The 124195-nt window shown below is 39.0% G+C and overlaps 1 protein-coding gene across 1 annotated transcript; it reads right to left on the bottom strand.

Annotated features, from left to right (window-relative positions):
• Positions 1-6216: 6216 nt before the first annotated feature.
• On the bottom strand, positions 6217-123442 carry LEKR1 (leucine, glutamate and lysine rich 1; the record flags this gene model as incomplete). The annotated part of the gene is made up of 13 exons (XM_079767262.1): positions 123329-123442; positions 119967-120056; positions 106206-106420; positions 79630-79749; positions 73213-73388; positions 62052-62237; positions 47698-47779; positions 38385-38462; positions 37838-38041; positions 27594-27687; positions 21811-21975; positions 17954-18253; positions 6217-6624 (listed from the first exon to the last, which is right to left on the bottom strand). The coding sequence occupies exons 2-13, from the start codon at positions 120012-120014 to the stop codon at positions 6217-6219; spliced, it is 2076 nt and encodes a 691-aa protein (XP_079623388.1). The 5' UTR covers positions 120015-120056; positions 123329-123442.
• Positions 123443-124195: the final 753 nt, after the last annotated feature.

Here is a 124195-nt window from a genome sequence, read left to right as displayed (position 1 = left end):
AGTATTTTCTACATTTCCCATTTCCATGGCTGTTTATACATCTCCTCTACCTGGTATACCTTCCTCTGTGAAACCCCACTCCACTCTTCAAGAGCTCTTATAAATTCCAATTCTTGCTTAAAGTGTTCCCTGATTCTTCCAGCAAGAAGATGAACTCGTAAACACCTTGCCTTTGATTCTCTTCTCTACTCAACACCTGCTGCCCTATATTGTAATTTCTTCGTATCCTTCCTCGCTGCCATCTACTGCACAATTCTTAGGCATCTGTAGTGTGTTTTAATTATCTCTGTAGGATGCACAGTGCTTTTTAAATTTTTTATATCTGTTGAAGAAATGAATGAATGTATAATGAGCTTCAGTATTAATCTATAGATCAAATGTTCAGAAACTGCAGAAGTTTAAAAGTTATCAGTTTTATCTAGAATTTATTTTGGGCAAATTAATTTCTGTGGCCCAGTATTCTCTCTATATATATTTGGGGGAATATCTAGTAATTTTTTTTTTTACTCAATGAATAAAGCAGTATGCTATATAAATGCTGGAGAAGGGAGAAATCTTTTGACTTCCTGGATCATGGTAAATATTGTCATAGGATATGTGCATTTCAGATTCAACTACTGTGTTGTTGAGAAAATTTTATATGTGAATTCAGAATATACAAACATGACATACTCATATTTAAGATTCTAAAGATTTAACACAATTACACTGGCTTTACAATTTATTACTGCACAGTGTTAATATTTCAAAAGGAACAGTAGAACTTCTTCCTTAAGGTAACATGGGCACTGCCTTGGGAATTATCCCATTATTGTCTATCATGGTTCGGGGACCACTAAAGGTGTACATTAATTATTTTCTTAAAACACAAAAGTAAAAAAGTTTTAAAAATCCACAATTATTATAGGATTTGTGAATCTTGGGCACATACCAAATTGATTTCCAAATGCCCCATAAGATACAACATGATGACTGGGAATTTTCAGCTGCAGTGTATTAACCCTTTAGGATACGAGGCTGTTCTACCAGTGCAATGCTGCAATAATCATATGAACTGTAAAATTAAAGCTTGAGAAAACATGTTCCATAATCAACGAAATTAGCTATAATTTATCTGTTATGTCACAAAAACTTTTTAGACTAATAGAACATTAAAAACCTTAGTTTGTGATGGGTGAAAAAGGGGAAGGGATTAAAGAAGTACAAACTGAAAAAAAATTTGTAGTTACAAAAGAGTCATGGGTATGTAAATGTACAGCATAGGTAGAATAGTCAATACTACTGTAATAACTATGTATGGTGCCTGGTGGGTACTAGAAATCTCGGGGGCGACCACTTAGTAAAGTATGTGACTGTTTAACCACTATGCTGTACATCTGAAACTAATACTAAATAATATTGAATGTAAACCATAATCTATACTAATATAGAGAAATACGCAAATTATCCATTACAGCGTCACATCACGACTGGATCAGCAGGCTGCGTCCCCGCCCTCTGCTCAGGCAGCTGCAAGGCCAGGGGTAGGATAGGATACGATAGGAGGAGATAAGAAAGGAGAGGGAGAGGAAGGCAGGCCTGCATGCAGACAGGCCAAGAGGAGAAACAGAAATACAGAAAGGGAACAAGAAAAAGATGCAGGAATGGAAAAGGGAAGGAAACGTGGGGCAGCATGCAGGAGGGGGTGGTGACTACGCAGGGGGTGGGGGGTGAGCAGGTGCGCCCGTCAAGGGTCAGGGCGGGATCCCCGTCCAGACGCGGGAGGAGGGCGGTGGTCCCTGGTGCGGGCCGTTGGCGGGGAGGTGACCACAGGTCCGGGACAGAGTGGTGGACGGTCCGAGGCCTTCTGGGCAGAGGCGCTCCTGCTTCGCAGCAGCATCAGTGCCCGGGCCACGTGGGCCTCAGCCACCCTCGCGGGCGTCCGGGGCAGGGAATGGGAGCAGGTCAGCGGCAGGGAGGCCAGGGAAGGGGGGGTGGCAAACCCCTGGCCAGGGCTGAGCCCTGGGCTGCGGGTTAATGCTCCTCCCTCCGAACGGAAGCTTTAAGAAGGGAGGGATAGAGGGAAGAACTTTATAAAGGAGTCAGTAGAGAGCAGAGTTAAAGAAGGAAAGAGGATGTATGAGTGAACTGTAGGAGCTATAATGAAAATCAAGTATAGTTGTGTACTGGGGACAGATTTTAAAAGTAGGAGTCAGAAAAGAAAAATAAATAAATGATAGTGAATAATTAGGCAGGTAGATAGATAGATATTAAAACAGTGGAAGTAGAGAAGAATGTATGGGAAAGGTAGGATGAGAGAGAAAGAGGGAGGGAAGAAAAGTTTTAAAGGGGAGCCAGTAGAGCTTAAAAGAATGGGAAGAAGGAAGAAATGGGGGAGGGAACAAAGCAAGTCTGAGGGAGGAAGCGAAGAAAAAAATTAAGGTGGCAAGGAAGGAAAGCGGGGGGGGGGGGGGGGCAGGGGTAAAGATAAAGGAAAGAAAAAATGTGGGGAGGGAGGGAGGGTAGGAGAAAGATGGGAAGAAGGATGATGGAACAGAAGTAGGAAATAAGGAGGAAAGAAAAGTTTATAAATGATGAGTCAGTAGGAAAAAGTGTTACATAAAGGAGAGAGAGAAAAATTGTGTGAGAAGTTAATAGAGGTGACCAGGCCAGCAGGGGAGGGCAGTTAGGGGGATCAGGCAGGCAGGCAGAGTGGTTAGGGCAAGCAGGCAGGTGAGTGGTTAGGATCCAGAGGTCCCGGATTGCAAGAGGGATGTCCAAGAGGGATCGGGCCTAAACTGGCAGTTGGACATCCCCCGAGTGCTCCCGGATTGGAGAGGGTGCAGGTTGGGTTGAGGGACCCCCACCCCCACCCCCGTGCACGAATTTCGGGTTCGTAGTTGAAAAATAAAATTTAAGTAATTCAAAGCTACTTACAAAGTGAAAAAACAAGAGTAGATAATGGTGGGTGTGGAAACCTATGAATCTGAACATTGTTTCACATCTGAGCAACAAGCTAATCATTTACCAGCTTTGCTCCCACAGATGTAAACTACAGTATTTTTCTCTTTAATCTTGGAGTATAGCTTTATTTGCTGCTAAAAGACTTTTGATTTCTTCCACCGACTTCTTGTTAGAGTGGCACTAGTCCTCAGTAATGACTGAAAATAGAATTGCAGGAAATATGTAATTCACAAGTCTGTCTTACTAAACTACCTTAAGTTGAGCTGTGTAAAAAAAAAGGAATTAATGAAAAGGATATTTGAAATCATTGAAAAATACTAAAAAATCTTAGTCTTAACATAATTTTTAATATTAAACTGTCTTCTAGTCAATTCCATTGCCTGAAAATATAACTTTAAAGCACTTCCGACTAACTATAAATATAGTAATTTAATTCAAGACTTTTAAAAATTGCTTAAAAAATCTGTTAACTATAGAGCTCTCCCATTTTTGCCCAACAATATTAGGGTTACACTTCTCTAATAAATATTTTTTATAATATTCATTTTTTGACACCTATAAATCCTTCCATTGAGGTCATGGAAAATGCATGTCTATAGAGAAATTAAAACTTTTAGACTTACTATCCATTATATGCATTTGAGAGTCTTATTTTGCCATAATCACTACTTTCTTAGCATTGCTGATACTGTTTCATGCTTGGATTTTGTTCATCATGATGAGAAAATTAAGGAAAATTCGAATGTGTTCCTAACCCCCAGTTTACATACTCTAATGTTTTTCTTGTTCCTTTAAGTGCCTTTCTTTCAAAGGTATAAACACAGTTTAGACTGTACCATTCAAATCATCTAGGATGAAATAAATGTAAATCTTGTCTCTCTATTTATCATGGAATTACCTCTCTGATACACTTGTGGAATATAACACAGCCTTACTTACTGCCGATCATGACGATTCTCAACAATTATTTACAGAATTACTCATTGTAAAAGCAAGAGTGTGTAATAACAACAAACCAAGAAACCAGGTTTCACACTGATAGTCTTTACATCGCTTTAGAAAAGCTTGTGTGTGTCTTTTTATTTACAAATTTAAATATAACCATAATTTAGGAAAGTGTGTCCCTATGGCTCCTGAAGAGAGAGCTACAATTGCACAATTGGAAGAGCACATTAATTGAATAACAAAGATTGTGGCCCCAAATATTCTCTCACGCTTCTGCTAAAGCTTTCACTAGCTCTTGCCATTTCCCTTAATGATGAGCATTTCAATATAAACAGACAGACACCAGATCAGAAACATTGAGGTTTAGTGCAGTGGTCTCCAGAAGTGGCATGACTACTGCTGACATTATACAAGGTAATTTTAAAGGTATACCAAATAATATTTAGTATTTTAATAGACGCACATTTATTTTAAGCATATTAGAAAAAAAACTTAACTAGCAAGTCAACCTCATTACTTTCAAGTTATTCTTCCTCGGGTCATGTTTCTTTTTTTACATACATTTAAAGTTTAAAATGTGAATGCATTTAAAGAAAACATTAGGTAAATTCAGTGTAGGTGTTTCTGAAAAAAGTCGTGATGGAGTCCAGGGAATCTCTGGAGAGTGGAAAAGTGAGGGGGAAGGTTGGGGTCAGGTAACAGTGGTTCTGGTTCCAGCTCTGTAACTAACTAGCTGACAAGTCAGACCTCTTTGGGCATCTGAGGCCCACCCCAGCACCACTATTCTATGACGCTACATTCTCTTGTCAAATGCCATTACAGGGAACACCAATCTCTGTACAACAAAAATAAGCATTCTAAGCTTTAACACAAAATGTGCTCATTTAAACGGGTCAGGGAAATTAGAGGACCTAATGTCGAGCTTTCTTTGAGGTTAAAACAAACAAACAAAAAAATCTACTACTGGTAAATTAGACCAATCTTTGAAAGGTTGGAGATAAACTTGATTTTGCTTAGTAACTTTAGTTTTTTTGCCCAGGGAAGGGATTTCAAGTACCCCTATCAACATGAAATCCTATCAACATGATAGCCAAATACCAGAGGGTTTTGCCTGCCATATTCACATGTCATATACCATTCTAACCTGGGATTAAGAAGCCTGAATATCCATGATGCAGTCCAACGGAGGATTTAAGTAAAACCAGTCTTGGAAGAAAAATACACTTCTGTTAGATGGAGAAAAAGATAGATTAACACTAGCTTAATATAAAGAGTTGTGTTTTTAGAAACAGGTAGAGCCTGAAGGTTTAGGATAACTTAAAATAGCTTGTCTTGTTTCTGGTTTAAATTTTCACTCTGGAAATAGAAAACATATTAACCAATTACCCATTTTCAGGGGTAATAAAATTGGAACCTCTATTAAACTGTCTTGAATTAGTTCTCTTCTCAATGGCTTGAGAATACAAGTTCAAATCAAAGCCTAACTCTGATGCCAAAAAGCATTCAACGTAGAAAATCTCTATGGAGCAATTATTCCATGGCCAGGATTTCTATGTTCTAAACTAATCTCTATAGCTTGAAAAGTAAACTAGTTTTTCCTTGAATTGGAGTTGCTTGCCCCTTCCTTTCTTTCTTTTTTTTTTTTTTAAGATCCCCAGACTCACAGAGAAGAATGTCTTCTTAAAGGTTACCTGTCATTTCTTAAAAGAAATTAGATTACAATTAGACTGAAAAGATGATGATGATGATGGTGGTGGTGGTGGTGGTGGTGGTGAAGAACTCTGTGAATATTTGAACTAAGCATTTTGGAATTTATCCAATTAAGGACTAAAGTACTTTTATTTTCTATTTGGAATACTAATTACATCTATTTAACCTATTCAGCTTAGCAAACAAATGAAAGAACAGCAATGAAACTACTAAAACCTATTTTTTTTTTTTTTTTTTTTTGTGGAGATATCTCTGCCTGTAATGGTGCAAAACAAGAAAAAAAGAAAAGAGGTTCTGGGTGAAAATTTTACCTATGATCTCTGAGAGGGCATATTTGTAGAGCACATCTGAACATACTTTCCATAAATATAGAAACTGGCCTCTGGAATCACAACAATTTCATTATTTGCTGCAATTTCAAAGGCCTCTTGGAAAATGTGGCTTCCCAGCTCCTTAGGGTTGGTTTTTTTGTTTTTTTGTTTGTTTGTGTTTTTTTCCCCACTCTCTTGTTAAGAATGTCTATAGACGCGCATTCTTGATCTGGGATAGCCACGTGATCTTTGTCATCCTCCCTACAGGCACGCTGTGTGGGTCTATCTGCTCCTGACTCCAGGTCGGTCACCGCTGATTCAGTCTCCTCCGCAGAAGCGCGGCCAGTCTCTGTCTGGTCTCCTTTACTGAAGACGCCTGGCCCCTGGGAGGATGCGGCTGGAGGAGACTGGGCAGACCTGAGCTGTTGGCCCTCTTGGGCTGGGCTGAGGTTGGAGAAGGGGTGGGTTTCGGCACGATGTGCAGGCCTGGGGTTTTGGTGCCCTTTTCAGAGTTCGGTTTTGCAAGGCTTCTCTCGCCCTGATGACCGGCGGCAGAGGCGGCGAGGCTGCCGCGGCTGAGGAAGCGCGGGGTCACCGGTAAACTCCCACTGAGCCTCCTGAGCTCCAGGAGCTGTTCTCGGGCCTGGCTCAAAGCCTCCGTCAGTTCAAAGCGTTCTTCACACTCTCTCCGCACCGTTTCCTGAAGAAAAGTGTTCTGAAATGAGAAAAAAGGGGGGGAAGCATCCCTGGCTTTATACAGTGTACCTATGGATGGTTCTTGGCAATCAATATAAACAGAACTGAACTGGAAATCAGGGGTCTGGGTTCTTTGACTATCTTTGTGGAAACTCTGCCATATGGGACAGAGAAGTAAAAAAAAATGCAAATGATTTGTGAAGCTGGAAAGAACTTGAAGAGAACATTCATTCAACCCCTGCAGTTTGCAGATGAGGAGCAAGGAACCAGGGTTACAGATGATAGAGGTGGGGCTGGGGCTGGAACCCAGAACCCCTAATGCCTACTCCAGTGGGGTTTCAACTTCTCTGGGCCTTGTGTCTCAGACACTCTGTCCTACCTATGTGATGTCTCACAGTTAATATCTGTAGTGCCATTAAGTGATTGAGCATTGACCTATGAACCAGGAGGTCATGGTTCAATTCCTGGTCAGGGCACATGCCCAGGTTGCGGGCTCGATCCCCAGTGTGGGGCATGCAGGAGGCAGCTGATCAATGATTTTTTATCATCACTGATGTTTCTACCTCTTTCTCCCTTTCCCTTCCTCTCTGAAATCAATAAATATATATTTTTAAAAAGTTTGAAGCCTCATAAGTTTGAGCAGAGTTGCTTTTTATGTCCTTAAGAGAATCTGGAGCCAAGGGTGGAAGCCATGGGATTTACGTCAAGCAAGAATTTGAATAGGTAGAACTCTGCAGAGGATACTCTGAAGACGGCATGTCAAACTCGCGGCCCATGGGCCGCATGCCTCGTGTATTTGGCCCATGTTAGCCTTTGAGTTTGACATGCTTACTCTGAAGGGTCGAATCTCACCTGACTGGGATATATCAGAGCACATTTAAGCTTCACATGTGTGACTGGACTAGAGATCATTAAGGCCCTTACAAATTCTGAGGCTCTACATTTCTAGCTGAGGAGTTGCCCATCTTTCATCTGAGGAATTCACCACAATTACTTCAAGGCCCCTGGTAAGAATTAGGTCGTAGATCTGCCTAATGCCCTGACATTTATGTCTGCACGGTGTCAAAAAAGAGTCTAAAAAGTAACAATTCAAAGTGGTATGTGAATAAGTAAACACAATTAAAATTATTGTGGCATGAGATTCTTCAACTGAAAATGAACTTCCGTCAGGTTAGCTTGTTTGTAAAAACAGCCCGAGTCTGACTCTCAGTGGAAAGCATCCTCCTAGGGGTTTCATGACTAACCTGCTGTCAGTGGAACTAAATAACAGACCAGCAAGGAAAGTGCACCTTCCTGTATTTGAGTTTCTTGTGATAATGGTTAGAACTCCATTCAATTCCAAATTTGGTAATCAATAGTGAGGAATGTGGAGCAATTCCAGATTAACAGTTGCCCTGTCATCTTCTATGAAGTCAGCGTCATGCCTGGGCCACACAAAGCCTCACATGTACATACTAGTATATTATTAACACATGTACAGGATTCATATATGCACATATTTTTTAAAACCATGAGGGTTCATCACTTGCTTCTAGTTAATTTCTTTCTATTCTATTTTTTTTTTCTTTGAGAGACAGGAGACTAAGGACTGTGTTTGTGGCATTATCATCTCGGTCTCATGACCTCTACCTGAAATACTTGTTGAAAAAGCAAGGCAAGGAGGGATGGAGAAGATTAAGACGGTCCTCCGTCGGGTATCACCTCATTTCCTGCTCCCAAGAACTATGTTTGACAAAGACACTGAAGCGCACACTGGTTATGTAACTTGCTGAGAGTAACCCAGCTCCCAGCGGCCTATGCCTAAGTTAATTGTCAAATTAATTATATCAACCATGCAGGGGCCATTTTGTTCCAGGACACTGAAGCAATAAAAAACAGTAAGACATTTAATTTGGTTTTGCCCAAGTTTTCTAAACTTCATGTAAAATGATTAGATTTACAAGTCATTCAATAAATTCGTATAAAAATTTCTTGATTAAGAAAGCTATGAGAGTTAATTTTATTTGACAGTAAAACGATAAAAAAATGGATAGCGGTTAACAATGAGGCCAATAAATTGGTGAGATGAATAATAGGTACACTAATATGGACAAAGTGATGGGTGATGTGATGACAAGAGTTCTCATTTAAAAGTAACATGAAATTCGATCCAGTTACTAAAATTAAATTCAGATCTTAAAGGAAAGGCGTAGTGCTCTACAGAAAACATCCATAAAGTAAATCACTTAAAAGCTATCCCAGGCAAGTGACACTCCACCAGAGGAGGAGGTAGAAAGGCAAAATGAACCCAAAGATGTCCCCATAGCAAGTATAATGGAAGCAAAGTGCCCATCAACTCCATCTGAACTTGGAAGGGCTGCTGGCCATCCCAGTTGGGGGCCCACTGCTGTGGAACTCATCCTTCTTCAAGGCTATCAGCTTCCAGAGAAAAAAGGATGAATTCTCGTTCTTATTTCCCAAACTGGGAGGACCTCTGAATGGAAAACAGGACCCAAAGTTAGGACTTTTATTTTTGTCTGTTCTGCAAACACTGTGAAATCTCAGGTGAATCCCACAAAAGCTGCATATCCTCTGCCACCATTACCTCCTCCTTTAAAACTGAGATTATAATTCCGTGTTGTGCATCAAGCAGCTCATATATGATCATTTACTCACTCAGAGCTCATCAAGTTTAGGGGATTGCTATTTCAGGGGTGGAGTGTGTGTGACAGGGCATGACCAGAGCACACGCGGATATGGCCAGAATCAGTAAGACCACATTAATGGAAAATTCCATCATATGTGGAAAAGAATCATTCACTCGTGGTTAGATGGTTTTCAGCAATGGAGGAAAAATGTTTGTCTCTTTTTCAGTTGTCTTTTCGGAAGGTTGTGTTGTAGCAGAATTTTAATATGTGCTTTCTATTGAACAACATGGGAAAATGTGTGAGATGGAATATCTTCAGTAAGCTTGGAAATCATGTGCAAGCATGAGAATGATCAGTGAAGCCATAGCATTCTAAGTGTTTCAGGCAGAGTTGTCATTGGCCATATTTTAGCGTGATAAAATAGCGTAACTGGATTGCAACTAAATGGAGTCAAGATGAAAAGGGAGGTATGAGGGAGGTGAAGAAGGGACGGTGGGGTTTTCGAGACCGAGTGAGCGTGAGTACAAACACCTGGCAGTGGGAGTGGGAGAGGCACGCTTTGGGATGACACATGGCTTAGAATGACTCAACTGCAGAGTGTGCAGGGGAGGAGAGACCAGGACTGAGGCAGGGAGGAGTGAGCAGGTCAGATCAAGCACAATTTTGGTAGCGTGCTAATACTAGAATTTTGTTTCACATGGAATCACCTAGTAGTTTCCACAAATCCCTATACCCAATGCCAATTAAGTAATATCTCTGGGGTAGGGCCCAGCCATCAGTACTTTTTCTTAATTCCCTAGATCAGTGGTCGGCAAACCGCGGCTCGCGAGCCACATTAGCCAAACTCGCTCTGTTGACTAATGAGTTTGCTGACTACTGGACTAGACTAAATGTTACCGTGTAGTTGGAAGCTGTGAGGATTAGGCAATTGTGGCATATTGTGTGCAAAGAGGTAAAGGGTAGTATATACAGTGGTCGGCAAACTCATTAGTCAACAGAGCGGCAAACCGCGGCTTTCAAGCCGCATGTGGCTCCCGAGCTGCGGTTTGCTGACCACTGCCTTAGATGATTCCAATATACTGATACTTAAAAATTTTTTAAATTGATTTTAGAGAGAGTGGAAGGGAGAGGGAAAGAAACATCTTGATGTGAGAGAGATACATGGATCAGCTGCCTCCTGCACACCCCCTACTGGGAATGGAGCTGGAAATCTGGACATGTCCTTTGTCCAGAATCGAACCTGTGACCTTTTGGTGCACGGGAGGATGCCCAACTAACTGAGCCACACTGTTCAGGGCTGATACTAGAGTTTTAACTTAATTCTGGGGGCCATTTGGAGTGTTGAAAGGTTGATTTTAAGCAAGGAGCTGGCATGATGAAATTTAGATTAAAGGAAGATCCCTTTGCCAGCTCTGTGGAAAATGGCCTCGAGTGAGGCATGATGGAAAGAAGGGGGGACAGCAGGAGGTCAAAGTTTTCAGGGAGAAGGTTCCTACCCTGAGTGGCTCTTGGTTAGGGGAGGGGGAACTAGCATTCCTGGGTCATTAAGCTGTGTCGATTGGTGGAAAGCATTATCTATACATATGTGTCCAACATTTTCAGATAAAGGCCACTTTGAATGAGCTTAAAAATATGGCTCAATTGTACTCCTACTGGGCAAGTAAATGTCAAAATAAAAATATAAATTGGCTCACCATCTGTTGGAAATTTTTAATATGGCCAATTTTCTCCACTCCTTGCAATGTAAGGGTGGTTTATTTTTATGTTTGCTTTAATTTTTATCCGTAGAGACAGCTGGATTGCTTTCAACAGTGGAAGAAGCAAGAGAAGGCTTTGCTGGGTAACTTGATCATTCTGAAGGTGAGAATCCTGTTTGTGATGAAAATCGGCTACATCTGGTATAACTTGGGGGACTATGCTAGGAAAGCAAGTCCTCAGTGAAGAAAAGCACAGATTGGCATCTTTGTTTATGCTTTACTAGAGGCCCAGTGCACGAAATTCATGCACGGGTAGGGTCCCTAGGCCTGGCCGGCGATCAGGGCCAATTGGGGCCTTCTGGCTGCTGGCCGGGGCCTTCCTTTGTTCCGTGCCTCCCCCTGGTGGTCAGCACACATTATAGTGAGTGATTGAACTTCTGGTCTCCCGGTTGAACTACCGAGGGGACACTTTGCATATTAACCTTTTATATATATAGATACCCAGTGAGGTCTGAACCAGTCAGATTACAGTTTCCACCAACCCAAACTAGATATATCGCAGGGCTAGTGGATGGCCATCCAGCTGGGTGGGGAGCTGAGGTGAAAGGAAGCTCTGTGAAAAAGGTGTGGAAATCAGAAAGATGAGTAGAAGTTAGCAAAGGATGTGCTCAAATTTCCATTTAAGGCTTCTGCTCAACTAATCTGATCAGCCCAAAATACTGCAGAAAAACAGTGGAAACTGCCCTTTGGTAAGGCAGGAATGAGAATCTGAATAGATTTCCAGGAGAGGAGGAGGATGGATGTCAAGAAAGTTATTCTTAAAATTGTATTTGTGTGCTTACAAACATAACTAACACTGTGAAATAACTATGGCAGACTACCAGAAATGGCAATAATCCTTGGATTGATCTGTTTAGTTTTCTAGGTGTTGATTACTAACTTTTTACCTCTCAACATGTCTCAGCACTCCATCTAATCTATCAGTTTTCCTTTGGTCTTGGAGACATACTTCTAAAAACACTGCTTTCTTTTGCTGAACCCATCCTGGTTCTCTAAATCTGTCTCACTGTTGTAATCCTTGGACTTCCTACCGTGGGCCTGCGGATTCCCTCCACCTCTTTCCTGTGTTGGATGGAACTCATTTTCTGATTCCTATCTCTTCTTCTTTCTTTGTTTACTCCCTCAATGCAGTGTCATATATCCTTTAAACAGCTTCCCAAGTAAGGCTGCAAAGGAAGTATCATTTTTGAGGAATCTATGTCTGAAAATATCCTTACTTGACCCTTGTACTTGATTGATCCTTTGGCAGGATATAGAATTCTAGGTTGCAGATAATTTTCCTTCAGAATTTGGAAGCCATTGTCTTCTAGCTCCTATTGTTGCTGTTAATAATTCTGATGCCATTTTTATTATTGATCCTTTCTAAGTGACCGTTTTTTGTTTCTGGAAGCTTTTAAGTAATTACGTTTATCGTGAAGGTACTGACATTTCATGGTGAAGTGCTTTGGTGTGTTTTCTTTGCCATCCATTATGCTGGGTGGGCCCTTTCAGTATAGAGCTACATGTCCCTTCTGTACTTGGAAATATTCTTGAATTAGTTCCTCGATAGTTTCCTCCCTTCCCGTTTCTCTTCCTGGAACTCCTATTAGTGGGGTATTAGATATCCTCACTTGATCCTCTAATTTTCTTTTCTTCTCTTTATTTCTTTGCTTTTTCTTATACTTTCCTGGAGATTGCTTCATCTTTATCATCTAACCCAAATGTTGAATTTACTGCTTCAGCTCAGTAATCATGCTTGTTCTTTTTCATAGCCTCCTGTTCTTGCTTCATGTATGCAATATCTTCTCTTTTCTCTCTAAGGATATTAAGTATGCTCTTTTTTGAAGTTCAGTTTTGCTTCTCATGTTGTTTTGTATGTGCTTCACCTAAGTTCTTTTTTACTTATTTGTTTGATCCCGGCTTCTGTCTTTCATATTAGAGGTGTTCCTCAAATGTTTGGTGATTCTTGCCTTTTTGAGTCTCCAACATGTTACTGGAAGTTCTGTGTACATAAGGAAGGCCTTATTGAACAGTATACTTCTCAGTGAGTAGACAGAGATATAGCCATTTTACTAGGAGACCCTACTTGTTAGTATCTATAATTCTTTTCTTTTGATACAGCTCATTTCTCCAGAGAGGGCTCTTCCATTTTCCTGGCTATTGATATATAATCCTGGTTGTCTGTATTCTGGGAAGTGAGGGGGCAAAGTAGTACTTTAATATACGTACTTTCACTCTAGCCTTATCCCAAAATCTGCTGTTGTCTATCCTTAGGTCTAAAGCCCCTCACATTGTTTTTCTAGAGTGTAAGCCTTTGGTACCTGCCAGGACAGTGGGTAGGGGCAACTTGGGTTTAGGGAGGGCATCTGAGCATCTATCTGTTCCTTTTATAATCATTCAAACAGTCCTATTTTCAAATCCACTCTTCTCTCCCTCTTTCAGAGGTATCTGGTGTCTCTAATCCCGGGGCCATTCCACTGCCATGGCACGTAATTGGGTTTGTTCCTCTTAGTATTTCACCCCATTCCCACACTCTGCAGAGGCATTAGGTTTCAATGTCCTACAGTCTGCTAATTTCCTTTCACCCATCCTTTGCTTTCCATTTCCCAAAATGTAGTTGACATCTAGAGTCAACTCCTCTCTTGTTTTCCTTTCCTTATGAATTTATTCACTTTTTATTAATTTGCTGTAGTTTTAGTGGTGTTTTGGGATAAACTAGAGATAAACATATGTATTCAATTCTCCATGTTTAACAAAAGCATTCCTTTCTATTTTTTAATCTCTTTCATCGTCATTAGATGGCACAGGAACTGGTAGAATTTGAAACTTCTGCCCCTTTGTTTTCTTTATCTATAGCCTTAAGACAACAAAAATATTGAATTCTCTGTACTGTTTTTCCTTTGGTTGTTATACGTGAACTGGGTTTTTTTGTTTTGCTTTTTAAAATTTACTACATTCTTTTTCTGGATCACAACAAGGCCCTTAACAGTGGGGCCACACTGTCCTGACAGGACTCACATGGAGCTAGTAGGAAGGAAAACTGGCAGCGAAAAGCATGTGCTCTATTTTAACCTGCTTTTAAATGGTAATGTCCTATTCTCTAACACTTTATGTGTTGTTGTTGTTTTTTCTGACTTCCCTTTCTTTTTAACATTGTGATTTTTTTTCATTGTGAGCCTGCACCCTCTGAGGAATTTTCAGGGCCCCCTTTCACATTTACATTTCCCATACAGTTTTATTTTCCATTTTCTCTCTTCTTATTGACCTGTAGCTTTGTGGCTTCACCTTCCTGACCCTTGTTTCTGTGGCTGCTCTCCCATAATCCCCGCTCCACACAGGAATGCCCATTTTGCCCTTTAGAAGCTAGGGCTTTCCTCCTATCCTTGAGAACTTTCTTCACACAATGAAAAGCAAAGTCCACCCATTCTCTGGCCTCTTGAGCGAGAGCAGGACGTTCCTCTCCTTAATTAGCTTTCTTATTAGAGCACTAATTTATCTTCATTCTAAAGGGAATTTGTTCTCCACTTAAATGTGGCTTTTCTTCTCTAGGACCTAAGAAATTTCAAGTGTCTGGAATGCATGGCCAAAATAGTGGTGCTTTTCACTTTATATGCTGCAACCTCCATTCTTTCTGGCCAGTAACGCCAATCACTTTTATTGGCTAATTTCCCATTTTTATAAGAAAGTCTGGGTGTTGGCATGCTTAATCAGAGAAGCAGCCTTAATTATTTACTCTTACTGTTTGGTTATAATTATTTAACTTCTACTGGAAAAGCCAGCCTCCCCTCCCCTCTCCTCATCCCAGCAAAAGGAAATTTGCCCCCCTGGCATGTCCTTACTAGTAGATAACCTTCCCTGTGGGATGATCCCTCTCTACTCCCCAGTAATGATCTATAATCATTTGTAAACCATCTCGGCCTCCTGATCTTTCAAAAGTCTGCTTTATATTGTTTAAAATCTTTATAGTTGAAAGTATTACATATGTCCCATTCTCCCCCTTGACCCCTTTCTAGCCCGCCCCACCCTCGGCCTGAGCAGCTTCCTTTTACAACTAATGAGCAGGAAGAGCTCCAAATGTAGCTCCTTTTGTCTGAAAACGACATTCACTGTTCACTTTTAGTCATTTCTCTTGCCAAAATTACCTCCAGGGGCCCCGAGATTGGGAGCCCTAAAATGGCCCCCTATGCCTGCCCTCCTGCTATTCTCACTCCTGTGCAACCCCTTTGCTCTGACTGTGGGCTGGGCTTATTGACGCGTGTATGATGAGTAGAATACAGCAGAAGCCATGGGATGTCACTGCCGAGATTAGATTACGAGAAGACTGTGGCTTCTCTCTTGGGCACCCTCTTTTGCACTCTCTCATTCTTGCTCACTTGCTTGTTCTGAGGGAAGCCAGCTGCCCTGTGGAGAGCTGCTCTGTGGAGAGGTCTAATGCTGTAAGGAACTGAGGGAGGCCTCTGACCTCCGGCAAGGTGCTGAGGCTCTGAGCCCAAGAGCCCACGAGGAAATAAATCCTGCTCACAACCACAAAGTGAGCCTGGAAGCCAGTCCTCCCCCAATTGAGCCTTTGTATGAAACTGCAGCCCCTGACAACCTACCAACCTCATGAGAGGCCTTGAGCCAGGGACACCCAGCTAAGCCACATTCAGATCCTTGTCCTAGAGAAATTATGAGATAATAAATGTTTGTTGTTTGAAACCACTGAATTTAAGGCTAGTTATTGTGCAACAATGGAAAACTAATATAGGCCCTTAAGGACAATTTTTTAACTTTGGTCTATGCTTTTTATATGATAAGTTTCTGTTTAGGCCATTCTTGCCTCTTGATGTAAATTTAATTACTCAAATAAAACTTTCTTTAAAGTCCTCTTTGAGAGCAGAGAATGGCTGTGTCAGTCTTGTTCATAATGGAAGATCTAGTACCCAGCACAGGGTCTGGCACCTGGATAGATGCTCAATATATTTTGTGAATTTGACCTGTCTATCTTTTTCTACTTGTCCTAGTTTATAAATTGCTCCTCACTTTCCACATTGTCATTTCTTTGGGGACTCTTACAATTCTAGAGCCTGGGAAATTAGAAAACCTGCTGGTCTAGTTGCCTTGACCTTTCTCTCCTTTAACACGTTAAGTGCCCAGCCTGTTTTGTCTTCCGGACGGAAAGTACAGTGTCAGTCACCGGTGACTGACTGGGCGCTTAACGTGTTAACCTGCTGTCCCTCCTCTAGAACTTCAACACTCATGTCTCATTTGAAGCAAAATTGCATCACCTCTCTCCCTCTCAGGGTTTCTCCAGCAGAGCTGAGTCTTGAGTGCATCCCCTCACCCCTGCCTGCACTGGTGAGGCGGCTCCTTTACTAGGGACATTGTCCTGCCCTCTTCCAACAGAGACACTCAGTCATCTGACCTGCTAAGCATCTGGCAGAATAAGTAGTGTGTTTACTGTCATTTTAAAAGTAAAAAAAAAATAATGAAATAAATGAGGCTTGGAGATGAATGCTAAGACCAGGGGACACTAAACTACTTAGAAGTGGAATCGCTATAACTCAGGCTTCCTGAAAGAGGAAACACTGTTATCAATGAATGTTGGCTCCACCATGCTGTGTGACCTTCTAGAAGTGATTCAACCTTCTTGAGTTAGTTCTTCATTTATAACACGGAAATAATTTCTACTTCTTAGGGCTCTTTAGGCATTGCTCTTGACCCAGCATTCTGTCCATTCCCACTTTAAGTTATTTTAATAACTCCTTTGCAAAAGATTCACTTTACAAGTATAATGATGGCATATACGTTTTACTTTGCTTGATAATTTAAATACAGCAAGAACATGGTATATTTAGTTGTTAATAATCAATGTTATTACTAGCACTTTCTTTTTATTCCTTTATTAAGATGCCCAGAAAACCAACAAAAGTATTACTTGTCATTAACATTCAGAACCTTCCTCCATTTGCCTTTATTTGCTATACTGTTATGCATGGGGTCACATATTCTGATGTGACATAACTTTGGTGATTAGAGAGTAGATTAATTGCTCAGCTGCCTTAGTCAGTGCAGGTTGCTATAACAAAGTACCATAGACTGGGTGGCTCAAACAGCAAATAGAATTTATTTCTCAAAGCTCCAGAGGCTGGGAAATTCATGATCAAGTCACAAGCAGATTTGGTGTCGGTTGAGAACCTGCTCCCTGGTTCACAGGCGTTCTCTCCCGCGTGCTCACATGGTGAGAGGAATAAGGGAGCTCTCTGGTTCTCTTTTTATAAGGTAACTCATCCGTTCATGAGGGCTCTACCTTCATGACCTAAATACCTCCCAAAGTCCCCGCCTCTAAATAATCATTACTTTGGGGCTTAGGCTTCATGACTTTTTAAGGGACATACACATTCAATCTATGTTTGTTTCTGCCTAGCAGTTCAGAAATCCGACTTTAGTTAGAAAAAAAATTTAATCAAAATATGTCTACTCCAGTTTAAATAAAAACATTGCTAAAATAATTATGCATATATAAGAAAGAAGACCAACACATGTGAATTACCTTTAAATTTAGATTGACAGAAAGATAAATCCCTAAAGAAAAATCACATGTAAGATATATTGTCCAAACATTCTCTGAACTAAAGCAGCAAGTGCTCTAAAAGTTGTTTTTGGCAAAGATTTAATGTCAAAACTAGCAAGACATATAAAGATGACTAGTCTCAGATGTTTTAAAAGGTCGTTTGCAACTCAGTAGAACTGGGTGGTGAGAAAACCTTAGAGATTATGTAGTTCAATATATTCATTTTACAGAAAAGGAAGTCAGGTCCAGAAAGGTTAAGTGACTGTCTAGTTAAGGACAAAACCAGGATGTGACCCCAGGTCCCTAACAGTCCAGAACTTTTTGCATGACACCAAGCTGCCTATTATGTGTTTGTTTGTTTGTTTGTTTGATTGCTTTTTGAAGGAACATGTGCTCTTTCTCTAACTGCAGTGGTGCCATCGTCTGTCCTACCTCTTGCTGGGACTGCTGAAACTGCTGTGTCAGCTGTGTCTGTTCCAGCAACACTCTTTCCAGTTCATCGGACTTCTGTTTCATTTCCTTCCTCAAGTCCTCTGAAGCCAAGTCACTCTTGTCAATTTCCTTCTTCAAGCGAGACTCAAATTCTGCAACCAGATTTTTAAGGTTTTCAATTTCCTTCTCCTTTGACTCAGACTCTTCAGTATAGTGGACATGAGATTCATGGAGCTTTTTTTCAAGAGTGGCCACTTCCAGCCTTAGATCTCTAGTAGCGCCTGCGATTAAGTCTGATATCTGTAAGATAAATCTTGTATTAGTTTTTAGGCAGTATCTCTAGGTAGACACAGAGTTCTTATGGTTTTAAGAGGCTTATTCTAAATAATCAGTGTACTCTGCTGATCAGAGGAAAACAAATCCTATGACATATGTAGGCCTCTGAGATTTTCTTTTTAAAAGTTAAGCCTAAAACTTTTATTTTTACCACCTTGAATGGATTGCATTAATCATTTGGGCATCCTTGGAAATATATAAACCTCTGTAACTGAATTAAGCTACCAAGAATAGCTTAAGTTTTTATCTGGATTCACTATAGGGTGACTTTGTAATTAAAAATGCCCAATGCTTGGGGACACACGTCGGGGAACACAGCCATTATATTTTATTCATTATCAGACCAGTAAGTTTTCCTTTGAGATTGTTTTCTTTCTTGTCTATAATGACTGGAGGTAGCTCAGAAACTACACCTTCTAGAGCAGCAGTCGCCAACCTTTCAGACCTCACGGACCACCAGTGGTCCGCGGGCCACTGGTTGGCGACCGCTGTTCTAGAGCATTACTGCCCACTAGAACTCTCTGTGATGATAGAAATATTCTGGGATGTCCAATAGGGTACCCACTAGCCACAGGTGGCTATTGACAGTGGTGTGCTGGTAAATGTTTAACAACTGACTCACAAGCACACACAGCCAGGTCTTATCTAATCTCCACAGCATAAATACCCTCACCATGACCAGTTCCAAGCAACCAAAGGGGCATCACTGATTGCTGAGCCGGAAAGAGATGTGCACAATAGGCTCTCACTTGCCAGTACCACCCAATGAGCACTGGAAATGTGGCCAATGTGACTCAGGGACTGAATTTTTCATTTGACTTCATTTTAATTAATTGAAATTTAAGTAGTCACATGTGGCTACCATAGTATACAGTGTAGTTCTAGAGGACACCAGAATACTATAAAATATACTGCTTTTCAAGGTGGTGCCTGTAGATAAAGAGAAGAGAGAATAACTTGGGGAAACTTCTCCTCATAGTCACGACAGTCTTTAGAAGGGAAGAGACTGCTTGTTTTCTCTCGCTTTGAAAAACAAAACTAAGAACAGAAAACAAAGCAGGAAGAGCAAAGCTGCTTCTGATGAAACAGATCCTTATTATTTATGCCACGGATATTGTCAAGCAATACATATTAGGACAACAAGAAACCAATCCATGGAGAATCTGGAAAACATTCAGAGACTCAAGTTCCAAGGGTTTTGTGAACTATTACTTAAGGATTAAGTCTCCAAAATTTGTTTCAAATGTTAAATTTACATTAAGAATAACTTCTTCAAGAAATCTATTTACCACACTTAGTAATTTTATAAATTAAATTAATATTCCATGATCTCCAATTAATCCAGGAAGGAAGAGGGTCACTGCTAGTCCTGAACAGTAGTTTCCATCACCCTGAGGAGACATGGCACCGAAACAGAGCAGGCTGTCCCTGGCAGGAAGGCTCACATGGCCACAAGTGTGTTCTGATTTTTTAAAAAGGGAGTCAACATTTCAAATTCAAAGCGTTTACTTTAAAAATCTGGACTTACGACTTCTCTTGAAAAACTGAAACCCCTGGCAAGTTGGGGCCTGCCTTTTGACATTCCCCTGCAAATGGGACCCTGAGACAGCAGTCCTGAGGTGAGCGGGGGGACGGGAGGGCATGCCAAGGGGAGCCAGTGGTGACCTAGGGTGCAGGGGATAGGGGCTGGGAAGCAAGAGGCCTGCCTGGGAGAGAACCTGCCTCGGGGAGGCGGAACCTTGGGTGAGCCAAGGCTCCAAGTTCCCCGCAGTCCTAGTTCCAATAGGACTTCACACAAATTGAAAGATAAAATTGAAGAGTATTATGCTAAGGGAAATAAGCCAGTCAGAAAAAGACAAGTATCACATGATCTCACTTATATGTGGAATCTAATGAACTAAATAAACTGACGAACAAAATAGATCCGGAGACACTGAAGCATGCAACTTCCTCTGATGAATTTCAGAGGAAGGAGAGGGGGCAGGAAAAGATTAACCAAAGAACTTATTTGCATTTGAAAATCGTGCATTGTGGGGGGGCGGGGGGGGAAGCTGGGAGATGTGGGCTCAGCCTGCCTGGGGGGATGTCCAACTCACAGCTTAGAGTGGGCCTAGAGTGGGCCTAAGCCAGCAGTCGGATATCCTTAGCGCTGCCGCAGAGGCAGGCAAGGCTCCTGACACCACCACTGTACTCAGCCTTGAGCCCGGCTTCTGGCTGAGCGGCACTCCCACTGTGGGAGCTCACTGGCCACCAGGGGGCAGCTCCTGCATTGAACGTCTGCAGGTCATAGCGACAGGTGGTTCTGCTGTTGGGTTGGTTTGCATATTAGCATTTTATTATATAGGATATGCATAATCCATGGACAGACAATAGTGCAGTGAAGGCCTAGGGAGGGGTGGGAGCCAGGTGGAGGGGGACAATTGGGGGAAAAGGGATATCTGTAACACTTTCAACAATAAAGGGAAACATTATTAAGAATTTCAAAACAGCATCTGCAGAGCATTACACCCAAAGCATGCGGCCTTTCTGAGTACTGGGCCCTGTGATACTGCACTTATCACCCAATCTTGTAGCCGGGCCTGCCTTTGAGAAGGTTGTACCATATCCCCTGTACACCAAGCAGAGGCCATCCAATCCCATTTGATGCTTACTTTACACAGACTGCTAATGATTTTATTCAAAATATTGCTTTTCCCACTGCATCTTGGTTAATACACACACACACAGACACACACACAGACACACGAGCACATGCATACTACTACACTCAGGCCTTATAAAAACAGGGGAACCTTAACAAAACTTTAAATTATATTTAGGATACATTCTTTCAGAAATTATGGAGGTGGTTCTATTTTAAAAATATTTCCCTTCATTCAAAAATATTTAGAATTGAAAATATTTACAATTAAAGAAGATAGGCTTTAGTTGTTAGAAAATTTTTAATTATGTAAAACGCCTCATTATCTTTTGATGTTTGATATTTGATGTGTTGGAATAGCTAACGATGCTAATTATTAGTTACATAATTTATGCTGTTTTAAAAAATAAGTTTATTTTTATTTTAAAAAATATATATATTCTATTGATTTTTTACAGAGAGGAAGGAAGAGGGAGAGAGAGTTAGAAACATTAATGGGAGAGAAACATCAATCAGCTGCCTCCTGCACACGCCCTATTGGGGATGTGCCCACAACCAAGGTACATGCCCTTGACCAGAATCGAACCCAGGACCCTGGAGTCCGCAGGCTGACGCTCTATCCACTAAGCCAAACCGGTTAGGGCATAAGTTTATTTTTATAAAAAATTCCATACATAGTTGGATTGCATGCTTATATAATTTATATCAGCTGTTCATTCTGGAGAATATCCAAACCATTCTACCTATGTGGCTAAAACAAGGCACAGTGACTATGACGAAAACTGCTGGAGCTGTAAGTACTGTAGTGCTCTCCGGAGGAAATAACCAACATCCATAGTGTTAAACCCATTAAGTAATGGTGATCATTAGAATGACAGACCTTCTTTTGTAGCTCCTCTTGTTCTTTCTTATACTTTAGGATTATTTCTTGGTGTTTTTCCCTTTCAATATCAAGTTCCAGTTTAGCTTCTTCCTTAAAGAGAAGAGCTTGTTCTTCAAATTCAACTAAATGTTGGGCTCTTTCCTTGGCGAGGTCAGCTTCAATCTAAAAAAATAGCATTTAACACTCATATAAAACCATTTTACCTTAAAATAAGTAAATTAATCTTATTTTCAGACTCCAACTTTTTTAATTCTCACCTGAGGATATTTTTCTATTGTTTTTTAGAAGGAGTGGAAGAGAGAGGGAAAGACAGAGAGAAATATTGATGTGAGAGAAACACATCAATTGGTTGCCTCCTGCATAAGCCCTGACCACAGCCTGGTCCAGGGAGGAGCCTGCAACCAGGCATGTGCCCTTGACCGGAATTGAACCCGGGACCCTTGAGTCCGCAGGCTGACGCTCTATCCACTGAGCCACCCTGGCTGGGCCAGACTCTAATATTTTTAAAAATTTTAATTCTAATTCAAAAATGTAATCTAATTTTTAAATTCTAGTATTTTTTAAAAAGTTGACTCAGAACTTAGGCCAGAAAAATTGACCTTGGGTCAAATATTTCAAGATCTAAGAGCTTAAAATAAGTAGAAAAGTTAGAACAATATATGATTACAATTTTGACAAATACTAATAGCATTGTTTTCTGTACATTTATACTGTAAATACAGTCCTTGCCAGCAACCCTATTTTTAAAAAGATTTTTGAGGCCTTTAGACTAAGTTCTGTTGAAAGCTCAGAGGGGATATAAAGTACAAATGTTGAGTTTTTAATGATCCTTTCTTGATGGAGACCATAGATGATCATTTTAATGTGATTGTGGCCAGAAGGCTGTTTAAGGAAAACATGGGTCAGTAATGCCTGTATCCATAATTTGACTCAGATAGAATCACAGTGCTGGAAGGAAACTTAGAAATCCCTTAGCTCAATTTCACAAGCTTCTATGAATAGTGGAAAGAATAAAAAAGGATTTTGGATTTAAATAAAGTTGAGTTTAAATCCTGGTTCTGACACTTTCTACTTGTGTGATGTTATTGTGACTACTAGTAGCCCGGTGCACAAAACTTGTGCACAGGTGGGGGGTGTCCCTCAGCCTGGCCTGCACCCTCTCCAATCTGGGACCGCTTGAGGGATGTCCCACTGCTGGTTTAGGCCCGATCCCATGGACATCCCTCTCGCAATCCAGGACTGCTGGTTCCTAACCGCTCACCTGCTTGCCTGCCTGATTGCCCCTAACCACTCTGCCTGCTGGCCTGCTTGCCCCCAACTGCCCTCCCTCCCGCCAGCCTGCTTGCCCCCAACTGCCCCCCCCTGCTGGCCTGCTCGCCCCCACCTGCCATCCCTGCTGGCCTGCTCGCCCCCAACTGCCCCCCACCGGCCTGCTCACCTCCAAATGCCCCCCCTCACCGGCCTGATTGCCCCCATCTGACCCCCACTTACAGCCTGCTCGCCCCCAACTGGCCCCCCCTGCTGACCTGCTCACCCCCAACTGCACCCCCCTGCCGGCCTGATCACCCATAACTGCCGTCCCATCCTGGCCTGATCACCCACAACTGCCCTCCCCTCTTGGCCCCTAACTGCCTCTACCTTGGCTCCGCCACCATGGCTTTGTCCAAAAGAATGTCTGGAAGGTCTCCTGGAAGGTCTCCCAGTCTAATTAGCATATTACCCTTTTATTGGTATAGATAGAGGCCTGGTGCATGGGTGGGGACTGGCTGGTTTGCCCTGAAAGGTGTACTGGATCAGGGTTGGGGTTCCCTTGGGGGGCAGGGTGGCCTGGGAAAGGGGCCTGTAGTGGGTTGCAGGCAGGCCACACCCCCATTGGGGTGGGAGTCCCCACTGGGGACAGTGCTGGCCTGGGTGAGGGGCTGGGGCAGTTTGCAGGCCAGCCATGCCCCCATGGGGTGAGGGTCCCCGCTGGGGGGCCTGGCCAGCCTGGGTGAGGGGCTGATGGCTGTTTGCAGGCTGGCCACACCCCCCAGTGGGAACCCTCACCCCATGGGGGCGTGGCCAGCCTGGGTAAGGGGCTGAGGGCCATTTACAGGCCCCTCCCTTGGTGGCCGGCCCGGGCGACGGCGACCCAAGCCTCCTGCATGCCCGGGCCGGCTCCGTGTCCTCTGCTCACAGGCCCCTCCTTCGGCAGCCGGCCCAAGCAGCGGGAAGCTTGGCTTCCTCCGTTGCCAGGGGTGACCCAAGCCTCCCGCTTGCTCTGGCTGGCTCTGTGGCCCCCGTCAGCTTTTCCCCCACTAATTTGCATACTCACTCCTGATTGGCTGGTTGGTGTCGTGGAGTGACGGTCAATTTACATATTTCTCTTTTATTAGTGTAGATAATTTCTCCCGGTGGGGTTATGACTAAAGTTCCCTTGGGGGTCCTTATGAGGATGAAATGGGATGAAACATCTGAGTGAAGCTGTAGCATGAGCAGGGTTATAATAGTCAACGGAGATTACTTCTATGCCCCGATCCCTCAGTCTCTACCATGGAATTCACACCAAATGATTGTCTGCTCTGTGCCTCTATACCACCAGAAACTGTAACTCACTCCTTTCCCAGCAGGCATTTCCATTTTCAGACAGCACTAAGCATTAGGCACTGCTTCCTTTAGCTGAGCCAACATCTCTCTCCCTGTGGTTTTTAACCATTGGTTTTGGCTCTGCTACTGGAGCAAGAGAGAGAGTCCTGGATTCCTTCAGGCCTGGGAATTCATCTAGTGAGATTAGAGAAGAGATCCCAGTGACAGGCTGGCTCTGGATTTACACTGTGCCATGATTATAAATTCTCAGGGGGAGTTAATGCCAGATAACTTGGGAGAAAAACTGTCAAACCTGACTTAGTGAGACTCTGTGGTTGAGGTCACCGTAAGAAGAGGAGAGATGTCAATCTGCATTTCTCAAGGGAACACTGAAACCAGATCACCAGGAAACAGGGAGATTGCTAAGAAGGTGTGTGGGAAGCCCTTTAGATGAAATAACGTACAGACAGAAGCCTAGCTCCAGTGTGGGGTCACTGGGTTTACTGTACTGGGTGCAGGCCTGAGCATTTGCCCCAAGGCCAACAATTATATTTATGTTCACTGCAATAAATTCTTTTGGCTCTCTCGAAATAAATTTCTGGATTGTTTAGGGGAAAGGATGCTGACGATCATTTAGAAACATATAGGGTTGTTCAGATGTGTTGCTCTTGGACTACTAAAGACAAGGAACACCTTAGGGGCACTCAGAAAAAAGAACAGATGTTCTTATGAATTCCAGGTACTTACATCCACCTGCCTCCTGGTAGCCATTTAGGAACTTCACAGGTGTCTCAAATAAAGTGTCTGAACCAGAAATCCTGATACAAAAACCTGTCTCCACCTGTTCTGCCCCCAGCCCTCCCCATCTCAGGACTCAGAACCCCCATCCATCCAGTTATTCAAATTATTCCCCTCTCTCCCTTACCCTCCACACCCAGTCCAGCATTAAATCCTGTTCATTTTGCCTTTACAAAATAAAAATTGGATTCTCTTATTCCCTCTTAGTGATTTCTCAGTGCATTAGTGTAAAATCAAAAGGCCTCTTACATGATTTTCTATAGGGCCACACCACCAGCCTATTATGACACCTTCATGTGAATCAACAAAGCACCCCTTCCTTAGATGAATTCAGCCTCATGCCAGGCACAGGACTTGGTGAGCAGAGCACAGGCTGGATTGCAGGCCCCTTCTCTCCCTTGGCCTGTGCTACTGTGCAGGGCACAACCCAAACGCCGTCTCTGACAGCCTTGGACTTCTCCAACCTAACTTTCACCACTTTCACCACTTGATCACTGTGCTCCAGCCACACTGGGATAGATAAGTCAAGAACATATGAAAAAAGGAAATCAAAAGCTAAACATTTGGAAAGATCACAAGGTGTGACTTTGAGAGTTAATGGCCACAAGATACCTTGACAATATTTTTAAAAACCCAACTAAGTAACATTTTTTAGAAGCTCAAGAAAAATGTTTAACTATTTGTTTTTTATAAGATCTCTGTACTATTTAAAACTAAGTCAAATTAGTATTCCAGCTATAGGAGATTTCTTAATTGCAGAATTTTCACTGAATAGTAACACATTTGTGCATTTGGGGCCAATTTTAAATGTTCAGCATGCACATTAATTTCCATTCTTCACATCGAAGCAACACTTCAAGTAAACAAAAATCCATGACAATTAGTAAACATATAGTTATTTTCAAATGTGCCATCCTTGTTGCATAGCAACAGTTGATTTTGTTATGTGCTTTTTACATACTCTAAAGTAATTAAGCACAGGCACAAATGGCTGGCTACATTTTTTAATGACAAAAAGCACTTAAGTTATGTTTATTCTAATATGTGTATTATATATTTATAAAGGGAACACTACATTCCTACGCAAAGGCACAGTGACCCAAGAAAGAGATGACAATGTCATATTAGTGATTCTTCTTTCTCATGAGAGGACTTTCAGGGAACTTTTTATTCACAGCTTCAATAGCTAACACAACCAAGACATAATTATCATATCTTGGCTTTACTTATCTGGATCTTGATTTACTGCTAAGCTAAATGATAAGATTTATTAATAAGAAGTCATGCCCTCTCAACAAAATAAAATGTTATAGAAAATTATACCTGCCAAAATACACCTATGATGTAATTAATTTATTAGAAAGATATCATGGTCTTAGTGAGAACTTACAGAATCCTATGCAGGTTTATTTTCACCATCAAATTAACAGCATAAAGCAAGAACATAATACTCTTATATGGTCAGATGCTAACACTACCTTGGTCTACTGGCTGGGTTAGCACCTCAGGGACAGAGCACAGTGTTCAGTAATACTAGAGTGGATCATGAAAGCAAAGAGTTCACAGGAGATTGTATCTGAAAGTCCTTCCTGGGATGTGGCTGAGGAGATGAGAAACATACACAAGCAAAGGCAGGAAAGTTCACTCTATCAGTCTAAGAGGAGCTAAGGAGCTAAGGGAAGGGAAGGATCTGTAAGTCCCTATATTACTTTCATCAGTGAAATTTCTGAGTTAAATATGGGACATTTACAATATGTCTTCATACATATCGCCAAACTGCTGTCCGAAACATTGCTGTAATTTCCAGTCCCATAAAAAAGATGAAACACTATCTCACTAGTCCTCCAGTGCAGTGCAAAAACCACTCTATCAAGTGGATGTGTGGAAAAATCTCTCATTGTTTTAATATGCTTTTTTAAAAAAAATTGTTAGTTAAGTTGATCATCTTTTTGGTTTTTTAAACATGGATCGGTAAAGATGGGGGAATATGAATAAGAATAGATTCACCAACTGAGGACACTGAGACTAATAAAAATTGGAAATAATTAAAGAAGTATGAACGTTAGAGAAGAAAAGAAAAAGACCATGCTACAAAATGAAACAAAATAAGAATGAGACACTTAGAGCAACTTTAGTTCATATTCTCAAATTCAATTGTTGCCCATATGAATCAATTTAAGTCATAACCAGACAACCAAGGCAGCGGTTAGCGCTAGGGATAGGTACCAGGTGGGGAAGAAAAAGAGTTGGGAAGGCTTCAGTGCACTGTGCACTGTGCATTGGTCTAGGAAATTCCAGAAGGAACCAAATGTGTGCATAGAAGCAAAGAAATCCATTTGGAATAGTCTTCTGGCAAATAAACAGAACTTTAAAGAAGCAAGTGAGACACATGCTGATGAAAGCTACATTATCATTACCTTTTCCCTCCAGTTAGCATCATCCAGCCGCTTCTGTCGAAGGGCTTCCTGCAGCTGCTCAATGCTCTTCTGATGTGAAATCAGCATCAGTTCCCTGAAAACCATAAACCTGACAAATGAGTCAAGTCTCATCAGAGAATATAATTTCACAACTTAGTCTGTTTATTCTCTTTAGCAATAGATAGATGATAGATAGATAGATAGATAGATAGATAGATAGATAGATAGATAGATAGATAGATCCTACTAGGTATTATTTTTACTGTTAACAATAATTCACAAACATTGCATAGTAAGGATTTTCTCAGGCTTAATTTTTGTGTAATAAGTAATGCTATTTTTGCATGAAATAGTAACAACATATATGGATTCACAAATATAATAAAATGTTATACGTTGTGGTTCTAAAGTTTATGACTAAATTCTAACACTAGACAATATTTTGCTTTGCTTTGTTTTATAAAGGAAAATACATTGGGATGTGCCATAAAATCAGCATGTTTGTGGTTTCTGCTAGATTTATTTTTCTTTTACTTATCTCAAATGCTGATTGGAACAAACCAAATTAAGTGGAGGGTAAAGTCTGAGGTGTGATATGGTATAGTACAAAACATCAGAAAATTGAAAACACAAAGAACATTTAATATTTTAATCCACATAAATGGATCCCAAAGCTTAGTTTATGATCCTCGGGGTGGAGGTAATGTGGGTGATTCATGAGAACCTTTCCCAGGGGCACCAAAGTTAGCATTTGACTATCACAAGTAGTGGCAAAAGCATGCTTGTTGCTTAGGGCTCCTTCCTGTTTCTACAATCATGACTCTTCTTACTTTCTATGTAGGAGTTTTTTCTCCGTTCCTTATTCCTCTTCCTAAGCCTTTTGTTTTCCATCACCAACCTCTTCCTTTTACTCTGATCCCTTTTCTCAAACTTGTGACTTCCATTTATAACTGCTGCTGGACATCTGTATCTTGGTGATGCATCAACACCAAAGATTTCACACATCAAAACACAAATTCACTGTCATCTCCTGCAATCTTGCCTTTCCTTTTGACTTCTGAAAACTTTTCTTTAACAATCAAAATCTTTGTTTGGAATTCCCGAGTCATCTTCAACTCTACCTTCTCCTTGTTCTACCACATAAATTCAATAACAAGTTCTATGTATTCCACTTCCTCCTTGTCAAACTATTTCTTTCCTTCCTTTCCCACTACCAACAACCTCGTTAAGCTTCTTGACTTTATCTTCCACCTAGAGTATCGTAATAGACTCTCAGTCTATCTCTTAATCTCTATTCTAGTCTCACTCATTGTATTATTAAAAAAAAAATTTTTTTTACTGTAGTGAAAATACTGCCTACATTTCTAGTCTAGAAAATTTTAAGGACACAAACATAAGAAGACACATTTAACTTGGTAACCAGAAGTATAAATATCACTTGAGGGAAAGTGGTTGAGAAAACAAAACTTTCCAGGCTTCTCTTTCCAGAAAATGTGTTGGACAAGGTACCTTTACACTTTTCTACTAAAAATAAGTAAAATTCTTTTATTTATTATAGAAAATATAAAAATTCATCAATTAACTGGACAAAAAGTGAGAAAGATAAAGAGGACAAAACTCAAGTGAAAGAATGGACAAAGTATCAGTGGAAAACTACTGAAATCTGAATAAAGTCTTTTGGTTAATTACATTATACCAATGCTAATTTCTTAGTGTTTTACAGAAAAGTGGTTATGCCGTGGTTAAGAAAGATAGGCTAAATGGAAAACATCAACTCTCTGTACTGTCTTTGTGACTTTGATATAAATATAAAATTATTCCAAACAAAAGGTTAAAAACAATGAAATGAATTGGAAGAACCCCAGCAATAAGTAGAGCACTGAAGCTAACTCTCATCTTGAAAGTACTTTCCAAATATGGTGAACTTGAGCTTTAAAATTTACAGCCATGAAGGGCACAGGAATCAGGAGTCAAAGGAAGAGTCTCAGAGGACACTCACCTGAATGAAGTTGCATCTCAAAGAGCTACTTACAGTATATGTGTGAAATTCACACTCAGTATGTGTAAAATAAAAATAATATCTCCTCTCAAGGTACAAAAAGGAAACAACTGGCTTTGAATTTTGGTGCTAAGTAGAGGGGAAAATACAAATACCTCATAAGAATTTGTAGACACAAACCAACCCTAATGCAAATTTGTATCCTGAATTCACATTACCTGAGTGGTCCCAAACACTTCAGGTTGAAACGATAACTTAAAGTGGTGCTAGTTTAACCTTGCCTCCAGATGCCTGGTAGGAAAAACACCAATATTTTGGGGAGAAACCTATCTTAAAACTGGGGCTCAAAGAATTCCTACCGATAAAGATATAAGACCTATGAGATCATAGTGTTAAAAAATCACAAAACTATTTTTTAAAAGCCAATGAGAGGAAGAATGAACAAACACAAAGACAGCATAATCAAACTCACAAATTCTAAAGTATTGAATTTTCATATACAGAATATAAAATAAGGATGTTCAATACAGTAAAAAAAGAAATAAGAGTGATTTAAATGACTAAGTTTAAAAAAGAACCAAATTGAACTTGTAGAAATGACAAATATGGTAGCTGAAATTGAAAATTCTGCGGATGGCCATGTAGCAGATTATTCATAGCTGAAAAAATGAAGTGATAAGCTGAAAGGGATATTCAAAGAAAGTACATAGAGTGTGGTACAAGGAGTAAAAAATATAACAAGAGAAGTGGCTATATGGAAGACATATTGAAAAGATCATATATATATATATATATATATTTTTTTTTTTTTTTCCTTCACTATTTCAGAAGCAAAGGAGAGAGAAAGGGAAAGGAAGAAATATCTGAGGAGAATATCCCATATTGATGAAAACAAAAACCCACAAATCTAGAAGCCCAATGGGCTCTAAGTAAAATAAATAAAAATAAATCTTACATCTGAGCACCTGGTAGTGGAAAATTAAGAACATCTAAGTTAAAAAGATCTTAAAAGCCAAAGAGAAAAAACTACATTATCTTCCAAGGAACCCAAATAAAATGAAAGCTTATTTTCCAACAGAAACAAAAGAAACCAAGGACAGTAAAATAATATGTTCAAAATCCTATGAGAAAATAACCAGCATCCTAAAGTTGGGTACCCAGCAAAACTATCTTTAAGAATGAGACTGAAATAAAATATGCTCAGGTAAATAAAAACTGAGTGTTTAGCACTAACTAAAGGACCTTTACTAAAGGAGCATGAAATAATATGCTTTGCAAAAAGGAATATATTCAGAAGCAAGGTCAGACATGCCAAAAGAAATAGTGAGCAAAGTAACTGACAAGCACACAGGTGTTAACTGTAGATGCTTTTTTATTCCTAGTTTGCTGAGAACCACAAAATGCAGGTTGGCGGTTTCCTCTGTGGGAGGATGCAATGCAGTGGAATTGGGGAGAAGCACGAGGGACTTCAAAGCTAATGGCAAGGTTCTTTTGCCTAAACTGAGTGATTGATACATAGATGTTTGTTGTGTTGTACTTCTTCATACTTTACACCTACATAAACCTTCTATGTATCTACTCAATATTTATAAAAACGAATGATAAAACCTGAGTGTGGAGTAGAATGTGTATGTGGAGGAAAACTAATTAAAGGGAGAGACCAAGGTGAGAGAAAGGCAGGTTAGTAGTACGGTGGGGTTTACTGACCACTCTGCACACTATGAGCAAGGTGGCGTCATCAGGCTTTGGAGGGACAGAGGTGACTTGGGAAGGTAGGGTTCCTGTCCAAATGGTGCCCAAAATCCAGCAGTGCAAAAGGAAGCTTTATCTTTGAAAGCGTGAAGCAGACCACCAGGTTCCGATGCTTGCTCAACAGTCTGTAGGCTGGAGAACAGCAAGTGACACAGAAGGAACAAAGGAGGAGGACGCCGCCATTCCTGTCTCCTCTGCAGACTCATCTTCCTCTACTTGTCAATTAATATTTGTGTTCTCAGCACTTTGTTCTGGCCCTTTTTACTTTCTTTCTTCTCTTTCTCTAGGTCAGTGGTTCTCAACCTTTCTAATGCCACGACCCTTTAATACAGTTCCTCATGTTGTAGTGACCCCCAACCATAAAATTATTTTCGTTGCTACTTCATAACTGTAATTTTGCTACTGTTAATGAATCGTAATGTAAATATCTGTGTTTTCCGATGGTCTTAGGTGACCCTGCTAGCGGTTCTTAACCTGTGGGTCTCGACCCACAGGTTGAGAACCGCTGCTGTAGAGCCTAAGACCATTGGAAAACACAGATATTTACATTACGATTTACATTACGTAATTTACATTACGATTCATTAACAGTAGCAAAATTACAGTTATGAAGTAGCAACGAAAATAATTTTATGGTTGGAGGTCACCACAACATGAGGAACTATATTAAAGGGTCACAGCATTAGATAGGTTGAGAACCACTGCTCTAGGTGATCTTATCTACCCTTATAATTAAAATGCAATATAGATGCTGATAGCTCCCAAATTTTATCTCTAGCTCATATCTGTTCCGATGCATCTGACTCATGTATCCAACTCTTCACCTGACTGCTCTAATTTTGTATTTCAGAGACATCCAAAACTTAACTTCTTGGTAATCTCAGAGGCTTACAGTACTAGTTTACTTTTTGCTCGTTAGGTGGCATCTGCTGCTCTGCTCCACTTTTTGTTCCAGGATGCAGGCCAAGGAGCAACTCTTACCTGGGAATGTTGATTTTGTGGTTTATAGAAAAGAAAACTTACCAAAACATAAGACCTGTTAAAGCTGCTGCTTAGAATTGATACATATCACTTCTCTTATATTTCAGTGTCAAGAACAAGTCAAACGGCCATGTGTGATGTCAAACAAATGGGGATAGCGTAGTCCTCTCACTGGGAAGTGCACAGTAAGTCACCTGGCACGAGGTGGAGTCCATCGCAACTCTGAAATCCTACTGGAAGCCGCTATGAGGATTCCCACCCTGGAGGTGGGAAACATTCTTTGCTTAGTCTATGGTTCTTTCATGTGGAAGTGATTTCTCAGTCCAGTTTTCTCCATGGCTCCTGGCTTTCCTCTCTGATATGCACTGGTCTATGTTGACCACATTGGAAGAGGGCATTAGAGATTCTGCCCTATTGGGAAACAGCTTTCTCAACTTTTATCCTTTTCATAGACTATTTACCTTATATGGCAAAAGGGACTTTGCATATGTGATTAAGGATCTTGGGATGTAGAGATTATCCTGGATTATCTGGATGAGTCCTAAGTGTAATCACCAAGGTTCTTTATATGAGAGAAGAACGCTAATGTGGGGGAAGGTGATGATGTGACGACAGAAGCAGAAATTGGATTCATGGGTCCAGGACCCAAGGAATGCCAGCAGCCTCTAATCTAGAAAAGGCAAGGAATGCATTCTACCCTGGAGCCTCCAGAAAGAACCAGTTTTCCTGACATCTGGATTTTAGCCCCTTAACACTAATTTAGTTTTCCAACCTCCAGAACTATAAGATAACAAACTGGTGTTGTTTTAAGCCACTAAATCTGTGTTAATTTGTTATAGTAGCAATAGGAAACTAATACAATGGTCTGCCTTCAAGTGATATTACGAAACTTCAGATATAAGATTAGTATCTATAATAGTAAACTTGGTAAAAAAAAAAAAAAAAAGGAGCAGCGGTCAATGGAAATAAAGCAGCACTTCACCTGGTTTCATAGAACGTCAGTGTCATAGAATGGATGTGGCTGGCCGTATGCTTGTTAGGAGTAGCCAGACAACAGAGTTCTCGCCATTTCATTTACTTTTATTTCCTAAGCCAGGTTTCCTATTTGAAAAGAGGTCTTACTGATTAGAAAATTCCAAGAAGCATTTTCAGATGGGTGCCTGTGAGTACATTGTAAGTTATCTTTATTATTAAAATGGATGATACTGAATATTTAAGATGCTTGAATTTCAGTCTCCCTGGAGATAGTTATAATTTTTTTTTTTTTTGTTAATCCTCACCCGAGGGTATTTTTTCCATTGATTTTCAGAGAGAGTGGAAGGAGGGGGTTGAGACAGAGAAACATTAATATGAGAGAAGCACATCGATTGGTTGCCTCCTGCACACACCCCGACCTGGGTATGTTCCCTTAACCAAAATCGAACCTGCATCCCTTCAGTTCGCAGGCCAACACTGGGTATGTACCCCGACCTGAGGTATGTTCCCTTGACTGAAATCGAACCTGCGACCGTTTAGTTCACAGGCCCACACTATCCACTGAGCCAAACTGAGATAGGTTTGATAGCTATAAATAGGTGAGATAGCTATAATTTTGATACCACCAAAAAGTAGAATCCACTTCATATACTTTACTCTGATGAACCCAGTACAAAACACCCCACTGTTAAGTGTATCCTTTTAGAACAAAACTGGGAAAGTCTAATATATTAGGGAAGCTAAAATATAGTAGGCCAAGGTTGAAATGATGTTAATGAAGTATAACTATTCACTGAAGTTTCAAAGAATTATTAAGTTCCTTATGACTTTGTGCAAAATATAAGGTGTTTTGAGTGAACTGTTATAAAAAATTATAAACTTGCATCTGTGATGGTAAGTTTGCTTGATATGACTACAGAAATAAAGATGTTCATATGTCTTTGATTCCTTATAACTCCAAAAGCTCTTCAGTGTGAGCCTTTCATGGGACAAGGCAGAAAGAATAATTCTATGTGATATTACAAACACTTAACTGTCCTTGATTAGCATGCATATATGCATATAAATTTCCTGGTTAACCTCTCCCTACCCACCTCCTCACCCCCTGGACAAGGTGCAAGCTCTTCCATAGTGTACTATGTAAGTGTGGTTTTTATTCTTGGAATCAGGAGTACCTTTTTCATGCATATAATCATCTCTGTATGCACTAGTCAATGCCTATTCCATGCTAATCAAGGGTGGGTGTGGGTGGAGCAGGGTCAATGGGGAAAAAATCCAAAGGGGGCATCTATAATACTTTCGACAATAAAGATAAATTTTTAAAAAAAGAAAGACACGGATAAAGAAAAACAATATTGTGCTGAAAGAACCTGTAAAGAATCAACTTGGACTCTAGTGAGCCTTTCTGCTAGATGTGTAGAGGAATGATAAGAAATGAAACACAATTGTTAGAGACATATTCCATCTTTTCCGCATTATCAAAAGCTGAAAATGTGCAGCTATTTTTGGATGTCAGGCAGCTATCCAATTTCCTCTTTAGAACCACTTCTACAGATATTGCTGCTTTACGTTTACAGGAAACAACACAAAATTGGGTCCTAAATTTGGATTGACTAAGAATCCAATCAAGAATATTTTCACTAGAATACAGAATTGAACTCCCAGCTCTGACTTTTAGCAAGTCGGAAACTCTCTGAACCTGAAACACTGGGCACTTCTGAGTTTAAAACCCTGTGATCAGTAGTTTGATTGGGATTAAATTCATTCCCATCCATACAGCCAATATTTATTGAGTGTCTACCAGGTGTCAGGCAGTTTTAGTCTCTAGGGATACAGAATTTTTTTCTTGCCAGTCTTTGGAAATAATTAATGCAATTCCCAATTTTTAGAAGAAATGAAGATCATGAGTGGTCGGTGTCTTTCTGAAATGGCCTTATTCACAGGAGGCAGAGCTGGGTCCAGCTCGTACCAGCCTAGGACTGTCTACAGTATGTAATGGTGCCTTCACTTTTCATATTTGGGAGAAGGGCTGGCCATCTGTAGCATTCTACCCTGCAATTTCACCAGATATGTTTTAAAAATAATGTTTTAGGAGTTGGCACAATAGGCAAACTAGTATCTACTCACAATTAAGATGATTTATTTTTAAAACTTTAACTTTTAAGTTCTTAGACCGAAAAGAAAATGAGAATCTAATTTCTTGCATACACGCAAACATCGAGATTCCCTTAATTGTAGTTAAAAACGTAACTGCAAACAAATGTCAAACCATAATGCCAAATGACAGCTTTCAGTTCTGTTTCACAAGTTGTTCTAAAGGAGATGTCTTCACATTTTCAATCAAAGAGATAATTTTGATTTTGTCACAACTCCTGCCTCCGTTAAAAGCAGTAAGTCTGGGATATAAGAAGTTAGCCTCTTGCTCTGAGAGCTGTTGATGGAGAGGAAATCAGAGAAAGAAGTGAGTCTTGGGGGGAAACCCCGATAAGGTTTGTTATTTTGGAATGATATTCCCGAGGACACTTCATTTCATAATCCTTTACACTAATAGGATAGCATCCAAATGGAATCACTCCACGGACTAAACATCTCTGTAACTCTAAGAGTAAGGCAGATAATCATGAATTCAACAGACACTTACTGAATGTCTACATCACCACTGCAGGGTATAAAAATTAATAAGATATGATCTTTGAGGGGTTAGCAATGTAAGGAACGATGATAGGGAGGGAACTAATACATTTTGAGCACCGACAATCTACCAGGCACAATACTAGATGTGTTAATCTTCACTAGAAGACAGCTGTTACTAATATGCCCATTTTATAGATAAGGAAAATGAACCTTTAATGGTTAAGTTGTCTAAACTTGAGACTGGTCAAGGTGAAATATACACCTATGTTTGCTTAACTCTACAGCCCGTTTTAAAAATACTAAGCCACACTACCAAAAGCTCACAAACCTTAAAACATTGCTTCCAGCTCCCTTTCTATATTCTATGCTTCTTATTGCTTCTAGCCTCCATGAAAATAGGACAAGCCTCAATGCACACAAATCTTCTCTTCCTCTAGAATGTGCTGTGAAATGTTTGTATCATATTTTCATTCTGAAGAGATAGCTCCACTTCTGATTTTGCCTGAGAGTAGAAGACAAAACTCACCATGCTATATTTATTTATAGTGAGTGGGAGAATCCTGAAAGAGTGCAAGGGTGGGGGAAGAAAGAGAGGGGTGGGGGGAGAGGGGACACAAAGGAGGCACCCTGGTTTTTTCTGCTTTCTGCAGGGCTGGGAGGCCCCTGAAGACCATATTACAACATGGTTGAGAAACAGCGCTCACATGGACAGAAGCTGACAAAATCGGGCCTTTTAAGGGAGATGCTGAGGGAATTGTGCAAACTTTAGGAGAGGCAACATGGGTTATAAAGGTTAGACACACGGACCCTGAGCAAGAAATTTACCTCGCTTAACCTATTTCCTTATGTGGAAAATGTGCAAACTCATACCTGCTTCACAGGTGAGGGCCATGACTCTGTGAGCCAGTGCAAATTTAAAACTGACTTCCCCTCTGGGTTGGTGAATTAGGAAAAGTGTTCCTTTTTAGTTTGATGTAGTCCCATTTGTTTATTTTTTCTTGTGTTTCCCTTGCTCAAGGCGATATATCAGAAAAAAAAATATTGCTATGAGAAATGTCCTAGATTTACTGTTACGTTTTCTTCTAGTATTTTTATGGTTTTGAGTCTAACATTTAATTAAGCACCCAGCCTGTTTTGTCTTCTGGACAGAAAGTATAGTGTCAGTCACCGGTGACTGACTGGGTGCTTAAAGTGTTAATCCATTTTGAGTTTAATTCTTTTGTATGGTGTAAGACGGTGTAAGATCTAGTTTCATTTTTTTTTTGCACGTATCTGACCAATTTTCCCAACACTGTTTATTGAATAGACTATCTTTACCCCATTTTATGTTTTTGCCTCTTTTGCCAAATATTAATTGACCATAAAGGTGTGGGCTTATTTCTGGGCTCTATATTCTATTGGCAAAAATATCTAGGAAGGTTGGATGAATATGTTTCTTAGCATCCTTGATACTACCTCAATACCAGAGGTAACTGTGCTTATGGCAAGTCCTCAATAAGAGGTGTTGACAAATAACAAAGAGAAGAAAAATAGAAAGCAATAAAAGAAAAAGTGGTATAAAAAGAGTTTTCTCTACTGGAAAATGCCAGACTCCACCAGTGATTGGTCCAAGTAAAATTCAGGAAAGTATCACATGTGGTCTTTTTAAATATTTTCAATAAAAATCTAACACCAATATGGGTTCCAACTCTACTTTCATTAACTAACTGTATGACTTTAAGCAAGAAATTTAACCAATTTAAGCTTTAGTTTGATCCCTGTAAAGTGAGGTCATGGGATGCAATAACCTTTCAGGTGAAATACATTTTTAATCCTGGGATTTCAGAACCTTGATGTTTCAAATATATATGGAATATTGACATAAACATTAACTATTTTTGGAAGAAATTATTCTTGACTGCACCTTTCATTTTTCAGTGTTATGACCTCTTCCTTTGTCTGATTCAGAAGAGTTTTGGTTGTCTCTAGTTCATTTTCTGCAAGGTTAATACTCCTTTTTATATCTTCTTCTTGCCTTTCTTTTGCAGTCAGTTCTTCCTGTAAAGTTTTATGTAGTTGTTGACAAGCTATTAAAGAGTCTTCTTTCTCTTTAAGCAATCTAGTATGCCTAAAAAGAAATAGAAAAAAATTCCATCAATGTGTATTAGATACTATATTTTCATGTTTATCAAAGGAATAGAAATTTTCATTTGAAATTATAGACTATAACTTTAACTTATTAAAAAGTAAGAATGCTAAGGAAATAGATAGTTCTGTTATTAAAATTTTCCCATCTACTTAGAAGCAAAAGTCAATAAACAGCTTCAAGATATTATATACTTGAATTAGGTAATATATATAAACAATACAATAAGAAAGCCAAAGTACATATTAAATAAAATGTTATTTAAAATGTGGTTTCAAACTCAATTGCTAAAAAAAATATTAATTAAAATATTTGCAATGTATACCTTGATTCAGAAATAATGGATTCAAACTTCAGTTTTCTAAGTTCTCTTTGACAGTCATCAGCTTCATTAGACTTTTTCCTAAAAATAATACAAAAGTGGTACAAATATTTTATTTCAAAATAGTTAAAGTATAACTGTTTTCCCTTTTTAAAAAAATCCTTACCCAAGGACGTGCTTAGAGAGAGGAAAGGGGATAAAGAAAGAAAAGAAAGAAAAGAAAAGAAAAAAAAGAAAAGAAGGAAGGAAGAAAGAAAGAAAGAAAGAGAAAGGGAGAGAGGAATCCATGTGAGTGAGAAACATGGATTGGTTGCCTTCCCTCTGCTTCCTGACTGGGGATCAAACCCACAACCCAGGTAGGTGCCCTGACTTGGAATTCAACTGGTAACCCTTTGGTACATGGAACAATGTTCAACCAATTGAGCCACTCCAATTGGGCTGTTTTCCTTTTTCAAACATGTTTTTCATTTATTACTTTTCTTATCTTCATATTCTATTTGTGGTTATATATGCAGATTTCCTTGAAATTAGAAATATATAGTCTAAGGATTTTTCTTTGCCAAAATAAATCTAATCTGTTAGTCTGACTATAGGGTTTTTCTTTGTAATTATTTTATTTAGAAAAACATTCTTACTATCTTCATATTATTTCTATTTTTATGGCCAAGTAAGCTCCTATCAGACTGATCTCCATTTAAATAAAAGTCTAAACTTTGGATAACATTTTTTGAAAAAATGAAAACCCCCTATGTGAAGGTATTGGATTGTAACCAAGCAGGCAGATTCTGGAGGGATGTTAACACTCGGAGTGAGGTGACAGCATGGTATCAGGTTTTTACTTGTTTGTTTAATGATTTTACTCTTGAGAGCAGTCTACACTCACCATGTGGGGAAAACTAAAATTCAGATAGAAAACTGGTAGCAAACTCACAGTCATTCTGGCCTGAAGAACTAGAGCACAGTGTTTGGGGAAACCACAGCTGCTGTGAAGGATAAACCCTGAATAGGAGAGAGCCAGAGAGAAGGATCCCAAATGCTGCATAGAAACTCTGCCCACATGTCTGGCTGAGCTCAGGACTACATGTGCACAGGGCATATTCCAACCCGCCTAGTTAAAGATAAAAGAACGGAACTATGAGGCCAAAGTAATTGTCTGATAAAGCAACAGCATCCTGCCATTATTTGGAGAAATATAACAGAATCTAGAATCTCCATAACATAACATTCACAATGTCCAGAATAAAAATTACTCATATAGGAGAAACAGAAAAGCATAGCCTGTTCTCAACAGAAAAGATAGTTAATAGGGACTGACTCTGAATTGAACCAAATATTGAAATTCACGAAGATTGTTAAAGGAGCAATTATAATTCTGCTCACAGAATCGACTCTAATTAATGAAAAGATAAGGAAAATCTTAGCAGAGAAATAGAAACTATTGAAAAGAACCAAATGGAAATTCTAAAACTGAAATAAACATTTGTCTTGATCTTATATAATTGGTTTTGTAACAATACTAAAAGTTAATATATGAAGGATGATTAATATTCCAATTTAAGTTTACATAAACTGTTCATCAAGTCATTATCCGAATGTACCTTAAAATAGCTTATACTGAACAATGAAATGTTACTTAGATTATCAATGGGTTTGCCCTACTTGCAGAATGACTTAGTTTCCAAAAAATAATTTTAAAACATCATGCACATGAATAACATTCATTTATTTTTAAACCTTTTTATAGTAAAATATGATAAAATTGTAAGATATAGGAAATTACATTTAAAATACATAATATAACAAATTATTATCAAGAGAATATTCTTGTAACTACCATCCAGGCCAAAAAATAAAACTTTACCAGCTACCCTAGAAGCTTCATATTCCTGGTCCCAGCAAAGTCCCTTCACCCTAAAAAAAATATCCTTGTGAATTTTATGGTTATCACTTTGATTTTCTTTGGGGTTTTATTACCCAAATTTTATTCCTGAACACTAATATGCAAATTGTCCCCTCGGGAGTTCGACTGGGAGAGCGGGAGTTGGATCGCTCGCTATGACGGGCAACCAGCAGCAGCAGCAGGGTGATGAGGGAAGGAGGAGGCGGGGAGGCAGGGAGGCCTAGGGACCCTACCCATGCACAAATTTTGTGCACCAGGCCTCTAGTTTCCAAATAAAATGTTAGGAAAGAAGGAATCAGGAAAAGATTAACATGCCATTAGTAAAGTGGGCAAAGGCTCTGCTCAGGCAAGTCACAAAGGAAAGAATACCAAAAGGCACATATGCAGGGATACAATTTTTTATCAGTTAAACTAGCAACTGTTTTTTGTTTGTTTGTTTGTTTGTTTTTAGTTATAATACCCAGTGTTGGTTAGGAGAGATGGGCATTTAAAAATACTGCTGAATTTGAAAGTCTGTATAATCTTTCTGGAGGGCAATAAGTCATTATGCATGAAAAACCATAAAAATATGACATTTGGTTCTAGCAAAAATCCTAAGGAAGTAATTGTGAGTAGAAAGAGTTATCTATATGAATTTCTAAAAAGTTTACTTATAAAAGTGAAAAATTTGGAAATTCTAAAAAACAAAGGATTAGTAAATAAGTTATGGTTCCTATGTAGATTGAGATACTATACAGCCATTTAATAATAATCAATAAATGTATCATGTAATGACATGGGAAAGATCATAGATCACTAAGGAAAAATATGTTTAAAATTACATTATTTAGAAAAATGAACTATAAGGCTATATCATAATATAACTACAATGTTCTTTTTTATATATCCCTGTACTTTCCAAGTTTTACACATTTGATTTGAAATCAAACAAAAATGTTACTTCAAAAAATGCTTTGAGACTCATCAGCCCCACCATGACTTTCATTCTGGGTTCAGACTCTTGTACACACTTTTCCAAATCCGGAGGCAGGGTCAGTGCAATTCCTTTTAGCGGTTACTTTATTAACTATGTGGACAATTGATCTGGGCTGCATTTTTTTTTAATGCCTGCTCTTTAGAAAGCCTATCATCCCAATAACTCCCCTCACCATGGCCCACTCCCACTGCCACTCCAGTTAAGCCATTCTTTCTATGCTCTACCCTTCACTACCCAATTGTTATCTTCACCTTCATTAGGATGGGAGAAACTGGAAGGACTAGAAAGAATGCCTACATCTCTTTAAACACTGCATTCCTTCTTTTACTCGCAGCAAAGAGTGTTAATCCTTTCTCTTCAAGTGCTTTGAGTGAGCCTTCAGAAAGGCCCCTGGTGCTCCTGCCAATCAAAGCAAAGGGAATCAGATGAAATAATTGGATATTTTCCCCTAATCTGAGAGGCAAGGGTCAATACCACTCCATTCCTTTATATGAAATAGCCCTTCTCAAACTGCCTCCTTGATATTTCTACTTTGCTACCCAAAGACATCTCAAACTTAACAAATCAAAAGCATTGTGTTTTTTTTATTTCCTTCACTCCCATATCCATATCTCTTAGAGATTTTCTCACTTCAATAAGTGGCACCAACACAATAATGATACTGAAAGGTAACACCTTATATGTCTAAGGTAACCCTCAAAGCAGCCCATTTTCCCTTCTTAGAATTGAGAAAACTGAGACCAGAGAGATAGGTATCGTACCCAGCTAGCAGTGCTGGGATTTGAACCCTAGCAGTCTGGCCTGGAGTCTAGGCTCTTAGTCACTATACTCTACTGCCTCTCAGCTGTCTGCCCTGATGCTGAAAAACCCCAAACACCATCTTTATTTTCACCTTTCCATTCTAGTCCCCTTCTTCCACAGCCACATCTACTCCATCAGTAAATCCTGTCAGACTGACCTCCAACATAAATTTCTCTTTGTCTCCACACTATAGCTTTACACTAACTACACCAGTCACTTCTCACTTGTGTGAATGCACAGCTTCCCACCTAGTCTCCCTGACTGCTCTTGTATTCCCATTCCAGCAGCCATGCTAACTGCTTAAAACAAATCAGATCAATTCATTCTCTTGTCCAAAATTCTCCAATCGTTTTCCATTGCCCTCTGAATAAATCCAAACTCCTCACTAGGCACTGTACATCCTGGCGTATTAATTTCTTACTGCTGCTGTAACAAATTACCACAACCTTAGAGATTTAAAACCACACAAGTTTATTTATCTTACAGTTCAGAGGTCAGAAGTCCTCAAATCAAGATGTCACTAGGCTGTGTTCTTTCTGGTGGTTCCAAGGGATTGAGAATCTGTTTCCTTCCCTTTCCAGCTTCTGGAGACCGCCTGCATTCCTTGGCTTGTTGCTCCATCAATTACATCACTCCAACCTCTGCTTCTATCCTCACATCTACGTTTGTGACTTTGACCCTCTTGCTTTCCTCTTATAAGGACCTTTTCTATTACACTGGGCCAGCCCAAACAATCCAGGATAATCTCCCAATCTCAAACTCCATAATTTAATTACACGTGCAAAGTCCTCTTTGACATGTAAGGCAACATACTCAGAGATTCCAGGGATTAGGACATTAGTGTGTCTTTGGAAACCACAGTGTGTCTACTACAACTGGCCTCCTTCATGTTTCTTGAATTTGTAAACTCACTCTAAGAATTTAGGGCCTTTGATCTCTCTGTTTTCAGATGTTAGCATTTTAGTATAGCCAGCTCTTTCCTGTTACTCAGATCTTAACTCCCAGGCCATCTGCTCAGGGATGCCACTCCATCAAAAGTATACCATCATCCCCATTACTCACATTCTAGTATGCCTGTTTTATATTTTGTAGTCCTTAACATTACCTGAAATTACCTAAATAGCTCCACTGGAGCTTGTCAATCTTGTTACTCCAATATCTAGTGCCTGCATACAACTGTCATGCCACATAATCACCACTCAGTAGCATCTTGAATTGAGTGAATGAATAATGAAGAATGAATGAATGAATGAATGAAGTAAAGTTAGCCTGTTCAATTTAGGATCATGGGAAAAGCAAATCTATACTCTGACAGACACTGGATGCCACCAGGCCACCTATTTGGGAGGCAAAAAGATTTTAGGAATGACCAGAGAGGTAAGAGGAAAATCTAGGAAAATTTTTTCTCACTTTTAAGGAGACACCAGCAAAACAGGCCTGTCCTGCCTCTAGGGTGGTTACATATGGATGTGGTACCTGGAACTGCAGATACTTCATGGTCACAAGGGACCCAGCCTTGGGATGAAGCCAGGCTGAGGGCAGCAGGATAAAGATGGAAGTAACAGCAAGATCTTAGAGATATTGCTGAGCTGCTGGACCGACTAAACTTGAAACCACTACCTCTGTCCCTTGCCCTTGTAGCCTAAAGCATCCTAACTGATAAAATTTGTTTTCCAATACATAACAAGTTCTTATAAATCTTGGAAAATAATTTCTTATAAACCTTATGTAAAAGAGAACCTCAAGTTCATCCATTTAAAAACTGCCTCTCCCCCTTAAGTAAAAATACACAAAACATATAAAAACATTTAAAAATCTTTAAATGACAAAAGAACCATCTTAAGTTGGATATGTGAAACCCATTCCTATCCCTATCCCTCACAAAGGGTGAGGACTGAAATTTTAAATGAAACTGATTTCACAGCACCTTCTTAAACATCCAATTCATTTACAAATTGTATGTCAAAAATTTTTAGTGAATTCTTTGAACTTCCAACTAATTTATTATAAAACAATGGCCAAGTCACAAATCTGGCTTTAAGCTACAAATAAAATAGTACTTATATGTGCCTGGGGATCTCCTGAGCTCTGAGCGCCCTGAGCAGTCCCAGGCTCTGATCCTAAATGCCCACTCTACTGCACTCCAGGGGTGAAGGAAGGTAGATGGCATAGAGATGGAAATGTTGGGAACAGCCGGCACGAAGAGAGGTCTCCAAAAGTTGGGACCATTAAGTGGCTCTATCTTTGATAACTCAAATTTTCTAAAAATGGATACTCTTCTTATTCTCTCATTTTAAGAAGTTCTTATGTAGGCAGGAAGCACACATTTTATAAATTGAGACAACAGCATCAGCATTTGTGCAACTCCAGGTAATTCATTTGATGGACTTTGGTGAGGTTATATATTTCTCCCTCCAACTCTAATCTCCTCTGACTCTTAGTATTTCTCAGCACTCACATTATAAATTATGTTAGAAACACAATGAACAAAAAATACCACCACAGCATGTGTTCATATTAAGTGGGCAGGCTCCTTGAATATATAGAGAATTCTGTGCACACTTATTCGGTAAAAATCAATGCATGTCACAACCAATTAGCTTTATTCCTTTTCCTCGGTATATTTATTTCTGTGTTTATCTTCTCTACTAACTTCCCAGGACTCCACTCTCTCTGCTGAGTTTGGTTTGTTCATAAATTCCCTTTTTTAACTGGTAGGTGCCAGCTCTACCTCTCTGCTCCTGGACTGTTCTCTCTTCACTTCATGAGCTCCAAGAAACCTTCTTTCCACAGGAGGCATCTATATGGCCAAAGCCCTCCCTGATGTTACTAGAGGGTGGGGAACAATGATTTTTTTTTTCTGGCAATCACTACCTTGTGTCTCTTTTTTGTGTTTATTCTCACCTAGAAAATTACTTCCTGGATCTAGGGAGCCAAGGACCCCCCTGTCCACTCATTCCTTCAATCTTAGCCACCATACGCAGAAATCAAACTCTTGTAATCACAATGTTATAAAGCACGAATGTTTGTTTTTTCTTATTTTACAAAAATAAATTATTTTGCTACAAAGAATCCAAATATACATTAACTTGCATTTTTAAAATTTGTTTCTCCTTATGTTAAGAATTTTATTAATGAGGATTGGATTAAATCTGTATATTGCTTTGGATAATATGGACATTTTAACTATGCTGATTCTTCCAGTCCATGAACATGGAATGTCTTTCTATTTCATTGTGTCTTTTTCAATCTCTTTTAATAATGCTTTATAATTTCCAAAATATATGTCCTATATATCCTTTGTTAACTTTATTCCTGGGTATTACATTCTTTTTTGTTGTTGTTGTTACAATTGCAAAAGAAATTGATTTTTTTCAATTCTTTTTCTGAAATTTCATTCTTTTCATTCTTAGTGTATAGAATACAGTGAATTGTTGTGCATTGATTTTTATGGCCTTAACTTTACTATTTTTTTTATTGTTTCTAATAGTGGTGTTTTTTTTTTTGAGTCTTTAGGATTTTCTATATAAAGAATCATGTCATATGGAAAAAGTGACACTTTTTACTTCTTCATTCCCAATTTAGATACCTTTTATTTCTTTCTCTTGTCTGATTGTTAGGAATTCTAGTTCTATGTTGAATAGGGATGGTAAGAGTGGACATCCTTGTCTTGTTCCTGATCTTAGAGGAAAAGCTTTGATTTTCACCACTGAGTATATTAGCTGTGGGTTTGTCAAAAATTGCCTTTATTATGTTGAGGTACTTTCCTTCTATACTCATTTTATTGAGTGTTTTAACATATTGTTCTTAGGAGTAGACCATGGTCAATACAAAGCATCTGGTTGCTAAGCATTCTAAATATTTATATTTCTGATGAGGTTCATCCTTCTAAAACATCGGAACTGAAAACCAGAACTATCAGATTATATACCACAAACTAAAAATATTTACTTACTCTAAAAGATTACATGAATTCTATTTTAGTGTTATAATTATAGATGTGCTATATTTATACTGTAAAGTAATTTTTGAAATTTCTAAAATTCATTTTTAAAATCTCTTTTATCTATTGAATTTATTGGGGTGACATTGGTTAATAAAATTATACAGGTTTTTTTCCCCAAATATTTTTATTGATTTCAGAAAGGAATGGAGAGGGAGAGATAGAAACATCAATAATGAAAGAGAATAATTGATCAGCTGCCTCCTACACTTCCCATACTAGGGATTGAGCCCGCAACCTGGATATGCGCCCCAACCAGGAATCGAAACATGACCTCCTGGGTCATAGCTTGACATTCGACCACTGAGCCACACCAGCGAGGCAAGATTATACAGGTTTCAGGTATACAATTCTATAATACATCATCTGTATACTGTATTGTGTGTTCACCACCCAAGCCAAGTCTCCTTCCATCACCATTTATCCCCCTTTTACTTTCCTCTACCTCCCTCCACCCCCTTTCCCTTTGGTAATCACCATACTGTTGTCTGTGTCTATGAGTTTTTTTGTTTTTCCCCTTCTCTTAATCCCTTCACCTTTTTCACCTAGCCCTCCAACTACTCTCCCCTCTGACAGCTGCCAGTCTGTTCTCTGTATCTATTAGTCTGTTTCTATTTTGTTAGTTTATTTTGTTCATTAGATTCCACATACAAGTGAAATCATATGGTACTTGTCTTTCTCTGACTGGCTTATTTCACTTAGCATAATGCTCTCCAGGTCTGTCTATGCTGTTGCAAAAGATAAGATGTCCTTCCTCTTTATGTCTGAGTAGTATTCCACTGTATAAATGTACCACATCTTTTTTATCTACTTGTCTATTGATGGGCACTTGCGCTGTTTCCAAATCTTGGCTATTGTTAATAACACTGTGATGATCATAGGGGTGCATATATTTCTTCATTTTTAAACGAAATAGTGCTCTGAATATTTTACAAGGGCACTTTCTTATCATTTATTTGCCAATTATTTTATTTATTACTTATATAAAACATAAGTACTCCAACATTTCAAAAATTTTCAACTATCTTTTGGAACCTAAAATTGGTAATTTTGTTTGATTGTTTGTTTTAAACATATTTTTATTGATTTCAGAGAGGAAGGGAGAGGGAGAGAGAGATAGAAACACCAATGATGAGAGAGAATCATTAATTGGCTGCCTCCTGTACACCACCTACTGGAGAACTAGCTCACAATCTGGGCATGTGCCCTTGACTGGAATCGAACCTGGGACCCTTCAGTCCACAGGCTGACGCTCTATCCACTGAGCCAAACCAGCTAGGGCTAAAATTGGTAATTTTAAGAAACAATTTCAATATTGTTTCTTCTGGGCAGATAATATAGAGACAACAATAAGAGAAAAACTTTGGAGACAATTTCACATTAAGTTACTAATTTGAGCGACCAGGGAAAGCTTTAATACATGGATGGATAGGTAAATTTCTTACCGAGGGAAAGAAACATTTCATGTACTTAAAAATATTCACAGGTCCTTCGATATACAATCTAGGCCAGAAAAATAGCTGAGAAGAGCAGCAGGTGACCATACCCACACAGCCAGATCCCTGCAGAGGAGTCACAGGGAACCCTTGGGGGGCGTTCTAAATTCGTACAGGTGGTTTAAAGTTCACCATCTTACATGAGCTTTTCTTTATAGACGTCCAGCTCGGTCACTGCCTTCTGAAGTTTTAGCCCGAGTCCCTCTACTTGACCTTGCAAATCTGAAATGACACAATATATTCATCTGATTAGGACCATTTTAAGTGTCCAGATAGTTTCATAGAGTAAACCACATTCCTTTGGAGTTGCCACTCAGCAGCTCCCAAAGAATCAGGCAGTTAACCGTTGATTCCACTTTGCCTGGATGACCACATGCAGCTTGTCCCTACTCTAAAACCCCATGGAGTTGATGGGTTTTGACAGATCCAATTTATTGGCCTCTGTTTGCCACAACATCATGCTTATTTCCAAACAGATAATAGGCTGAATTTTACTAATGTTTCCCAAGGAAATTTATGTAGCCCACACACATATGAATTCCTGATCACATGACTCACTTGTGAAACACCTGACTGCCTAACCTCCTCTTGTGGCCTGGAACTGAAGATATTGCTGAGGCCTCCTGGTAGAACTAGACATTTGTTAACTCTGGGTAGCATCTAATAGGCATTTTAATGACTTTAAAAGCCAAGGAAATGCAAGCAAGAAATTGGCTTCCACAGTCTTGAAAAGCAGAATTCAAACAGAGTTTAAGGAAGATTATTCAAACAGCTGTGTCTAACATGTCTGCGGATGCAGAACTGAAACTAAAGCACAGGAACAAATGCTTGAATCCTCTGAGTCCTGCCATTAGGCTGTGAAAGGGAACTGTGATCTGAATCCCAGCCTCAGTGACAGCCCTACTGGCACTCTTTTTTTTAATCCTCACCCGAGGATATTTTCCCATTGATTTTCAAACAGCGTCCGGAGGGAGGGAGGAAGGAGTGCGGGGGGGAGGGAGGGGGAGTAGAGAGAGAGAGAGAAACATCAACATCAGAGAGACATATTAATTGGTTACCTTCCACAGCACCCCAACTAGGGGCTAGGATTGAACCCACAATAGAGGTATATGCCCTTGACCAGGAATCCAACCCTCAACCCTTCAGTCCGCAGGCTGATGCTCTATCCACTAAACCAAACCAGCCAGGACTTGTCAGCCCTCTTTTTGGGAATAAGGTGAAAAACAATATGGGGCAACTGGTTTCTATGAAAAACAGTATTTAAAACACTGGAATGATAAAATTCCTATGTTATATCTTCTTGGGTATTTTAATAACAAACTTTGAAGTCTTTATGCATGCATACAAATACATTATCCTATCTAATAAAGAGAGGACATGCTAATTGGCCCTCACGCCATCACAAAGATGGCAGCACCCACAGCCAATAAGGAGGGAATATGCTAATTGACTGCCACACCCTCAAATATGGCAGTGCCCACAGCCACAAGATGGAGGTGCCCAGTCCCTTCAGCCCCGCTGAGGCAGCAGGCACGTGGCAAGGCCAGGCCCGCCCCCAGGTGGGCCTGGCTGCTCCATGCACCTGCCTCTGGAGTCCCCTAGTCCCCTCAGCCTCCCAGCCACCCAGGGCCAGTCCAAGGCACAGGCAAGCCTCAGATGTCAGCTGCCCAGCCACCCAGGGTCACCCGAGGCTCAGGTAACCAGGGCCAGCTGAGGCTTGCGCTGCCGGCAGTGGCAACAGCAGAGGTGTGATGGGGCATCACCTTCCCCTGATCACTGGGTCACCTCCTGCCCCTGAGGGCTCCCAGACTGTGAGAGGGGAAAGGCTGGGATGAGGGACATCCCCCACTCCAGTGCATGAATTTTCATGCACCGGGCCTCTAGTGTGTGTGTGTGTGTGTGTGTGTGTGTGTGTGTGTGTGTGTGTGTATGTATATCTTCAATCTGCCTTGACTTTGTTTTAGAAAGGAGAGCCATTTTCTTAAATCAGAAAGTAAATTCACTCCAAACAAATGTTTTAATTAGAATTTATCAGATATTGGCATAAATTTTGTGTACCCAGTACTTTCAAAGACAGTATTTAATTTTATCCCTGAAACTGCCTTGAAGTTGCTAATAGCCCCATTTTCTGATGAGGAAAACATGAGACCCTCTCTGATTCTCTTGCCTGGTATCTTACAATGAGTAACTGCATTAGCCTACAGAGAAACTCAGTAAAGATTTTAAACTATGCTGAGGCATTAATTTGAGAGGAAATAAGATTCAACAGGACTCACTTGGTAGATAGTATTTGTGGAGTACAACTTTCCATTTATCAAGTGATAACATTATATGAGAGAAAAGATAAAATAAATGGAGAATTTATTTTTTAGTATAACCCCAATTTGGAAACATAGCAATCTCATAAATGTTGTGTAATGTGTTTCCTTATTATTAAGCTCATGTGTGCTTGCAGAGGGGTTCTAGTCACATGGGCACAGCTAAGACATTTGGACCCATCCTCTGAAGAATACGCAGAGAGGAAGTTGGTGACTGTTGGTGGTGTTCCATGTCCCGGCATAGTGCAGAGTGCTTTCTCCTGTATTATTTCATTCACAGTCGCAACTACCATGACAGACAGCTACACGTTTTATTTTTACCAGTGAATACTCTGAGGATTAGAGTAATTAACTAGCTTATCAGAGGTCAGACAGCTGGTTAGAAGTGATCTTGTGATTCAGACTCAGTTTGGCCTCATTCCACAGCCCTTATTTTTCCAACTCTCTTACACTGACTCAAAATACAAAAGCTAGAAGGGAATATAATATTTTTCCATAAAAGTGTGGGCAGAGTAGGTATTGACTTGCTTAGCATATCCCAGAATCTCTAAAGAGATACATTGTAAGGCAAATGAAAAGTATTATTTTATATAAAATATGTAGTAAATCAGTGAAATTTCTAACTCCAATAGGTGGTTTATATTTTAATTCTTGAAAGTTTAAAAATTAATATAATTAAGGAAGATATTAAGACAAAGTGGTGTCATTATTACCAACTTTATGAGACTAACATTTATGACTTCCTGTTAAATGTCCCTTGGTGGTTTTGGCAGGATACAATCTTAAACTAGATGAAGCATGGGTTTGAGGCCATGTGACAAATTTTGTTATTACTTCTAAATGCTATTGTTAAGCGGGAGAATTGATTACCTTAAAAATCCCAAAGAATTGATACTTGATATGTGACTTTTACACAATTAATTCTCAATTACCTGATAATTAGAATAGACAGTAAAATTGGCAGATAATTCAAAACCATTTCTGTAATATTGGAAGTATCCTTAGACTCACATTTGAATATACTTGGTCATCACAGTTCCAGAATTTACTGGGTTTAATGGAAAATAAACTACACAATCATACTCAACTCCAGGAAAAAAAACCCTATTATAGTCTCCAGTATTAATCTCTCTATATACCCACCTATATTTCCCTTTCTCCCTACTTCAAGATAAACATAGATCACTTAGTCTTTAATTCACAATACCCAATGATTGGAGAAGCCGCTTCCTGCAGTTTATTCACTATGTTTTTATAGCATCTCTGAGTAAAAATAAGGAAAGCAAATAAACATTTTACTTCAAAACACAGAAACCTCTGAAGAGACTGCCATGTGAAGTAAATAGAAACAGGAAATATAAGTAATGTCATCAAATAAACCATATAAGTAGAGAAGATATCACAGATAATTGAAAAAATTATTCATTATGTGGATGAATATATTTTCATAGCTTTTCTTTCTCTCTCTCTCTCTCTCTCTCTCTCTCTCTCTCTCTCTCTCTCTCTCTTTCTTTCTTTTACTTTTGGTTAAATTTTCTCCAGTAAAGGAGGGCTAAGAATTGTATTAAAAATACATAGGCCATATGTTTACTGTTCTGAAAGAGGCAGTAAGCATCCTATTGGTTTATAATTGGTTCTGGTAGCCTAGTAGGGTCCTTTTGTTTTTGGAAGCGGAGTGCCCAGTTCCTGTCCTTAATAAATAAAGGAACACAGTTAGGATAAGCAGCAGAGAGATTAAGCCACCTGCACTAGACAGCTCCTTCAGTTCCCGAGGCAAGGAGTTCTTAAATAAGTGTATTGTTCTGTGCAGTCCTCCTCTGTAGTTAAATAAATTCAACTTCAATTTTCTGTCATTCACCATGACATTGGATTATGAGGCAAAAGGCCCTGAATGCCTACAAGAAGAAAAGAAGCACTGGCTTTAACCACCATGCAGATGTAAGGCGGAACCCATGGAAACAATCCAAAATTCACAACATCAAACTCTACTAAGATGGGACGGCGCTCTTTGCAGATATTAAATAAAAAGCAAATGATTTTCAATGAACAAGACAAAAAGAGCTCTTAGACTCTCTTCATACAAAGCCAGCTGCTTGCTGGATAGCATTACGCAGGCATCAGATTTGGGGTAATTAGTTATTTAAGAGAATCCTGTTATTTTGAAAGGTTTCTAGAACCTACAAAAATACAAAAGGTATTCTTAGTTCTTGAACAGAAGAATATAAAACTTTACAGTCATTTGGAGGGTATATTAAGTTAGTGTAATGTTTTTTTTAAAAAAACCAATAAAGAAAATCTTTACACTGGGAACATATTTCGAACTTAAAACTTTCTGGATATTAAGAATTTAAAGCCTGATTCAAAGTGCTATGGAGAAAATGGATTTCAGGTTCAAGTAGCAGAATGGAAGAGCAAGCAGGCAGAGGACTGGTACCCAGAGATCCAGGGGAATTTTTTTCAATGAGTAGTTGAAGGCGCCATAATAATATAAATATTAAATGGTGGGAATAACTGAAGAAAAGGAAAAACAAAAGCGCACTCTTCTTTTAATACACTCCTATGACCAGATAACATCAAGCTGTTGTGCATAAATCTTAAAGCCACAATGCCTTATTTCAAATTCTGGCTCTGCTTCCTACTGGCAATGTGAATTTAGGCACTTGCGTTTCCTGCCTATACAACTGTTATTATAGCAAAGGATTGTTCTGAGAATTGAGTGACCTAATATATGTAAAGAGGAGAGCAGTAGCAGGCACATAATGAGAACTAGTCACTGCGAGCTCTTATAACTGGTGGTGGCAGTAACCACCTACCCCTGACTTCTCTGAATTTCATCACTTGTCACCTTGAGGAACTTGTTGGGGCCAGTGTCACCAATGGTCATCTTTGTATGGGAAAGAGGAAAAATGAAGGCTTTAACCGTGCATTTCTCTTTAACAATCTACAGAGCAGTTATGGCAAAATGTTAAAAATAGTTAAATATAGATGATATCACACACATTTATCATATTCTCTGTATTTTTCTGTGTTTGACATATTTTACAGATAAATTATTGAGAGTGGGGTCTTGCTTGCGCTGGTCAAGGATGACAGCATGTTCTGCACCGAGTCTAATAAACTGAGTTCTGTGTGTCCAAGATACAAAATAAATCAAGGGGCAGAACTTGGGTCGGGGGTGAGGAGTGAGCTTGAAACTGTAATGAAAGGCAGCCCATTTGATTCTGTGAATAGGGTGCAGAGAGAATCAATTGTAGCTAGAGAGGGATATGGCAAAAAGAGGGTTTTGTTTTTGTTTTAAAATATTAGGACATGTTCATTTGCATTTGGGAATAATCCATTCTAGAGGGCACCCACCTTTATGGATTTAAAGTATGCCTTCTAAGATGCTTCTTATGTGTGAATAAATAGTACTTTTTACAGGTGTTCAAAAAAAACTGCACAAATAAATCTCACTTTAATTCTCACTTTTTTCACTACACGTTATGTTTTTTGAGACTCATCCATATAGCTATACATTAGATATGATTCATTCCTTTCTGACATTTAATCATGTGCATATACATTTAATTATGTGCATATACCACATTTTACTGATCTACACCGCCAGTCACAAACCTAGGTTGCTTGCAACTCTGTGTCACCACAAATGATCCTGCTATAAAGCCTTTTACTAATCTTCTTGTGTACTTAGAGGGGAGTTTTTCTGCAGTATGACCTCAGAGCGAACTCCTGAGGTCACAGGCATACACATAATTAAATAACACTAAATGATTCCAGGACGGAGACACCCTTATCCCCCCACCTCAATGGGTGGAGGTTCCTGCTTCCCTAACACTTACTAGAAAGAGCTATTTAAATTTTTTTCTTTTACCAACCCATAGGGTACAAAGTAGTGTCTCATTGTTGGCTTAATTGCATTTTTTTCTGCTTACTGTTGAAGCTGATCATCTCATTTTATATTTCTTAGTAATTCATGTTTCCCCTTTTTATATTTGCCTTTTCCACAGTCTCTTTTCTATCCACTCCAATGGAGCTTTCTTCTTCACTCCTCCACAGAAATCAGTCTTCTTAAGGTTACGAATGAGCTTCCTTCTCTATTGGCAATTCCAACATTTAATTTGGCACACAGTATACTTCCTCTTTGATACATTACACTACACACTCTTGTTCCCTCCTTGGCTATTGCTTCTCAGTCTAAATGGATGATTCTCATTCTAAATGTTGGGAAGCATCAACAGTTCAGCCCTAAGCACCTTTCCTACTTGCATTTTCTCCTTATCTGATATCATCTAGTCTCATAGCTTTGAATAGAATTTATATACAGGTGTCTCCCATCATCATCATCATAGCTAATAAGTGTTGGGTACTTACTATGTGCTAGATACTATATTCTAAGTGCATTATACTCATTTATTTTTCACAGTGTAAACTAACTAGAATGTAAATTCTATTAAAGCAGGAACTTTGTCTATTATATTCATAGTGTTTGAGACATGGAAGGTGCTAAAAAAATAACTGTGAAAGAATGAATGCAATTTTGTAGATATTAAGTGAAAAATCCCAGCAAATAAATGTTTAAAATTGTGGTTAAACTAAACATTTAACCTAGGATTAAATTGCATGGAACATAAAGAGTTGTGCAGTTTTCATTGATAATACTAATATGATGTATTTTGGCATTACACTTCAACTATATTATAAATATGTTATTTTATTCCAGTAAGACACTTATGGAGTACCTACCTATTCTGTTATAGGTAGGGTCCATGCTAATTAGATTCAGTGTATAAATATCAATAAGATAGATTCCTTTGTCCTTAGGGAAATTATAATCAAATACCTCATTTTGCCTTCATCCATGATAAATTATGTGTTAGATAACAAACCAATACCTATTTTAAATTTAAACCTGTTTTATTTTCCATTATTTTAAATGATTTTATTTAGTCAGTTGGTTAGTTAGTTAATTATGTGGCTGAAATAGTTAATTATGTGGCTGAAATTTCTGATTAGGTATAATTGATGTGAATGAACATAATATGCTGCATTTAGATTACATTTATATATATATGTGTATATATATATGTATATATATATATATATATATATTATTGTACCACAAATTGATGAGGTTAGCCCTTTACAAAAGTTACATTTTTAAATGAGCAGAGGAAAACTTTGCAGATGTAAGAATATATGCCAATAATACAAGCAAGTTCTTTAATGAGTATTCAACTATATCAATTGCAAATTAACACATTGCAACTTCAGCCAACATTTTACAAAGCTCAGATGGTGATATAGCCATTTGGAAAATTCATTTCATTTTAGAGTTTATATTTCAGAGGTTTAATTCACATCTATTTTGAAACAAGTGTACTTGAAATACATTAACTTTTTCTGCATAATGCCAGAAAAGACTGAAATATCATTTGGTGATTTTTATAAATCAGATGCTAGAACAGGTGTGAATATATGTGCAGCTACAAAGTTGCAATTCAGTGCAGATGTAGTTATATGAAAACCAGAAAATTATTAGCTTGGTTTGTGTGAAAAGAAGAGAGTGGGGAAGTGAATTAAATCAAGCTAAGGAGATAAATCAGGTTCTTAAAATTTGGAAATAAATTATACTCTAATATTAAGGTTCAAGAATTTACTTCACGTGCAAAAAACAAGGCTTCTAAACCTCCACTGTGTTTTTTTATTCTGAACATTAAACCAACCCACTATAACATGAAGGTAACTGTAATTTATAGGGGCTTATAAAATATTGCAAATTATGAATAAGATAGGAATCTTAATCATTTTTTACCTTCGTTACATTATTTAACCACTCTTTTCAAGTGACAAAATTAAGATAATACTTTTTCTATCTCATAGAAGCAATCCTCGTGGATTTAGAAATTTCTGAATACTTTAAAATAGTACTTTGTTTTCTGACAAATTTGTACAAATAAATTCACCTATATATATTTCATAATAGATTTCATGATAGAGAAAGTGGGGGTAGAGATTATAAAACTCTATTATTCAAGACTAAAAAATACTAGTAATGGATATGGAGAACCTAGAGTTAATTAAGTAGGAAGAGACAGTGATTTATAATGAACTGAATATTAGCTGAAAATATTTACGTGATAAAAAAGAAAAAGACTTAGGGTTATTAATAAAGTAAATAAATAAATAGAAGATAGAGAAGTTTAGATCTAAAAGTATTTACATTTTCAAATAGTCACATCCTATATAATAAAAGGGTAATATACAAATCAACCAACCAAACGGCGGAATGACCGGTTGCTATGACATGCACTGACCACCAGAGTGCAGACACTCAATGCAGGAGCTGCCCCCTGATGGTCAGTGTGCTCCCACAGGGGGAGCGCAGCTCAGCCAGAAGCCAGGCTCACAGCTGGTGAGTGCAGCTGCGATGCCGGGAGCCTCTCCTGCCTCCACAGCAGTGCTAAGGATGTCTGACTGATGGCTTAGGCCCGGCCTAAGCCATCAGTCGGACATCCCCCGAGGGCTCCTGGACTGTGAGAGGGCGCAGGCCTGGTTGAGGGATCCTCTTCTCCCCCCGAGTGCAGAATGCCATGCACCGGGCCTCAAGTAGCCATATCATCAATGGTCTTTAATGAATTGGTGTGTTTTACCATCAGAATGCTTACAGAGATCCCTGTCTGTGGACTAATTTTATGCAAAACTGCGAAGGGGATGGAGTGCACCTTCAGCCACACAGAGTACTATTCTTCTCTCTATACCTTTCTCCTTGTGCTGGGTGGCAGTAAAATAAGTAAAGAGCAAGAATTTCTTCAAAAGAGTGCTTTCATGCTACAAAATTCATTTGTGCTAATTGCATTAAAAAAAAAAAAAACCTCTACCATACAACTCCATAGTTTAAAAGTGTTGAGTAAAAAAAACAAAAACATTTTATAATTTTAAGACTAAAGAGCTCTGAAAGCAACATGGAAATGGGAAAAGATTTAGCTGTGATGATGTTTATTACAACATAATTTTAACAGAAAAGTGAAAACAACTGTCCAAAAATTGGGTACAATTAAATAAATTATGATTAATCCAAAATCAGAACATGAGGAATGTTTTTAACACAGAAAGGTTTCATAATAGAGAAAATGGGGGGGGGGGGGTAGAGATTCTAAAACTCTATTATTCCATTTTTATAAAAATATATATTCAAGCCCTGAACCTGGTGTGGCTCAGCTGGTTAGAGTGTCGTCCCATAGCCTGAAAGGTTGCAGTTTCCATTCCCAGTCAGGGCACATACCTAGGCTGCAGGTTTGAGCCCCAGTTGGAGGTGTAAGAGAGGCAATGGATCGATATTTCTTTCTCTTTCTCCTTCTCCCTCCCCTCTCTCCCCTCCCTCCTCCCTCCTCCTCTTCCTCCCTTCCTCTTTCTAAAATCAATGGAAAACATATCCTTAAATGAGGATTTAAACATATATATATATATATATATATATATATATATATGTATATATATATATATTCAAAACTGAAAGTCTTGGAGGATACACATCAAATGTCTGTAACTATGTGAATGTTGGAATTTCCTAACCAATAGTAAGCATGGCTGTTTGTTTTGTGTGTTTTTTTTTGGTAATAGAAAACAAAAGAATCATATAAAGTAGCTTAACACTGAACCATGTTAACATACCTATACCCATCTTATAACCCACTTCATAACTTATTGATGGCTTGTTCCTGCTCAAGCTTATACTTCATCATGTGATAGGTGCCTAATTAATATTGCTGAATGAACAAAATTAATGATAGGTGATTAAATGGGCAGAAGAAAACTTATGTTAAGGGGGTGGGGAAGGGGAGTGAGGTTATATTACGCCACATGTACAGAATGGGAGCAAGAATGAAAGGGCAAATAAATCCATAGGGTTTTTCAAGAAAAAGAAAAGAAAAGGTGAAGTCTAACACTTACCCCAAGATCTTGAAGGGGATGGTGCAGTCAAAGAAACGGCAGAGAGAGCGGCAAGGCTTCCATCTAGCCTTGAAAGAGGAAAACCATGCTGGAGGGAAAAACAAGGGGAGGAGCGGTGGCAATGGCATGGGTGAGAAATGAGTGGAGAATACACCCGAATTACAGCCGTCCCAAAGGAGGGAGAGGAGGCTCACAGGTGAGACGTCCATCCCAAGTTGCGCGCGCTCAAGATCACTGTAGAAAATTCCTCTAAGATTCAAACATTTGTAAAATGAAGATAATATGAAAATAGAAGTAACTTTACATGAAAACTTAAAGTTGGGAGCAAATAAAAAAGGAAAAGAAGATAATCTTATTAGGATTCCACTAACCAAAGACCAAGTGGCTTCCTACAGGAGACCCCTTCATTAGATCCCATATTCCAATGGCTGCCTGCTCCTATAAGTGAACTGTCTGGGTTCCAGTCAGGACTATCTGTCTTGCAACTTGTCTACTAACCTTAGGAGAACTGTGCATTTTTTTGTGTTCCCTTGCTTTTGGGTACAGAAGCAGCAGCCCACAGTGTCCCAATATCAAGCTGGTCTCTTTCAAGGGCTGCTGATTTCGTGTGACTAAGGATCAGTACAAACTGCCTTGGTTTTCTGTTTGTAAAATCAGCACTTCTCCCTTTTTATTGGAAGCCCAAGTTACATTATCCCTACTGGAGCCCAAGGGTTGATAGGAATCATAAAAACTGGTCAATTCACCACAGTGAGCTCCCTCTGAAACTTCATACCTGCCAGGAAAGGTCACAGTGAAATTCTGTTCATAGATGCCTTTATCCACCATTCCACAGATGACCAATTAATCATAGCCACTCCTTTTCAACAACCTGTTCTAAGAGCAGACAGACTACTGACTGTTACAGCTAACCAAGGCTGACAGAGAAATACATTAGTGGAAACAATTGAACCTTTGGGTAAACAGGAATTAAATTGCATGGTTTTTGCCTGGCTGGAATGGCTCCATGGTTAAGCGTAGACCTATGAACCAGAAGGTCGCAATTACATTCTCGGTCAGAGCACATGTCCAGGTTGCGGGCTCGATCCCCAGTTGGGAGCGTGCAGGAGGCAGCCAATCAATGATTCTCTCTCATCATTGATGTTTCTCTCTCTCTCTCTCTCTCTCTCTCTCTCTCTCTCTCTCTCTCTCTCTCTCCCCCCCTCTCCCTTCCTCTCTGAAATCAGTAAAATTAAAAAAATAATAAAACGTATGGTTTTCCTTTGTTATTACAGGAGCATTTAAGGAAATTCTGAAACTTTGATCCTAATTATAATAATTTGGTTTGCTATTACACCAGGAATATGCAGTATAATATTTCTATACTTATTTAGGGGTTCCTATATTTTATCTTGTTAATTCTCCTATTGCTCTAAGGTAGGTAGGGAAAGCTATCATATTTCCATTTACCAATGATGTAACTGAGTCAAAGAAATTAATAACTTGTCCAAAGGGGCTGTAAAAGGCATAAACAGGGCCAGAAAGCAGAAGTCTTTGTCTCCTAGATCAGTATTTTTTCCTACTGAACATTACTCATTCTGATTTTTTTCACTTTAATAAAGAAGCTATTAACGAAGGAATATAGTACTCATACATGCAAAACATGGATGAATCTCAGAAACTTTATACTAAGTCAAAGAAGCCAGGCATGGAAGAACACATATTGTATGGTTCTTATTATATGAAATGTCCAGAATAGGCAAATCTATAGAGACAGAAAGTAGATTAATGATTGGGTGGTAGGGGGCAGATAGGTAACAGAGCAACTATTAATGACAGTGAGTTTTGTTCTTAGGTGACAGAAATGCTCTAAAATTACATCGTGGTGATGGTTATATAACTATAAATATACTAAAATCATTGAATTATATACTTAAAATGGGTGAATTTTATGATATTTAAATTATTTCTCATTAAAGCTATTTTTAAAAATTCAATAAAGATGAAAAAATATTATAGGCAAAATAATGTCACTAAAATATCTGCATATTACTTATTATACCAAAGAGCATACTGGGGGGAAAAACATTGAAGTTTTTTTTCACTTGGAATAAATTTGAAAGTTGGTCAAATAAGTTTTTGGACAAAAATTAATGCTGAAGTAATTTATCTGAATTCTGTCTTCTAATATTTGTGACTACTGACAAAAGTAAGGGACACTTTATTCTATGAGGTGGAAAGAAACCATTTAAGTGGACTGATTTGTGGGTCACAATGACCTCTGAGCGGAATATTGTCAACTGAGATAAATTGTGCATTTTGGAGGTTATATTAGTGTGACCTAAACATAAAATTACAAAACTTATGTAAATAAACCTTTAAAAGTAAATTTAGTCTTTAAAATTTTATTTCATGTTTATTTTCCTATGAAAAAATACTAAATTTTGACTGCTACTGACAGTCTATTATTTACTCCTAAACTAGTATTAAACCATATGCACCAGAGTTATCACTTGCATTTAAATTTTTGAGTATCTATATTTCAAAGAATAAATAAAGAGAAAGTGTGGGGAAAACCAAATTAAAAGTTTTTTATGTAGAAAATTAATAATCATAAAGACTATATACCTGAATCCAAGTTGAAATTGCTCAAGGTTGATTTAAAATTAAAAAAGAAAAAGAACATTTATTTAACTTCAGAAATGAACCAATTGTATCAGAATTACAGTGTATTAAAGCCTAAAGGGGTCTCCAAGGACTATAAATACAGTGTATTATAGTTCAACAAATCGGTTGCCTAGGTGTAAACACATTACTCATCAGGGCTGAGTGGCATATCAGAATCATCTGGCTAATGTATGTAGGGTCATCACCTTCTAATTCTTGGCCTAGAAAGCTCTCAGTAGTACCACATTATTGGGGGCAGAGGCTGGAAGACATAAAAGAGGTATACTTATACAGCTTAAAATAGAGAAAGATATTTACTTTAAAAGTGAATTCTAAAAGTAACAGGTATGGGAATAAAATATAAATACAAAATAGTATATAAAATATTAGAACAACTTTAAAAATGCATTTGTAAGAAAACACATGATAATATAGTATTCAGCATAAGTTTAAAGTTTTAGGGTATAAAGATTATATTTCTCCAAACTCATTTTACTAGGCCACCATTACCCTGACACCAACCAGATAAGGACACTACAAGAAAAGAAAAGCATGGGCCAGTATCACTGATAAACTCAGTTAAAAAAATCCTCAATAAAATACTAGCAAACAGGGATTTGTTCCAGGATGCAAGGATGGTTCAACATCCCTAAATCAACCAATGTGCTCTACCACATTAATAAAATGAAAATAAAAATTATATGATCATCTTAATAAATGCAAAAAAGCACTTGACACAATACAAATCCATTTATGATAAAAAATTCTCATCAAAGTTATTGTAGAGAGAATGCACCTCAACATAACAAGGGCCAAGGAGATGAGCATAAGTGTTGGTTTGCTTTCACTCCCTGCCATTTACCAGCTAGGGGTGGACAGGCATGTTACCTTTCTGGGCCTGGATTCTCTCTTCTGTAAGACATGATACTTATACTTGCTTTCCATGGTCACTGTGAGAATTGACACAATTATCTTATATACCGTGCTAGCATGGTGACTAGTACACGTAGGTCCTTACAAATGTTCTTATGGTTAGTCTAGGGGCTGGGTTAGCAATAAAGATATTTTCTAATTATCTGGCTCCAATCACATCAATTCTCAGTGATTCCACACTGCCTTCAGGAAAAGATGCATACTCCATAGCCTTATTGCCAAGACATCCATTCCTCTGAGGTAGAGGGAAACAAGGTGCCCAAAACACAATTTTAATCTTTTCATTTGGGAAAATGGAGTGCCTGAAAACTTGGATTCACTTTGTAAACAGCATATGTTGTATTTTCCTTCAGTGCGCTAAGCCACCAATCCACTGGGATAATGACACACTAAAGTAAATTCACTTTGTTTTCCTGAAGTCTTAAAACATCTTTAATATCTCCACTTGCCTTGCCACTCTAAATAGACTAGGAAGGAATGACAGTGAACATTGATCACAGACAGCCACTGGCATAGTTACTAATAATTAGGCATATTTGCAACACAAGGTAATAAAAAATGATTTTATTGTGATTTTAAGAGAAATAAAGATTTAGACATTTATTATGGACAGTTGCTAACAACCACATACACAAAAAACCTTTTACCTAGAACATCTTTTTGTAAGTCATGGCATCTGGTTTGCAGGTTCACTTCCTGTTGTTTAGACGTCTCAATCTGCTGAGACCTCAGAATGGCTGCATCTGACAACAACTTCAGGCTTTTCATTTCCTCTTCTAGGCATACCTTACTTCTGTGGGACACTGCCAGACTTTTATTCAGTATCTCTATTTCTGTAAAGAAAATTCAGAGTTTACAAATAGACAACACTGAATTATAATGTTCAAAAAAGTGACTATTTTCTTTTAGAAAATTAATATTTGAAAGCCAAGATGACTTTCCTGAGAGTATAATGACACCAAACCCAAAGCTTTCTTGGTTATTCTGAAAAAGAAAAAGAATTGTGTTGCTAAACTATGCATTATACCTTTTAGGTTGTTCGGGATTTTTTTGTCTTTAAGTTGTACTAAATGGCAATTTGGCCTGCTTTTTAAATACTCACATAAATGAGTAACATATCTGTGTAATGTTCTGGGTTTTACTGAAATTAAATTGTTTTCTTGGCAACATGATTCAGAAAGGTAAATTTAAATGTGCTAGCATGAGCTGGCTGGATGGCATTTCTAGGAGCGTAACTAGGATACATCTATACAAATTGTGTAAACTGATGAACAGAGAGGATCCAGAGACATGGAAGCATGGAACAGAGTGCAGAATCTCGGAGGGAAGGTCAGGGAGGGTGGCTGGGTTGGGAGGTAATCAACCAAAGACCTTGTATGTATATATGCATAACCCATGGACACAGTCAATTAGGTGGTGAAAGTCTGGGGTGAGGGGTGGGGGCGGGCTGGAGGGGATTAATAGGGAGGAGGAGAAGGAGACATATGTAATACTTTCAACAATAAAGAATTTCTTTTTTTTTAAAAAGCAAATTTTGGAAAAAGGTAGTAAGGGTAGAAAGGAATAAAAAGATGCAATGTCCAAAACTAATGAATTTATGGACATAAAGTATTAGTTAATATATTATAAAGATTTTAACAATACTCTATCCCCTCAAAATGAGACCAGAATTTCATCATAGCAATCATTTGTCATTCTCCTATCTACTTAGATCAATAAAAATAGGCCTTCACAGCATTATGTAGATTTAAATGTACTAATCTCTAGTAATAAAAGGGTAATATACTAAGTAGACCGAACATCCTTCCAGATGTCATTCCAGACGTCCATCTGGATGAAGGCAGGGCCGGAGCGAAGGCTGGGACCCGGGTGCCTGCTGGTGGCAGTGGAGAGAAGCAGCCTGGGTCCTGGGTGCCAGAGGGAAGTTGGTGCTGGCAGCCGGGGAAAGGAAGGCCTACTCTTGCACGAATTTTCATGCATCGGGCCTCTAGTTTTATATAATTTCATGAGAAATGCATGGAGCATGTTATCCTTCAGAGTGATAATTTATTATCAAGCTATCCTTTCATCAGCCTTTTTAGCAATGCTGCCTTAAATCACACTATTAAGATATACAAACACACACAATAATGATAAAATACTACAAAATTTGTACAACCACAATTAATTGAAATGATGAATACGTGAAAATCTGGACAGTCTGCTTTGCCAGAGAGTTCATTTGGCATTCCTTTCCTTGCTTAGGTCATTCTGGGCCACATGATGGGTGTAACATGTGATTAGATGGCAAAGGAGGTTGGCTTGGTTTATTGGTTGTGGAGCCAATACAGCAAAAATAGCAGCCCCATGGGCCAGTGAGGACCAGAAGGAGAGATCAATGGGACAGACCCGGCAGCAGCTAATATGGCAGGAAATGCTCACAGGAGAAGTAAAGCAGCGTGCTGGAACAGGGCACAGAGACCAGGGCACGTCTTAAAGGAGGGGGAGGAGTACAGTCAGGAACATGGTCCAAGGAGAGAGAAGCAAAATGTCTTTCTGTGGAAAACGTTTGTCCGGAAGACAAAGTGGCATGTAAGACAGACCTAGGTCATGACCACAAAGCGTCCGGCACCTTCTGTACTTTTAATTCTTGCTCATAATGGAAAACTGGGGAAATAAATTGGCAGGAGCCATTGGGGTCTACCATATTCCAGTAATTACATAAAAACTGTTTTTCTTAAGAAAAGTTATATGCTTCTAAAAACTTACAGATGCACACACATTTGTGTGAGAAAAACTAACACACTAGTACATAGAGCTTTAGAAAGAATGTTGTAATTTTTCTTCAGAGCTGAAAAGTCTTCCTGCGTATTTTTATAGCCATAAAGGTGGTGTCTTGTGACTAACTTGTATGTACTGTACTCTAACCATCTATGCTTGAGTCAGCATGACACTGCAGAGGGGCACATGCTGCCAGAATGATGCTGCTTAGGCTAGCAGGCTGACTGTTAGTGGGCACGACCGTCTGTCTCTAAAGTAACTACTCGTGTCAACATGACTTTCTGTCTGACATTAAAAGAATAAGAATCCGCAATGCAGATTCATTTGTCAAATATATTCCAACACATGGAAAAGTACAGCAAGATTTCAAAACTAACAAGAGCTTCAATGTTTCTACCATGGAATTAAGAGAGTAAACTCAAGGGAGGTGAATTAACTCACCCCCCGCAAACCACATATCCCTGTGGCAATCTGGTGTCAAATATTCAATCCTACCTTCATCATTAAAACAATTTCATGCTTGTCAGTCATGTGTTCCAATTTGGGGTTCAGAAATTATGATCTCCACCAGACCAACCTATTCCGGTCATTGTTCCCACCTTGTGCTTTCCCTATTTCAGGACCACCCTCTGTATTTGTCTGAATTTAATTATTAAAATTAATTTTAAAATTTAAAAAGATATTGGTCATATACAAACTCATTTCTTGAAGGCATATATCATATAACAAAATTAGGAAACTGAAGTTGTATGGTTAAAATTTCTTTTTTCTAACATTAAACTATATAAAAATTTTAAAACATACAGAAAAGTGGGAAGAATTATACGTGAACACAAATATACATACCATGTAGACTCTTCAATTAACATCTACACTGATAAAAGAGTAAGATGCAAACTGACCGTATGTTCGTGACACCCACCAGCCAATCAGGAGTGAGTATGCAAATTAACCCAACAAAGATGGTGGGTTAATTTGCATATGCAGGCGCTAAGCGGCCGGGGGCGGGGCGGGACACTTGCGTCGTCGCCATGGCGACAACGCAGGTGCTCCGTACTGCCCCAGCTGCTCCAGGCCTCTGAGCAGCGTGGGAAGGTGGGAAGATGACTCCGGGCCGGAGCAAAAAGGCAGCTCTGGCTGGAGCGAAGGCGGTGCCAGCAGCCAGGGGAAGGAAGGCTCATTCTTTTTTTTTTTTTTAATTTCTTTATTGATTAAGGTGTCACATATTTGTCCTCATCCCCCCATTCCCATCCCCCACCCCTCCCCACAGATGCCCCCACCCCCCTGTTGTCCTTAACCATTGGTTAGGCTTGTATGCATGCACACAAGTCCTTTGGTTGATCTCTCCCCCATACCCCCACCCTCCCCTACCCTCCCTCTGAGGCTCGACAGTCCGATCGATGCCTCCTTGTTTCTGGGTCTGTTCTTGTTCATCATTCTATGTTGTTCATCATTTCCCCTAGATGAGTGAGATCATGTGTCACTAGAGATATACTTATATGAACTGAATGTGAGACGAGCAATAATAGTTATGCTGACAGGCAAATGAATCAGTCTGTAGTGAGTTTCTTTCTGGACCAACAGTTCTTTTGAGACCCAATTTCAATGTCCACCAGTTCCTTATGTGTACATGTCAGCACTGACTTCAGCTCTGGATGGTGGACAAATGGTGGTAATGCAGGTCCGACTCCCTCTGGTTTGGTCTCGCCCAGACCCAGGGGCGCGGCTTCACCCGGACTCAGGGGCGCACGTCCTCACCCGGACCTGGGACCCAGCATCACCCAGGCCCTGGGGCGCGTGGCCTCACCCGGACCCAGGTGTGCACGGCCTCACCCGGTCCTGGGATCCAGCCTCACCCGGACCCAGGGGCGCGTGGCCTCTCCCGGACCCAGGGGCGCAGCCTCACCCGGACCCAGGATCCAGCTTCACCTGGACCCGGGACCCAGCCTCACCCGGATCCAGGGGCACACGGTCTCACCCGGACCCGGGATCCAGCTTCACACGGACCCAGGGGTGCACGGCCTGACCCGGACCCGGGGGCGCGCGGCCTCACCCGGACCCAGGACCCAGCCTCACCCAGATCCAGGGGCGCACGGCCTCACCCGGACCCAGGATTCAGCTACAGCCAGACCCAGGGGCGTGTGGCTTCACCCGGACCCAGGGGCACGTGGCCTCTCCCGGACCCAGGGGCGCGGCCTCACCCGGACCCGGGACCCAGCCTCACCCGGATCCAGGGGCGCACGGCCTCACCCGGACCCGGGATCCAGCTGCACCAGGACCCAGGGGCAGGAAGGCTCATTCTTGCACGAATCTTCGTGCATCAAGCCTCTAGTTTTACTATACTTGCTTTCTCACATAGCTACCCATCTATCCGTCTATCATATTTTATGTATTTCAATATAAATTGAGACATCCGTATACTTCACTCCTAAATACTTCATTCAACATGCATATCAATAATTATCACTCGATATATAAATTCCTTATTTTTTAGTATAATTTACCTACAAAAAGAAATACACAAATCTCAAATGTAAAGTTTTTAACAAATGCACCCACGGTAATCCAAACCCCTACCAAATAGAGCAATACCATCATCGCAGAAAGTGCCCCGGTGCCCCTTTTCCACTCAACCCTCCACTTTAAGATAATTAATGTTCTGATTTATCTTCCTCTGTAGAATAGTTTTGCCTATTCTAGAACAGCCTATAAATGGAATCATACAATATGTGTTATTTGTGTACGGTTAATTTTCAGGAAGTACAATATTTTTTAGATTTATCAAAGTTAACTGTATTATCAGCAATTCATTCTATAGTTCATTTTTAAATTTTCTTTATTGATTAAGGTATCACATATGTGTCCTTATCTCCCCCTTACCCCTACCCCCACCCCCAGTTCATGCCCTCACCCCTCTGGTGTCTGTGTCCATTGGTTAGGCTTATATGCATGTATACAAGTCCTTTGGTTGATCTCTCCCCTTTACCCCCACCTTCCCCTACCTTCCCTCTGAGGTTTGACGCTCTGATCAATGCTTTTCTGTCTCTGGATCTGTTTTTGTTCATCAGTTTATGTTGTTCATTATATTGTACAAATGAGTGAGATCATGTGATATTTATCTTTCTCTGACTGACTTATTTCACTTAGCATAATGCTCTCCAGGTCCATCCATGCTGTTGCAAATGGTAAAAGTTCCTTCCTTTTTACAGCAGTGTAGTATTCCATGTAGATGTACCACAGTTTTTTAATCCACTCATCTGCTGATGGGCACTTAGGCTGTTTCCAAATCTTAGCTATTGTAAATTGTGCTGCTATGAACATAGGGGTGCATATATCCTTTCTGATTGGTGTTTCTAGTTTCTTGGGATATATTCCTAGAAGTGGGATCACTGGGTCAAATGTAAAGTTTTTAGTTTTTAGACTAAAAACTATTCTACAGAGGAAGATAAATCAGAACATTAATTATCTTAAAGTGGAGGGTTGAGTGGAAAAGGGGCACCGGGGCACTTTCTGCGATGATGGTATTGCTCTATTTGGTAGGGGTTTGGATTACCGTGGGTGCATTTGTTAAAAACTTTACATTTGAGATTTGTGTATTTCTTTAGTTCCATTTTTAGTTTTTTGAGGAAACTCCATACTGTTCTCCACAGTGGTTGCACCAGTCTGTATTCCCACCAGCAGTGCACGAGGGTTCCTTTTTCTCCACATCCTCGCCAGCACTTGTCATTTGTTGACTTGTTGATGTATAATACCCACAAATCAATAAACTGATACATTACATAAGCAAATTGAGAGATAAAAATCATATAGCCATATCAATTGATGCAGAAAAAGCATTTGACAAAATCCAACACCTTTTCTTAATAAAAACCCTAAGCAAAGTGGGAATAGAGGGATGATACCTCAACATAATAAAAGCCTTATACAACAAACATACAGCCAACATCATACTCCTGTTCATCATAGTACTGGAAGTGCTAGCCATAACAATTATACAAGAAGAAGAAATAAAAGGTATCCAAATTGGAAAAGAAGATGTAAAACTGTCATTATTCACAGATGACATGATACTGAACATAAAAACCCCCGAAAGACTCCATCAAAAAACTACTAGACCTAATAAATGAATTCGGCAATGTAGCAGGATACAAAATTAATGCCAAGAAATCTATGGCATTTTTATACACCAATAGTGAACTTACAGAAAGAAAAACTAAAAAAACAAACCCATTTACCATTGAACCAAAAAAATTAAGATACCTAGGAATAAACTTAACTAAGAGGGTAAAAGATTTGTACTCAGAAAACTACAGGACACTGAAAAAAGAGATAGAGAAAGACATAAACAGAGGGAAGAACATACGATGTTCATGGATTGGTAGAATCAACATCATTAAAATGTCCATTCTACCCAAAACAATCTATAGATTCAATGCACTCCCCATTAAAATACCAACGGCATATTTCACAGACCTAGAACAAACTCTCCAAAAATTCATCTGGAATAAAAAAGACCCCGAAGAGCTGCAACAATCCTAAGAAAGAAGAACAAAGTAGGTGGGATCTCAATACCAGATATAAAGCTGTATTACAAAGCCACTGTTCTCAAAACTGCCTGGTACTGGCATAAGAACAGACATATAGACCAATGGAATAGAATAGAGAACCCAGAAATCAACCCAAACCACAATGCACAATTAATATTTGACCAAGGAGGCAAGAGCATACAATGGAGTCAAGACAGTCTCTTCCATAAATGGTGTTGGGAAAATTGGACAGATACATGCAAAAAAATGAAACGAGACCACCAACTTACATCATACACAAAAATAAACTCAAAATGGATAAAGGACTTAAACGTAAGATGGGAAACCATAAAAATCTTAGATGAATCCACAGGCAGCAAAAACTCAGACATATGCCGAAGCAACATCTTCACTGATACAGCTCCTAGGGCAATGGAAACTAAAGAGAAAATAAACAAATGGGACTACAGCAAAATAAAAGGCTTCAACACAGCAAAAGAAACCATCAACAAAACAAGAAAGCCCACTGCATGAGAGAACATATTTACCAATGTTATCTCCGATAAGGGTTTAATCTCCAACATTTACAGGGAACTCAAACAACTTAACAAAAGGAAGATAAACAACCCAATCAAAAAATGGGCAACAGACCTAAATAGATACTTTTGGAAAGAAGACATAAGGAAGGCCAAGAGACATATGAAAACATGCTCAAAGTCACTAATCATCAGAGAGATGCAAATCAAAACGACAATGAGGTACCATCTATAGTTTATTTTTTATTCAGGTATTTTTTTGTTTTGTTTTGTTTTTTGATAATCTATTCTGCTGATTTACTTCTGGGTTTATCCAGTTTAAGGCTATCTACACTAATGAAAGAGAAACATACAAATTGACCGTACCTCCGCTATGCCCACAAGCCACGCCCACAAGCCAATCAGGAACGAGTATGCAAATTAACCCAACCAAGATGGCTGTGGCCACAGAGCGAGCAGGAGGCTTGGGTTTCCCCAGTGATGGACGGCCCAGGCCTCCGCTCAAAGTTTCAATTACAGAAAATAAATAAATCCCAGATACCAGGGCCTCCACTTGGGTCACTGGGGGGCGTGGCTGGCCTGCTAACCACCACAAGCCCCTCACCCAGACTGCCCCATGCCCCAAGGGAACCCCCACCCTGATCTGGGACACCCTTCAGGGCAAACCAGCCGGCCTCCACCAGTGCACCAGGCCTCTAGCCTATCTAATAAAAGAGTAATATGCAAATTGACTGTCACTCCAACACACAAGATGGCTGCCCCCATGTGGCCAAAGATGGCTGCCCCCATGTGGACACAAGATGGCCACCACAAGATGGCCAGCAGGGGAGGGCAGTTGGGAGGGACCAGGCCTGCAAGGGAGGGCAGTTGTGGGCGATCAGGCCAGCAGGGGAGGGCAGTTGGGAGGGACCAGGCCTGCAAGGGAGGGCAGTTGGGGGCGATCAAGCCTGCAGAGGAGGGCAGTTAGGGGTGACCAGGAAGGCAGAGGAGGGAAGTTGGGGGCGACCGGGCCTGCATGGAAGGGCAGTTTGGGGGGACCCAGGCCTGCAGGGGAGAGCAGTTGGGGGGACCAGGCCTGCAGGGGAGGACAGTTAGTGGTGACCAGGCCTGCAGGGGAGGGCGGTTAGGGGCAATCAGGCTGGTAGGGGAGCAGTTAGGCATCAATCAGGCTGGCAGGGGAGTGGTTAGGGCAGTAATGGGCAACCTTTTGAGCTTGGTGTGTCAAACTTCGCCAAAAAACTGAGCATAACTTGGGTAGTGTGTCACTTTGAGGAAAAAACATTATTTCGCAAATGTCTCATCCTCAGGAGCAGCAACTGTTTTATCCTCAGCATGCGGCTGCCTCAGCAAACGTGTGTCATCAGAAATGGCTACGCGTGTCAGTGCTGACACGCGTGTCATAGGTTCGCCATCACTGGGTTAGGGGGTAATCAGGCTGGCAGGCAGAAGCGGTTAGGGGCAATCAGGAAGGCAGGCAGGCAAGCAGTTGGGAGCCAGCAGTCCTGGATTGTGAGAGGGATGTCCGACTGCCCGTTTAGGCCCCATCCTACTGGGAAGGGGCCTAAACGGGCAGTCGGACATCCCTCGAGGGGTCCCAGATTGGAGAGGGTGCAGGCTGGGCTGAGGGACACAGCCCCCATGCACGAATTTCGTGCACCGGGCCTCTACTTTTAAATAAATCCTGAATACAAGTGCTGAATATTTTTATATTCAGTATTTTTTGTGGACATATGTTTTCAGGGGGGTATAACTACCAAAATGAAGAATTTCAGAGTTATCAGAGAGAAGTCTCTTTAGTCTTAGAAAGCACATCATATATTTTTTCAAAGTGGCTATAGCATTTTATACTCTCATCAATTTGTAAGAGTTACAGTTGCTTTCCTTCCTCACATATATTTATTGTCAATCTTTTTCTTTTTAACCAGTTTGATGGGTATGTACTGATGATATCTGCATTTCTCTTATGAATGATAATCTTGAGTACATTTTAATGTTCTTATTGACCATTTGTATATCTGTCCTTGTGTCTGATAAAATCTTTTGGCCATTTTTTATTGGATTGTTTGTCCTTTTATTGTTGACTTACAGATATGTGTTTTTGTTTTATTTTGTGTGTGTTTTTTATGTTGTTGTTAATCCTCACCTGAGAATATTTTTTTCCATTGATTTTTAGAGAGAATGGAAGGGAGGGAGGGGGAGAGAGAGAGAAACATCTATGTGAGAGAGACATATCATCTGTTGCCTCCCAAACTTGCCCTTACTGAGTCCTGGATGAGCCTTTGACTGGGAATCAAAACCACAAGCCTTCAATACATGGGCCAATGCTCTAACCATTGAGTAATACCAGCAAGGGCTGCCTTGTTTTAATGTAACATGTACAGCAGTTTGTTGTCACATGTGTGTTTTTTTCTTTATTGATTAAGGTATTACATATGTGTCCTTATCCCCCAATTGCCCCCCATCCACCCACTCATGCCCCCAACCCCCTGGTGTCTGTGTCCATTGATTAGGCTTATATGCATGCATACAAGTCCTTTGGTTGATCTCTCCCCCTTACCCACACCCTCCCATCCTTCCTCTGAGGTTTGACGGTCTGATTGATGCTTCTCTGTCTCTGGATCTGATTTTGTTTATCAGTTTATGTTGTTCATTATATTCCACAAATGAGTGAGATCATGTGATATTTATCTTTCTCTGACTGGCTTATTTCGTTTAGCATAATACTCTCCAGTTTTTTTTAAATATTTTCTCTGCCTGTGACTTATCCATTCATTTTCTTAATGGCATCTTTGATGAGCAGAAGTTTTAAATTTTGATGAAGTTTAACTTATCAATTTTTGTTCTTCTGTAGCTCTTAATTCTATGTCCTATCCAAATAACTTTTATTTACTATCAATTTATGAAGACGTTTTCCTGTTTCTTATTTTATAATTTTAGCTTTTATACTTATGTGATTTATGTTGAATTAATTTTTATCTACTATGTGATGTAGGGATTAAGGTATATTTTCCCATATCAGTATTCAGTTGTTACAGCATAATTTAGTGATAAACTTTCTTTTTCCCGTTGGATTATTTGGTGCTTTGGCTAAAAGTGAAATAATCACATAAATAGGGGCCATAATCTACCATCAGCATCCTGTACCAGAATGGTAAATTTCTCATAACCAATGAATCTGCATTGACACATTATTATCACCCAAAATCCACAGTTTACATCAATATTCACTCTTGCTGTTGTACATTCTATGGGTTTTGACAAATGTATAATGACATGTATCTACCATTATAGTATCATACAAAAAATTCACTGCCCTAAAAATCCTTTGTGATTCAATGCCCTAAAAATCCTTTTTAGGTCTGAGGGAAAATTACAGTGTTCTTTCTTTCTAAAGTTTTATGTACTTCATCACAATCTAACTATTCATCCTTCCCTCCAACCTTGGCAATTACTGATCCCTTTTCCATTTCCATAGTTTTACCTTTTCCAGAATGTCATTTAGTTGGAATCTTACGGTACAGACTTTCAGATTGGCTTCTTTCACTTAGGAATATGCCTTCTCTCAATTTTTGACATTTTCACCATATGTGCCTAGTTTGGGTCACTCTATAGTATTTTGGGATAGTTATTTTGTCCCAAATTTATAATTGTTATCTGTGGGAAGGCTGACCTAATATGAGCTACTCAGCTATTAAAAGAAGAAAAAGTTTTAAAATGCAAACCGGTACATTTAACAGAAATAACTAGACTTCTGACCACAGCTCAAGAATAGATGTATCACAGCTTATCTTAGACCAGCCTATATTTACTGAATTTCAGGGTTTCAATAGATCATAATGACCATCTAGTCTGTGAGCCAATAACAAGTTTAAAAGTTCATCATTAAGTCCCTTCACATAAAATGCAATATCACTATTTCATTACTCATGATGTACTACTTACAAAAAAAAAAAAAGACAATTACATTCTTTACGTATGTAACAAACCTGTCAAGGCTGTTTCACTTATGTATTTAATTTGAAGAAAAACTTCTCCTTTCAGTGAAGTCCAGTTTTGAAAATGGTCATATACTTCATTTTTAATGCTGGTTATTTCCCTTTTAGTAAAAGTAAGTAATGAAAGAGTCTTATTCCAGAAATATTTGTATTCCATCAATCTTTGACTGTAAGGTAGTAAAAACAAAGGATTTTAAAAATTGCAAGCATAGTAACAAATATTTCTTTGAAAAAATAGTTTTCTTTGAAAAATGGGTTTAGAGTGACTATAATCTACTGTCTAAATGGGGACAATTTTGAAAGTGATGTGCTGTTTGTATTTTGCTGAGATGACAGATATAAACTGGAAACATCCCAGAAAGCCTAAGGTATATGGTTTTCCTAACTCATTTCCACTTTGTTATCATTTTAACTATAAAGACAGCTATTTTTATATGCAACTAGAGGTCCGGTGCATGAATTCCTACACAGGTAGGGTCCAGCTGGCCCACCCCAATCAGGGCCGACTGGGCCAGGCCGGGGGGGGGGGGGGGGGAGGAGATGTGGGAGGTTGGCCAGACCCTGGTTGAACTCTAACTCCCGGTCGAACTCTCAGTTGAGGGGGCAATTTGCATATTAGCCTTTTATTATATAGGATGATTCTATTAATCTTTTAAAATTAATTTAACAGCAAACATTAAGTGAAGAAAATTAGGTCAAAAGTGACTTAGTCACAGAGCCTAAATGAGAATGTTGGATTCTTAGATAGCATTCTTCCAGCATACCATGGTTCCACAGGCAGTTTAAAACCTGGGATAAAAATAACAAAACTTTTAAAAATGACTAATCCAGTGCTGCTTCACAAAATGCCATAGCTCAACATAATCACAGTGATTTTTTTTTTAAACTTTAGATGTCCTGGCTATAATTTACCTAAAATCAAGGAAGATGCAGATACAGACCTAGGAGTTATCACCAAAAAGATGATGAGTGAAGCCATGGGGCTGTAATTATTTGGTTAATATTTATTTCCCTGAGTAGACTAAGATCTATGATGCAAACACCATATATGTCTGTCTTGTTCATCACAATCTCCCTAGCACCTAGCACAGTACATGCTCAACAAATATTGACAAATAAATAAATGAATGAAAAAATAGGTGACTCAGTTGGAAGAATGAAGAAGTGAGAAGTGCTGAGGATAAAACACTGGACAACATTAACATTTATGGGACTTGAACAGAAAAGAATCCCTCAAAGGAGACTCGGGAGGCACACCAGTGAGTTAAAAGAAAACCAACATAATACTATCAGGAAAGCCAGGGGTAAGACAATTTAAAGGAGAAAGTATTGGCCACTGTTTAAGGCCCCAGATAAAGGCTGAACAGAGTCCATTGTATCTGGTATTAAGGGGGCATTAGGTGACCTCAGAGAGAGGCATTAGGCAGGAAAGAACTGAACAGTAAAGCAGAAGTGAGTAAATAGGGGGCTATGCAGTAGCTACAATTGAGAATACTGACTGAGGCAGCAAGAAGAGAAAGAGGACACTACAGAGCAGAATGGTTTGTTAGGAAGGGAGACACCTGAACGTGTGTACACAGCTGGACACAGTATGAGTGCAGTCACATAGGCTAAACCAGTGGTTGGCAAACTGCGGCTCGCGAGCCACATGCAGCTCTTTGGCCCCTTGACTGTGGCTCTTCCACAAAATACCACATGCGGGCACACACATACAGTGCGATTGAAACTTCGTGGCCCATGTGCAGAAGTCGGTTTTCGGCTCTCAAAAGAAATTTCAATTGTTGTACTGTTGATATTTGGCTCTGTTGACTAATGAGTTTGCCGACCACTGGGCTAAACACAGACAGGAGATGCACTCAGCTCTTGTGCAAAGTCCTAGAAAGGAGAGATGTAAGTAAAGCAGATACTAAAAGATTAGCTTTTGCCAGGAAGAACAGGGGTAGTGTGATTCTGGGTGGTAATTAAGGCCCACCGAGTGATCAGAAGCCACAGGGAATGCCTCAATCAGCAGGCAGAGCTGGGAGCCGAGAGAGATGTTGATTTCAAAAAAGCACAGAAAGAGTCCAAATAGATCACTAACTGAAGAAAGCCAAAAGTGAGGATGGGAAACCTGAATGTGGAGCAAGAAACTGGCAGAGGCAGACAAGAGCTATGAACCAAGTCAAGGTTAAGGGGCTAATGGGCCTGGTGTAAGGCAGCTGCTGGAAGCAAGCCATGTACAGGCAGGCTCTCGAGTGATACAGAACAGACTGAATGAGGATGCAGGTGCCTCTGTAGGGAGAAAGGCAGGAAACAGAAAATTCAAACTTGTTCGTTAAGAGCAGTTAAGAGCAAGATTTTGTGAGGCCTAAACCTTGTATGATTGGTGGTGGGTGGAGGGAGGGCTTTCTCAAAAAAAAAAAAAAGAATACAATAAACGATGACATAGAAAATCAGGTTTAATAGTGTGCAATTAGTTATAGAATGAGAAAAATCATTAAATTTAAAAATGAGAATTTTAAAGTTGATAAATTCCATCAATATCACAAAATAAAGGAAAACAATATAATTATTTAATAAGTAACAGTTCCACAATACTTTTGCCTATAATTGTTGGCTACATGATCTATAGCTCCTCTTCATATGAGAACCATTTTATAATAATATTTTATATGGAGAAAATATAAAGATTATACAGCCTTTCATCTAGCATGGCCATTAACTTTTTATTATCGATAGTTTAGAAAAATTCTTTCAGCTTCATAGCTCACTACTGATAATGTCATTTAAATACTAACTGCTGTCATATTTGGAAAAATCCTTCTCAAATTTTTTTCATAGATGATTGTAAGATTTTTGGCATTTCAAGTTTTTTGGAAAAATAACTAGTCTTAAATTATCTTTGAAAGAATGAAATGCACCCTAGCCGGTTTGGCTCAGTGGATAGAGCGTCGGCCTGTGGACTAAAGGGTCCTGGGTTTGATTCCAGTCAAGGGCACATGCCCAGATTGCGGGCTCAATCCCCAGTAGCGGGCATGCAGAAGGCAGCCTGATTCTCTCTCATCACTGATGTTTCTATCACTCCCTCCCTTTCCCTTTCTTTCTGAAATCAATAAAAATATATTTTTAAAAAGATGGGCTTAAAAAAAAAAGAATAAAACTCATGAACCAGTTTATCTTAGATGTCCTTGAAGTGGTATAATATGACTTTTATGTTATATTCAGTGATATTAGTAGTTTTTGTCAAATCAGCAAGAAACTTAAATGTTTCTCCAAAGTATTTAAATAATTAACTCTTCTTCATTAAATGGATTATGAAATACTCTAAGAGCTTATTGAAAAAATATCTCTCCTAATTCATTTGCTTGTGATGTAACATGAACAAGCATCATTACAATTTGTTTATGCCAGAATAATTTCTATTGCTGAAATTGCTTATTTTTATTGCTTTTATTCTATTACTTTTAAAAATTCATGAACATCCAAAATTTTAGTCTGTAATTCCTTAATTGTGCTATTGAAGCATTCTAAAACGTCTTTCTAAATGGCAGTTATAATGGAGTATTCCCAATTCATCTTTCCCTTACAGCCCCCAAATGCTTATGACTATTACAATGGCATATTGACATCAGAAGTATAGAAGAGGAGAAATCAGAGGAGAAAAAGACAGAATTTTTAACCATTTACTATCAAACTATCTTACTTTGCTGGGGGCCCTCCAAGAACCTTGAAAGGGGGTCCTGAGTAAGGGGTTCTGAAACTTAAACATTATTTCATTCACAGTAAATCTGTCCATTATGATATCCTTAATGTTCTCTGTGAAATATGAGGCAAGACACAGAGCTGCTGAGAGATGTGTAGCACAGGGAAGTCTAAACAGAACAGCGAGGATTTAGAATAGTAGTATTGGAGGGCCTGGTGTTTAACAATCTGTGCATTAGAATGAAGATTGAGGGCTTTAAGGATAATTAAATGAGCAGAGGTAAAAGGAGTTGAAGTATAGTAAACTCCTCTAGGCAGAAACATCCTCTATGTAGAAACATTCTCTATGTAGAAGCATCTTCTATATCCTATACACACACACACACACACACACACACACACACACACACACACTAAAACTAATAAGTGGGTTCATCAAAGTCACATGCATACATGATCCACATGCAAAAATCAATTTTATGGCTGCATAACAGCAATGGCCAATCCCAAAAACAAATTTAAGAAAACAATACCTTTCATAACCAGATGAAAGAGAATAAAACACTTAGAAATAAATTTAGTAAAAGGAGTGCAGACTTGTATATTAAAAGTAAAACATTTCTCTGAGAACTAAAGATCCTGATAGAAAGACATACCATGTTCATGAATTAAGATTCAATATTTTTAAGATGAAAATTAAATTGATCATCAGAATCAATGCTACATCTATCAAAATGCTAGCATGCTATTTTGCAAGAATTAACAAGCTGATCCTAAAATGTATATGGAAGTGCAAGGGACCCATAATAGCCAAAAACAATCTTAAAAACAAAGAAATTTGAAGGACTTACATTTCTTGATTTCAAAATTTACTAAAAACTACAGTATTCAAGAGAGTGTGGTACTGACATAAGTACAGACATATAGATTAATGGAATAGAGTCCAGAAATAATTCCCTACATTTATAGTGAATTTATTTTAGGTAAAGCCACCAAGACAATTCAATAGGGAAAAAATAGTCTTTTAAACAAATGATGCTGGGACAATTGAACATCCACAAGAAAAAAAGATGAATTTAGATCCTTGCCATACATCAGTCATAAAATGTAAGAGCTAAACTATAGAAGTGCCAGGAGAAACTACAGGAGAAAATCTTTGTGACATTTGGTTAGTCAGAGGCCTTAGATACATTATCAAAGCATAACCCATTAAAGAAAACATTGATACATTTTATTTTATTAAAAATAACAACTTTTGCTCATCAAAAGAGACTGTTACAAAAATGAAAACATTCACAATAGGCTGGGAGAAAATATTTGCAAATCATACTTTAAATAAAGGACTTCACCCAAAACATACAAAGAACTCTTACAATCCTATAATAAGAAAACAGACCATAGGCAAACAAGAGAAAATATTTTAATGGATATTTCACCAAATAAATATGCAAATGGTTAATAAGCACATGAAAAGGTGCTCACCATCATTGGTCATTTGGAAAACACAAACCAAAGCCACAATGAAATATATCATGTCACACCCACTAAGATGGCTATAATAAAAAAGACAATAAGACGTGTTGGCAAGAATTCAGAGAAACTATAATCCTCATTCCTTATGGGACTATAAATTGGTGCAGCCACATGGAAAATAGTTTGGCAGTTTCTTAGAAAGTTAAATTTAAATTTACCGTATGATTCAGTAATGCCACACTTAGGGATTTACCCAAAAGAAATAAAACATACATCCACACAAAGACTTGTATGGTAGCATTATTCATAAGTGTCAAGTGGAAAGAATCCAAAAGTCCACCAACTGGTAAATGGATGAGTAAAATGTGGTATATCCACACAATGGAAACTATTAAAGCAATAAAAGCAGAAACAAAGTGCTGATGCATGACACAGCATGAATAAACCGCAAAAAACATAGTGATAGAGGCCTGATGTAAAAGACCACATATGATTCCACATATCTGACATGTCCAGAAAAGTGCAAATTTACAGAAACAGGAAGAAGGTTGCCTAGGACTGGTGGTAAGAGCAGAGATTAAATGCAAATGGCATGACGATGTTTGTGGGTTGCACAACTCATTAAGTTTACTAAAAATCATTGCATTGCCACTTAAAATGTGTGGATTTTATAGTATGCAATTAGGTCTCAATAAAGCTGCTTTTTAAAAAATCAGGTGATTTAACTATGGGGTCAAGACTAGAATACAAAAGCCAAAAAATGGTTGGGAAAAATCAGAGAAAATACTGGAAACCTTAATGAGGCTGAAGAGTTGACTTGAAAGTAAGAGAGCGATGAAGAGAGATTTTTGGGAATTGGCATGAAAATTTTCAAAGATGATGGAGTCTAAATAGATTTACAAATAAGAAAAAGGACAAGTACTTTATATTTCAAACAACTTTTTGTGTGTGTGCCAGGAAATAAAACACACCAAGAAATACTGGTCAAAGGGAAAATGTATTAGTTACTGTGTTTTTCAATCTGAATGTCACTGCAAAATAAGAACAATGTGCTTGCCTGACTTAAATTTTATTGGTAAAACTATTCAGTTGTGATAATGGTAAAAAACAACAACAAAAAAACAAGTAAAGTTATTTCAATTTTATTCAACCACACTGAATATAGAAAGTATACTACTACATTGTGTTTGAATGTTTATAAAGCTAGTATTAAATGCATCTGTTCAACCTTTATAATTTTCAAGATAATCTTACCTGAAGACCTGTGATTGTCTCTGTTTAATTTCTAACTCATGTTGTAAATGATTCAATTCTTTCTGTAATCTCTGAATTTCATTTTGCTGATTTTTTAACTGCATGCTTCCAGCTTGGATTCTAAAATATAAACAAACAACATCTATTACAAGCCTAAGTATTTCCTCATGCACACTTTCTTAAATTAATATTTAAATACACTTTCAATAAAAATAAATAAAAGAAGAAAACTGTGTATCTCTATATATACTTAATGAGTGTATAGAAAAGGTATGGAGATACATATCAAACAGCCATTACCCCTGGGGAGGACAGTAAAACTGATGGGCAGTGGACAGACAAAGAACATTGAAGGGAAGTATAACTTTTACTCTCTATCTTTTGTACTGTTTGATTTTTTACAATGAACTTGTATTTTTACTTGAAATATTAAGTTAAATGTAACTAAAAAAATATAAACTTATTTTTATTCAAGTAAGACATACATAACTTAAAATGTCAATTATTAGACTAAAAGTTGTAAGAAAAAAGTGATCCTTGACCTTTACCCCAATTCCCACTGCCCAAACCAACTCCTTTCAAGTTTCTTCCTGTTTATATTTATTTCTATAATTAAATACTATGCTTGTGCTGTTATTTATTAATATTTCATTTTAGGTACTATCTAGTGAATTACAATTCAGTTAAGATATGGTTCTGCTACATATAACTGAGACCTGAATATGATGGCTTAAGATACAAGTGTGTATTATCTTGCATAAAACCAATGTACTGGTAGCCGGTCTAATGTTGATATGGTAGCTTTATAGTGTCATCAAGGCCTCAGGATCCTTCCAACTCTCTGTTCTACATATTTGGTACGTGTCTTTTATTTTCATAGACCATGATAATGGCAGAAATTCCATCAATTACTTTCCCATTCCAGACCAGTGGCAGGAAGAGAATAATGGCTCACTCTGTGCCTTTTAAGGAGATTTCCAGAAGTACCATTGAATATTTCTGCTAAACTTAGACACATGGCAATATCTAGCTGCAAGTGAAGCTGGGAAATGTAGTTTTAACTAGAAAGATTAGTCCCCAAATATATATCCACAGTTCTATTACTAAGGAGCAAGAGAGAATGAATGTTAAGGTAGGCAGCCAGCAGTCTCTACCACAATCCTAATGAAAGTTGACCTTCCTACTCATATCTACTAGTACACACCTACACTCCTGTACATACACACACAGCATTACTCTCCTCATCCTCCCAATACAGATCAATCTTTTATTTAGTAATTACATTATTCTTCACTAATGAGCCACATGTTATGCCATGATCACATTTCTTTTCTTGCACAACATTTTTTGTTGCCCCTGGAATAAAAACCATCTCCTTTTCTTCTTTCTCAGTTCTCTGTGTACCTACCACTGATACTTCTTGTGAATCTGACAGGTCTGATTCTTTTCTCTCAGTACCTTGAGGTACAGTAGATAATCCTTCCTTCCATATCATTTCTTTTCCAGGAGATAACCTTCCTAGAGCTCTCCATTCCCCTGCTCTAGTCCGGGTTATGCTCTGGTTTGACTATGCAACTGTCACCAGGGGACTCCACTCCCTTATCATTTCAGGGACTCTTTCATGTGAGATCTGCATTCTGGTTCTAAAGTCTCCCTTTTTTTATGTGAGATCTGCATTCTGGTTCTAAAGTCTTCCTTCTTGGTTTACTCCTTTGAAGTGGAATAAGCCCTCCAGCATCTTTTTGTGCATTGGGAGATACATTTGAGACCTTGAATAACTGAAATTGTCTTTCTTTTATCTTAGACTGGACACTTGGGCTGGATTTAGAATTACAAATGAGAAAAATATTCTTCAATATAAAATTAGGGCACTGTTCTACTGTTTCCTAACTTACACTGCTGCTTCTGAAAAGTCCAATGACATTTTAATTATTGCTGCTCTGTATAATACTACATGGAAGGCCTTCCCTATTCCACATCTACCTAAATTCAGAACCTTTGAGATCTTCCTCGTTTACTTTGTATTGTAAATTCAATCACAATATATCCTTATGCTAGCCTTTTGTCATCCTCTCTGTGCTGGGCACATGGTATTTGCTTTGAAAACTGATGTTTTTTACTTCCAAGTATGTTCTGTTAGGATGAATAATTCCCTCCTCCTCCATTTTCTCTGTTTTCTTTTTGGAACATTTTTTCTCTTGTTTTGGATGTGAGATCTCTTGGAAATATCTTCTGATTTTCTTAACCTTTCTTTGCCATCTTACCAATTTTGACATTTTATTCCACTTTCATTATTTTCCATCCTGCCTAAAAGTTTTAATTTTAGCTATCATATTTTAATTACAATTCTTAGTAAGTTAAGGTCACCATTTTACTACCCCTTGTTCTTTTTTCGTGGGTACTATTTCTTGCCTTTTTGAATATATATATCAAGTATAGTGTGTTTTTTAAGTTTTCTGCAACTCACTACATTGTGTTTTTTTTTCCTTTGTTTTGTTTTTGTCTTTCATATATGAGGCTTCCCTTAAAAATCTGAAAATCCTTACTTAAATGAAAGACTTAAAACCATAAAACTTCTAGAAGAAAAAATAGACAGTAAACTCTCTGACATTTCTCTTAGCAATATTTTTTTCTGATATATCACAAACAAAAGATGAACTAAACAAATGGAACCACATCAAACTAAAAAGTTTTGCACAGTAAAGGAAACTATCAACAAAATGAAAAGACAACCTCGTAAATGGGAGAAGATATTTGCCAGTGATAAGGGGTTAATATACAAAGTTTATAAAGAATTCATACCATTCAACACCCAAAAAACAAACAATCCAATTTAGAAATGGGCAGAGGACCTGAACAGATACTTCTCCAAGGAGGACATACAATGGCCAATAGATATATGAAAATATGCTCAATATTACTAATCATCAGAGAAATTAAAACTAAAACCACAACGAGATATCACCTCACATCTGTCAGAATGGCTATCATTAATAAATCAACAAACAAGTGTTGATGAGGATGTGGAGGAAAAAAACCCTTGTACACTGTTGGTGGGAATGCAGATTGGTGCAGCCACTGTGCAAAACAGAATGGAGGTTCCTCAAAAAATGTTAAATGGAACTGCCTTACAACCCAGCAATTCCACTTCAGGGTATATATCCAAAGAAACCAAAAACATTAATTTGAAAAAAATATGCACACCTATGTTCATTGCAGCATTATTTACAATAGCCAATATATGGGAGTAACCCAAGTGCCCACCAATAGACAAGTGGATTTCAAAAAGTGGTGGTACATACATAAAATGGAATTATTAATTGGCCACACACAAAAAAGAAATTTTACCATTTGCGACAACATGGATGAGCCTAGAAGATATTATAATAAGTGCAATAAGTCAGACATAGAGACAAATATCATATGAACAAAGTTAATGAACAAACGAATTAAAATGGACTCAGACACAGAGAACAGATTGATAGTTGCCAGAAGGGAGAGGGCCAGGTGAAAAAAGTAAAGACATTAAGAAGCACAAATTGGTAGGTACAAAATAGTCAAAGGGATGTAAAGTACAGCATAGAAAATATAGTCAGTGATATTGTAATAGCTATGTAATAGCCAGGTGGATACTTGAACTATCAAAGGATCACTTTGTAAATTATATGCTTGTCCAACCACTATGCTGTAGAGCTGAAACTAATATAAAATAATATTTGATGTCAACTGTAACTGAAAAATGAAATTTTAAAGAATCAAAATAAAATTATAGCTATAGAAAAAAGTCTGAAGATCCTTTGTTGTCTATTCATATTTATAAATGAAGCATTCAAAGGATAATTTATCCAGTTTCTATAAGGAATGTATAAAATCAAAGGTTAGGAAAATATATACAAGACAGATGCTTTAAAATGATAAAATGTATATTAATATTAATAAATAGCAAAACATTAAATGGATCAACCCTTTCACTTTCATAAAATTTCCAATTCACCAAGAAAAATGATAATCATGAACTTTTGTGCATCAAAACATACTTCAAAATATGTAAAGAAAAATCCAATAAAAACAAGTTCATAATGATAAAGTAACACATTTCACACAGAAATGGACAATGACATGACAAATAGTTAAAAATATTGAGGATTTGAATAACGTAATTAACAAGTTTGATGTATGGATATAACTGGAACATATATCTAATAATCATTTTTTTCTAAACAGATAATCATAAAAATTGATAATATAATCAGCCACAATTGAAATTTTAATATGTTCTCAAAAAGAAAAAATATACATACCCACATTCATTGCCCACAACAAAATTACATAAAAATTTTAAAACAAAAAGGCAGTAAAAATCTATATACATGGAATCTTAAACATATATCTAATAAACTTTGGGCCAAAGAGGAAATAAAAATGGAGATTATAAACTATTTAGCAATAAATGATCATGAAAACACTATATGTTAAAGTACTCAGAGGGCACTGCTGGTGGGAATGCAGACTGGTGCAGCCACTGTGGAGAACAGAAACTAGAAACACCAATCAGAAAGGATATATGCACCCCTATGTTCATAGCAGTACAATTTACAATAGCTAAGATTTGGAAACAGCCTAAGTGCCCATCAGCAGATGAGTGGATTAAAAAACTGTGGTACATCTACACAATGGAATACTACACTGCGGTAAAAAAGGAATTCTTACCATTTGCAACAGCATGGATGGAACTGGAGAGCATTATACTAAGTGAAATAAGCCAGTCAGAGAAAGATAAATATCACATGATCTCACTCATTTATGGAATATAATGAACAACATAAACTGATGAACAAAAATAGATCCAGAGACAGAGAAACATTGATCAGACCATTAAACCTCAGAGGGAAGGTAGGGAAGGGTGGGTTTAAGGGAGAGAGATCAACCAAAGGACTTGTATGCATGCATATAAGCCTAACTAATGGACACAGACACCAGTCGGGGTGAGGGCATGAGTGGGGGTGGGTGGGGGGGGTAATGGGGGAATAAGGACACATATGTAACACCTTAATCAATAAAGAAATTTAAAAAAATAAAAATAAAGTCAAAAAATAAAAAATAAATAAAAGCAGAATAAATAAATAAAAATAAATAAACCTTAGTCATCCAACAGAAAAAATAAATAAATAAAAATAATGTATGACTCCAGGTTGAATCTCAGACTATAAAAAAAGATGTTAATGGCAAAACTGATAAAATCAAAGGAAGTATGTACCTCAGTTGATAGTATTCTCCTAGTGTTAATGTTTTAGTATTTATAATTGTACCATAATTATGTAAGGTGTTAACATTAGGGGAAGCTGAGAATATGGAAACTCTGTGTTATTTTTGTAACTTTCTATATGTCTAAAATTATTTTAAAATAAAAAGTAAAAAAACACTTGTACATATTCAATGAATGATATGTACATGTAAAATGTATCTGTAGTATAAATCATGGTGTAAAAAGGTCAGTGCATTTTTAAATTTGGAAGCTATGCAATATTTTAATAGCAAAAACAAAAGGAAACAGCCTTCATTAATACTGCAGTGACACTTAAAAATTCCCAAAAATCTTTTTGACAAGATATCACATGCTCTTCATTTCATCATTCAAAGAAAATAAGGAAAGTAATGTACCAGTATTTATTCAAAATTCAACTTATTGCCTACCATACTCCAAGAAAATTATCAAATATTTTTCAACTACAAATTATTAAATCATATAAAAATATAATAATCAAAATATTCTTACAGTTAAGAACCCTACATTACTTTTGGCCAGTTTTTCTGCTATTAGTATTTTCTAACTAAAATCCTGCACTGCCGTTAGGACATGTAATGTTAATATTTTTCTTGTTAAAGATCAGCAAGGCCAAACCAAAAGATCCATGAAGGGAGCTGCTAAACAGTGTTTTCTCATAGCAACAACCTGGCACATTGTCAAATCCACAGAGTCTGATGTATCTCATCTTCAGTTGTCTGGCAAGTGTTCCCCATCATGGCCTTCAAGAGCCATGGACAAAAATTACAGTCCGGCAAGGTCTTCCTAATGCCATTCCTCCACCAGGGTCTGGAGGACAGAAACTACATTATTTCTTTCAGATTTCTCCCCTCTCCAAAATATAGAACCTGAAACCTCCCCTGACGGCAAAGGCATAACTGGGGATCCAGAGCCCCTGAAGACAGAGATTCCCCTATATATTCTGACCTTACAAGGCTCCAGTTTCCCACAAAGGGCTCTATTGAGAAACGGAAGTCAGCTAAGGAAGATGTCTTCCAAGTTTTTGGATGGCTCCTCCACTGCAAATGGGAAGCAATCATTAGTAGGCCCGAGGCACTTCAAACAAGCTGACCGTCAAACCAGGCTAAATCTTAGCAATAATTCTCTCCACTCAGAGTCTCATCTGAGTCATGCATTTATTCATTCATCAAAGAACTTCAGTTAATACCAAAAGCTGGTTGGTGGGTCAACCAACACGAAAGGTAAGTACGGCAGGCATGCACAGAATTTAAGTGAGTACAGAGGTCTCAGTCAAGGAAGGTGAATGGTAAAGGATGAGTTAGGGCCAGCGGGAAACAGGAGGGCATAACAAGCAAGGGATTCCAGGAAAGTATTAGCCAAAGCACAGGAGCTTGAGAGAAGATGGCATTTTTCTGTTTAATTCTTAATGGTTCATGCAAAGTGACAAGAACTGAAGGCAAATGAGATTGTGTTGAGCCATGTTATGTATTTGCACTTCTCCCTCAGTGCTATGGAGCCCTGGAGGATTTGAAGTAGGAATCAGGTTTGCATTTTAGTGTGGCACGCTGGCACGGCCATGGCATACTCAGCCCCAGGGCGCCTTATATGCTTTGCCAGCACGGCCAAGGGTGAACCTGAGTGGGGACGGCTGAAAGGCTTAGAAAAGACAGACAAGAGAATGAAAGCTGGGTCATGGTGGGACACTGCTCCCTGAGAGACAGCGCCGACGCCCTGTGTCTTTATTTTATAGCAGATGCCACGAGGCAAAGTAAGGGCGTGGTCAAGATATTTAGAACATTCTCGTGGGTTTCGATCCTACTCAATTACATGCACCTGATCAAGCTTTGTTTACTTGCAGCCTATATCACTTAGGCCAGTGGTTGGCAAACTCATTAGTCAACAGAGCCAAATATCAACAGTACAACGATAGAAATTTCTTTTGAGAGCCAAATTTTTTAAACTTAAACTTCTTCTAACGCCACTTCTTCAAAATAGACTTGCCCAGGCCGTGGTATTTTGTGGAAGAGCCACACTCAAGGGGCCAAAGAGCCGCATGTGGCTCGAGAGTCGCAGTTTGCCAACCACAGACTTAGGCACATGGGGCCACATGTTCGGACCATAGGTTCAAGCTTACAACTATAGCTGTTGGCTATAATTGTGCTGGGAGGGCTCTGCCCTCCAAGCTGCGACTTGCACGTGGCCACGAGAGGACTGTGCCCTCTCATCAGTCCAAGGCTTGAACCTGTCCAAACACTGGAGCCGCGCCCCACATTTTAGAAAGATTGCTCCACCAGAAATTACCTAAGAGATTTCCACCAAGACTTAGGCCCAGGAACATTTGTGTCCCTGAGACCTCCCTCTCCCAATAGTCTGTTCTCCCATTGAGTCCCCTCCTTCAGAGTGCTCAATTTATGGATGCTTTCATTGATTGAGAACATCAATTACCTCCCCTCCGTATTGCAGTGCTTATTCTATCTCACAGCTATGGCCATGATTTCCCCACTTGGCGACTCAACCTCTTGCCTTTCTCCTTCTCTCTTCCCCTGTGCTTGTTAGGACCAATTCTGACTTCAGGCCCAAGTTCAATAAGCCCCTGTCCAACTCTCTGCACCAATTCATTCTTGTTGATCTTTTACCCTCCTTTAATAAATAGGCTTATGTCTTTTTTTTTTTTTAATCTTGTATTCTATTGGTAACCCCACCTGAGATTAGATCCTTAATATTCTCTTTCTAGGCTAGGACCACAGCCTTGCAATTCAGCTTCTCTGTCACTAACTGAGTGATCAGACTTTTGTATTCTCCAACATGAGCTCTGCTATCCATTGAGGTAAATGATTAGTGCTTTGCCTTAACTTCTCTTGTTAATGACTTTCCCAGACATATCAACCCTCTTGAAATTTCAAAAGGTGTGTGTATGGGTGGGGGTGGTAGTAAAAGACTATACTTATACAGAACATAAGGCTGAGGCTGTTTTCTTTAGCACCTGTCCTAGCCAATAGATGGGTATAAGTCTAGGTTCCAGCCCCTTCCAGTAAGCTATGTACTTGTCATAAGAAATCAAGCCATGTTCAGTTGAGTTCAAGGAGGTGGTAAGTAAATTTATTCTAACAATTCTCTGATGATAACCTGGTTCCTCAAATTGATCGTCACTGACATCTAATCTTATGTTGCATGCCATAAAGCAATCACATTTTGTTTCTCTCTTAATAATCCTTTAAGACTTTTCTTCCTTTATCCACATTAAAAGGATTCATAAATCTTTCAATTTTTCTATTTTTAGAAACTTAACAGTTTTGGGCCTGTCTTGTAGTATTTATAATTTATTAAGTATAGAATTGTGTAACCCCCAAAGATAAATGTATATACTTTTTGCTTACCCTTAAGTAATCTTGGGTTGTATTCCCAAAACGAAAATTTTCCTGGAGTGTAGTAGTGTAAGCAAACATAAAGTTGCTTATCTAGCTTCCCATAAATACTTCAGTTCTCTTTGTTAAAAAGAAGCATTGCTTTTAGAAAATAACTGCCCATATCTAAGGTTGCTGCTTCTTTCCTAACCACCCGTCTGTCAAAGTCATGCTGATCATGCTGAACTCAATTAACAGCAGAGAAGCCTCAGAGTTGCCTGGGAAAAGGAAGGCTATATTACAGTCTGATTGATTCCAAATCTACTAACAGAGAATTTCTGATAGAATTAAAGGTTGAGCTAAATTTTGTCTACATTATGTGTGATGACAATATTAAAACCTGTTTACAAGCATCAGGAAAAATGCTTAAGTATGAATTATTTGTATTTAAAAATAATTAAAAATTATAATACTAGCTTTAGGGGTATATTAAAGCAAATTCATTAAGTATTAAACCACACAGTGCTCTGTTGTCCTTGTTTTATTAATTATATGTACTTAACTGAATTAAAACAGCATTTATAAAATATTCTATCACTTAGATATTGACTCATTTAGATTGCTCTTGGCAAACAATGCTGAATTGTGAGGTCATACTGCATATATTGGGTCAATTATCTGCAGTTTTTAACATTTCAGACTTTACTTCTCTTTATTTTGGCATTTAAATAAATAAATTAGGTCAGCATGCAATTTTATATGTTAGCATTTCATTGATATTACAATGTTATTTTTCAAGATCATATTTTCCCAGTTAACTTTTATAACAAAGATAATGAAAACAACAAAAATAATAATGAACTCTGCTGAGCACTTACCAAGTGACAGACACTGTGCTTAATAATTTAGATGAGCTGTCATATTTAAACATCACCAAATCCCTATGATGTAGATCAATTGTCAGCCCCATTTGACAAATGAGGGGATGGAGAAGCAGAGAGCTAAGCAAGCTGATTGAGGCCATGCAAACACCAAGTGACAGAGCTGGGATTTGAACCCAGGCAGCCTGACTATTGTCCTGCTACTAATGTGCAGTTGACTGTACTTTGCTCTGCCTTTGTACTTTTGATTCTTTCTTTGCACATAATTTTAGAAGATGAATTTTTATTTGCATTTTGTACTTTGAATTCTGCCTTGATTAAATTGATACTTAACAGGGATTGACAGGGATTGAGGAGTGTGGAATGGCGTTACGAAGAAAGGGAATTGAGCAGCAGTTAAAAACCACCAATGTTATGCGCTGAAGAAAAGGTAAGCAGAAGATTAACTTTATGCATATTTCCAAATATTTGTGTGTGCCTTTTAACATGCCCTCGCAAAACTCAGAGGTTCACAGAGGGAAAGAGTTCAGTGGTAATTCTCACGAACCTTTGTTTTCATGGGCTTAAAATGTTTTCACAATCAACCCCAGTTATTCTCCTCTTTCAGCATGGTAAGAATTTGGCATGCTGCTCCTTTCCTCCTGAGAGAGAAACCCAAATGCTTGCCAGAGCACTTAATATTCTAGCTTCCACAGCAAATCGCTTTCATCTCCTTCTAACTGCCTCCAAACTGACTTCAGATTCAGGCAAAACAGAGAAAGGCACTGAAGAACAGAAGCACAGGGGTGAATGTCATTGCTATTTTTTTTTTCCACTGAGATCAACAAAACATGCTTATAATTATGTGACACATAATTTTTATAGTATAATTCTTGCTGTCAACCCTAGAAAGCTCTCTAGTTGTCTTCTCTTCCACCATAGCATTGAATACCAGGCCGGTATTATGGTGTAAATGAGGTACTAAATGATTGGCTTTAACTCATGGACAATTTTGAGTTTTATTTCAATAGCCAACTTTTTTTCCTTTAAAAGAGGACAGAAAATGGAGAAAATTATAATTTAATCATCTAGATATAAAGATATGAGTGGATAAAATTATCTGGCCAAAGAAAATATTAATAAAGAAGTCTATGATTTTGCATTTACAAAAAAATAAACTTTCTTTTTCAGAAAATAAGAGCTATAAGACAGGTTACGCAAACAATTTTTCAAAGGCATAAATGTAATATGATATGTGTTTCAACTCATAGTCTAATTACTTTTCATTAAATTAAAAAAAGAAAGAAAAGGAAAACAGGCTTGTGTTTGGAATGTGATGATGTGACACTGGTGAGAAAGACCTAGAACACTGGATAAAGTCTGACACAGAAAAGCAATGGTGACACATATTCCCAGAAAATGTTGCTTTAACAGATACAACACAAAATAAAGACAGGCTAAAAGCAAAAGGTTGGAAGAGAAATAAATGTAAGCAAAAGAAAAGGGGCAACAGACATAGTGCGTTTAATTAGTTATCTCTTTCCCCAGATTAGCAGCCCCCAAATATGCTGGACACTCTTTAGTAAGCATTTCAATCCTTTTGTTTTTGTTTCTTTCTGTGCTTCTCCAAAATCTTCTGGCTTAATACCAGAGAAAGCCACTAGCTTAATTTTACGAAATTATTTATTTTGCAAAAATGAAATTACTAACAAAAGGATAAGTCTCCAACCTATGTATGGCTCCGTAAGAGAGTGCTGTGGATTGGCATTAGTTCTGCTTCCAGTGTAGGCTTGAGTCTTAAATATTTTCTGCTATTAGAACTGGTCATAAACACTATCATCTCTCCCAACTGTACGTTTGCGTTTTAACAGAAGTGTTGATCAACTGTTTTATTTTACTCTTTTTTCCTTTTCCTTATCTCAATCCTCTTTCCACTCCTAACTCTCCTAACTTCTTTGACCATCTCTTATGCAATCACATTCAACTGGATGGTTTCATCAGACACAGTGAAAAGCTATGTGAACTGAGACCACATGTGAGACAAAATTACATGTTGAAAACGTAAACATTCATTCCCTCCCCTGATTATATCATTATGTTCACTGTTATCATTATTGTATTTGCATGTTTAATGACAAAATATGGACTGAAGAACTCTCCTGAGTTTGTTAAAATAATAACATGAATGATAAAAAAAACTTATATAAATAAATATTCAAATGTCTGTCTCAAGATATACAAAGTTAGGAAACAATATCATTCATGAATGAATGAATGAGTTAACTTAAATCTTTATCTATAGAATTTTTTTAAATGATGGGGAGGGAGTAGCGTTGGGGGAGGATCATACAAAATTATGCCCCATTTTTCATTTTAAATCTTTCTTATAGATACAAATTACTCTAAATTAGATCGAAAATAGAATTTAAACTCATATGATTACATGAGTTACTGTTCGTTTTCCCCTGAGCAATACCAGGGGACAGTCATCAAAATACCACTAACATAAAATGTATAAATTAATCATTCAAATATTTTTAAAAGATAATTCATAATTCACAGCTACCATTCTGATATCCACACAAAATATCTAAAAAACAATCCACAATATTAATGAATAGATGTTATTAAATATGAACTCTTGCTCCCTGTTTTTAAAAAAATCAACCTGTTATTTAATAATACAAAATTTGTGAAGAAAAAATGTTCTCTGTACAGTATGAGTCTTCTGAACATAAAGGGTCCTGAAGGTAAAATAAGCTTTAAAAAAGTGTTTGTTAAACTCATCTACATAATCATTGACACAACAAAAATGTATAATTATTGCAATGTGAAAATTTTTTTCCTCCTCCTCTGAGCCTTGACTATCTAAAAGCTAATATCACATTTAATATGCATCTCCCTTCTTCCCAGCGTCATTGCCACACTGCCCCTCCAACTAGGGCAAGGAAAAGGTTATACACCATTTTCCATTTCTCCTCTCTCTCTGTTTCTTTGCTTCCCTCAGGCACAGTGTCCCCAGGCATAGTGTCTGCTGGCCGGCAGCAGGTGAGACACATCCCTCCTCTTCTGAGAACAGATGATTACAAAGCCCAGGAGTAATCATACACAGTGACAAAATTCAATATAAAAACTCATGTCTATTAATGGAAAAATGGAATATAAACTCCAGGAAATTATTATGATTCAATATTTTAAATTATATTTGAATGATACACTTTCCAATGTGTCTTTGACATTCATCTAAAATCACATAGAAGCAAAGCCAGAATATCTTTCACAGCTCTCTAAGCACTTATCTGCGTACAAATATTAGAGGATTTAGCATGAGGGAGGTTGCCTGCTGAGAACAGAAACTGAAATGCCAGGAGGCATATTAAAAACCAGTGTAAATGATGCAATTCATGGCAGACAGCCATCTCTAGGCCTACATGCATTTATTGTTAATAGGAAACAGAGGTGGCAGCAAGAGAGACACCATTCCACTTCTCCATTCTTGACATACATATCATTTATAATATAGAACAAAACAGAAGCATGACACCTTCCAGGAGGTGTGTAAACATTCTTATGTTAATACAGTGGTAAAATCAAAATGAAATGTCATATGAAAACCTTGACTTCAAGATTCATTTCATATGTTTCAATCACTCAGTGCATTAGCAAACACCTACCATGTACCTATCACGGTGTGAGGTCCTATGAGTAATACAAGGGAAGATAAAGGCAGCTATTGTTCTCAAGGATTTTGATGCATTAAAAAAAAAAGACTTGCCCTGGCCAGTGTTACTCAGTGGTTAGAGCATTGGCCCACACACTGAAGGGTCATGGGTTTGATTCCTGGTCTAGGGCACATACCCCTGTGCAGGACACAACCAGTTGATGTTTCTTTCTCTCTCTCTTTCTCTTTCCCTTCCTCCTCTCCGACTCCCTCCCTTCCTCCCTCCTTCCCTCATTGCCTTCCACTCTTGCTGAAAGCAATGGAAAAAATATCCTCAGGTAAGAATTAATAACAACAACAAAAAAGGCAAGACTTAAGAACAAACACCAACAAAAACATAAAATAAGACAGTACATACTTAACTGCTAAATGGTTTGTTGAAAAATATAAGTGCTATATGATATCAAAAAGATCATTATGGATTAGAGTAACTGGAGATAACATCATTAAAAAAGGAACTTAAAGAATCAAAATAATCTAACCACAAATGAAGAAACAGAATGGGATAATGGAGGGGAAAACCACATATAAACACAGTGAAATGAGAATGGCCCCAGAGAGTTTTATACTAACTCAAATCTATATAAAAATTACATGGGGTGGTGAACACACAAGCCATATACAGATAATGTATTACAGAACTGTACACCTAAAACCTATATAATTTTATTAAACTATGTCATTCCATAAAAAGTAAAATTAAATAAATAAAAACGAAGTCAAAGAAAAATGTTGCTGGGAGGAATAACTAAGATAATATAAAAAGGAAGTTCACACAATTATAACAACAGAAAAAAAGATATGACCAACAAATTGTTTAACCATTAAACATTTTTGTAATTTATTGCTAAACAGAAAGACTACAATAATTTGAAGAAAAATTGTAAATGTAAATTTGTCTCTTTTGACATGGAATAGAGAAAGAATACTCTCAGGCCTGGGCACAACTCTGGCTGTGGCTCCGACAGCAAGAGTGACCTTGCTTCCAAGTTTTGGCAAATTTCAAACAAATAATTCTAAGTATAAAGAACACTAAGAAATGGACAACAATGTCATGGGACCCCTGCAGGGTCAGAAAATACCTTTCAGAGGATATAACATGTAAGCTAAGACCTGAAAAGGGCAGGAGGGAAAAGATGGTGGAAGGGTGAAGAGTCCCCAGTAGAAGATACAATAGTGCCTTTTAGGAATTGAAAAAAAAGTCGAAGGTGACTAGAACAAAAAGAGTGAGGATAACCAAGGGCCAGGGATCATACAGAATCTCAAACCATAAAGAGGATTTGGGACTTTATTCTTCTAAGAACAATGCAAACTGTGCAGGTAAAGTGGTGGAGTGTAATGATCAGATATGTATTTTGACACAGTCACCTGAGTTGCAAAATAAAGAATAGATTAGAAATGGGCAACAGGTCATGTAGGGTAGGTAGATGTTCAAACAGAGAATGAACCAGGATGATGTCTGTATGGATTGAGAAACATATGGATAGACTCAAAAGATATCCAAGAAGAAGGTGATAAAATAGGAGAAATCAAGCATGGTGCCCAGGATTGATGATGTCATCATAATTACACTTTGTTATATAAGGAATTAATATATTGTATTAAATTTACATATGTATATATATGTGTGTGTGTGTGTGTATATATATATATATATATATATATATATATATATATATATTAGAGGCCCCATGCACGAAATTCATGTAAGGGGCTCTGCCCCTGCTGCCGCGGCTTCATCCATAAGGACATCTGGTCTAATTAGCATATTATGCTTTTATTATTATAGAAGATATACTAGAGGCCCGGTGCACAAAATTCATGCATGGGGGGGGTGTGTCCCTCAGCCCGGCCTGCACCCACTCCAATCTGGGACCCCTCAAGGATGTCCTACTGCTGGTTTACAGGGATCGGGCCTAAACGGGCAGTTGGACATCCCTCTCCCGATCCGGGATTGCTGGCTCCTAGCCACTCGCCTGCCTGCCTGATTGCCCCTAACCACTCTGCCTGCCAGCCTGCTCGCCCCCAACTGCCCCCTGTGCCAGTGTGCTCGCCCCCAACTGCCCCCCCCGCTGGCTTGCTCACCCCCACCTTCCCTCCCCCACTGGCCTGCTTGCCCCCAACTGCCCCCCTGCTGGCCTGCTCACTCCAATCTGCCCCCTGCCCCCCGCTGTCCTGATCACCTCCAACTGACCCCCACTGGTGGCCTGCTCACCCCCAACTGGCCCCCCTGCTGGTCTGCTTACCCCAATGGCCCTGCCCCCCACCAGCCTGATCACCCACAACTGCCGTCCCATCCTGGCCTGATCACCCACAACTGCCCTCCCCTCTGGGCCTCTAACTGCCTCTACCTTGGCCCTGCCAGCATGGCTTTGTCCAGAAGAACGTCCGGAAGGTCTCCTGGTAGGTCTCCCAGTCTAACTAGCATATTACCCTTTTATTTGTATAGATAGAGGCCTGGTGCATGGGTGGGGGCCAGCTGGTTTGCCCTGAAGGGTGTCCCCAATCAGGGTGGGGGTTACCTTGGGGCGTGAGGCAGCCTGAGCGAGGGGCCTGTGGTGGTTTGCAGGCCGGCCATGCCCCCATGGGGTGAGGGTCCACACTGGGGGTGCCTGGCCAGCCTGGGTGAGGGGCTGATGGCTGTTTGCAGGCTGGCCACACCACTCGGTAATCCAGGCTCCCAGCCCTTCCTTTTTTTTCTTTTTTTTTCAGCGCCTCTTTGAGTGGAGGCCAGGGCCGGCTGGAAGCAGGTATCTGGGATTTATTTATCTTCTATAATTGAAACTTTGTAGCCTTGAGCGGAGGCCAGGGCGGGCAGGAAGCTTGGCTTCCTCCATCACCGGGGGCAACCCAAGCCTCCTGCTCGCTCCAGCTCCGTGGCCGCCGCCATCTTCGATGGGTTAATTTGCATACTCGCTCTGATTGGCTGGTGGGCATAGCAGAGTGATGGTCAATTTGCATGTTTCTCTTTTATTAGTGTAGATTAAAAGCTTAATATGCTAATTAGACCAGACAGCCGAACAACCTTCCAGACAAAGCCATGGTGGTGGGGGCCAAGGCAGAGGCAGTTAGGGGCGATCAGGCAGGCAGGTAGAGTAGTTAGGGGCAATCAGGTGAGCAGTTAGGGGCGATCAGGCAGGCAGGCGAGTGGTTAGGGGCGATCGGGCGGGCAGGCGAGAAGTTAGGGGCGATCAGTCAGGCAGGCAAGCAGTTAGGGGCGATCAGGCAGGCAGGCAGAGGGGTTAGGGGCGATCAGGCAGGCAGGCAGAGGGGTTAGGGGCGATCAGGCAGGCAGGCAGAGGCGGGTAGGGGTGATCAGGCAGGCAGGCAGAGGCGGGTAGGGGTGATCAGGCAGGCAGGCAGAGTGGTTAGGGGTGATCAGGCAGGCAGGCAGGCGAGTGGTTAGGAGCCAGCAGTCCCAGATTGCGAGAGGGATGCCCTATTTAATACTCAGAATAACCAAGTGATGTAGGTAGTATTATTATTCCCATTTTATAGTGTAGGAAACTGAAACAAAGAGTATTTAGAAATTTGCCCAAGTCCACACCACTTATGGAGCCAAGATTCAAATTCAGGCAGTGTGATGGCAGAACCAGACTTTCAACACTACCTAATGCTGCATACTGATGATGGGGAAAACATTTCCTAAAGTTAAGAACATAAGAGTGGCATGAAAATGAAGAAAGAGCTAAGGAAATAGCTAGCATAAACTTCAGATTAAGTTTGTTTGTTTGGAGAGTCTTGAGGAAATGTTGTTGTAAAGGAAGGACTATCTACAGAAAGAGAAGGTAAAAATATTCTAGAAAGAGGAATAATAGTATCAGGTTCCTGGAAGCTCAAGTACCAGTACAAAGAGTGTGGTTAATTGGAGTTATCCACATTAGGGGTTTTCCAGGCTGATATGATGGAAGGATAATGGGACAAGGGATTTTAAGATATTGTCAAGGGAATGGTTGACATCATAGACCATGGAAACTAAGTTGGACTTCAAAAGAAAGTGATAACAGAAAGAGACAGAGAGATGGTAGAGGCATCAATAGATTTCAGGCCTCAATGAAACTGATCAAGTTGGGAGGTGAAGAGTATATGAACAAAGAATGGGTGCCCAAATTTATATGGAGCCACTTTGGCTAGTGGAAAGAATTTTCCATTCTCACCACATCTTTAGTTTACTTTAAAAGCAGGCTAGTAACACATGAAGACAATTTCTGGTTGAGTTCTTCACATTGTTTCCAGAAACAGCTTCCCTAACAGTTCTGTGAACTCAACCAACCTGTCTCTTGTTAATACTGGGTGGCTTTTTGTACATTTGGGTTTCTTCACTTGAACAAGCAAGGGTCAAGATCTGGTGTGCCCTGTCCTTCAAAACAGGTCTCCACTGGATGGCATGAGAGTCTTCATGCCATCGCTTGCCATAGCCACATTTGTTTGGCATCTCCAACTAATCCAAATAGTGACATTACAGAAAAGACAAAAATAAAGAATTTAATAAGCTGTGTGAACACTATTGTTTAATCTTTTTGTTTGTTTAGCCATCTATAAAATAGATATAACAGGAGTTGCTGATCATACCTCACTCAATGAGTTCATTCATTTTCCCCCAATTTGAAATTGTTCCCATTTAGAAATACATAAATAAAGAATTTGAGAAAAAACAAACTGTACACTTTTTGAAGATGTATTAATTCAAACCTGTAGCAAATTAAAATAACATGATCTGACTTGTTTGTTCAAGCCTGGTGGTAAGTGAAGCAGTAAGGAGGTGGGTGGAGAGAAGAGGATGGAGAGAATGCTAACAGGAAGGCAAGCAGGGGCTGTGTTCTTTAGAACCATTTTACTGCCTCCTCAATGAGCAGCAGCATGGAGCCCAGCATTAGAGAGGCAGCCATCTATTGCCTATTAAGATTTGCTTCAGATACACAGATCATTCAGGTTCTCACTAATGCCTGACTGCCCTCCAAATTATCTCCTGTAGACCTCTTGCAGATTCCTTCAGAGCTAAGTCAGCCTTGCTTACATAAATACATAAACAAATTAAATAAATAAAACACACCTCCCAATCCCTGCTCCTTTCTCACTCCTACAAAAAGGCTGTGAGTACAGAAGTGCCTGGAGTGCAGGTAAAAGGAATTGTAGGATTGACACATTTGGTTTCTTGATTTTCATCCCAACACCACTCTTCCCTTTCCCGCCTATGCTGTTAACGTTATTAAGGCCTTTTAAAATACTTCATGTCCTTTTTGGAAATAAATGGGCTTCTTCTATATATATATAAAAGGTTAATATGCCAAGTGTCCCATTGGGAGTTCAACTGGGAGACCAGGAGTTCGATCACTCACTATGACGTGCGCTGACCATCAGGGGGTGGCACGGAATGAAGGAAGGCCCCGGCCGGCAGCTGGAAGGCCCTGATCGGCCCTGATCACTGGCCAGGGCTAGGGACCCTACCTGTGCATGAATTTCATGCACTGGGCCTCTAGTAATAAATAAAAAGTAACAATTAAGTTTTAAAGTTAAGCTTTCTATAACATCTCTACTCCACTGAGCAGAAACACAGGGTGTGGACCTAATCAAAGTTGGGCTTGGCATTTTAAAGCCCCAATTAAACTGGAATTAATTACTGTGGTAATACTGAAATTGGGATATTTCTTAGACCCAAGAATTTCCCTTGTGATATTAGGTAATACTTAGAGATCCAAAGTAGGTGGGAATGTGATATCTATGGGGGGAAAATGATATGCTATTAACCTTAGTTAACACACATGGAAACGGGGGGTTGGAAACATAACTGGATTCCTGCCATGCACAGAGTAATGTGAATATCATTCCTGTAGCTGCTTCTCTGACCATTTTATAGACAAGTAACAAAATTACAAAAAGATTTCAACATCATGGGGCTAGGTAATAGCAGGGCCTCCACTGTTTAACCATATCAAACACTGCTTCCCTTCATTCATTCTCATAATTCCCACTAGGATTTACTCCAATACAAATTGTATTTTATGTTACAGTGATAAATAATGACAAATTATAAGTATGGAAAATTCAAGGGTAGAAGATAAATAGAAAGACTACTGAATATCTGGGACTGAAACTTTACAATGCTGATTTAAAGCTTAGGGGGGAAAGTCCTCCTTTAAAAAGACAAAACATGGTTACCAAACCTTGTTTTGGTAACCATGTTGCTATAGCAATAACATAATGATACACAGAAGGGCTTTCAAAGTTATAAAGATATACATGTATACATAGGTCTAGCAGTGTTGTTGACTAAATATCAATCTCCTTATCTAGTAACAAGGAAACCCATGTAAACATTATTTATACCAATAGTAAAAACACCTGTCAACTTCTGTTTACAGTTTTCATGTGTCCACAGAGAGAAGGCATAAAGGAAAACAGTATCCTCTATACCTAAGAACTTTGGTCTGGAACGTAATCTAGTGCTGGTGTGGGAGAATAATGAAAACATGATAGATAACAGGATTAGCTGGTCTTATTCACATGGTGTGAATAAAACTTGCTTAGGTTTCTCAAACTTTAAGTAGTGCATGGTACAAATGTCAATATAATAAGTGCATATTTATACTTCTAGACTAAGAAAAACAGAGGCCTGAAAAAGAATGCTTTTCCAAATGGTCCTCAACCTTTTTCCTGCCTTCCCCATGTGCCCAATCACACTCGTATCAGCAGCAGCTCTCGTTTCATTGCAGAGATTCTCACTCTTCCCCAAAAGGGACAATCAGGATTTCAGAAGAGAAGTGAGGGTTTGAAAAGGCTCCTAGGGATTTGAAATGATCCCCTAAGAAGTATTTCCCACGTGATCAGAACTATACTTCTACATCAGTTCTTTGTTCTATAAAATCTTGATTATTCAAAATTCAGTTGTCCCAAACATTTTTGACATGTCTGCCTCTTAACATTACTTCCGTACACAGCAGAATACTGCGAAAGTAGACAAAGCACGGCCTGGACAAAGACATGTACAAAAGACATATATTTATTTTTTGAGATACTGTTCTTATTCCTCTCAAGGAACTACAGTAAGCATGTACATAGGATTTTCCAGAGGAAAATGTAATGGTCAGGTGAGGCAGGCCCTGGAAGCGTCTTCTTCCTGACAACAGAACCTGATACTGTTTCAGGAAGCAATGAGCCACCTCCCTGTAGTCTGTTCCCCACACTGCCCTGCCTTGGGTTTCCTAATACAGGCCTTTCCTCCGACTTCCCGCTTTGTATCCCTGCCTTCTGGCAGTGCGTGAGCCATTTTGAAATCATGAGAACCAGCGTGAGGCAGAAGGCCTACTCACTGAGAAATGTAGTGAGAGATGGGAAGGGGCTGGTTCCTGGTGACATGGCTGAGATGCCTATACCCCTTCTTCTTGATTCAAAAACAAATAAACCCTTGTCAATTTAAGCCTCTTTCTGCAGATTACATTCCTAACTGATATAACTGGTCTATGTGGGAAATACGTTTGGCAGGGGAAGATAATAATTAACAAAATCTGTCTTGTTTTTTTCCCCATCACCCCCTACTCTAGTCAGCTACACCTATTTCCTCCAACTCTTATTTATAAACTCAGAGACACTCTCTGTGTTAATTTTATTCCAAACTGTGGACTCAATCTGATTCTCTGAACTCTTAGTACCTACCTTTGCCCCTTCCATGGGCTGACTGCTCCACACTTGACTCATATGGCTCACCTGATTTGTGACAACAGCTAACTATGTCCAACAGAACTTTTACGTCTGGTTTTTCATGGACAGATCTATCCTGCTGCTCAAATCTCCATGCACAGTCTCAATTTGGCATGAGCAGAAGAGAGGTCAAAGAGGAAATGTTTAGCAAGCATAGAGAGATGCATTTATGTAACTACTGACTTTTGTGAGCTACCTACTGACATTTGTGAGAATTTAGTCAAGTTTTTTTTTTTAACAAGTTCTTATTCAAAGCAATATTTAATTTGCCAAAAATCAACCCATGGTCACAACCAAAATGGAATAGCCCCAATTACTCCTAGGTCCTCCCTCTTAAAACTACAAAATCCTGATCATAACACATAAGCAAAGGAAGACTCTGAAAGATGGAAAGAAGGCAGGTGGCCTTGGGACTTGACAAACACCAAGGCAAGAAGATCCCTGAGTTTCCTTATTGTCTCTTATATGTCCCAGGCAGGGTCCTTCAAAAGTCTCCAACCCAGAACCACCTACAAGCCACACTAAAAACAAAACAAAACAACAAAACAAAAAACATTCTCCCAAAAATGTCTGATCTACTTAGCTTATTAGGAAAAGAGTGGCTCAACAACAGAAAGCATTCTTTGCAATATCTTCTCCAGCCAAACATCAACTGTAAACTGTACCTCCCCACTTCATAGCTTCACACATAGCTTCATCAGGGCTGCAGCTGAGCAAGGAGTTGATCTTCCACACCATACCACCCCTGCCCCACAGAAACAGGTAGTGCACCCCAATCCACCTGGCTGGTGTGTCAGTGGGGTGAGTTGGAAGCTGATTTTTCATTCTCCTATTTCAGAAGCAAGCTATGTTTCAACTCCCCAAACAGAATAGTGTCAGGGAGGCCAATGGGGAGTTGAGCCTCCATCCAACCCTGCACCAATGAGTCTAAACAAAGCCGTACACGTTGGCAGAAATAAGTACTCCACTTTCCTTCTATTCCTTGTGTCAGTGAGGTCCAGTGGGGAACTAAACCTCCATACCCAACTGGCAGCAAAGAGGCCAAATGAAGCAGTGAAAACCAGGGCTAGCAGCACTCCTAATGCTGCTCCCCACCCATATCCTGTCAGAGGGTCTCAATAGAGAGCCTCCAGCCCTCCCTGCATCAATGAGGTAGAATAAGGTGCTGAGAGACAGAGGAGTCAACACTCTGCTTCCCTATCACTGGTGCCAGTGAGACTAGCAGAGAGCTGAGCCTCCACTTGCATCTGGCATCAACAAGGCAGAATCAAGTGGGGGAAGGCAGTGCTGGTTGGCATTTTCCATCCCTTGGTGTCAGCAGGGCACAGAGAGGAGCCAAGCTTCTGCCCCTACCCTGCTGCAACAAAACACTGTGAGTCAGTCTTCTGATTCCCTGCCTCCCTGGTGACAGCGAGCTCAACAGCAGGGAGCTGATCTTATATACCCCTGCAGAGACACAGGCAGTGTAAGCTGGTGATCTACTTTGGCTGGCAAGATGCGAATGGGGCCAAGGGGAACAGGTGACCTTCACTACAGCAGTTTGATACAAGGCAGTGTTGGGAGGACAGTAGGAAGCTGAAAAAAACATACCCACCTGGCTATCATGCTATACCTCAACAGAGGGAGTACCTGCTAAAAATATATATATTCAGTAGGATCCAAATCACCATAGGATAACCTCCAAAATAAACAGGATTCAATGGAAAATCAATCATCATGCCAGAACCAAGAAAATTTTAACATTAATGAGAGAAGACAATCAAGAGACCCTACACTGAGATGAATCAGATGTTGGAATTACCAAACAAAGATTATAAGGCAGCCATCACAAAAGTTATTTTTAAAAGTAACTAAATTTTTTCTTGAAACAAAAGAAAACCTCAAAAAGAAAAAGAAGTTACATTAAAAAAAGAAGAAGAAGAAATGATATAACTGAAAAACATAGTAACTGAGGGGGAAAAAACCTCACTGGATGGGTCAATTGCAGAGTATAATGACAGAGGAGAGAATCACCAAACTTTAGGATAGATCAGCAGAATGCACTCAATCTGAACAATAGAGAGAAAATAGACAGAAAAATAATAATTAACAGAGTTTCATGGACCTGTGGGATAATAACAAAGGAGCAAATATTCATATGTTAGGAATCTGAGAAAAAGAGAGAGGAAGTAGCTCTAAATGATATTCAAAGAATTAATAGCTGAAAACTCCCTAAATATGACAAGAGTTATAAACATACAGTTTCAACAATCTTTGGGAAAGATCCTATTCTATCCAAAAAGAATAAACCCAAAGAAATCCATCCAAGACACATCATAATTAAACCATAGACTATGATGTTATGCACCTGTATTGCAACTACTAAGAAACCTATATAAAACAATATACTAAAAATCACTATAAAAAATCAAGCTATAACCTTAAAAATGTTCAAGAAACCAAAATAAAGGTAAGAAAAGAGAAACAGAAGAGAACCAGAGGGAACAAACTACACACAAATATAATCAAGTGGCATACTTAACCCCAAGCATATCAATAATTACCTAGCCCTAGCCAGTTTGGCTCAGTGGATAGAGCAATGGCCTGCAGACCCAAGGATCCTGGGTTTGATTCCGGTCAAGGGCACATGTCCAGGTTTCGGGCTCGATCCCCAGTAGGGGTGTGCAGGAAGCAGTCGATCAATGATTCTCTCTCATCATTGATGTTTCTCTCTCTCTCTCCCTCTCCTTTCCTCTCTGAAATCAATAAAAATATATATTAAAATAAATAATAATTACTTTAAATGTGAATGGTCTAAATACACCAATTAAAAGAGACTGGCAGAGTGGATTTTAAAAACCCATGATTCAACAATATGCTATCTACAAGACTCACTTCAAATTCAATGACAGAAGTTGAGAACAAAATAATGGAAAAAAATACAATGTAAATAGTTTATTAAATATGCAGTAGTGGCTGTATTATTATCAGATACAGTAGACTTCAGAACAAAGAAAAATACCAGAGAAAATAAGGTGCATTATATGACAAAAAAAGGATCGATCCACCAGGAAGGCATAACCACTCTAAATGTGTTCACACCAAACAACAGAACTACAAAATTTGTGAAGCAAAAATTAAAGAACTCAAAGAGAAATAGACAAACCCACAATTAGAGTTGAGGACTCCAATACTGTACTCCTAGCAACTGATAAAATCATTAGACAGAAAATCAGTAAGGACATATTTGAACTCAACAGCAGCATCAATCAACTGAACTAATTGATATCTATGGACTACTTCATCTAACAGCAGCAGAATATACATTCTTCTCACACTCACCAAGTGTGAGAAGAATGTATGGAACATTCACCAAGGCAGACCCATTCTGGGCCATAAAACACATCTTAACAAATTTTTAAAAATTAAAAATGTATAATGTCTGTACTCAGACCACAATGAAATTAATCTAGAAATCAAACAGAAAGCTGGGAAATCCAAAAATACTTGGAGATTAAACAATACACGTTTGTGTGTGTTTTATTGAATTTATTGGTTCACACTGGTTAACAAAATTATATAGGTTTCAGGTGCACAATTCCACAACACATCATCTGTACACTGTACTGTGTGTTCACTACCCCAAAGCAAGTCTCCTTCCATTACTATGTATCCCCCCATACCCTTTTCTACCACCCCCTTTCCCACTGGTAATCACCATACTGTTGTCTGTGTCAATGAAAATTTTTTTTTAATTTCCACCTGAGGATATTTTTCCATTGATTTTTAGAAAGGGTCCAAGAGAGAGGGGAAGACAGAGAGAAATAACGATGTGAGAGAAACATTGATTGGTTACCTCCTGCACATGCCCTGACCAGGGCTCGGGCTGGGGAGGAGCCTGCAACTGAGGTATGTGCCCTTGACAGGAATTGAACCCGGGACCCTTCAGTCCGCAGGCCTACGTTCGAGCCACTGAGCCAAACAGACTAGGGCATTTTTCCCCCTTTTTTATTCAATCCCTCTACCCTCCTCCCCCAGCCCCTATGTCCCTAAAAGCTGTTAGCCTACCCTCTATCTATGAGTCTGTATCCATTTTGCTTGTTAGCTTATTTTGTCATTTGAGTCCACATATGAGTGAAGTCACATATGGTACATGTCTTTCTCCATGCATGCTGCCTTGTTTTTCTGGTTGAGTAGTATTCAATTAGGTAAAAATACCACAGCTTTTGTACCCACTCACCTACTGATGGGCACGTGAGCTGCTTCCAAATCTTGGCTATTGTAAGTAACACTGCAGTGAACATAGGAGTGCACAGATTCTTTCAGATTAGTGTTTCAGATTTCTTTGGATAAATTCCCAGATGTGAAATCACTGGACCATAAGGCAGTTCTATTTTTAATTTTTTGAGGTAACTCCATACTGCTTTCTTCAGGGGCTGCACCAATCTGCATTCCCATCAACAGTGCACGAGGGTTCCCTTTTCTCCGCATCCTCGCCAACATTTGTTGTTCATTGATTTATTAATGATAATCATTTTAAAAACTACATGGCTTATATAAATTACGTATATTAAATAAATGTATGTATAATAAAAGTAAAGCACACTGGAAAATATGCACCAAACCATTAAAAGTGGTTTTATTTCCAGCAAAAAGCAATCAGCAGGATAAAAAGGGACTTTCTTGCCTTTTCTCCCATATACATCTTTTATTTTGTGTGTTTATGTACTTAAATAACACATTAAGGAAAGGAAAGTGTAAATAAACACCAAACAAAAGAATCTCTGACAGGCAAGAAAACCACCAATTTTTAAATTGAATACTTCAAGTTTTTTTCCCCCACTCAAATAGTATGAAATACTTTGTTATTCAGATTTGAAATTTAAAAAAAAACTATAACAAAATTTTTTTGGTAAAGAACTACAAAACATTGGACTCAATTGACATTTAATATAATTATTAAAATTTGTAATAAAATATAATAGAAGTACTTAATCCTAAGAGATTTAACAAAGTTTCTATTTTTGTAAAGACATGATGATATTCATTAAATTAATTAAGTCAAGGTTTATTAACACCAACTGTTGATATTTTAAATGGAGAAATATTCATTCATGGGAAAATGTAAAGCCATAAAACTCCAGCAAAAAAACCTTCTCTAGAAGTGTCTGTACAAGTTCATTGAAGTGTCTTGAGATAACTAAATGGATTAGATTTGATAGTGTTAGGAACCTATTATTTAATTTTTTTTCCAATTTCAGTGACTTAGAATCACATGCCAATTTTAATGTTCTGGCATCCTTTTCAAATCATAAAAACCTTATCCTGTAAATCTAAATATTCAAGGTCATTTAAAACAAAGGTTAGGCATCAGAAACTGCCAAAACCACCTAGTTTTTGACAGACAAATCTTCCTAATGATAAAATTAAGATATACCTGGGGAAAAAGAAAACTTAACCTATCTCAACTTATGGCTACTAAATTAATTGGTTTCTAATCATTCTGAGAATAAATATATGTCTAAAAGAATGCTCAAACTATAATTAATAATTACATTTATTAATTAATAATTAATAAAAATTAACATGTATTCAAGTATAAATTATACCTGATACAGAGAAATTCTAGAAGAACATTGAAAGTCTATTTGCTGTCTGTACTTTTCTTCAAACTAAATAAATAACAGAAAAGAATAACATATTCCAACCTTTCTGTTTTGGAGTCATTGTCAATTTTGTATTGTTCAAAATCTTGGCTAAGAGAATGTAGCTTTTCTTGAAGTTTCTTTTCACGTTCTACACTTCCTTGATAAAATTTCATCTCTTTTTCCATCGCTTTCACTTTTTCTTCCATAGCTTTAAACTCATGAAGAATTAGATAGCTGACTCCACAGTACTTACAAACCTTTTCTTCAGGGGGCATCTAGAAAACAGAATATATATTTACTAAAATGGTATTTTTAAAATCTGAAGAAATGAAGTCCAACAAAAGATGTTATTGCAACTATGCTTGTCAAGTTAAGTAAATGTATACTGTACTATGTCATGGAGTGATAATTATGACATTGCTTATATCTGGATAAAATTTTTTAAATTGCCGTGATATTGATTCTGACACAAAATCTTGGAATTAGAAAAGAATCTTTCAGAGTAATTATTTTTCCATGGTATCTCTAAGAAAGACTTGCTCTTGAAATATTTTCCATAAAATAAAACAAAAATGATGAAAACATCGTTACAATTCCTGTTTTAAGATGAGTGTTCCATGGAGTGGGAAGAAAGCACTGGCCTTTCACTGCCAACAGCTCTATGATTCTGGAGATGCCTCTTGGCTTCTTCCGATCTTACTTTCCTCATTTATAAAATTAGGCCGCTGAACCAAATGAACTCTCAGTTCCTGTGCAGTTTTAACATTTTATGATTTTTACAGAACTTTACATTCTATCATAAAACCACAAAGAAGAAAAATACTTTGGACCTAATCTCTTCTCCCTAAATTAGTTCTTTCCCTTCAGGGAGTTATGGTTGTACTCGTTTTATAGATAAGGAAAGGGAGACTATTGAAGTTTATAACCAGCTGGTAGGTGGAGACATGAGGATTAAACCCAGGTCTATTTAAAACCAATATCCATGTCTGCAACCATTTGTATCATATTTATCTACAAAGTGGATGTCAGCTAAATTCTCTTACTTTCTTCAGATATAATGTCCACATATCTCTGGACAACATTGGGGCAGTGAAAAATAGAATTTTAGTAAAGTCAAAAGAGAGGTAATTATTTTTTCTGTCTCAAGTACATAAATATTTTTCAAGTAGCCTTTACTTGTCTTGCTATTCACAAAGGAAAAGAGACAGCTTCATTAAATATTTGCTCCAGGGCACTAAAAAGAAAACAACACTTGGGTTATGAGAAAAGTACTTACTCCTAATGTAACCTCCCTTAAGACTGTAGAAATGACTCCTGTAACTAAAAGTGAGGCCACCTTATCTGCTTATCAATGCTATTACACAAGACTAGGTTAAAACAAACTAATAATAAATTTTTATACAGTAAAATTTTGTACATTTAAACTTCAATAATAAAAATTTCAAATGTTAGAATGGTTATTATCAACAAGAACAAGTAATAACAAGTGTTGGAGAGGTTGTGGAGTAAAAAGAACTCTCATTCACTGCTGGTGGGAATGTAAATTGGTACAGGCACTATAGAAAACAATATGGAGGCTCCTCAAAAAATTAAGAATATAGTTATCTACCCCAAAAAATTGAAAACACTTATTCACAAAGATAGATGAGCCCCTATGTTTATTGCAGCATTATTCACAGTAGCCAAGACATGGAAACAACCGAAGTTTCCTCCGATATACAATGGAATACTATTCAGCCATAAGAAAAGATGAAATACTGCCATTTGCAACAACATGGATGGATCTTGAGAATATCATGCTAAGTGCAATAAGTCAGAAAAAGTTAAGAACCATATGATTTCACTCATGTGTGGGATATAAAACTGAAAGCAACAAATGAACAAACAAGAAAAACAAACAAAAACTCATAGACACAGATAACAGTATGGTGGTTACCAGAAGGAAGGGGGCTGGGGGACTAGTTAAGGTTCAAGGGGGTAAAATATATGGTGAGGGAAAATTATTTGACTTTGGGTGGTGGGCACATGGTGTAATATACAGACGATATATCATAGAATTATACACTTGAAACCTATATAAGTTTATTAATCAATGCCACCCCAAAATATAATACTGTAGAAAACCAATGAATGACTTCATCCATCATCTAACTGCCACTAATACCAAAGTATAGATTTAGAAAAGAACAGGTTTGAAAAAAATCATAAAGATAACCTGGTTCAAGCCCTGGATGCGTTTACTGAGTCTACTCCAACCTAGATAAGTTTTCAACACCCCAAATGACGGAAAACTACTTTGTAAAGCAGCTTGTTGCATTGTCTGTTTGTCTGTCAGGAAATTTTCTCATGCTGACCCCAAATCTGCCTGCCTAGAGTGTCCACTGGCCCTAACCCTCCTAGTAACCACGTGGAACAACTACACGCCTCTTTCTTATATTTGAAGACAGCTATCAGGAACACTCCTTATCTCCTTTTCCCAGGTCAACTTCTAATTCCTACAGCTGTTTCCATTACGACATGGTTTTTAATTTCTTTCTCATTCTAGATAATTTTCTCTGAACTTGTTCCTGGATTTTACATCTGTTTTAAGTATGGTACCCAGAATTGAATACTTCAGAGTGGCTGGTCTCACTGAAGCAGAATAAGAGAGTACTCAAACTTCCCTCTTTCCAATATCTCATTAGTAGTATCATTAGTAATATCTTCAAATGCAACCCTAGATTACAGTGATCTCTTGTATTTTTAGCAATTATGTTACTATTATATACTATAACTGTCTTTTATGTTAAATAAAGTCCTTATTTAAAAATACTGCAGTGCAAAACCACATCTCATTGTACTGAATATACCAATCCACAGCTTTCCACCTTTCTTACAGATCTACCTTCCACAGTCCTGGCTGTTCTATGTGGTAATGTGACCAAAATGCTCTCCGCTCACCCACGCTACCCATGGCTGGCAGGTGGAAGAGGATTGGACATCACACCCAGAAGAACTAAGCCCTAAGCTGGGAATGATCCAACTAGGCCTGTAAGTGTTGAAGACACAGACATTTAGGAAACCTTTAGGGCTAACTACCCAATTATCTTTGCAACCAGCCTACATTTATTCATATTGTCTTCAGAAATATTATGACAAAATTTGTCATGTCTTCATAAAGTCCATATATTCTGTGTCTACTCCAGTTACTGGATCTAGTAACTCTAGAATTCATGAATAAAAAATGTTGACTATGACAAAGTTGAGGATAGAAGTTCACATCATATCTATCTCCATGGTTGATGCTGACCCATTACTCAGCATATTTCAGGTATAACTCTTCAACTTGTTATTCAACTACCCAATTATCTTTGTAACCAGCCTATATGTATTCTTATTATCTTCAGGAATATTGACAAAATTTGTCAAATGCCTTCAAAAGTTCCATATATTTGATGCCTACTACTGTCCTTGGATCTCGTAACTCTACACAAAATGGAATAGAGCAAGGTCTACCTTCTGGTTCTCTTAATGAACATAAAACTGGCCCAATTTTATTCTTTCTCTAATACATCCTCATAAATCACCCTTTGATAGTATATTTTGGAATCCTGCCTGAAATTGAAATTGAGTTCACCGGTTGTAGTTTATGGTTGTTTTATACATTGAATAGCATTTGTATGTTTATCCTCTTACTCCCTGTGTGTCCTCAAAGATCACCTAGAGTGGCTCTGCAATCCCATTCAAAGGTACTGTCAGTCCCCAGGAATATAACTCATCTACATCAAGAGACCTAAACTAATTCAGAGCAGACGGATATTTTTTTTGCAATCCCTTTGTCCATTGTGAGTTTTGGTTCCTTCTCATCAATTTGAAAATTATATTGCTAACTCCAAGGCACTTTCATCCTTAACCTTTTGCCTATTAATCACAGTTCTTGCCTTACTCCTGGCAAAGCACCCCATCCTTAGTCTAAAGGAAACTCTTGCTGGGTGGAGCTTCTTTGCAGCCTGATGTACAAAACAGAAATAGCATAAACTTCACAGTTGTGAAAGCTATCAGAATGTTATTCCACCCTAGCAATTATGGAAGGAAGCTAAAATAAGTGAAGTAAAACGTTTTATAGAACAGGACTTCTGGAAGTTCAGCAAAGAAAGCCAAAAGATGTTATCATTATGATCTAGGAAACAAGACAATCAAATTATAAAATACTAGGCCCATATGAGCAGCCTCCAGACTTCATCTAGTACAATCTGAATCACTGAGTGATCCATGTTAAATAAGTATATTAAACAAAAGTCTTCAATGCTATTAAATTGTAAATAATTTTCTGTATATAAAACTGCAACAGGAAAAAAAGTAATAATACTTTCAAATTCTTAGTGTCTATACAGCCTAATTACTTAGGGCATTTCTGTGAAACTTGAGAAGATATGATATACTATAATTATGTTCCCAAATGAATTAAAAGTTATATTTTTTGTGAAATATAATTTGTGCTTCATCATTATAACTTGGTGTTATATCATCTTGTTTTGTGAGTAAAATAATGACATGCTGTCATTCTTGACAAAATGGCTATTAGCAGGATATCTTTGCTTTCTAGAAGATATACTTTGGAAGAGCATTAGCAAATGCAGTATATTAGGCAAATGCAGAGCCATTGAAAAATAAATTTTAAAATAAACTTCTCAAATGCAGCATTTGTACTTCTTAAATTATAGTTATTTAATACAAAAAAATGATTCAAAGGTTAAATTATGCTTTGAATCCTTTTCAAAACTCCTGTCTGTGCTTCAACAAGAAAAGGCACTCAGTAACCCCCTGCTGCCCAATTGAGGCATTCTCTGCTACAAAAATTATTCCTCCCTTTTTTGCCCCACATGTCCAAATGCTTATTATGCTTGGTTAAGGAGAAAAGAAACAGTACCAACAACATAAACTGTTTCCCCTTCCAAGAGGATCTGCATTACAAAAATGCTTTTACTCAAAAACAGTGAATGTCTAGCTAGAGAATTTCACTCAGATTGGGAGAACCATTTTGAGACAGAACAGTGGACTTTTTGAGCCACACAGATCACCTGACCATTTCATAAGGCCATTAGGACCCTTTGTCATCAATAAGTCAACTTGCTGTACCACAATTTAAAAATTAATTTGGTAAAAAAGCATCTACAAAAACCCCCACACCTGCATTATACTTAATGGTGAAAGAGGGAGTGAATTTTCCCATAAGGAACAAAGCAAGGATATTCACTCTGTCTGCTCCTATGCAACATAATGCTGGAAGTTCTAGCCAGAGTAATAAGGCAAAAAGAGGAAATAAAGGGCAGACATATCAGAAAGGAAGAAACAAAACTTTCCCTATTTGAGATGACATGATTGTTAACCCTGAAAATCCCAAGGAATCCTGTATAATAAAAGCCTAATACGCAAATCAACCCAACAGCAGAACGACTGGTTGCTATGATATGCACTGACCACCAGGGGGCAGATGCTCAACGCAGGAGCTGCTCCAGCTGGCAGACCCCAGGCCAGCCAAGGCAGGTGCCAGTGGGCGGGGGGGGCTCCCTGATCACCCTGCCAGTCACCCCACAGATTGGCCCTGATCGCCGGCCAGGCCTAGGGACCCTACCCATGCACGAATTTTGTGCATCGGGGCCTCTGGTTCACAATAAAACTCCTGGAACTAATAAGTTCAGCAAGGTCAATGATTTAAGATAAACATACAAAAACCAATTGTAGTTCTATATACTAACAATGAACATGTGCATGATGAAATTAAAATTACAATCCCAATTACAATTGCTCAAAAAATGAAGTGCTTAGTGTAAATCCAACAAAACTTGTACGCTGAAAACATAGATGGTAAGAAATCAAAGATCTAAACAAATAGAGAGACATATTCATACTGCGTTTATGGGTTGGAAGACACAAAATATTAAAGATATCAATTCTTCCCAAATTTATATATACATTTAATGTCTTATCAGAATTCCAGCCAGATATTTTTATATAGAGAGAGACAGGATTGTTCTCAAATTTATATGGAAAAGCAAAGAAACTACAAGAGCTAAAACAATCTTGAAAAATAAGAATAAAGTGGGAGGAATCATTTTATCTGATTTCAAGACATATAATGCAACAGTAATAAATATTGTGTGGTATTGGCAGAAGGATAGACAAAAAGATCAATGGAATAGACTAGAGAACCCATAAATAAATCTATATAAATATACTAAATTGACTTTTTTTTTGGCAAAGGTGAAAAAGCAATTTAATGAAGAAAAAAGAGCCTTTCAACAAACAGTACTGGAACAATTGGATACCCATAAGTTTAAAGAGAAGAACCTCAACCTACACCTTATACCCTATACAAAAATTAACTCAAAATGAATCATGAACTTAAGTGTAAAACATAAAAATACGACTTTAGAAAAAAGTCTAGGGTAAAATCTTCAGGATCAATATGAGGCAGAGTTCTTATACTTGATACCAAAAGCATAATCCATAGATGGAAAAACTGATAACCTAAATTTCATCAAAATTTAAAACTTTTTCTCTACAAAAACCCTGTGAAGGAAATGAAAGAATAAGCCACAAACTGGGGGGAAATTTTGCAAATCACATATCTGACAAAGGACTAGTATCTAGATTATAGAAAGAACTCATAAAACTCAACAGTAAAAAAAAAAAAATCAAATTTAAAAACAGTCAAAAGACATGAAGAAACATTTCACCTAAGAGACTATACAGATGCCAAATAAGCACATGGAAAGATACTCAACACCATTAATCATTAGGAAAATGCAAATTAAAACCACAGTGAGGTATTACTATACAACCATCAAAAAAGCTAAAATAGAAACTAATGCCAAATGCTGGTAAAGTGCAGAGAAACTGGACCATTCATACATTGCTGGTGAGAATGTGAAATGGTACAGCTTCTGGAAAAGTTTGGCAGTATTTTAAAAAACTAAACATGCAACTACTGTACAAGCTAGCAATTGCACTCTTGGGCATTTATCCCAGGAAAATGAAAACATATGTTCTCATAAAAACCTATACGCAAACATTTATAGCAGCTTTACAAGTAATTGCCAAAAACTGGACAAAACCCAGATGTTCAACAGGTTAAATAAACTGTAGTACATTCATACCATGTAATACTACTCAGCAATAAAAAGAAATAAACTATTGATACATGCAATAACATGAATAAAGCTCCAGAGAATTACAGAGTGAAAAAACTAATCCCAAAAGGTTACATATTGCATGATTCCATTTATGTAACATTCCTGAAATGACAAAATTATTAGAGATCAAATCAGTGGTTGCCAGGGGTCATGGATTAGGCCTGGAGATAGAGTGGTATAGGTGTATGTAGAGGGAGGGGGAGGTGAATGTGGCTACAGAAGGTCAACAGGAGGAATCCTTGTTGTACAGAACTGTTTTATATCTTAACTAGAGGCCTGGTGCACAAAATTTGTGCACGGGAGGGGGGGTGTCCCTCAGCCCAGCCTGTACCATCTCTAATCTGGGACCCCTCGGGGGATGTCTGACTGCCAGTTTAGGCCTGAAGATCGGGCCTAAACTGGCAGTTGGACATCCCTCTCACAATCCTGGACTGCTGGCTCCTAACCACTCAACCACTCGCCTGCCTGCCTGCCTGATTGCCCCTAACCACTCTGCCTGCCAGCCTGATCACCCCCTAACTGCTCCCCTGCTGGCCTGATTGATGCCTAACTGCTTCCCTGCCGGCATGATCGTCCCCAACTGCCCTCCCTGCCAGCCCGATCACCTCCAATTGCCCTCCCCTGCCAGCCTGATTGCCCCTAACTGCCTTCCCCTGCGGGGCTGAGGGGACTGGGGGACTGAGGCTGGATGAGGGTGGATGCTGCAGGGTCTGGGTAAGGCAGGGCTGAAGGGACTGGGGGACTCCAGCTAGATGAGGCGGGGCTGAGGGGACTGGGGAATTGAGGCTGGATGAGGCGGGGATGAGGGGACTGGGGGACTCTGGCTGGTTGAAGCAGGGCTGAGGGAACTTGGAGACTCCGGCTGGATGAGGTGTGCGGTGCCTGCTGCTCCCCGGCGGGGCTGAGAGAACTGGGGGACTCCGGCTGGATGAGGTGGGGCTGAGAGGACTGGGCACCGCCATCTAGTGGCTGTGGGCGCCACCATCTTGTCAATTAGCATATTCCCTCTTGGTCAATTAGCATATTCCCTCTTTATTAGATAGGATTGTATCAATGTTGATAGCCTGGTTGTGATACTGTAGTATAGTTTGCCAAATGCTACCATTGGGGGAAGTTGGGGTAAAAGTACATGGGATCTCTTGGTATCATTTCTTACAAATGCATGTGAATCTATAATGATGTTAAAATAAGAAGTTTAATAAAAAATAAGAAAAGTTTTAAAAATCAATCTGGGACTAAAATACCAAAGATTATTCCATAAACAAATTTTATTGAGCAATTTCAAGAAATGTTAGCTTCATACATAAACACACCTGTGTTTATCTACATATACTTCCAAAGTATATTTCCTCCAATACCTACTTTTCCACTGGGAAACCCCACCTTAGTAAACTCTGTGACCTTCCATGGCTAGCCAACAAAAGTATTTTGGACTACAAATTCACAAATGCAAATTTGTTTCAAGATTCATAATTACATTTTTTAAAAAACTGTTTTCCTAATAACCTATCTTGGATAACAATATCCAAGTGAATAGTCTCTCCAAGAATTACACAGCTTCCTACTTCTTCTCTCGTTAGGTTTTAAAACCGCAACTGCTTAAAAACACAGCATACATACCCCCACACACATATACACATATCGTTACTTTTCCAGAACAATAATGTTAACATTTCTATGATCATTTTCTCATTTTTTTTCTCCTCTATTTTAACTCAACACAAAATCTGACTCTAGCCACGGTGGCCCAAAATGACCTGGAAAATTAAGTTTATTTTTCCTGGCAATGACAATCTGTGCTTGGAAATATAAAACTGTTATTCTGAATAAATTTCAAAGTTTCAAAGTACTAAAATTACTATACTGAAACAGGACAAAATGAGCTGTTACTGCTAGAGAAAAGGACTGTTATCCCAGAAAGAGCAGTGTGTCTCCAATCCTTGCAGCACCACTTCTGTTTTATAAAATAAACAACTCTGGTCTCTTTATTTTACTTTGTGTCCTCCGGTAATAAATATCTTCCCTGAAGCTAAAATCCCATTACAAGTGTTCATTTTGTCACCATTTTTAAAAAAAGAGAGATAGATAGATCAGCTTTACTTTGCAAAATAACTGATTTTCCACTCATTTGTTTAGATTTCTGTGTATGTCCCCAGGCAAAAACGACAAAAGGAACGTTGTTCACTGCTTTTTTTCTAAAAAGAGGGAGTCCCTATGTCTCTAAAATAGGTAGACATTCGGGAGGGGAAGAAATATAGAATTATTACTTTGCTGATCTCTAAGTGTTTTAATTGTGGCAATAAAATCCTAAACATAGAACTGTACTCTCAGTACAAGTGCATTCTGCTCTCAGAAAGCTGGATGAACATTCTAGCAAAGCTGCTAGTTTTCAGAGGGCAGAGACAGGTTATGAGTCAGCTCAATCTAGAGGGAGAACAGATTTAAAGATGTGATCTAAGCACATATAGAAGTAAACCGTAGAGTCTAGGAGCAGACAAAGGGGATGAGTGTGGTCTTGCTATCCAGCCCTTGGGCCTCTTTTGTGCCACCTGGGGAGATAGAAGTCTGAGATGCATTTTATGCTCAGTCAGAAATTGTGATAAAAAGCAAAAAGACCTAGGAATGAAAGTCAAAAGATTACCTTATTCTTGCTTCCCTATGATTCCCTAAAAAGATGAGATCAAGAGGTAGCTGATTTTAACAATTTTAGTCTTCTAGTCGGGTAATGACTTCTCTAATTATAGCTTATCATTGTCAGCAGCATTCTTCTCTATACTTTCCCTTTGGTGGCCATCTGCTCCACTACGTCTAATTTTTCTTGCAGGTTTTCTACTACTACCAATTTTACTAGTAATAGCACAGTGCAGTGCATCATTTTCATGTCTTTTGTTAAGTACCTTTCATGTAAGTTATCAATCATCCTATTTCCAATCACATAGCAAAAATATGGAAAGAAATAAAGAGGAAGGGCTCCCCTCACCTTCTCTCCCCTGATTTCTATACTAACCTTCCTTCATTGCATGACCAAAGAAAAGAAGAAGAAGGAAAAAAAAAACACAGCAAAGGTTTCTCTAGAAAGAAGAACCAGCATAAAAACTAACACAAAAAAAGTTAACAGAAGAACAAGGTAGGGGCACTGATCCACCCACCTCATGTTCTTTTTTACCCAATAAAGAAATGGAGCACAATTTCCAAGCCACAATGAATATATATATTTGTTTTCTTCATTTTAATAATGAAGTATTAGTAAATAATTCTGATCCAAAGTATTCCTATTACCCTATACACTATATGCAGGGTGGGCAAAAGTAGGTTTACAGCTGTGAGTACAGAAAACAGAGTTTATTCTTGTATTATTTATTAACTAGAGACCCGGTGCACAAAATTCGTACATGGGGGGGAGGGGAGGGAGAAAGGTCCCTCAGCCCAGCCTGCACCCTCTCCAATCCGGGACCACTCGGGGGATGTCCAACTGCCGGCAGTCGGACATCCCTCTCGCAATCTAGGACCGATGGCTCCACTCACCTGCCTGCCTGATCACCCCTAACCACTCTATCTGCCTGCTTGATCATCCCTAACCACTCTACCTGCCTGCCTGATTGCCCCTAACTGCCTCTGCTTGCTGGCTTGATTGCCCCCTAACTGGTCCCCTGCCAGCCTGGTCGCCCCCTACCTGGTCCCCCGCCAGTCTGGTTGTCCCCTAACTTACCCCCTGCTGGCCAGGTCACCCCCTAACTGCCCCGTCGACCTGGTCACCCTCTAACTGCCCCCCTGCCGGCCTGGTTGCCCCCTAACTGCCCCCTGCTGGCCTGGTCTTCCCCTAACTGCCCCCCTGCCGGCCTGGTTGCCCCCTAACTGTCCAGAAGAAAGTCGGACGTCCGGAAGATGTCCAGTCAACCTGGTCTAATTAGCATATTACCCTTTTATTAGTATAGATTTTTGTATTATTTTCCATATGAACAATTGTAAACCTACTTTTGCTCCACCCTGTATCTATTTAACATGATTCTGTATAGAATGAAGTATGCAAGCTGACTACATAGATATACTGCCTGATCACTAGGCAATTTAACAAGTACATTATGGGCAATCTAAATAAATCAAACATAGTTAAGAAGTTATGGAAAACAAATAACTTATTCTTAGACGGTGCTTTAAGGGGCTGTGCGGTGCATGTACACATTTTGGTTGTTGTATAATCAAGTACCCAGAACAATGCCTGGCATATATAGGCACTGGGTGAATATTTGTTGTAGAAATGTAGCTAACTTAGATCTGAAAAAATGCAAAGCTGCACTTTATATTCTAAACATTCAGCAAAACAAAGGTATAATCAGAACACTAGTCCAGGGCCTTAGGCAGCTGTGCTTCTCCTGGACTCACCTCTTCTCTGCATGGATAGCTGCTTGCCATTCCTGCTTTGAGAATATAACTGCAGATTTATGAAATGCTTGGTTTCAGCATCTTTAAACAATCTATACTAATAAAAGGATAATATGCAAATATGTCAGGACGCCCTCACAGTAACGACCAAACAGCAGGCTGCATGGGTTGACAAGGCCAGGGGGGGTTACTGAGGGATGACCAAACGACTGAACAGCAAGCTACATGGGGCGACCAGGCTGGCGGGGGCGAGGGGCAGTTGGGGGTGACCAGGCTGGCAGTGAGGGGCAACCAGGCCGGCAGGGGGGGCAGTTGGGGGCGACCAGGCTGGCAGGGGGGGCAGTGCGGGGCCACCAGGCCGGCAGAGGGGGGGCAGTGAGGGGCAACCAGGCCAGTAGAGGGGGACAGTGAGGGGCAACCAGGCTGGCAGGGGCAGTTGGGGGTGATCAGGTCTGCAGGCAGAGGCAGTTAGGGGTGGTCAGGCAGGCAGGCAGGTGAGCAGTTAGAAGCCAGTGGTCCCAGATTGTGAGAGGGATGTCCGACTGACGGTTCGGGCCTAAACCAGCAGTCAGACATCCCCCGAGGGGTCCCGGATTGGGGAGGGTGCAGGCTGGGCTTAGGGGACAACCCCTGCCCCCCCGTGCACGAATTTCATGCACCGGACTTCTAGTTTACTTATAAAGTACCTTAAACATAAGAAAAAACATTCTACAACTCTCATAAAAACCTTGCCAAAATAAATACATACTTTTTCATATATTCAAAATATTTAAATTGTTAACATTCTCTAACTTGGCCAGCTTTTTCTCATCAGTAAGCTGTTCCCTTAGCCTAGCATGCTCTATAGCCTATCTGTCTATAGCAATACTCTGCCTTCAAGGACCAATCCCAGTTCTACTTCCTGCATAAAGCTCCTCCCTTGACTATTCCAATACTTGGGGATTCCTGTCCCTACCTCCTCCTTTCTCAAAAAAGCTACTATCTTATATGACATTAAAATTATACACTGTCTTTTAGAGTTGTTTTTTTCATCTCATTACATATCCTCTTCCTGACAGATGACTGGAATCTGAAGTATGGGAATTGTTTCTTGCAGATGGTTTTGTTTTCTTTTCATCTTTACCACACAGGGTAGTATACGGGAGGAATTCAGTTGAGGGAGAGAGGAGGGACATTCCATGTCTACAAATACATAAAAGCACCATTTCTCAGGTAAGCATAGAATAGCTGAGCTCTCTTTGTGCTTTCCATCTCTTACATCTAACTTAAACGGTGAAGCAAATTAAATGCAGTGGTTGAAAAGGTTTTTTCTGGTAATTGGACTTCCCTTCCAGTTCCTGCAAGGCTGCAGTTTACATGACTCTGAAGAACATGCAGTAACAGTAAGCATCAAGTTAAATCAATGGTAACAGGAAGCCCAAAGCAACATGAACAAAGGATAAAAGCATATCTGAGAGCTGACTGCAATTTTTCAATTAAAAAGTAACAGACTGGTGCTTAAGAGTTGACTGCAGATTTACTAAAAAACCTGAATAATTAATGATAGCTAAGGTCTGAGATTTAATTCACATTTTGTCGATCAGTTTCAAAAAGCTATTTTTAAAATTATACTGTTAATAATATATGCAATGCTAAACTAAATATAGGAGTAATGAATTTACCTGAGGACAGATATGAACTAACAGGGAGAAGAGCAAAAAACTCTGAAGAAAACTTGTTAACTAGATTAAATGAACTGATATATATGAAAAGGCTTAAAACAGTACCTCGTGCAAGATTTAAGGTGAAACTGAAATGGACCCTTATAGAGAGAGACTTCAAAACTTAGCATCATAAAAAACTACAAGCTAACTATAATTTTTGTGGTGGTTTACTACTAGTTATTTGTTTTGCAAATACAAACTAAGGATCACTTAAAATTTTAAACAGACACATTAATTTCAGTTTGTTTTTTTTAAAAACCTTTTTTTCTGCAAAGCTGCTAGAAAATACCTAAATATACTACCAGGCTCCACAAACACCTGGTCAAATACTGTGCTGGAATTGTATATCTGCCTTTGTTCACAGGTCAAATACTGCACTGAATTGAATTCCACAATTCTGACCATTAGGATTATTCCCTTCCCCACTTCATCAATTCATTACAGATGCCCTGACCAAAATAAATACAGAACCTCTGAATTCACTTCCCCAAGTTTTAGAATTATCTACCTGCTAACATGTTTCCAGTGTTATTTTGTAATAACACAATATAATGTCATACCTTTTGGATTTCTTCAGGTAATGCGTGCATGGGAACGTGACGATCCATAATTTCCCAAAATATACTGAAGGAGCTCTGAAGTAAAATAACCTAAAAATATTGATGGCAATGGTCAGAATTGAATAATGTAAAAAATTTCAAATTAAGAGATATCAATTCTTGGTAATGTTGGAAGAAGAATGGTGATAACTGTTTAAAGAGATGTTTATTTCATCAGTGTTAAACAGTACAAGTGGGGTTTTCTCAGTTAGTTATTAGGCCAATAGAACAGGAAGGACCTACAGAGACTGCTGATAGTAGCTGCAAATATTTTTTCTTTAGAGACATATGCAATACTTTCCACAATAAAGAATTAAAAAACATTTTTAATGTATACACACTTAACAAAAAAAAAGAAATTAATAGTCTAATTGTAATTTCTGTGGTGGTTTAATACTAATTATTTGCTTTGAAAATACAAAATAAGGATCATAAAATTTTAAATGTAACCATTTATTTCAAGGTTGGGTTTTTTTAAGGTTTTTTTTTTCTGAAAAGCTACTAGAAAAATGTGTAAATATGGTATTTTAGTTTGGCAGACAAGAAAAGCAACTGTGACATGAATGTAGTTTAAAAATATATATTATCCGATTAAATATGATATGCAGGCCCTGAACAGAAGAAACATCAAAGTATGAGAAGCCAAGTGCCAAATTTAACTAAAAATGAACATTTTTATTATTTTTATGTAGGTATTTTACTTTTAATAGACTTTTATTTTATAATAAAATAATATATATCTATATATAAAAGCCTAAGCGACCGTTATGACCGAACAACTGGAATGACCGGTCAACCAGTCGCTATGATGTACACTGACCACCAGGGGGCAGACGCTCAATGCAGGAGCTGCCCCCTGGTGGTCAGTGCGCTCCCACAGCCAGCCAACCTCCCATGGTCTCCCCCCAGCCAGCAAACCTCCCGCGGTCCCTCCCCCGATCCAGCAGCCGGCAGGCCCCCAAGCCCTGGCCGACAGCCAGCAGGCCCTGGCTGGCCCATCCAGATCGGGACTGGGTGAGATGTTCCCAATAGGTCCTGATTGCCAGCCAGGCCTAGGAACCCCACCCGTGAATGAATTTCGTGCACTGGGCCTCTCGTTCTATATAACACTCTATCACTACTTTCATAAAACCACACAGAATGGAGGAGCATTTGGATTTTGTGTGTGTGTTTTTAATCTTTCTCAAATATGGAGGAAGAATAGACAGTCCAACTTCATGAGTGAGAGATGTTTATATATACCCAAGGAGTAAGGGTGGCAGCAGAGTAAAATGATATAGGCCCAATTCCACAGCAGGGAACAAGGCCTAAGGGCCAACAGTTGTAGACAAAGAACAATCTAGGAGTGGAGTATTAGTGAAGGCTTCCTGAGGTTGTTTGCTTTTGGTCAGGGTAAGATTTTGACAGGAGAGGCCTAGAAGTCTGAGATAGCAACTCCAGCCTTGCCAAGGTAGCATGTAAATTGTATATGACAAAAATTCTTATAGTGGCAGTATTTTTTTTTTAATTATGCAACCATTGGTAGAAGAGAGGATTCCCTCCCTAGCCTATTAGCATAAAATCCCTTGTTTTAATGAGCTGCTGTTTACAGCAAATAATTAATGATCTGTCTTCCCATATAAATATAGTGTGTGTGTGTGTGTGTGTGTTTGGTAAAGTTAACTGCAACTGACTATGAGGTAAAGTTAACTGACATAGTTAACATTGGCCCACATGACCAAGTACATAATAATGTGATGTTTGGCAGACTGTAACCGTGATGTGGCAAGCGCTCATTATTCACAAAAGGCTCATTATTCTCATTTCTGCCATTTTACAATGGACTCACCAATAGAAAAATAAGATGGCATCAGCTTAATTAAACTCTATTGGGAGAATTTCTCCTAAATTACCAACTAAATCTCCTTTTAAAATTCCACCCACAAAATTATTTGAGAGCATGGATCTAGTGACAGTGTAAACAAGGCAGTTTTGATTTAGAACCTTGATTGTTTGTAAATCTATCCCAACTTTGTGGTCTTATTATACCAAAGGAGAAGTGGCCGGTTCTGATTATTGAGGAAAAATTAAAAATATTCTGCTAACCCAGAAAATCTCTCTGTAGCAGAAAGATAATAATTTCATTATTGAATATGCATTTAACCAGACTGTGAGGCACATCACAATCAATCTGCTAATGAGATTACAGAGACAGAAAGAAATCCCACTCTTTATACAACCAGGCAGATACAATCCATTACACGCATGTTCTCAAGATAAATGGTAACTTGTCCTCAATACAGCTTGCTATATACACTCTCTAATAGTTCATTTTAAATCACCTGGTAATCCAAGTAGCCATCTAGTCTAGCTAATTGCGTCTGTTCTAAGGAATGCAAATCTCTCTGACAAAGTAGGTGGGTTGCTAGAAGGCACCTAAACTAAAACTCTAGGAGATATGGAAATAGGGGAGTTAATTTCCTTGATATTTACATTTTAAAGAAATGGCTCCCTGGTCCTCAAGGAAAACAATATGGGTCTTTAAAAGCTTTGCATACCTATTAACGGAATAGAGGGAGCATTCACAAATAAGAAGTTTCTCAACCTAGGGAGGGGAAAGGTCTCTTTCCCTTTGGGGCCACAGGGAAATTTGTTAATTTTAATTTTCCTTTACATTACTTTGCATGTTTTATCCAATGAGCCCCTTTTATTCTTTCACTTGAAACTCGGGTAGGCTGCCCTTTGGCAAGAGGTGCGGCGGCGGTAACTGGCAGCAGCTTTGTAAGGTGTTTCTGACACTGCTCTCTCTCTCACAGGGTCAGGAGGAAAACGTCAAAAACACAGAAATGTTCTTGACTGTTCACTTCCGATTCCCTCCCCCACGCCAGGCTCACGAGGGGCCGTTAGCTCCCGGCCCGTTTTCAGGCCCGTTCGTCAAGAACTATCCCCCCGGCGTGAGTCACCCAAAAGGAGCAGGTCAGGGTCAGGGGAAGCGGGAGCTGTCCTAAGACTTTGCTGAGCGGCGGACTTTTCCAAACAAAGACCAACTCCGAGGCCGGCCCAGCTGCTGGGAGGCTGGTGAAATGTGTCCCTGTCTAACCCCGTTCCCGCGGGACCTGCCGCGGCAGGAAGAGGAGGCGGGAGGCGCGGCGCGGAGGCCCGGCCGCGCACTGCGGGGGGGGGAGTGGATGCCGGGCCAGGCGGGCGGGCTCGCGGGGACCAGCCAGGGGGCGCCGCGCCCCGCTTTCCGGCCCTCTCCCGGTGCCGGCACGCCTCCGCGCCGGAACTGCGTCCCGGGGAACCGGGTGCCCCCGCGGCTCAGGAAGCCATTCGCCGTCTCTCACCTAAGACCTGGACGCCGCTGGGTGCGAAACGGCTTCCCCAGTCTCCCGGGAGACCGCGCTGCACGTCGACGTGACGTCAGGGCGCGGTGGCGTCACGGCCCACGCGAGGCCCCGGGCGCCAGCGGGAAGCTCGCGTTGGGATCGGGGCCGATGGCTCCTCTGACGCTGAGTGCGTGCGAGGCAGGACGGCGGGGAGGGGGCTGGGGTCGGCGGGGACCGTGGGTCGCAGGGAGCGGGCCCAGCTCTGCCTCCTGGGTTGGGAGCCTCGGTGTGTGTGCCTCTGACCCTGGTCCTGGGGCCCGCGTGGGGGACGCGGCAGTTCCTGTTCTTGAGCGGAAAGGGGAGCGATGCCCGTAGAGGTCAAGGGTGTGCAGGGGACTCTCTGGTCTCCGATTGCAGCTGAGAAGACGTTGGTAAAATTTTCATCCTAGTCCCGTGGTCCGCCAACTGCGCGAGCCACATGCGGCTCTTTGGCCCCTTGAGTGTGACTCTTCCACAAAATACCACGGCCTGGGCGAGTCTATTTTGAAGAAGTGGCGTTAGAAGAAGTTTAAGTTTAAAAAATTTGGCTCTCAAAAGAAATTTCAATCGTTGTCCTGTTGATATTTGGCTCTGTTGACTAATGAGTTTGCCGACCACTGTCCTAGTCCAAGAGTAGTCGAAATGAAAGGTTCAGCTCTAACGCTATCTTGGGGGAACTTACAGGCAAAAATGCATAGCCCATGGACGCAGACAATAATTTGGTGAAGGCCTGGGGGTGGGGGGTGGGGGCAGGATGGAGGGAGTCAATGAGGAAAAAGAGGAAGGGACATCTGTAATACTTTCAACAATACATTCTTTTTGTTGTTGTTCATATTTTTTAATTTA

The sequence above is a fragment of the Cnephaeus nilssonii genome (genome assembly GCF_951640355.1).
Source record: "Cnephaeus nilssonii genome assembly, chromosome: 3".
Taxonomy (NCBI): Eukaryota; Metazoa; Chordata; class Mammalia; order Chiroptera; family Vespertilionidae; genus Cnephaeus; species Cnephaeus nilssonii.
Note: the sequence above shows the minus strand (reverse complement) of the source record. Positions and strands in the feature narration are given on the sequence as shown.